Source organism: Centroberyx affinis, unplaced genomic scaffold, assembly GCF_046629955.1.
Source record: "Centroberyx affinis isolate AG114_WGS23_722 - 3 ecotype Tasmania unplaced genomic scaffold, CSIRO-AGI_Caff_v1 ptg000776l_1, whole genome shotgun sequence".
Taxonomy (NCBI): Eukaryota; Metazoa; Chordata; class Actinopteri; order Beryciformes; family Berycidae; genus Centroberyx; species Centroberyx affinis.
In genome coordinates, this window is record NW_027279384.1 from 12,539 (window position 1) to 131,389 (window position 118,851).

General features: G+C 40.9%; 1 protein-coding gene across 1 annotated transcript; it reads left to right on the forward strand.

Annotated features, from left to right (window-relative positions):
* The first annotated feature begins 5,153 nt into the window (after positions 1-5,153).
* LOC139644712 (protein turtle homolog B-like) lies at positions 5,154-110,761 on the forward strand. Its single transcript, XM_071520171.1, has 20 exons — positions 5,154-5,217; positions 32,287-32,478; positions 43,247-43,393; positions 55,798-55,949; positions 59,065-59,182; positions 66,589-66,730; positions 72,891-73,036; positions 78,054-78,196; positions 78,788-78,928; positions 79,026-79,142; positions 79,764-79,914; positions 80,999-81,110; positions 84,129-84,304; positions 86,833-87,059; positions 89,019-89,103; positions 92,652-92,816; positions 95,021-95,066; positions 103,209-104,834; positions 108,937-109,064; positions 110,547-110,761. The coding sequence occupies exons 1-20, from the start codon at positions 5,154-5,156 to the stop codon at positions 110,759-110,761; spliced, it is 4,293 nt and encodes a 1,430-aa protein (XP_071376272.1).
* The last annotated feature ends 8,090 nt before the right edge of the window (positions 110,762-118,851 follow it).

Genomic DNA, 118,851 nt, shown 5'->3' on the forward strand with positions numbered 1-118,851 from the left:
GAATAGAAAGGGTGTGCTTTCAGTGTATTTTTCCTGTCAGATTTCCCCACTGACATCCACAATAAAATTCCACATAATAGACTGCAATGGAAGTGCACTCTCTGTATTTTCAAATTACAGTTACAGTGACAGGAAGGTGATGACTCATGAAACCTCACGAACTGTTGAAACCTCTGGGTCCTGAGGACAAAAATTGAGAACCACTGTTTTAACTGAACCACTCCATCAGAGAAGTGAACTTGTTGAACAATGTTCAGTCACAATGTTGCATACAAAATTAAGTTGACGTGTTTGTTAGTTGAAATGAAACACACAGTAAAGTCAAAGAATTCAGAGAATAAAATCAGAAAGGCTTCTGACTTTAATTTCAGATTTCTGTTTTTTTTCCACAATTCTGGCTTTAATCTCAGATATCCGACTTTTTTTTCACAATTCTGTCTTTAATCTCAGAATTCTGACTTTTTTCATAATTCTGACTTCAGTCTCAGAATTCTGATTTTGTGTTCTGACTCAGAATTCTGATTTTTTTCTCTGAATTCTGACTTTAATCTCAGAATTCTGATTTTTTTTCACAATTGTGTCTTTAATCTCAGAATTCTGACTTAATTCTCAAAATTCTGAATTAATTCTCACAATCTCTGAATTTTGACTTTGTTCTCATAACTCTGACTTTAATTTCAGGATTCTGACTTTATTCTCAGAATCTCTGAATTCTGACTAGCCTGACTGGCAATAGGTAGTGGGGTTTTTTCCCAAGAAATTTGAACCGACATTTGATAATACGTTCTCTGAAAGAAACACACCACTGAATTCAATTCCACATGGATCATATCTATCATATCTGAATGTTTTTATATTACAAAATAAATGTTTACTGCATTTGGCAAGATGCACAACTGTTGTGCTTATCTGCCCAGCGGTGGGGTCACAAGCCTCAGGGAAACCTTGGTGTTGGTTTCTTGTTTCCATCAATCACTATTACTCTTTTCTTATATCATAGAACATAAACCCTGAATTTGAATATACTATTTCAGTGTGTAAGTTAGCAATTAGGCAGTGAGACATGGCTGTATTTAGAGTAGCACAGTGGCCAGATTGGCTGTTGAGCATCAGGAAAGAAGGGCCCTCAGCTGCGTTTGTAGCCACTGATGTCTCTGTCAGTGATTTTGACATGTTGGGGCTTGATGTGCCAGATTCTCCTGGCTGCTTCTTGAAGACGGGCCAACGCGAGTAACTGAAGCCTTTCAGGCCTTTTGAGATGGAGGAGAGACAGAGATCAAGGTAGCCCCGGGAAAGAGAGACAGAGTGTGACAGAGGGAGAAGATGAGAGTGAGTGAGTGAATTTATGTGGTACAGATAAGAGAGCAGGGATGGAGTGGAGGGTAAACCCATCCAAACTCAGTTTATCCTCCTTTTTATGTGCACAACACAAGTTACCAACCTTTTTAGGCTGACATAAATCTTTATATACAGAGTATACAATCATAATAAGTAGTACCAAACTGATGTAAGTAATTTATGGATAGGGTCTTTTAAGGAAAATGTGACATAAATTAAAGTTTTCTTTTCCTGAAAATATTAATGTTTTTTCTTTATATTTCTGGATGTTTAATGGTGATCACAGACTGGAGCTCATAGTTAGCGGAGTTATTTAACACTCCATCACTGATTGAGACTAAGAATGAAAAAGAATAGAGGAGAATCAGAACCAGTCATTTCAAATCAAATCGATCAATCATCCTCTTTCCTCTCTCTAAAACCCCAGTAGTTTCACACAGTAAAACACTACTGTACTTATAGGGCCAGGTGCAATAGGGGAACCCCCTTCTTTCTAGTTCAAATCTTTCCCTCTCTCTGCAATAGATGGTTCATTTTTTTGTCTCCAATGATGAAATCAGGGTGAGGACTATGGATTTGTTTCCTTCTGTTCATTCATTCGATCTTTCTTTCGTTCATTTGTCCATCCGTCCGTCCGTCCAACCACCACGCACAATCTTGCAAACTCCACTGATTGGATTTTGACAAAATGATGCACTCCACTGTGTTGTGACATTTTTAAAATTACACCAATTGGCCCAAGGGGGCCACTACAATGTCTATTTATTCATCCATGTGTCACATGCGATATCTCAGACACCACTGATAAGATTTTGCTGAAACTTGGGCTAATGATGCATCTCACCACTGCACTCCAGAATTTTCAAAATGAATTCGCTTACGGGGGGCGCTAGCTACATCTACAGGTCAAAAACAAGGTGGCATATGTGTTACTGACTGGCCATGAAAGGACCACGACATTTATGGGGGGGCGACATACTGTTGCCTTGTTTCTTTTTCATTCTCGAGTTGGAGGAAAGGGGGCTAAGGTGTTCAAATGAGCACCTGAAATAACTGGGCATCGAGGGTGGAAGTAACAAATTGCATTTGTTTGTGTTTGTATAGCTAGTTGTCAAGCTAGTTCACTAGCCTTTCTAACATAAGATAAAACTCTGATGATCTCTGTGGGGAAATTGGGTTGATGCAGCAGCAAATAATAATAGGATACAGCTAAGAAAAACTGAGTATAAATAAGAATAGCAAACTTGGGTTAGAACTAGCACTAGCTTTATATGTTGGATAGCTATGGCAAAAGAAACGTCAATCTGGTAATGTTATTGAATAATTATTGAACAATAGAGATGGGATTTTCCGTTTTTTTTTTTTATCTGTTGATCGAATAATGACAGGAATCTCTTCAGTCTTATTTTCAGAATGCTCAGCGTAGCATAAAACATGCACTAGGCCTATTAGCTTTTTTAGTTTAACCTTTACACCAATGTAGGCTACATTTTATTTTTTATTTATTTAATCAGCTGTTTACACCTGTAACTTTACGTTTACATTTAAATTTAAGTAGCCTGGCCTAAATAGGACATTTGGGGACTCTTACCACCCTGACTGGGGATGCAGAGATGCTGATGGCAGGACCTGGAGGAGAACGGCGGCCATGTTGGAGACGAATCAACCAGCCGAGCCGAGGAAACTCAGAAACTTCATTTTAAAGGCAGCTGAAAGTCCATTTCCACTGTGAGTGAGTTAGGCTGACTACTGGAGAGCAGTATGTGGCAGAGTAGGAGTAAGTGGTTCTCTGTCCTCTCCTCCTCAAATGAATGAAATAACGGTAGGCCTAATATCAAACTATTCCTCATTTTGCCGCATGGGGAGTCCCTGGACCTCGTCAAGGACCAGCGGGGGTTCCCCGACGGCACTTAAGGAACCTGGCTTAGCTGCTGAGCAGAGTGGGGCTTGATAGCACTGGAGAATGGGAAAGTTGGGGAACGGCCAGTTTTCTCCTCTCCAGAAAACGAGAGAAGAGGCGTGGAGGCTTGGTTCTGACTCATGTTAGGATGCCCTATGAGCAAGGTGCGGTGAGTCAGTTTAAATACAAAGCTCTGCTGCCTTTACTGAGTTGAAGGACAGAGCTGACCATTGACGGCTTCTACAATCTAATAAACTCTTAGTTGGAATGGATGACATGCATGAGTGAAATATTCAAATCAGAAGTGTGAGCTTGAATGAATCAGTGTTTCACTTCACATGACACATGTTGCACTCAGCATGGGGGCTGACAGGTTACTTGTAACAACAAGTAGAAAAAATGGACATTGGCTTCTCCGTTAGTAAAATGTAGCCTAATGATAATTTTCCTGGCAAGTGGTTTTAATCTATAGCCTATAAGATGTTGTTAAGTATACACGAGAACTCCCAATTCATTCATAACTTCTCTGTTCTCTGTGGAGACATTATTTACAAACATAATCACTCGTATTTCAAAAGGTTTCAGGATAGATATGAATTTATGGTTTGAAGTGGTATGATGTTACATAGAGGATTCCTCTGGCTTATTGCGCAGGATGATACTGCAGCTCCGCTACGGCGTCACACTCCAACCCACCTTGAAACGGCTCCGTCTAGTGCTAGGTTCAGGTGTTATGGGAAAAACGGGAAGATGCAATTCTGTCACAAAATACCGTTCCCGTCAGCTTTCAGGTTGTAGGTTGCATACTAACTTGGGAACTTGGGGTTTTGCCGATGGTTCCCGGACTTCAATACTGATAAGGAAATAGCCTACCTGCAGACAAGTGTAGGAAATTATATATTCATTTCAACCAGTGAATGTAATGTGATGAATGATTTCCATCACATTACAAGTCACTTGTTGGATTTTGTCATCTGTAGTTGACATTGTGATGTTTGGTGGCCTATGCAATAAAAGATTAACTCAAATAGGCCTATATGTCTCACTACAAACAAGAGGTGATTGGGGTTCTAGACTGTAATGACTTTAATGACCTGCATAAGGAGCTTAATCTTACTAAATATGTAGCATCTTTAAAATCACTTCTTAAAACATGTTTTTTTTAATCAAATTCCTTTCATGTAAATTATCAAATGTGTTTGATTTCCTTTTTATGGTTTAATTTTATTTTTCTTGCCTTGCTTTTATATTTCTCACCTTGCTTGCATGCATTTGCTGTTGATTTTCTTCTTTTTTTTCCCCCTTTTCACTCATTTTTATAGCACTTTGGTAGGCCTACTGTGCTTTGAAAGGGCTATAAATAAAGATCATGATGATTCTGAATATAGTTATAATGATGATGATTATTATTACTGACTGTGTGAAAGTGTGAAAAAACTGATAATGAGCAACTAAGTCTCTTTCTCAACGTCGTGAACACTTGCAAATCATTTCTTTGAACAGTGAAGTCATTCCTACGGTTATTCCCATAAAACGTGAATCCAGCACTGGTTAGTGCTCCTGCAGGAAAACCGACAGCACAGACAACCAATCCGTGGCCGAATCCCTCCCACGTCCTCCAATGAAAAGAGTGCGGAGGCGGGACCGTGGTTATCTAAACGCTCGCGCTTGGTTTCACAGCGTCGTCCGCTCTCGTCCCATTGGCGCAGGTGATCTGTCTCAGGATGCGAGAGGAGAGCGGAGGAGAGGGGAAGAGAGCGGGGAAAGCGCCGATGGAAAAGTGTACCGGGCTCGGTTAATAAGAAAACAGGATACCGGCCCGCTTCAGTCGTCCTGGGCCACTCGGCGATGACAGATTAATCGAAAGGGGCACTTTGAGATATGATGAGGTTTATTTCTGGTCGGCAATAGTACTATGATTTGGTATGTGGCCACTTTGATAGCAAGTGTATTCAGCACCCGAGGAACGGCAGCTCAAGGTGAGTCGAAGTGCAGTATCTGTTTCCAACGGCTCTTTCTGCTCAAGTTTTAAAGGAGCTTTTTTAAATGTGTCGTGCATGTCTGTTAAATAACTTTGAATATGTACCGCTTGCACGTTAAATTTTTCACACTTTACATCATGAAGTTCATACGTGTATCTGTGTTTATCACCGCACCTGACTGTAACCGGCATATGAAGAGGGAAATGGGCCGGTTCACCGTGTAATGAATTATAATAGAGCTTTACCGTGGAGGAAAGCAGAAACTCCTCTGGCTAAACCTGTTAAAAGATAGGACAGCCTACTTATACTTACTGTGATCCATGAAATCGTTGAAATGCATGATTCTGAGTGATAAATGGCAATGACGGAGTTGTGACATTTTAGATAGATATTTGGACTGATGTGTTGGCCTCATAAGACGCAAGTTTTTCTCTCGTTTAGCTTAGGACATTTTGCGGGTATTTGGGCTGCAGCAGCCTGCACTTAATAAGCTACACACTGGCTGGCTGCCAACATTTCGTCAAATGTGAACCCAAATGTGATTAGTATGGTGTGCTGGTGTAGACGTCATTAAAATGCTGTGAGTGGATTTACCTCTTCCTAGGGAGCTGTTCCCACTGTAGCCCACCGCTACCGGTTTTGTCCACTAGGAGGAGCACTTCTTGGGCAAGCACTGCATTATGGTGAATTAAAACAGGTATCAGGGCACAGGCATGTGTGCTGCAACTTTGCTGATGTCTTTGCTGACTTATTGTGAGCCTGAAATCGTCCTAAGTTATTACCTAGCCTTTTGAAAACAGTAGTTAGAGACTCGGGGGTCCAGTGGTTCAAAGAGGCCATTCTTCAAGCCATCCTCCCTGCTGTAGTGTCATTGAGCAAGACACTGAATCCCTACCAGCTCCAGGGAGGCTGTTCTGTAGCTGAGCCTGACCTTTGACCTTGTTGTGGAGGCGGGAAAAGCGAAAAGATTCTTTTAAAGAGCCTGTTTATATCACCTTAGTGGTTCTCATTCAGCCAGCACCTCAGTAAAAGAGTACAAAGCTAGCTAGGATCAGCATCACCTTTCACATTAAATGAAATGACCCAGTGGATCTAATTTGGCAGTCTTACTCAGAAAACACAGATGCATAGAAACAAGTGTTGGCACCTTTTAATGTTCCAGATGTGTGCCTGTACAACGCCTTCTTCTTCTTCTTACATCGTACAGTGTAGTGATAGTGCAGTGGTGTCACACTGAACTGCCTGTACACCCTAAAAACTTTTCACTACTGCTATACTTTCATCCCCCCTCCCTCACTACCACTCATCTCCTACCAAGAGAGAGGAGGAGGAGGAGGAAACTGGGACAGATTCTGCGCTTCAGCATCACAGATGAGATGCCAGTTGATGGTGATTCACACAGACAGACGTTCTCTAAACGCGGCGTTTTCATCGCTGTGTGTGGAACTAGAAGTTGTCATCAGCGTTCAAGAAACTGAATCTTACAGGTTTATATACATAGATTGCGTTTTTGTACTTATCTGTAGCCTGGCATGTGATTGGTCTGTGCTGGGCAAACAGTTATGTAATGCAGGCTACTTCCTAGAGAGAGGATACACTTGAGCATCGTCCGCCAAAAGAGGGAGACTTAAGGAGATGTTTTAAGCGGCTTCCCTCGTCTTCTCCGCGGCAGGCGACTTGGCAGAGTGAACGCCAACTTCTGGATGGCAGAGGAGGAAAGGAGGATGTGCTGGAGGGAACGGGGGAGGAGTGACTGTGATTTTTTTTTTTTTTTTTGTGCTTCGGGGAGTAGAGACGGTCCCTTTAGTCAGTCAAACCAGCTCCACTGGTTCCGCATATGGTCCCTGTCCCATGCTTTAACACATTGATGGAGCTCTCAGCACTCTGTAGCATCCATGCGTGTACACACAGACACACACAAACGCACACGCAAACACACACACACACACACACACAAGCAGTAGCTGCGCAGGGCGGCATCCTTCTGCCCGAGCGCTGCTGTCTCAAGCTGGCAGCTGGCAAATGCCATCCCACTTTTGCCAGTGATAACCCTGGACCCGAGCCAGACGGCCTTCTCTCGCTCTCTCGCTCTTTCTCTCTCTCGCGCTCTCCATTTATGCCCGGCTCCTCTCCTCACTCTCCCCCCTCTCTGCCTGTACTTGTTTCATCTCTCCCTCCTCTCGCTTTCTCTGCTGTCTGACTCAGGTCCTCGCCGCCCTCCCCTGCTCGTCTCCTCTTCCCGTCTGTCTGTCCCGTCTTGCCCGTACACTCGGATGAACTCGCTTCCCTCCAGGTTTCAAGTGGCCTCTCTCAGCATGGCTCGGTAGCGGAGAGAAGGGAACATGGTGGGTTGTGTTAATGGAGGCTCAGGGCGCGCTCCACAGCAACCGTCTGCTGCCATACGCAAACACACTTGTTACCCCTACCCACGCGCACACGTGTCAACACACAGCCATCCCCTCGGGGAACAGTGTGTCTTTAACCAGGATGTGAACATATGCCCGCTAACAGGCTGTCTGCCTCAGACTAAGTTGGACTAATTATGACTAAGCTGTGAGATAAATGCCACAGTGATGCTCGATAAATACATATGCCACGACATGCCAAGAGGGCTTGGCACCGGTGGGGGTGGGGTGGTAGTGTGTGTGTGTAGGGGGGGGGGGGGGGTGAGGGTGATTGGATTGTTTGGAAGTGGGAGGTACAGTAGATAAGAACGGTGGAAGAATTAACATACATCTTGAATCTGGATTGTCTCTAGATATGATTTAGCTGTATTACATTTACACCTGACATGACATGACGTAGATTTCTCTTTCTTGTGCGCTAAAAAGCAGATTCCCATGAACCCCTAACATTTACATCTTTTAAAACTGACAGTGAACACCTTGTCTCACTTGTTACCCATCCATGAGTATCCTGACCAGTCCATTTCTGACAAGTATATTACTATCTGAGCTTTCTGCTGACTGTTTGATTTGCATGCCTTCCTGGTTGGATCCATACATGCAAGTTTATTTCCATTTACATAGTATCTATATGTGGATTGCGTTCACACTGTGACCACCGCTGGAGCTGGTTCGGGTGATCGGATCTTTAATGCTTCTTGGCTGCATTTGCACCTGGATTTTCTGTGTTTTTGCTCAATCTGATTACAGTCCGATCAGCCAGGATGCATATTAATGCCAGGTGTAAAGGGAGTCTATGTTTCTTGGAGTGAAATTAGATTTAGCCTATCTGGAGCTCTTAAGCTACAAAAAAGTGCAATACAACCTTTTTCTGTTTTCCTTTTTTTTTAACTTCTCTCTGTGATTGTGTCAAAGTATGTGTTTTTTTTAATAAGTTGTGTGTGAATGGGGTTGGCAAGGACTGCTGGAGCCTAATTTAGTCCTAGAAACTTTCCTTGTATCCTTGCTTTTTGATGATCCCTACAGTATGGTCACATAATGAGTGTTCTCCCTGTAAGTGGGTGGCTGCTTGGCAAAAACAAAGCTGCTGACCAATAAGATGAATACTGAGGCTCTAGATTGTCTCATTCACAGCATGGAGGTTAATGCTGTGGGTGGTCAGTGTTTTCTGAGTGAGTTTCGTGTCGAGTGTTTGTTCAGTGTGGCTTGAAACGCATTTGGTTTTCATCTAGAACTAGACATTTTAGCCAGTCATCTCTGAAGTGTCAGCACAGTTGACAAATTGCAAAATTGTCACTTCCCTGAAATATGCCGTTATCGCCTGTTTTGTTTCATTTCCTTTCCCACCTCAAAATGGCTTAAAAATGAAAAATCAGAATCACTTTATTATTTATTATTTATTTATGCAGAGACATTGACAACTTCCGTAGTAAACACATTACATGCAGCATGGTACAACGACAACAGTGCAAAAAAGATGATAGACAGTAGACTATACATATCACTCTACATCCAACATTCAATATGTGCATTCAAGAATTATGACAGACATTATAGTTGTAGCTGTAGAGGAAGTGTCCAGCAGTGCATTCATCCAGTGTAAAACGAGGCAGTTACACTCAGTAGAATGAGTTGAAATACCTTATGAGTATTATAGAGCATATACGCAATTCCTGAATTTATCTTCGTTATATATGTTGTAAACGACTCATACAAATAAACACATGACACAAACACTGGCTAATTTTAGGCCAACTTTCCACTGGATTCTACTTTGTGGTGCGCTTTGCCACTGATCTGCTGACCCATTTGGATCAGGGTAAATCTTATCTGCATCCCAGAGTCCATGAGTCCATTTCCATGCTGTTGGGACTTCAAAGGCTCACTTCCCATGTGCAGTGTACATGTTCTTTCAAGCCTAGCCTCTCAGACTGGTATCAAAGTCTGTGTGTGGGTCTAGGTGTGCATTTCTCCTCACTGGAGACGAGTTTAAACTTTAATAAGAGTAAGATGGCATACACAGAGCCCCGTGGCTTCAGATAAAATGTTTCTCTAATGCCAGTATTCAACTTCCTGGATTGAGGTCACACATCCTCTAAAAATCGGAGGATGCGTCTCAGCTTAAAGCCTCTTGCAAACCGAGCCAACGTTTTCCAACAGACCTCAAGATTGATGACATCTGCATTAGGTTGTGGTTAGCAGAAGACTAAGGTTTCTATTTTTCATTTACCACAGATTTTATTTGTTTGGTTTGTAAATAATATAATGAATATGATGAAATATTATAATTGAACTTACTGATTCCTGTTCACCCACCTGGGTGCTCCATTTTGCAACACACAGCATTAGTAAGAACACTTCCTACTTTCCGCAACTCCAATCAATGCCAATTGAACATGCTGAAGTTGAAAAAATGTTCCTGAACAAACACTAATAAACACAGACGCATGGGACACGCTGACACAACACTCTTGGCTGTTGATGTTGTAAGAGAATGTCTGAAAGAGAAACCTTGTTGATTACCATTTGAGCAAAAATCACAGGAGTCAAAATTGTTAATCTCTTCTCAGAATCAATAATTTAGTAGTTTGCATAAACTATATCTAAGAGAGTAAATACCACATGTTTTTCTTGAATGGAGATGTTCTTGAAAATGGAAGTGAAAGCAGTTGAATAATCTTGCAGCATCTTTTAATATTTCTATTTATACTCAGCATCCACAGTTAATGGGTGCTTATGCAGTGACATGGTAATCTGCTTTGGATGGTCCATGTTTCATGTAGGGGGGAAGCCTTCTCCCTGATTGAGCTTGATGAAAAGTAGCACCCCTGTTGCCCGGGGCAAATGGCACACTCCATAAAAGTCACCAACCTTCAGATGTCAATCAACCTGGTATTTGGGCCAAGGAACATTGACTGGGGGCTGCTGTCGGGCCCCCAAGGCCCCAGCATCCTCCATTTTGGTTCAGTGAATTAGTCTGTTGGGGGTTCTTGGCTGGATTAACTGATGGAAGACATTGTCGGCAAGAGATGCTTCATGTGTAGCTGGATGTAGATCCTTGTGGAGCCTTGTCAATTATGTATGAGGAGTCCACAGAGCTTTGGTGTAGTACTAAGGTCACTGTGTTACTATTTCAGGCCTGTCAACCCAGAAACACACCTAATTCATATTTGCAAGATAGTAAATACATGTTTTATTCATGTTGAAGGGGTGGACAAACTATTAACTGCATTACCTGTCACTGGTGTCTTCCAATTCTTCAAAGCTCTCAAGCTTACTGAGAGAGAAGTTTCCATTTTTATGCATTTACAGGTGTAATGAATCATAGATAAGATTGGACGCTAGAGCCTTGTTACTGCAGTCAGGGAATACAGAATGGTCACACCATCAAAACATCATCCAGAATATAAATGCCGTTTGAGGTGTAAAGGCATGGAATTTGAAGTATTTGCCCTCTACTTATTACCGTTGACTCGGAAATGTACACTTTCAATTTCTAACTTTCAATTCAATAAGTTGGGAATAGAAATGTTGAATGAACTGATGTTTGCATTGTAAAGTATCTTCAAAGTCGTCAAAATGTCTAAAAACTACCGATATCAACCAAATTGTAGGTACATAGGTTTTTTTTATATCCCAAAAATAAGCATTATCTTCAATTATAAATTTACAGAACCGTAAACACAGCAGATGATTTTGCCTGAGGTTTGCATTTAGTAGCTGGAAGCACTCTGCGTTTGGATTGCTCTGTGCCATCATTCAGTGTCCTGGGGTTATCAGTTAAGTCTCTGCAGGGAGGAACTAGCTTATCTAGTATTGTCTTCCTGTGTAACTTTAATTATGTATCAACCCAGCAAGGAGCAGGGAGGGAAGAATGTTTGGGTGCACGGGCATAATGTAGCATGGATGAAGACACTAGCTTTCTAGTAGTCTCTTGGCTCATATACAGACAACTGGTCTATTTTATCCTGGGCACGCTCTCTTGCAACTCCCCCACTGCTACTCCTCAGATCTTTGAAGGATTTAAAAGGCACGATAGTTGGGAGCTACTGATCTGCGCATGTATGGTATATTTATCAGACTATGATTCGACAATGCCCGCCAATCCCCAACCACATTAAGGGATTTGACTTGGAGCGGCACTTGCTTTAGGCTTCTTACACTACTAGGTGTGCTCTTTTATCAGAAGGGCATTGCTCTCTTTTATGTGTTCTGACTATCTCTAATAATGTCCTTTTGCTGACTCACCTTTAAGCTGTCCAACTAGTAATTGCTGGAGCCCTAGTGCTGCAGTCCGGGAATACAGAATGGGCACATCATCAAATCCTCAGGGACTGTTTGAGTTGTATTGGCATCTTCTACCGCCTTGGAATTTAGGAAGTATTGAAAAAAAGTTTCCTGAATAATTATTTCTCTTGATTAGAAATGTGTACTTGTACAAAGTTGTATTTCACTTTGGAAGAACATTGTCATTTTTTAGACTGCTCACTCTGGGGACAGTACCACTTTCTTACTTTCATTTTTGAAAAGCCAGTCCACAATTTGGACTTCGAACACAAGTCTGCAAACAAGAAAAAGTAGAGTAGATGATATTGTTTCAGTCTGTGTCCCAGATCAACCTTTTCAAGAAGTAATTTTGTCTGTGTGCAGTTGTCAATATTGAGAGTCATGGAAAAGAATGTGAATGCCGGTGATGACAATGGACCCCTAGGGCAGCAGATATCGACTGCGCCTGAACATGGTCCTGGACCTAGAAATATTCTACTAAAGTGAAATAAGTATCATTTTAAAGTTGTACAAACATTTTTCTGTACTTGCATCCCACAGTAATTTCTTGAACATTCGATCAGAGACATTAGCTGCCCACGTAATCAGTAATCATTAATCATTAGTGATGTAACCCACTGGATTTTGTTGTCTGTTGCACCTCTCCACCCATTGACATGACCCACCTGGCTAGGTGGTATGGGTAATTATTTAAGCCATGCTAGCCATGCTACCCTATTCATGCTTCAGATAAGGGACAGGCAGGCATGGAATTATGAAGCTCTTGATTTCCATGTTGATGAGCACATTGATTGATGAGCAAAGCGAAAGAGCAATGTGACTTAAGAGAGAGAAGGAACAGTTTGTGAGTGTGAGGCATTTCCCTCGTTTGCTGCTACTGACTTTTTTGAAGTGAATCAGCAAGTTTCCTGTGGCTGCCAGCTTCATCTTAAGTAGTTGTGCGTAGAAGATGGGTGTGACCAGCGTGTCATGCTTGGGTTACTGTCATGCACTGATGATGAGAGAAAATCACAGTCTAGTTGATAATGGTGGAGATAGCTGGCTAATGAAATCACACCAGATAAGCATATTAAAAAAAGATCACTTACATGGCACTTAAATATAAGTTAGATATCACTTTGTCATTAGTGTGAATGGAAAAGTTCTCACTTTGTCAGGTGAGTAGAGTATGCATCATCTGCATGTGAGTTTTGGAAACCCATGCTGAAAAGCACAACCTAACTGTACAATAAACATTTAGAAGATAATGTGCAATAATTTAAAACATTAGAATACATTTAACAATTGTGAAGAGCTGGTTATTGTTTGAACACATTTATCTTAAAGAGGAGTGGTTGTGTCTCTTGAGAAATGCTGGCCACTGCCAAATTTTGAAATTTGAATTATTTCAAATGCTACTGCTTGGTGTTCTCTTTATTAATGGCAGCATTGTGTCTTGTCCATATAACTGGCCAGTCATGCACTTTATAATGTTGCCTAAATTAGATTAGTGGTGTTGCTTGAAATCACTCCTTTGGTTTGTATGAATTCTTGTGTTGCAGGGTGACTAAAAGGGAAATGCATAGTGTTGAATTTGCTCTGTGCACAATGACTAGTTTCTTCCTGGCAGTTCTGGGAGAAAGTGGTTATATTTTGTGAAGTGGAATGCAGCCTTTTTTTCCCTGTATGTCCCGTAGATTATAGGCCTCATTAGCACATCGTTCACAGCTGCGTGGGGCTTGCAATTGGGCATATGGAAAGACAGATGTACACAGTAACGCAGTCCCTGATGGGCAGAGAAAGCTTTATTCCAATCAGTGAGTAGGGACCTGTGAAGGACACATGCAGGAAGTTGAGAAATTCTAATGAAGCTACTGGAACATCTTGGCAACTTGTGTTTTCTATACTTATAAAAGATTTCTAAAAGATCAACTTTTCGGGCTGGGCTGGACTACCCTGTGGTTTAACATATTGACAGGTTAACATTTAGTGCAGATGCCCGGAGGCGTCGCCAGACTGGCCCAGACATCACTAAGGACACCTACTCTCACATCTGACATTTGTCTTCTCAGTGCCAATAGCTGCTCCCGGTTTTCCATTAAAACATACCTAGGTCTGATTTAGAGGTTGGGTGAATCCCTGTTGAGCGGAAAAGGTCCTTTGTTTGCCCTTTAGCCCTCAGGTTCCAATGCCTGTCACTTCTCCAGTTCACCCCATTCAGTCTCCAACCACCCTGAGATCTTGCGGCCCTCTCATTAACAACAGTATGGCCGTCAAATGGCAGGCCTACGGTCTCTCTTTAGGCTTGCCGTTTCCTTTGGCCTTGTCACTGTATATGGATGACATTGCAATAAGCTCCTGAAGTGATCCTGACATTGTTTCGTAAACAATGCAAGTGCATTTTGCCTCCAGTTTGTGTCTGCACTCAAATTCAACCCAAGTACTCAAAGGAAAGCCTTTCCTTGAGTTGACAGTGTTTTCCTGTTCTGCTTAGAGATCCCAGTCAGATAGACACTTGGTGTCCACAGTACAAGGCTTCTTTATCGCTGCGCTCAGCCACTGTCAGTCTTACAGACGTAGAGACACATACACAGGCTGTCAGGCAGAGGAGGCAGTTAGATGGGACTTTGAACTAGCACTTGGATAAATGCATGTGTCCACTTTGCTAGGCAGTGCAGCATGGCTAACCTGCGACTGACAATGTCAAGGAGTTGGACATAGGGGTTTATACTGTGCAGCGTGGTTTTCTGTGCTGCATATCTGTGCATGTTTTGAATGCAGACTTTTTGCAATATTATGCATGTTTTCATTTGGAGGGTAACACACAGTTTTTCAATGTGTCAGTGTGGTCCCTAATGTGGGTTTTGGTAATGGCTCTCTGTTAACATACATAACGGTTGCGCTCTCCTGTACTGTGTGCTTTCTCAGAACACTGTACTCCATCGTGCCCCCCACCTCCCCTCCACCTCCCTCCACCCTGAGCTGGCTGGCTTCCTCTCCTGTCTCATCTTACAGCCTGGCCCACTGATGCAGCACAGTCAGCTTCCTCCACGCTGACTTCTCCAGACCCATTAAACATTCATTGGCCAGGGCCATAAGATACCTCACCGTAGCCCCGGCTTTGCTACTCCAAATTCATCCCAGGATCTGAGCTTCACATCTTAACCCCCTACCGCAAACGATGAGGCAAATTCCATTGGCATGGCTGCAGATGGGCCCTGTTGAAAGGGACACTACAAAATGCATGGGGTAGACGGATGGATTTATAGTCTGGGTGTCTGGCCTTTGTAGCACACTGTATGATATATGATCTCCTCGCCTCTGTATGGCAGCGGTGTTGGAGTACATGAATTGATACACCCTGCAGTGGATACCACAGATAAATCATTGTTGCGGTTAGCAATAATTAGGTCTAAAATAATAATTTACTTAATAAGAGTAGTTAATGATTACCAACATGTTTGCAGTTTCGTCTTTATTCAACTGTGCTTGGAGTGAAGGTGGAACAGATCATGTCAAAACAAATTTAACCACTGGATACACTCACCACCCTTAGGTCATGTGAACCAAATCATGTTTGGTTTAATAATGGCCAGTGAATTGAAAATAAGGTAAAATAAATGTATTCATGGGCTATTCTGGGACAATTGCTGGAAGTGGCATGGACCATACTCATGCATATTGTGGTAGGTTAGCTCAATGCTATAGCAGCTGTAGCAGTAGCCTTCTTTGCTACTTTGCTAATTCAGTAATGCCTACTCAGTCTTAAAAAGACAGTATAAATAGGTATACTCTAATTGTGATGTCAAACAATTTAAATTTTAAAAAAAATATAATATAGGCCTATATATTTATGTCTCTTTGGGTGGAGCGGTAAGTAAACTGCCTTAATTTTTTATTCTTTTTACCATTTTTATGGTTAAAAAACACTGTCATTAAAATTACTGTATCCTCTTTAACATTTAACATGGATTACAATTATTTGTGCTATGTATGGAATGCAGTTGTTTCGGGCCAAGTTCCTATGGCAGTACCCATGACTCTCCATCACCCCTACAGGCTGGTAGATCAGCTTGCTTGCCTCCATGGCTGGTTTCAAGGTGTCAAGTAACAACTTACTTAGCGTATTGCTGACATTAACTGTTCTAAATCTTTCCATCAAAAGGTCACATCACTGTTATCCAGAAAAGAAACCATGCATGTCATGTGAGGCTTCACTGACAGACTCTTCAATAAAGTCCATAAATGACTAAATATCACAGAGCAGCTGGAAGAGACTGTATGCCAAGCAAGAGTGTGTGGTTTTGTATGTGTGCAGCAGATGAAAATTGTGGAGAGAGAGCGTGAGTATGCTTCTTGTAAAAAAAAGTAGAGATGAAAGAAAATCATATACATGTATAATGTATGCCTACCTGTGTTCTGGAAAGGTAGAGTGCACCGTGGACAGGAGGTGAGCAGGGAATACCTGTCATGTATAAATAGAGATGTGTTAAGAGAGTTAGAAATGTGTCTCCTCTACCTCCAGGTAAAATGTGCTTACTATAAAGATTGGACACCAACATTTTGCCAGCAATGCAGGATTTCTGTCCTGCATCTGCCATAGATCCAATCATAGTTTATAATCTCATGTAGGAGAGTATGTTGTTCAGTATCTCTGCCACACTTGTGAGGTTTGCAGTTTCTCCCTCCCGCCTCCTGTTTTCTTCTGCCAGAGAGTGTGATGTAATGATGAGGCGTCCACTAGTATTTTTTGTAATTTAAATTGCAAGATTGATAACAAACTTGCAACATGATGTGTGAATATGTCATTTTTATCAGTTTGTACCAAGAGAGCAAGGGAGTTAGGGCAAAATGAGTAACATAATTATTTTACCATTGTCAAATTTGGTATCCTATTTCCTCTGTTGTGGTTTCTGGGTGTCTTCCCCCTCAGTCATCCTGTTTGACCTGATGCCATGACCTTGACAGAGCAGTGACAGGCACCACATTACGGCCTAATAAGCAGCCGTGACTACCCGGGCATGTTTGCGTCCTTGAGCAATCCCTTAAACAGCCAGAGGCTTGAAAATGGCTGGTGGCCCCCATGCTCAAATGACAGAGCATCACGATGAGAGAGATTCTCTCTGCCTTTTCCTTTGTCACATCTTGATCGGACATTTGTTTATTGATTTGTGGTTGGCAAATACAAGTCAATTCTGATGAGGCAGATGGTGGCCAATCAAAGTGATAGCTCATATAGCTACAGAGGAAGTTTTTAAACAAGCGTTGCCTCTGCTTTTTGCCAAATGTCAACTGCTCGCTGCAAAGGCTGACTCCCTTCAATTGTTTAAATGTCACTTTGGAAGTGGATTGCTACTAAATTATAGGTTTGAAGGCAGAACTATTGGCATGGCAACAGCAATTGCAGATGATTGGTGTGTGTTGACAGATATATATTTTTTTTAAGTTATCAGTGCAAGATAAGATATGACAATACCATTCACTACTATTCAACACCAACACTGTGGAAAATTAAAATGCCTACACAGTTAAATAGATAACCCATCTAATCATGCGTTCAAATTTACCAAAATGTACAAAATTGGTTACACAACCATCAACAGTAAAAATTGGTTTATGAACAGATTTGTCAGATGGGTAGTACTTTTTTAATCAAGTACAGTGTCTTATAATTTTCTTCTCTGTATAGAGTGGCATCTATCTTGCATCTGTACTGCATGTCCTGCATTCATCCTGTATATCCTGCATCTATCCAGCCACTGCAGTGTCTTCTTTCTCAAATGTAGGGGAGTAGATTGGAGAAGACACAAAACTCATGTCTTAGAAACAGCTGGATGTTAAGGGGGATGAGTTGTGTGTGTGTGTGTGTGTGTGTTTGGGGGTGGGGGTTTACAGTGCAGAAGTTGTGTCCCTACATGCAGCACATTCAGTTATTAGTTACCAGCGGACAATCAAAAAAGGGAATGAGGAGGACCATGTAAAGGCCTCATAGGTGAAATCCAAGGTTTTTGGTTCTTTTTTTCTTGAGCCAGTATTGGGTTTGCTCCCTCTAACATCTTTGTCCCATGGAAGCATTACATCTTGCATGAGAGTACTGGATGCATTATCGATGCAGAGGAGGATATAAGGCTTAGAGATCAGCGGAGCTGCTGCACCTTAATCACACAGCACACATTCTCATCTGGAGCTCAGATTAACCTCTGCTGTTTCAGAGCAGAAGACATACAACATGTAAGAGTTTGTGGAAGGGCCATAATGATGTTAAAGCAGAATATCAGTCAATTTAAGAATCCAGGTTTTCTCTTGGAGGGTTCAATCAATATTTATAAACTTGAACAACTCTTGCCAAAACCCAGAAACCAGAGAACTAAAACTTGAATCTGTGATGTAAGATGTAACTTTTAGAGGTGCTCTATAGAAAATGAATTGGGGAAAGAGGGTACGATGTGACTGAGAGAGAGCCCAGGAGGCTTTTCTGGGGATAAGTGTACCGTTTTGGGTTCAAAATTGAAAACAGTACGGGGTATAACAATAAAAATAAACATTCTGTCGGTCCAGAGGATCACTGGCCAATTCTCTGCATTTTCTATAGATCAGCTTGGTTTCCTGGTTTCTGGCTTTGGGAGAGACTTGTTAATTTCACAAATATTGATTGGGCTGTTCAATAATTTTGAGGAATGCAAATACATTAATGCTGTCTCAGCTCGGCCCACTCTTGGCAGTTTAAGAGAAGCTGTCCTCCATTCTAGGTATAGCTTAATTTTGTGTGTGTGTGTGTGTGTGTGTGCGTGAGTGTGTGTGTGTGTCTAAGTCTACTCAGGGCATTCAGTTCTTCATGGTGTGTGGGTTGCTGTTCCTGCAGAAAACTTACGATAATGATATCTTCCAGAACACAGTGTATAGGCAGGACTGTACGCTCACTTTTTTTGGCTGGTAGCACTGGTGCTAAGGTCAAAGGTTCTGTAGCACAAAGAAAAAGTTTGTAGCACACATGAATACATTAATAATAAACATGTTTTATTCTTTTAATGGTAGTACAGCTCAGCATCTTCAACGTTGTAAAATAATATGCCTGTATTGAAATATTCAATAGTTTGAGAAATATTTAACAGTCCATTTCATGTGAAGTAGGGCCACATTTTCTAACCCTGTATACCAAGGACCCATAGGTAGGTCTAGTGTTATAAACTTGTCTAGCTTAGACACTAGTTTTTCTGGTAATGTCACTGGACAATGCAAAAAAGAGTGTCCACGTGTTGTCTCAAACGTGGTACATATTCAGATAACTAATACTCAAGGGACAAATAAAACATAGCATGTACAATTACTTCAGTAAAACCTAGTTTGCAACTTTATACCTGGATGCACTCTCTTTTTTTTTTTTTACAATGTGACTATTTCCAGTGTTTTTGAGCCTCCCCTGACACCCACTTTTTTGCTTTCCCTGGTAATGTAATTTGAAAAATGGTAAGTGTAAGACAGCTGTGGAACTGCCTGTTTTTTGCCTGGGGTTTAACAGTGCAGTTATTTTAACATTGTTTTAATTTAAGGGCAGGTATCACACTATTTTGACACTTTTTATTTGCAGCAGTCACCCAAAGTTTTGATAAAATGAAAACTTACAATACTCTTATTCACATGTTTGGTCTTCAGGTGGTGAAATAGGCTGCTGATGTTTTCTCCCCGGCAATAACAGTCACGCTACAAATCTTGCAGATGATAGTTTTCTGTTTTTATAACCAAACCATACCCACATGATGGAGGGTGCTCCCTTTTTAGACAAATTTTCTTCATCTTTGTTTTCGTTTGGCGGGAGATAAGAAGGTGTGTTCGTTTTACGTTTACTTTCACTTCCTTCAAGCTTTGTGTCTCTGCTTACATAAACAAACGCACACAGGCGCTACTCGAAATGTGTTTTCACCAATTTTGAGACTGATGGAGGCATCAAACTTTACCCAGTAAAACTGTGTCTTCCATAGGGGAAGAAAGTTTCTCCCTCGCTTCTTTTTATAACACTATGATAACACTACAGGCTTACATGTTATTAAGTATACTCATTTTTCACCGTCATTTTGAATTACGCTTCATTGCAGAGACAGACTATGTGATTGGCTTGATGCACAACTGGATTCGACTGGAAGTCGATAATTTCATGTACCAAAAATCAATATTGCCCCATGACAAGTAGATAATGGAAAAGAGAGTAACTTGCCTGAGGAACTCTCACTGATGTTCACACTAATAATAAGAACCAGCAAAGCAACCTCTCACACGCGACCAATTGGATTCACTTTTATGTTCGCACAATACACTTTTGATAGTAAAATGTGATATTATTGCACTGTACCTGCCCTGGTATAGGCACTATAGGGCAGCTAGATGAGGTGAGGGATCGGCAAATGAAGAAAATGTTAGCCAGCAACTTATAGTCCCTTATAGTCAGAGATAATCAGTGCAAGCCTAAGGCCTGACCTGGTATTGTAGTCCAAGACTCAGTGATCTGTTTACTTCATAGAGCTCAATATGTCATGGAAAGACATGGTAGATGAGGCATATGAGAGGAAGAAGCTTAGATACATTGATCTATCAGCTGAGGCTGGAAAGCCAAGTTATGACTTGTCGAAGTTGAGTGCTGTGGATTTGTAGCCACATCGACCAGTTCATTCAGGGATTCTTGGTCAGGGTTTACATCAGGCCATAAAGCCATCTTCAGAAGCAGACAAAAAGAGCAGCCAGTGGCTTTGGCTGAAAAGAGGACACCAGTTGAGCCCCAAAGGAAAAACAAATATAACTAAGATGGGAATGGCCCTGCTGACCCTTTAACCTATGATCACTGGAGCAATGTGGTTTCTGTACTGCTGATTGGGCTGTCCCCAGCTGGAATGGTCATCTGTTGCTGTTGAGATTGATGGTGAGGTTAGAAAATATTGGAAATATTGATGGATGGATGGATTGATGGAAATATGCAAAATGAAATTCAGTACGTAGGGTAGCCAAGAAAACTTGCAGGTTGCCAACCTTGTCCTGCTGGGGGTAAGTTATAAAATTACAAGAAAAAAAGTCTCTGTGGAACGCTGACATGTCTGGAGTAGAGAAAACAAGCAGTCCTATTGCAGAGAGCACTGGGCAGAGTGCTTTCCAGGAAGGGGCTGATAGCTGAATTTGGGGAGCTGTATGCAAAGACAAATCAATAAATGGAGTGTCGTCAGTGGTGCACGGCACCCCACCACATAAACATTCTACTTTAGACAGTTTTACTGCTACAGGAACACTTTATTATTGGCCTAGTGGTGGCTCACCTTGCCCTAAAGTGCACCAGAATTACTGGAAGCATAGGGAGGACGGTGATTTCTCCCTTACCTTTTTTTTATGACCAACACTCTGCTAGCTTGGAGCAGCACATGCCTTCTGCCAGTTAAGGCCACACATGTCCCAGAAAGTGATAAATGCAGGCCCAGACCTTCTCTCCAAGGGACCTCTACCAGGAGAATGGAGGCTACGTCTCAAATATGGGAGAGCTTTGGCAGGGCAGATGTAGATCTGTTCACCTCAAAGACAACACACACCGTCCTCTGTCCTTTATAGGAGCAAAAAAGACTCTGGCAGTCTTGTGGCTACAGAGGTTGCTTCATGCATCTCCCTCAGCGGAGCAGATTCAGGCCACTAAGGAGAGAGGTCTGCAGAAAATTAACCATGATGCTCTTCTGTTACAGTTGTCCAGGAAGCCATGACAGTGTCTCCTGTTGTGCAGTGACTTTCTGACTTTGTCATAACAGGAAATTAGCATTTTTATCAAGCACAAAAAATATTTTGCTATAGCAACACCAAAGAGTTCCCATCCTTGGAAATTGTGGGATTATTGATATTTTTAAAAGGAATTCTTAACAATCATAACATGAGAATGAAGACGTGGTTGGGATCCCTTGTGGTTTTCCCAACCCAGCCTTGTTTTATAAGCTGAATTATTATTTTTTAGGTTATGGATAAAATCAGAATGATTATTTTGTGACATATTTAATCAGGGATTTAATCAGGGATACACACAGTTATCCATAATCTAAAATGCTTAAATATGTCACAAAATAAAGGTTTCTGTCTGATGTTTAGGTATAGGACAAAAAGCTGCAGCAGCTGTAGCTGCCATGTACTCATTTAATACTGGATTTTGTGATGATTATTGCGATTAATAAATTGGTCATATAATTGAGTTATAGCAACAACCCCAAGACACAATTTCTGTTTGCACAGTTTTGTACTTGTTTGATGCCATTTGGTTTGTAGGCAAGATACTTCCAAAGATGCTTTTTTGCTACTAAAACAATGTTTGCGTTTTTTTTTGGAGGACAGATTTGCCTTTCTGTCATCTGTGAGTCTGCGTATTCCTACCTGAGGCTTGGATCTAAAACATGCCAGCCAATCACTCAGTATAAGCTATTTCTGATCTGAAGTTCAAGCACTGAGCTGCATGTCTTACGCCCATCATTCTGTTCAGCTCAGCGTCTGCTATGCTCATGCATGCTTTCGTAATGTGGAACAGTGGATGGGAATAGAGATAAATAAGCTGTTCACTATGCCCTAAATGGTGGTGATTGGTCACAGCGCTCACTGTGAAAGACCAAGGAATGTAAATGCAAGAACGAGATGTGATACAGTAGGCATTCTAATGAAATGTAATTATTAAATTAAACATTTCACTATCGCTAAATTATACAATAAATTTCAGCTGTGAAATATCTTCTGCCTTAGGACAGTTTGGTCTGCGCTATCTCCTATGACCAGAAGCTGGAAAGACAGCCTATCACATCCCGTATGGTAAAGATTAAAGTGAAAGTAATCAGGGTACTTTTTCAGGTTTATTATCAATAGCTTTACTATGATCTAAAGCTCATTTGGAAGCAAAAGTTCAGACACTGCAGAAGTCCACAAAGTCAGTCTCAGTATTCAGCATTCAGTTTTAGTAGAGCACCTCCAGACTACAGTATGTGTTGGGAGAGATTACCTTTGGGAGAGGATTTTTCTTTCTGATGAAACTGTCCTCATCCATAAGAATGACATATAGTAGGCCTATGTTAATTCTTAAATTGAGAAGTATTTGCTCTTTACGTTTTATCATAACAACTGGTTTGCTTTTGCTCTCAGCCCCTGGCTTTATTCACTGCAGTGTAACATCCTGTAATGCACGCACAAGCCCTATCAGAGAACTAAACGTTATCTCACAATTCCCAGTAATTGTAGAGGTCAAACTGAATGAACTACCCATGCAATTTGACTCATCACAACACCATTTACAGTTTCGCACCAGTACCTCTTTATTATAATATAGCTTGCTGTATATTTTATTAACAAGCTGAAATTGAATTGTCATGACAGTATCTAGGTAGTCTAAAATCCAGACAAATTGTGCTAACTTAAATTATATGTCTGCAAAATTGTTTTTAAAGCTGCACTAGGCAAGAGCAGAGCTGTAGATCCAAATTAATTTCAGGTGTCTTATAGTCTGTTTGCTTAGTCCGATGCTGTGTGAGGTTGATACATGGTTTACTTTTTTCAAAATCGTTTTCATACTGCTTACTACAATTTGTAAACACAAGCCATGTGCTTGCAAATGTATTTGGTTCATTGGTCAGGAATTTTGCAGGTAAAAGGCAAAGCAAACCAACATAAGGGATTTACACGCCAAAAATCCTGGAGCCGTGTATTGCAATTACACTGATGGCAGTGATCAGGTTCCGAATTTACCACCTGCCAAGTGACAAATGCCGGTTTAAATCTGTCTTTAGTGGTTAAATCAGTAATGGCCACCTGCCACATTGGCTGGTGATAACTTTTGAATGCCTTGGTTATATTCAGTTCCCTTGCACTTCATGAAGAATTACAAAATACATGAATTACTATTGAAAATGGGTAGGATGACATATTTCTTGCTGTTCTTTTAAACAGCAGGGTGCCAGTGCTCCACTTAGAGAAAACTAGACTCATCTACGATGGTTTAGCCTGCTGAGAAAAGTTTTTTTTCCACCATCTCCACCTCTAAAAGCCACTATGAAGAGGAAATTTAAGTCTGAGGAGTGCACAGTTTACTGATGTTACATGATTTTTGGGTAATGAAGTCCTTCAAACTTCCAAAAAAAATTAACACTTCCCTCCCCTTGCCACGTCCGGCAGCCAAAGTACGAAGTTGCCTTGTGCAGCTTTAACAAACCAGAGTAAAAAAAAAATCTTTAGTTTTAATTACAGAGAAATCAGTTGTACAGAGACAGCTATAGGTTTCATTTTGGCCATTGAGTCACACTGGCTTCCTTGTGAGCATTCCTGAACTTGAGTGGCTGCTCATCCACCCTCAGCCATCTGACCTTAATTCCAGCCAGTCGTCAGGAGGTAAGAGGCTCAAACCACAGTTCTTTGTCCTCTTCAAAGATACTCCATGGCAAAATCTAAGAAGCCTGCAACAGGTTCAAAAGTTGAAGCACCACACTTCCAAAAATTCCTTCATTTCTCCCTACATTTTGAGTTCAGTTTCCTTATGAAATTTCTATGAACAGGGTATGAAAGACTGCCCCATGTATTTTTCTGATCTCTAAAATATCAGCCGAAAGGAAAGTATTTTATATTCATGAACTTCTCCGAATTCCTCTTGGGAGGAGATTTCTAATATGTGCCGCAATTAGCCTAAAACTGCGATGTACCCTTTAAACCCAGCCACAACATCAATAATCACCAGTAGTAGATGTCAGCACGTAAACTCATCTGTAATTATACTTTTGTGTTGTGTCTGTATTTTCTTTATTTTATGTTATAATGCTTTTATGATGTGTGTGTATGTATGTATTGTTTTGTCTCATGTCATTGTCTTTATGTCTCTTATCCTTGTGGGATCTTTACAAACCGCCAAATGGAATGATATCATTGGTGGGATAAAAGTCTCACTGCTTATTTTATATTTGCCACTGAGCTGTCACATCAACACAACGGTCAGTGTGGCTCGAAGATAAGGCCCTTGCGCTATGACTTTGCCTATTTTCACCTATTCTTGTCTGAGCCATCTGTTCTCTCTGGGTTTCCTGCAACCACAAAGGATGTCACAGGCAATGAATTTCAATTGTGGGACACTTCTGGTGGGCAAAGGAAGAAGGCAAAGGAGACTACAGGGCAAACCAGAGGGCAAAGGGCCATGGAGATACCATTAAAAGAACTGTCAGTAGCAATATCTGTAAAGGAGGAACCGTTTGCGGAGGCGTCAGACAGGTTAAGGTGAATTATCAGCAAAACTAAAAAAGAAGCAGCTTTTTGGGCGGCAAATGCTAATTGTCATGATTGCCACTGAAATATGCGCTGCCTCTGCTCCTCCGTAATTGCAGGTCTATCGGCATTAACACACAATTCGGTAGTTATTACTGTGGATACTTATAGGAGCATCTGAGCTGTCTACACTGTGGCAGCAAGGGAGAACATTAAAAAAAGAGTGAATTTTATTAAGGAATTTGCCAGGGCGCTGACGATGAGCATCAGTACCCCCAATAAAAGTAGGCCAGGGAGAAGGGCAGGATTAATGGACGTCCTAATACTGAGTGCATATTTTGTTGACAGCAACACTACAGTGCTGGCTGACCTGAACCTTGTTTAAAAGTTGTCAGAAGTCACCTTGACCAGTGGCTTCGGCTGGTTGCGCGGACGAACAACCAATGGAAACCACATACAAGGTTAAAGGCCTTTGAAAGTCAACCTATGTAATTCTCATGTGCTAATCTGATAAATGAATAAAAAAAAAGTCTGAAAAAGCTATCAGGATTGTTCTCGTTAAATCCTTTTTCTCAAATAATTCGACCTAATTTCACAACACCTCAATATGAGTTAAGGCTACTACCATCATAACCTATAGCTGTGGCTTCACTTCACAGGCGATGCAGGAGGGATCAGACACAGCACACACTCAGGATGATCTCCTTTGAATTCCAAATGATGAGGGATGTTCGTTTGAGGGTATGAGAGCAGAATTAGGTCAACTCTCCCACACCCTTTGGTGTAGCATTAGATTTTCAAGCCACGCTGCTATATTAGGGGGTCATAGCAGAAGCCGACAAACACAGATGAGCAATGCAATTAGCCTAAGCATATAGGCAAAATAATTTCACTTTTCGGGTGTTGCTTTCTATTTTCCTCCCCATTTAAAGTGATCTGTCTAACACACAAGCCGGCTTTCACAATTCATTTTCAACTGCTCTTTCCAAATGGATTCCCTCTCCCTTCAAGGGGTAATTGCACAATGAATATAGTTCCTATGGCTTTGCAGATTCTGCTTTATTGATTTAAAACGGCTATAGTTGCCTTTGATCTCAAGTGGAGGAATATAAGCTCTTAATGGCTTCTTTCTTGTAATGCTTTTTGGGTTAGGAGGCATATTTGATGCTGTTTTTAATTCCCCCTTTGGCCTTACAAATGCAGACATTTTTTTGGTTGTGCTCAATCATCTAATTAATAGTCACTCGTTTAGATTAAAAAACACTTTATTTTAGGAAATGACGTCATGTTTTAAAATACCAGCTTGGATCGGGTTTTAGTGCTTTGAATCCAAGCTGACGGTGTACAGTAGTTCCCAAATTGCATTGGACTATCACTGTGCTATTTTGAAGTTTAAGATATTTGCATTTAAAGAAAATTGCAAATAGTACCAGGTGAAATTAGAATGCAGGGTTTGGTGCTCTGGTGCCATACAAATGTCAGCATTTCAGCCACTGCTAATGCTAATGGCAGGGGTGTCAAACCATGATTCTTCAAATTTTACATCAATCATCAATCATTATTGTTGAATTATGTTGTTCTCAGATGATTTGTCCAATAATTACACACTTGGTCCTATGACTTAGCTACCTTAAGAGTGAAAAATCTGTGTAGTTCAGGCCTAGGAAGTGACAGTCAGAGCCTGAATGGTTAATGGGGAGCGCTGGGACAAATCCTTCTCACTGGTCTAGTCAGTGTTTGGGCACAAACTCTTGTAATGGCTTTTCCAAATTGATCAAGTTACCTTGCTACAAATACTGGCCAGGTGTGTGTGCGCGCCTCGCTTTTTGTTTGGCAGTTGCAGGTACAGCGGATGTGCGGTGATCAAAGTGTAGCTCAAAGAAGAAGAAATGCAATTTACAATGTTCTGGCCATTTACTGTATATTACATGCCCCCAATGTGTTGTAGACCCCCTTGGCTTATTGGGCTGGCAAAATTATAAATGCCTCCATTAGTTACACTTTCAGAGGGCTTTTATTTTTATTACTGTCACAATATGAGTTCAACTTCGGAATAAGATACAGTAAGACTACTAAGTGCAGGTGCAAGAATAATCAGCTGTGCGATAATGCACTGACCTTGCTAAGTCATCAATTATTTATGTTGTATTGTGTAAAAATCTCATTTATTTTTCATTTTTGTTGGCACTTAGCAGAGTCTGCCAGTTGTCACTGCTTAGGAAGTGCCAGGGACAAGCCAAGGACCAGCTTAGACAGGATAGGTGGAAGCTGTATTATATTCAATGTTATAAGTGCCAACACAGTCCCGGCTGGAATAAAATGTTAGAATGGGTTGTGTATTTATGCGTCATATGTGTATTGTTCATTTATTGCATCACGCCAAATTATCATGCATGGTTTCATTTGTCACCTTGAATAAGTAGGCTATAGAAATGTACTGTTTTATGAGCAAGGCTGCAACATGAAAGTGAGTCCCGCTCTGGCCCGGGTAACAGCTGTCTTAAAGTTGATTGTAGTAAGGAATTACAACATGAAATGGAACAGTAATGGGGAAGAAACACATGGTCTCTTTAATTGACTTCAGAGGGCAGAGGGTGAACTTTTCAGTAGGTTTTTTTGTCCAGTTTCCTCATTGACTTCCATAGTAAAATTAGAGAAGACTGTGCACCTTCTGTACTTTCATAAATACTGATGGAAGAAAAATAGTTTATCTTTAAGACCGCAGGACGGGAAATCTAAGTCATGCTGTGCTGGAGCATGCTCAAGCAGAATATACCCTAAACACGCTAAAATCCCATTAAGATGCATTAAGGGACCTGGTATAAGTCTTCTTGTAAAATGAGAACAATTTTGAGAAGAGAATATATTCCAAATGTCTTACCTAAGGATGAACAATGAATAATTTATGTTATGAAATATTTTGCCGTTGAGGCAGTAATCCACATGAGTAAAGGAGGTGAATACTTTGGCAAACTAGATGTTTCTGTTATTGGAATTTTGTACTTGTACTAACATAAATTTCCTGACTTTCCACACCACTTTGATAGGAAAGACTGCTTCGCATAGATAGACCAAAAATCCAAAAGAAAATTGAAACCAATTTTTACAGCAAGTCAAGGTGGGTGAATACTTTATGTAACCACTGTATGTGACGCAGGTGGCAGCCTCTACATAACATGATATCCCTTCTACTCTACTTACTCCTATGTCGATCATACATATCCTCCAAGCTCCCACCCAACCACCAACCGGCAGCCTCGGCGGTGTGTGCACCTCAGTGGTTGTACCTTGTGATGGTGCCTCTCCCCTGGGTCTTTCTTTGTAAATGAGCTAAACCCTTATGGGGCAGAGGATGAGCATATTACCTCTCCTCTCTCTCTCTCTCTCTCTCTCTCTCTCTCTCTCTCTCTCTCTCTCTCTCTCTCTCTCTCTCATATCTGTATAAACAGTGAAGTCATACCTTCCAAGGGGCCTGTTTTTGTGCTTTCTGCGATGATGTCACCAGCAGCCAATCAACACGTAGTGCTGCTTGAGGTGGTGTGTGCGTGTCTGTGTGTGTGTGTGTGAGAGCGAGGGGGGGGGGGTTCACTACTGGGAAAAGCACTACTGCTCCGTTATTATCTCTGGTTCTGCCAGCAAGCATGAGAGCACACATGCCCGTCAAATCACGAATCCACAGGCTTTTTCTGATCCGAACAACCTCTTAGCAATGTAAGAAGGGAATATACTATATATAGCACATCACGGTGTTATATACTGTATGTCGCTTGCAAATTATAGGCTTGTGCTGGTGATGATGAATACACAGATATGCCATATTGTGCATAGTGTTTTACAAGATTACTGCAGTGTTACATTGGAATGCTTCTGGATGTGCGCTGTACCTCAGCCCAGGATTTCTGCTATCTGTTGATGCACACTCTATATGAAGGTGTTGAAGGTGTTTTCATTCTATTCATCTGACATTTATAATTAGGCCTAATAGATAAGACAACTATCCTCTGTTTAGTGAAAAACTAAGATAATTAAGTTCTTTCATTTTGACCTCAATTCAAGGTGACTGTTGAGGCTTTTTGTGCCTTCGTACAGCAGCTTCAATATGCATTTGAAAGCTCAAGCTGTCAACTCAAGATGGATAATTTGGGTTTGGGTAACACTACTGAGAATTTATGGCTGGTCTTGAAAGGATGGTGAAGTATTACAGCAATGTAATTTGTTAGGTCTGCTCTACAAAACTGCATGTTCTGGTAGGCTAATTGCAGAGTGGAAAAATATCAAGTGTCAGCATTGAAGCTCAGCAAAGTATCACTCTTTACAAAGATGAATATTTGGGTTTCTATCAAGCTGTCTGTATTTTCCTGCCCCATCGCTCACTACTGCTTGCAGCGCCACTGCTTGCAACAAATGGGACAGTGGAGGATAGCCTACAAACATCACTGCCTCACTCTCTCATCTTCCTCTCAATCTTTCTTGTGTGCTTCATTTTCCTCTTGCTACTTGTCCTGGCTTGGAACTACTTGCAGGCCATGGTATATGTTGCTTTCATCATCCCCTTTTATGTCCTGACTGAAGAAAAAATATGGTTAAAAAAATCTGGCCTTTCAGATGCCTTTATACACAGTTGATCTCTTGAAGTTCATGTACAACAAATATAGGATTATTGAGTGTGCCTGTGTGTCCCAACGTGGCTGAATGCCACACTGAGAATTGTTATAGGAACCTTTCCATTCATTACATTTGTCCATCCATTTCTCAGATCATGGATGATAACATTTGCTATTTTTCCAGTTTTCAAATGATGGATTATATGAATGTTATGATGCATAATGTAGTCCAGACTTTTATCTTGGCAGCTACCTGACATTCTAACTATCCAGTATATCTACTGTACTGGAATTAGAATTAGCAGTGTGTCTCAGCTGGTGGTTGCAACCCAAAGGTCGGTCAGAGAATTACTTTGATAGCGTTGCAGCGTGCCTAGTGAAAATATCCTTCTTTTAGCAATAAGTGCCGATACATGAACCAATTTAAACAGTTTCCCGTACAGTGTTAATATCTGGGAGGCCTGCTCAGGTAAATTAACAGCCCGTCATTTCAGATGGTGTGATGCATGAAGCAGGTGATTCTCGCCAGCGTAGTTTTCAAACAATCAAGATTTAATGCTGCCAAGGCAAGAGCTGAAAGCGTTTTAGTGAACTACAATTACCATAATTCATTGCATCTATGAGGCATCTATGATCTGTGCTCCTTCGAGTCATGGTCTGTCTGTGCCGACATAAACTGAATGGAAAGACAGTTTGAAACATTGATAATGAGATGAAAGTGTAATAGACAGTTAATGTTGCAATGCCATTAGCTTATACTAGACTAAGAGACTTTAGTGCCTGAAATAATATGAGTTACTGGGCTGGCTAAATGAAAACGTCAATAACAAGTCGTCAATAATCCCCCTGACGCCACCGATTAAAACAGGCAACCTCAAAATGCCTCATAATGACTGCTTGGAATCACAGAAAACTGTCACAGAAAACTCCTCACACCTGGTACGCTTAGTCACTTGTGGAGGTCTTTTGATTTTACTGACTTACTTTTTCATTTTGCCACAAAGTAAAACACCAAAATTAGTGATTTGTCCCAGCCCTAGACCTGGAGGTATGACAAATTTTGAACACAGTCAAGCATCATGGTGGCAAAAACTATGAAAAAGTGCCTGTTACTATTAGTTTTTACTAATGAGATGGAAGGCACACAGTAGGCCATCATCTCTATGTAGACAAACCCAGCGCTCTCCTGCTTCCCTACAGGCCACAGAGGGACAAGCAGTGAGTACATCTGATTAGCCGTATCGACTGGTAAAATGCTACCACACCGGGTTTCCGCTCATAAAGGCAAGCTGCACAGTAATTAGCCTGGGATCGATGTGTCGGTCCAACAGCTATTCCACAGACACACAGTTTCAATGGGATTGGTTTATCGCTAAGCTAATAGAGTGAATTCCTTTTACAAAAGGTTAAAGGTGTGCATACATACTGAAGTATTACTGAACATCATTGCATTACTGTGGCATTACCTCTTTAAAAGCTTTTGTCTACCCACATTATGTCGGGCGAATGAGCTGAAAAGATTCTATCAAGACAAATCACATTCAGTTGTCTGCGAGTGCCGTTAATCTTTCTTTTCCCAACCCATTGGCCTTGGCTCCATATTGAATTTGTCACTGGCAGACTTTGCCACTCTGAGTGATGATACTTGTAGCTCATGGTTGTGTCATCACACACAAACACTCACTCACTGTGTGAAGCTGTTGTTTTTCTAGCGACCCTTTTGCAGTATTTTTTCTAAGCTGAACCATCTTTAAGGCGTATGGTGGCATTTCAGTGGAGCTGGTGAAATCGCCCTACCAGAGACCTAAAGTGTTTACGATAGCCTGAAGGTTAGACAAGCATGCTTGTGAATGGAAGGGCGAGGGTTGGAACTCCAACCCCGACTCAAAAAATATGGAGAAGGGAAGTTCAAAAGAGACAATCTCTCCTCCCTCAACAACTAGACTACTGTCAAGGGCCCTTGAGCAAGGCACTTAAGTCCTAACTGCTCCAGTGGAGCTGCTCACTGGACAGCAGTAGAAGACTGTGGTTGTACTGGTAGTAATTCTAATATACCCTACAGTAATAATAAAACAAAAGTAAGCAGTAATTTCCCTTCCATATTCACTCTACTTACTCTCTCTTAATACAATCTCTCCTGTGTGTCTCTTATTCAACTCTTATTCTGTTTCTTTACTAGCACTCGTTCTTACATGATTGTTCTATGGTCACAGGAATATTGTAAGGGCACTAAGGCCCTGACCACACTCTGTTTTGTGGTTACTTGTAAGGGTGATGATCTAGGAATTGAAGCTTATTCTAAGGTTGCCCTCAATTTAAATCTCTCTGGATAAGAGCATCAGCCAAATGTAAACGTTAAATTTAAATGCAATTCTGTGAATCGTGTGCCCCAGGACGATGCTGCGAAATAGCAGTTGTACTCCGTCAACAAACCCTAAGTAAATAATATGCTGAGACATGTCTTTAGTTTAGTGGACACTTAACATCGTTACCTTGTGGCCCAGATTTCCATTGGTATTTGTCAGCCTGACCGCTCCGTACCGTTACCCCAGGTGCCCACGGAGTGCGAGAGGAGCCCCAGTTTGTGACGGCACGTGCAGGAGAGAACGTCATCCTGGGATGCGACGTGTCCCACCCCCTGAACGGCCAGCCCTACGTGGTGGAGTGGTTCAAGTATGGCATGCCCATCCCCTTCTTCATCAACTTCCGCTTCTACCCTCCTCACGTGGACCCGGAATACGCCGGTAAGATGGAGAATGCAATCTCATTCAGACCGCTCCCTTAAATATGCCTTTCTTTCTAGAGACAAGCTATCTGTTTTATTTACCATATGAAATTACTGCAGTTCTAAACGGTTGGAAAGATAATGTCATGACACTATTGGAATCAATGTGTTACGTTAAGGAGAAAGGAATGTGATGTTTTCTGTCCAAAATTATCACATTATAACTTTTTCAATATTTTATTGGTCAGTAAAAACAATCACATATTTAGTGGCCATTTGGGGGAAAGTACATGAAGTAGTTAAAATCAGTGTTCAGCTAAACCTTTCGTAAGATTTGTCTTTGAATACCTTAGCATTTTCCCCTTATCACAATGAAAATCACACATTCGTTTAAGGATTTATTTTCAGTGCTTAACATGATTTGTAGGCATACATTCAAAGAGATCGATGTATTCCAGTTAATGTATTCAAAGAGGAAAAACTTCCCCGTCTTGCGATCTGCAGCTCCATGTTGATTCACACATCTGTCTCTGCCCAAAGATAATGTGCTGGCCTGATGACCAAAGTGGGTCAGTCAATGTCTATACTTCTTGATTCATGGAATACATTTTTTGCAAGTCTTGGAGTGACACTCTTTCCACTTTCTGTTTGCTTTATCCTCTTTGGTGAAAGGGATCCAAACGAAGATGTTTGCACACATTAACTTTGGACTGTATACCATCAACTTCGGCACAAAACCAATTACTTTTTTTGTCAATCATATATCAATGGTGTGCTTACCAATGTAGACTGTTATCAATATATTTAGTGACTAATTTAGACAGCTACAATGAGCTGACGTTTCCTTCTTCCACCTTGGATTGTTTTCTGTGTTATGCTCAAGGTGAGGTTTGCCGGGGGGATGAAAGGGATTTTCCCTCCTCTGCTTCTGATTTTCCTTCCACTGATCGTTAAATTTTAGGGATAATCCCACCTTCTGGTATGTGTTTATCATGCATTCATTCTGCCATCGCAAATTAAATAAATAAATTTCCCCAATGTAAAAATGCCGCAAGTATGAGTAATGAGACGACGGCGCAAGTAATATTTTTGTGTATTAGTTTTGGATAACCCAAAGTTTTACTTCCTTTCTTCTTTTACTTCCTAGGGCAATATAATTTCAGTTACAGTAATAATTTAAAGGATAATTCTGGTTATTTTCAAGCTGGGCCTTATTTTCCTAGTTTTTGCCATCATGATTGGTTTATGTTCAAATTTTTGTCACTTACTTGACTGTACAGCTTGACATAGCTTCAGTTTCCTGGTACCGTTGCTCTCCAATACACACTCCAGCGCCAAAGGAAGCTCCAACAGTTGAACCCCAAAATACAAACATACAAATTTCAAGCTGAAGCAATGAAATCCTGTTGTTACTTCTGATAAGACCTGAACAGGGCAGATGACCAGCAGCAAGACAAGTAAACAAGGAAGTGCGAAAAATGCAAAAAAAGTATCAAATGGACTATTGTTACTGAAATGTCATTCAATCGCAGCTATTTTAAGATATGTGTAACTGCAGTGTGAGTGTTATTGTGTTGAACAGACATGTTTTATTCGCTTTTTGGGTTCAACGGAACATTCTTTGGCCCTTGAGTGTGTATTGGACAGCAGTGCTCCTGGCAAAGTAAATGATGAATTTAGGAAAAACTAGGAAAATACTAGGAAAATAAGACCTGGAAATAACCAGAATTATCCTTTAATGACAATGATAGAAGATACAATTTCAGCTCCATCTTACACTTTGTTCCATGTAGGCTTTTAGAAATTGCCACCAATCGCCATCACACAAATACCTTAGCTTTAGAAGGGTTGGCAGGTATCACCATGTTACCTGAATGGCTAATGGAAAATAATGACAAAAAAGCTCTTTTCACATATCCTGTCAGACTGTAGCTTCCACAAAAACATGAGCACAGTGTTGGGTCAAAGAAAGCATATGATTTGACAACATAAATATAACAACATTGTCTTCCTCAGTTCTAAACTCAATTCCCACTGGCAACAGTTAGTCCTGGGTTTACTGGATTCTCTGGGGATAATCCCAAGAAATTAGGGCTAATTCTGCTGCAGAACAGGCTCATACAACCTGCGGCTTGAATTTTGGGACAAGCCACTTTGGAGTTAGCCTGTGTTAAATGCTTGTTAGCTCAGAGTTTAGAGCCAAGGTAACCCAGGGCTAATGGGGCAGTTAGCTTTTGACCTTGGCTCTGCCGTGCTTTCTCCAGTTACCTTGTATGTTGTTGGATGTGTTGTTTATATGTCATGTGCCTGTGTACCACTTTCTCTATAATCTGGTGCTCGAATGCTGTGATTACAAGGTATTTTTTGGATATAATATGCACAGTATATGTGATTGATAGGACTAAAATGCTGGTTATTTTCTTAGACAGTTTTGTGTCAAGTTTGGTATCACCAAAGGCCCAGGGTAACGGGTGACACTTTGCCACTGTTTTCAAGTTTGTTCTGTAGAAATACTTTTTTCAACTTCGATGAATCAATCTCAGTCTCTAAAAATGTAATTAATGTATAGCAGGGATCTTCTCTTATAGTGTCTTCTGCCATATCCCCTTGTGTAAAATACACCTTGTAGAAAATTCAACAAATGGCACAATGCTATTGCTGTTTCTCCAAAAGCCTGTATAAATAAACTGCACAAATTAGGGCCCAAGCCATGAAAGGTATTTTGCGATAAAATTTAACAATATCTGATAACATTCAAATCTTGTAAAAACGCTTATTCCAATTAGAGGCAATATACCATTAACATGCTAGTCTCCAGTAGTCAATATCTGTTAAGGAGCCACTTGATTGATTGGCTGCAGTCTGCATCAGATAAGGGAAAGGGTTTCTTTTAAAAGTGTCCTTTACACGTCTTATCCCAAGTGCCTGCTGCAGCAAGAAGAAAAATAGTCTCACTGACTGGGAGATTGTGGCAAAAATACAGAAGCTTAGTACAATCTTTTAGCATCTGCACACGCTTTGTCTTCCCCTGATTTGATCAGTGAGCACCAAAACCTGCCGGGAAAGCCAGCTCACTCTGGGGAGCTATGGTTAGGGTTACAGGCTGACAGCCACAACAAAACAGAGCAGTAGATTACGTATGTAACCCAGATTCCCTGATGAAGGGAACAAGCAAACCACTAAGTCTGGGAAGGTACCATGAACCAACAAAACGTGTATAGTAGAGACAGGATGGTTACACCCTGAGACCTCAAAGTTAGGACAACATGTTTATTTCATGATTTAATAATTTATTATGCATATTCAGTTCAGATTGCTTTGATCGGTTTACCTGTTTCCCGCTCTTTCCTGTTCCACCTTGTCTCCGCCTCCTCTGCATCATCTACCAGCCAATCTTCTGCCAGCCCATCAAAGCACACCTGTCTCCACTTATCGTTAGCTAGATGTATATATACCATGTCAGTCTTTGCCAGTTCGTCCCAGTGTTTTCTCCTGTGTGTCGTTCCAGCCTGTTTCCTGGTTTTCTCTAGCCCATAACTTGTTATGACCTTTTACCTGCCTACTGGATTCTGTCTCAGCTCACTGTTTTTGTACTGTTGCCTGTATTGTTTGAATTATCTGGTTCTGACTTGGATTTGGACTTTTACCCCTGCCTCTGCCTGGTGTGTTCCGCTTTTGGGTCCTAACTACAAACCTGACATATTTAACTTACAAGTGTGATTAGTTGGGGTTGTCTGCTTATCTGACAGTCCACTTGTATCATTTGAATAGTTGCAAATCCATTTTTTTGCAGCCCAATGTATTACTGGCGAGCTTCACCCCTCAGCTTTAGGGATGTTTTTGCAAATTCACTATTGATTTGGATACTTGAGTTGGGCCCATGAGTACAGTAAGATCCATGCCCATTGCAACCCACAGACGAAGCTGAGCAGATGCTCTAGCTTCCTCTGAGACACTGTTTAATTCTAGTAAATTATGTTTTCTATCAATCAAACATTGGCAGATAAGATACAAGTTAGTCATCTGTGACATGATATAAAGGCATTAAATATCATCATTTCTATGGCTTTAGATATAATTACAGGAAAATATGATATGCATGATGTCTATTTTCATCTGATATACACACAATACTTAAAGATCAGAGACTTTTTATGGAGTCCACCTCATCTTTCTCTTTGTGCTGTTTTAAGATTCCATTTGCACTCACAACCTGCTATATTTTACATTTGCCAGTTCTAAGTGAGACAGCACTGGCTTTAAGCTTGAGCCAGTTATTCCCTGCAGTACAACAGGCTAAGAGGCAGCTCTTTGTTTCAATTTGCACCACTGGAATTTCCAAAGTTCTATTGCCAACCGCAAACTGACACCAACCTCCCAGTGCGGTTCAGTGTAACCGTGATATTGCATCATGGAAGTTAGAGGTTAAGGTCAAGGCTGCTGGGCTAATTTGCGCCCCCATCTATATAATGACTTACATTGTGCACACTTTAGATTGGGTTGATGTCTGGGGCTGATGTGTCGAGCCAACCACAGGGGCACTGTTTCCTAGATACCCGTCTGCCCTTGGTCTCAACCGACTCTTTGTCTCTTTTTTTGAGAGGGAGGAAGAGGGAGAGAACGTCAGTGGGAGGAAAAGAGGCAGACAAAGGAAATGGAAAATTAATATGAAAAAGAGTTGCGGGGGAGAGGTGGAGAGAAAGTGATAGCCAGGCAGGAAGAGAGCAAGGGAAATTGAAGATGAATGTGGAAATGCAGGGAGAGAGAAAGAAAGAAATATGCTGCAGGAAGAGGGCCCAGATTACATTGCCAAGTTTCTCCTATCATCACGTAGGATCTCCAGGCTGGCCCAAAAGAATGGTGACATTTTAAATCGACCTGCCCCTGCAGACATTCCCCAAAGCTCGTAAATCTGCTTTGCCATTCTTCTGTCAGAGTTACGCGGAAGGCTTTGGGCTCAGATTGCTCTAGACTCAGCTGAAGATTGATCTTTATAGAATAGAAACAATTGCGCTTCATCGTGTATTTTATCTTTCATACTTCAATTAAAAGTGAAGTATAGGGTATGCAAACTATATCATGAGCAACGCCTTTGAGGAGCATCCGCACTAGTCAACTCAAGAGTCAACTCAAGAGCAAAAGCAACTTGATTGGAAGCCAAACATTTTGGACCCAAGGCGAGTCCTCTTATGTTATCACAGTTAATGCCAATCATGAGGAGTGGAGCGCTGTGACAGACCGCCATTTGTTGACAGCGGGAAGTTGATAGAAGAGAGGAGAAGTGGGGTTAGGCTGACTGAATGCAACTAGATTGGAGGAACAGCTGGACTTGTCATAATTAGTTTAGTGAAGAAAGTCCTGCTGACTGCTGCTATTGCTGCCTTAGGCGTAATGTACTGTTCACTTACCACAGCGCTCTATGGGCACGACTCAGACCAGGCAATGTTATGCATCGGAACTGTGAATAAAACAGGGATTTAAATGGGGATACCACTCATTTTAAGAATTCTGCTACGCTCTTCCTGTGATCTATTTTTGTAGACTCACCAAATCACAGGTGGTGGCAATGGAGTAATGGTAAATATATGTAAATATTAGGGATTAGTATAAATCCATTTTCTCATGGTCGATTATTCAGTGTGCGGTCTAAACGAATATTCAACTATTTGGTGTATGCTTGAAATTTATAAAGGCTAAAGCAGATTATGGACTAAAACAATCACATCACTTTCTGTTCTCTGCAGTACTGATTGGTTGCATATATTTAGCAATTATGGTGGCAATGAGGGCAGCTTGCACAAATGTTGTCATGCTAGTTTGGCTAGGTCTGTCTTCCTCACTTATAGAAATAGCTGGATGCCTTTTGAGATGAGCATTGCTGTTGTGGAGGTACAATAACTTTGTTCCATTTACCTTTCATTGAACAAGATTGCCCTTGACTTTCATGAAGCTTGCCCACGCTGGGCTTTTTGTGTGGTTTGATAATTACTTAATTGCTACTGAAAGCCGTTACCGGAGAATGAGTACAAAAGACGGCAAAAGAGAGCGTGAAGTGTTTTTTTTTTTTAACATTATTTTAATGATGTAGCTTAATATTTAAAAAAACACGTGAACAGCTAAATCATTAAAGTCAACATTGATTCCCATGGACGAATAATCAAGTATTTGTTTTTTATGACCCATCCCTACTGTATATGCACAGTTGAATGTTATGCATACAAAATTTGTCTTGAGACTGACGGAGTGGAGATTATTTTATGTGTGCAGGACTTTCTTCCATATATTTTGTATGACAAAATACATCTGATCCAGGAAATGTACCCTGATCCCCAGAAATAATCCTGGATACTGTTACAGTCATCTTTTCCCTGTTTTCGTTTTGTTCTATATAGAGTTGACAGTACTGTTAAGGGTCAGGATATGTTCTTCTCTCATTTCACTATTGCAAACCATAGTAAATGCTCAGTAATACAGTCCATGTTGTCCTAGGTAATGGAAGCAACAATTAAAAAGCTGAAATTCAGTGAAATTATGTGGTGGCCAGTAGCCACCAGTGTTAGACTTGTTACTTGTAAACAATAATACACTACTACTCATTTCAAAAGTAATGTTATTACTTCACATGGGAGCAGTAATTTTTTACATTACTTTTCCGGTAAACCCCCCAGAATAGGAGATTGCAACTTCAGCAAGTCAAGTCAAGTTTATTTGTATAGCCCTTATTCACAGTTACATGGGGCGCTATCTCACTGATGGTATAATCCTCAAGTAGTCAATCAGCGCCTTCTGCAGTATACAGTAGGGGGTACAGTCAGTTTGGACATACACAGTACAACAAAGGCTTGATCAAAATCCTACAGTCACTTACTGTTGAATACATCCCTACATGCTTGCCAGCACTGCTGCCAAGCAGAACAATCAGCATAACTCAACTTTAAATGATCAGGGAAACCAAATTACATTGATGGCCAATGTTGTCATCCTATTCAAATAAAAGTAAAGGGATTAGAAATGCTTCCTCTCAGAGAAAGTCAACTTTTCTGCCATTTCTCATCTAATTATGAGGAAAGCAAATCGGGTGATGAAGGTGGCACAGTTTTTGAATTATTCAGCTTGGATTTGATATTTAGAGGACGGCAATATCAAAGGTACAACTTATTTTTGGATTGTTAGCTGTAATTTTATTACCAAAATTTAAATAGTTATTTGTTCCACTTGTTACTGGGAAAAGTAATAATATTACAGTAATACATGAGCAACATTTAACCACCCAACTCTGGTTGGGGGCCCCTGAAAAATTGGGGCTCTTCCCCAGAGCATTTATGTGTGTAACCACAGAGATAACCATGCCAGTGAATTGTGTGTAATTAAAATCTTTAAAAAGAAATTCGTCTGCAGGGCTTAACAACAACGTGGCATATTGTCACTGCCCCACAGAGTATAAGAGGGAAAGAATGGGCCTAATTGGCCAATTCTATCAAGAGACATTCATTGAGTGAAATTATGAATTATGAATAAGGAAGGACTACAAGTAACTGTGACTTAAGCTCCACAGTGGCTTCCCTTTTCTTGCTGTAGTTTCAACAGATAATCTGTATGGGCTGGATTGCATCATAATGACATCATCCTTGCCTGCAATCCAAAAGGCTGCTAGAAAGACGGTTTTGATGAGAATACACTCTGCTCAGCTCTACAAGCCATCTGCATGACAGCTTCATTCTCTTCTAAATGGACCAAATGTGTTACGGCGGGGTTTCCCTTAAAGCAATTCCATTATGTAGTCAGCCCGGTCTGTTGTCCTGTGCATTTGAAGCGTGTAACACGTTGTGAGTAACAAATTAAGACAGAGAAGAAAAGTATATGGCAAATCCTGTACTACACCATACAGAATTAGACCAAAGCCAGTGGAAGCTTTGTGAGACATTGCGTGTGAAATGAGAGGGATCCGCAAGGCTTGTTATTCACAACTAGAAGACAATACGTGCAACACTGATACACAAATTACTTTGAAGTGCGTTTGTGTTAATCTTTTTTTTTTTATTTTCTCAAGCATTCAATCATGCAGTGGTGTGCTACTAACCATATTAGCGTTAGGAGGGGTCTTCTCAACAGATTCGGCGGGCAGATTAGACGGATCAAATAAAATCAGATAGTTGTGAATGGGGGTTAGCTGGTCAAGAACCTAATTAGGATGCAGATTTGAGGGGACTTCCAAGGGGGAACTGGAGGGTGAACAGTAGGGGAAATGATGAAGTACAATGACGCAACACATAGATGGAGGGTGAATAGAATACTATGTGGAACACAGAGAGGCTGCAATTATATCGATGATGGGGCCTTCCCCATCAAGTGAGACTATTCTGGTTGCAAATGCACCCAAAATTGAAATAATGCAACCTGTAAATTTGGGCGCACTGGTGTGTCTACAAATTATTGTGGTGCGATGTGAATAACTTCTGTAGATCGACCATGGCAACTCCTCTCCTCAAACACCAACCTAATTTTATTTACCTCAAAGCTGTTTTTCAGTCGGCTCAAATTAAATCCCCTTCTTGAGGCCTCCTCTCACAAGAAACAAGTGCCATCCATTGGTCATCCATTTAAGCTGCATGTTGTTACTGTACAAGATAACTTTGACAAGTTTGTCCAGTTATACACCATGGCCTGTCATTGATTATTATGCACAGAGCAAAGTGCAGAGAATTACAGTATATGCAAAGGAGAAATACTTTGTTTCCACACTAGGGCTCTCCAGCACTTTGCACAAATTATCTAACATGACACTGCACACCTCTTCAAACTATTCTAAATGCACACAGTCTGAAGGGATTTTGAGTGGCTTCAGTCAAGTCAAATTTGCAAAATTCACAAAAACTCTCCCTGGAGACTTCTGTGTAGTTCCACGGTTGTAGTGCACAATGAGAGGTGCATGTGTAAAAATGAAGCGCTGCTATGCTACTTACAGTCAGTGAAGGTGGGAATTGTGCTCTTTGTGTGCACAGACACGCTCATGCATGATTTCCCATGATTTCTTTGGCATATACACATGAACACATCAGCTCAAGAGGAGTGTCTAGTAAACTGGACAGACTGTTTACACTCAGACACACAGAGAAATGCAATAGGAAAATAAACAGGTATGAACAAATGCAGGAGCAGTTAGGGACCCATATACACATAGACACACATGCTCATGTGCACACGCTCAGTCATCTCTCTCTCTCTCTCTCTCTCTCTCTCTCTCTCTCTCTCTCTCTCTCTCTCTCTCTCTCTCTCTCTCTCTCTCTCTCTCTCTCTCTCTCTCTCTCTCTCTCTCTCTCTCTCTCTCTCTCTCTCTCTCTCTTCCTTCCAGTCAGCCAAGAGTGTAGACAGACATGGTTGGAAGCTGTACAAATATAATCTGATATATAAATAGCCCGACCAGGACACATGCACGCACGCACACACACATACACATGCTAGGGAACAAACATTTTTTTGACTCTCTACCTTAACTCACCGAGACAGCCGGCAATGCAGCTGATATATTTACCTGGTGTGTCATGGCGCAGAAGGGATTTAGGAAGCCAAACAAAAAATTAGTCAGGAATACTCACTAAGTGGAGAGTATAGGGGAGAGGGGGGGGATTAATGAGGGATAGCTGGGCTTTGATAATGCTGACGTTTTGAGCCGGCGTGTGCTCCCTGAAAGCCCTTTGTTTAGCCCATATTGCCAGCCGCCATCTGTTATGATCCAGTTGCCAGATTGCCTGGAGCAACATCATCAATCCCCCTCTTTCAGCTTTTGATCTGTAAAAGTAAAAAGCAGCTATTCCTGACTCTGTACTCACCAAGTCAAAACGCAGTATCTGTTATGATGGATTGTGACTCGTGGATGACCCCAAGGGCTCTCTGTTGTCATGTTGGCCACTTCCTACTCCTCACAGGGAGTAATGACCTCTCCTTGCCTCAGTGCATCTCCAAAATAGACCGCCACACACATGGCTGTGGAGGAGAGGACAACCCGGCAGTGACGCTTAAGTGACAGATTTCACTGTGCATGTACAGCTGCATTTGGTATCCGGGTTCACCGTAGTGTTTTCATTTAGAAAAAGGTCCCTTTCACGTCATATTGGTCATCTTCATTGCTAAAATGTCAAACTCATAAGTGGAAATCATTTTTGAAAACAAAATCCATTTTGCCAAACATTTAACAGAAAATGATGCTCCCGATGACTTGAGACAGCTTTGACAAAGGTCACTGACCACTGGTAAACACTTCACGTTCATCATGTCAGCCTTGCGTGAACCGCAAACAGTCCGCTCAGCAGCACCACGTGGCCGAGTATGCTGTATGAGCACTGTCTTATCCAGTTCACTTTAAATGTCAAAGCAGCGATATTTGAAATTAGTAGTGAGTTTACACCACAGGGCTGTATCACGCAGGATCAGAGATGTTACGCTGACACCTCTAAACTAACACACCACAGCTTGGCTCACCCATGTTAGAAAAATAGGAGTCAAGACTCTAGTGTGTGATGGCATCAAATGAACTGTCTCATTGACAGTAAAGAGGAGACTGATATTGTAGGCCTTGTTGCAATGTGAAGGGTAATATTCCAGGGAGATATATACAGCACATATACAAGCTATATCTGTTTTAAGATGGATTTTCCCCTAACAGCTTTTCTCCTCTCTCTATTCCTTCCTTCCTTCCCTTCATTCCTTCATTGAATTCAATCCACCCATCCCTCTCACCTCCCTCTGTTCCTCTCTTCCGACATTTCATCCCTGTCTCCCTCGGCCAGGCCGGGCCAGTCTGCACGGCAAGTCCTCCCTGCGGATAGAGAAGGTGCGTTCGGACGACCAGGGCTGGTATGAGTGCAAGGTGTTGATGCTGGAGCAGCAGTATGACACCTTCCACAACGGCAGCTGGGTGCATCTAACCGTCAACGGTAAGGACCGTGAGCATGCAGTCGTTCAAATGGCTCAAGACAGACAACAGACTTGTGTAAAGATGCACTTACAAGATGCAGAAGATGCTAAAACACTGGTGTAGAAACACACACACACACACACACATATACGCTATGGTTAGACTGGTATATCGGTTTGTTGATATATCAGGTTGATATTGGCCTTTTAGTAGAAATACCTGCCTGTCAGTATCAAGGCTCTGATATGATGGATATGATGCAGTTTGTTTGATCACATATTTATTGTATAATTGATCACTGGTTGTCTATGCAAAAACCTTTGATTCTAATGCAACATTTTGATCAAATTCCACAGAGGTATTATTATTATTATTACAACATTACAACAACAGAAATGAAAGTGAAAGTGAATACGTGTTATTTTGGGGATTGTTTTTGGCATGCAAATTGTCAAATTTAAACTCAAAGAACAAAGCACAAATTATGCCTATTTTTCAATGGCTTCAATCCAAAAAATAGTGATACTGGTATTGCCCTTCAAAATCCCACAGCAGTTGAACCCTGATACACACACACACATACACACACACACACACGCACACGCACACGCACACACACACTTATACATATACAGTAACCCGAAGGTCACAGGTTCAATCTCCACCACAGCCACGTGCTGTGTCAAAGTGTCCTTGAGCAAGACACTGCACCCCTAACTGCTGCCTCACTGAAAGCCACTCTGGAGAAGAGCGCCGGTTAAACACCCAAAATGTAAAAAATGTACCGAACACAAGCACAAAACACTCATGGGACTTAAGTCTGTCACAGAAGCACACACTAAGAATATCCTCGCACTCACTCGGCAGCTCAAGCATTCATCGAGTCACTTAATCAGACAACATACAGTGACGCTTGTTGCCGTGGTAACAGACACACCAGACACGGTCCCGTACCCCCCCCCCCCCCCCCTCCAAACCCCCGCCCCACCCCCCTCGCGGTCACAGCACATTAGCTCAGTTTCATCAGTGTTGTTCTTGTTCTGTTTGACTTCGCCTCGCGCCTCCTCCCTCTCCCGGCTCTGGAGAAACGCCAAGTGCCTTAAAGGCCTCGGGCAGCGTCCTCTGCCTCTTTTCTGTTTTCTCCATCTCTGCCTATCTGTCTGTCTCCCTGTCTGTCGCCTCTCCGCCGTCCCTTAGTAGTCTGGTTGCCACTTCAGACACAACTTTCAGCACTTTATCCGTTAAAACAGCGCTAATAGAAGCTAGTGGCACAGGCATAACAGGTCAATTTCGTCTGTCGATGGGGTGTTGTACAGGACACAGCCGACTGGTCCGCTAATTGTCCCAAACTATTGAATTCAATTTTGGTCAGGGATGTGGTTAAAAAAAAAAGAAAACTGATTTTATTGTTGACTGTGAAAGGACTAATATGAGACTCTCAGTCATTCAATCTAGTGAGGCGGTGAAAAGCCTGTCCGAAGCTTATGAAATATAAAATATGTATTTAGACATATTCCCAAATACTTTATACATATAGTACTTTCAGACATATTGAATCAACAGATGGCAAACTGCTAAGGTGAACAAGAGGGTCTGAGTTATCAATCTAGTTGTGAAACATGATCCTGCTGCAGAGCTTCAAGAATGAGATGTACATCTTTATCTTCGATTTGTCCTCCCTGTTGATTTCCCCCAAAACAAAGTTGCACAGCCCACTGTTCATGCTTCTATTGACAAGGAAATGAGTTTCGGTGATGAGCAAGTGGTAAAATCTGATAAACTCTCATCCGAATTTGCAGCTGAGTTTGTCGTGTTTCAGTTTTTCACTAAGAAGAGAAAGGCAAAGCAGGGATGGAAGGGCAACCTGAGAACGAACTCTTGAGAATGCAGTGGTACAGTGCCATTTAAAATGCAATTAAAGTGCAATGCTCATTCTGAAAATAGTAGAACATGTGACTATGTGTTACATTTCTCAATTAAACTCAATTAAACTTAGATTACAGAAATTATACTTTTATCTTTTTATAGTGTTTAATGTGAACAAGTAAACAGGTATGCTGCAGTCTTGCCTGTCAAGCCACCCACCCCTGCCTCCCACACACACAATTCCAAGCTACCGATGATTTCTTGACAATTGCCAAGTAATTATCACTGGCCTAGAATTTGGAGCTATCATAAAGAAATGATTTCTGTCTGTTCGGCAGAAAATACGGGACTTGAAGGTTGTAGATAACACATAACTACCACGAACCAACCGATGCAATGTTGTACGTCCTTAGATGATGTAGCTGGACCAACTGCATGACTCCCACCGTCCCAGAGAAGACCTACTACTTAACCATTACATGTCACCCGAAAAAACGGCCGTTGATTACGTGATTCTCTCAGCACGCACGTTCTGAAGCCTGGCTAATATTCCGAAGGAGCGTCTTGCGCTTGACAGAATCCTCAAGGTTCGGGGCCTTGGCGCATACTGATGCCGGATGAAGTTCGAGGCAGTGCTTCTATTTATAGTCCCCCATTCGCAATCCACCTCTCCTTATCATTGTCAAACATTGGGGGTTGTCAGCGATTAGTCTGAGCACTTTAGCCGTCAGCGTCGCTGGCATTGAGGAAGTAAGTGATGCATAGATTGTGGGAGAGAGTGCTATACCACGCTCCTGCTTCTCCCCTACGAACTGACACTTCTGCTTCGTTCCTGTGAACTTTTATCGCCCGCAAACTCCTTCCTGCCGGAGTGTGAGTTTGCTAGAAGGAAGGAGGAAAAGAGGACGGGCTGGTGAGAATGATGTCATTATTGCTGATTATAAAGTTGTAGGTCAAAGTGAAAGGCGTTGCTTAGGGAATGCAGCTGGAATGTTGTAGTGCCCGCTAGCTAATAATCTAGTATCTCACAGAATGCTTAGCCCAGTGCTATAGGTATGGCCTAAGATTTTCTAGGTGGTTCCTATAGACGTGAAATGCAAAGGAGTGGACCGTTTTGCTGAATCGACACATACAGCTGCATGCTTTACCCACTGTGAATGAAGAGCATCGTTCAAAATCCTCGCAGTACAATGGGCAGTTTCCCAGTTTCTGCCTCCCTGGGATGTTACTGTCCACTTTTATTTTATTCTTTCCTTCTAAGGTGATTTAGACTCCCGCTGTTGCCCCTTTCTCCCACACAGTTCAGGCCCCTCTCCAATGTGAGGTGATGCCAAGGAAGCAAGGTTCAGATCTCCCAGGGTTAGTCTTCAACCGCTCCCCCTAAAATAGCTCCAACACCCCCTCCCGCTTCCCATCCCTCTATTCTGCAGCAGACCTCTGCAGTGCCTGTAAGCTGCACAACAGCCCTTCCAATCCCTCTCTCTCTCTCTCTCCCTCGCTTTCTTTCTCTCTCCCTCTTTTTCTTGGTGTCGCTTTCTTTCCGTCTCCTTCTGTTCCCTTTCTGTCCCTCTGCCTTTCTCCCTGTCACTCCACTTCTTTACTTCTTCCCTTCTGTCTTTCTCTCTGTTTTTTGTCTCTCTCTCATCCTCCGTTTGGCACTCATGTGCACACACACGTAACACACGCACATGCACACACACGCACACGCACACGCAGCACTCTCTGTGTTCCTCTCCCTCTTTCTCGGCACAGGTTGAGGTCTTTGAGGAAAAGGGGATAAAAATGTCATTGTGCCCCTTCCCCCGTCATGGTCTAAAAACAGAATTACACACGACCACTGGCCACTGCTCATCCCCTATAGGATTAAAGAACAGAGTCCAGAATGCAGCTCCAAAGCGCCCAAGACAAAATGCTGCATTATGCTACGAAGGACATTATACTCATCTTGAAATGTAACAACAGGATTATATTGCTTTTTAAAGAACATTTTACCCACAACTTTCCTTATTTTTGCATTTGACTTTGCTAAAAGTGAACTTCCTTGAGAGTATAAATAGCCAAATAGACCAAAATAAACACGACAGAAACATATTGTCATGGCTGTGAATATTTGAGCAGAGCAGTGTCCTCATGTCAAAAGCATCTATAGCATGGAATTAGAGAGATTTTCCTCACTGGCTATGTTTACACACATGGAGTCACCCAGCTGTTGGCGATACTCGGGTTAAGGTCTTATTTGGATTAAGCTGTTTACATGAACCTTTGATATCCTACAATTGAGTGAGCCTGTTGTATGGTATTCTTTGGAAAATGGTCGGTAATAATATAAAGTATATGTGAATTGCAGTAAGTGGGCTAAGACATGCAAAAATACTGGTATGGTTAAGGGTGGCACAGGTATTTGAATGTCTTTTATTCCAAAGTTACTGTATATATTCATAAAAAAAAAAAAAAATCTAAAACAGATGATTCTGAGCTCAAGTCCCTTCAGACATTACCAGAAACCCACAATATCTAAAGTGCATTAATAAAATGAAATATTTATTTTTTAGTTGAATTATCCAATTAAATTTAATCAGGGTCTTAGAATAGGTTTGACTGAATCAGCTCATTTTCTGTTATAGGGTCCATTAGTTTGCCTATGCATGAGACTGAGAGTGCATGCAGTCATGCAGATGCTGAGGAGATAGTGAAATATTTTCTCCATCAACAGCTCTCTTTTATCCCCCATCATGTTTGATCTTCAGAGTGTCAAAAGCTTCTTTTTTTTTTCTTCCTTCACCAGTGCTTGTGCCCCATGCAAGAAATAAGCTGCATCTGCTTCTCTCCAACAGGGGCAAATTTTGATCTGTATGAAGAGTTCCTCCAGTGCTTTTATGCTTTTTACTTAGTATATGCTGACATGAAGCAGAATTTCAGTCTCACATTTAAAACACAATAGACCAAACAATACAATACAAAACAAAAAAAAGCTAAATGTATATTGTATCAGAGAGCATCAAACACATCATAAAAACTATATTACATACCCAGCCCAGTTGTTTGAATTTTAAAGCCACATGAAACAGAAATCTGTGCTGTTTTCACTGATCGGGGTTACTCTGAGACAATCTCACGTAATAGAGTCCGAAACGGCAATAAAAATATCCTCCGTCATTACGTATTAACACGTACTCCAGTCCGCACATTGTTATTGGCTGAGGCATTCGAAGCAGTGCCCGTTCTCAGACCTTATCACTAAAGTATCAGTATCAGTCGCCTTGTTTACATTGTATTGATGCATTGGCTGCATTGGTAGCTTGACACTCCATGCTGTTACAGCTCCTTGGCTAGACTGCTGTCAAGGCCAGACCGGACGGATGATAAATTCAAATCTGTATCAGTATTCCTGTTGGTGTATCTACAGTGTCACCTTCTCGCTGCTGTCAGAGCCACTGTGGGTCACTGTGGGCTCTCTGGACAGAGAAGCAAGCACAGCAGAGTATTGGAAAGTTTATAACTGCAGCCATTGTTGTCAAGCTAGCCCACTGCGCTGCCAGTGAAAATAACTCACAACACAACTCCCCACAGCTGTTTTATGCACATGACAGCCAGAGGGCTTATTACTTTAACACATAACATGGTAATAGTTAAATTTGTTAACTTTGAATCAAAGTTATAGTTTATTTCTCTTGCAAATATTAACATAAAATTGTTGATTAAACCTTTGTATAATAGCAATGATACATTCAAAGTCATGCTATACCATAATATCTCATGGTACAGCACTCCTTCTCTATTATTGCTTAAAATAATAGTTCACTCCAAAATTCAAATTCCCCTGTAATTAATAAGTGACCCCAGCACAAAACTAGAAGCTTATCTATTGGGCCATTTGGTTTTCTTGCAGCAATAGACTTTGAATGCCTGTATAATGGCTGTTTGAACTTGATACAGGCATGCTGTGTTCGAGATTCCACTTTACACAGTGGAATCTAATGTGTTAGATAGCTGAAGGAGAAGTAAAGAGATGAGCCAGAATCAGATAAGGGGCTTACTCCTTTGATTTCATGCATCTGCCTAGTAAAACAGATCCTCCAAGAACAGTGCATCATTATTTATTTCAGTGTGACTGTGAATGACTATGAAATACTTTTAACGTAAAAATACTGCCAAATGTACTGACACTGACGCCAGTGTATGAGCAGCCTCTTTTTGCTCAACCTGTGTCACTGCAGGCCAATGAGAGTGTGTCTGGTGATACTGAGTTTATGTTGGGACAAGGGAGGGAATCACAACATCTACCTTTACCATATGCCGATCTGTCACTGTGCATCAACATAGGGGAATCAGATCAATGATTTAATGTACCATAATAACAGTATGCTTGCTGAGTAGAGTGAGCTCACAAACTCAACAAGTTTATTATTGTCACAGTAGATAAATATTTAATCATATTACCTCCTGTAGTACTTACAACAGTGAGAGAAAAGCCCCCTATCGCTGTGATGTCTCCAGCAGCAACAAACGGGTGTGATAGACACGCAGACCTGTAGACTCACAATACAAGCAACTGCTCCATCTGCAATGTCCAAGTACATTGGATATATTTGTTGATACACAATACATCCCCATTAAGGTGCCGTAGCGTGTCAGACTTTTTTCATAACAAAAAGCATGCCAATATGAACTTATCACTTTGGGTAGCACTCTTTGATGCTTCTCCAATGTGCTAATTAACACTAACGATCAGCACCTGTGTGTCAGAGAGTAACCATCCACCCACATTAAATCAGAGACAGGTGGAGTTTATCTCCGAAACCACACCGCCAATGTCACAACAGTGGAATGTTTCATCCATTTTTATCTGGAGAAAGAATTAAAGAATAATTGATCTTACTTCTAGCATTATGTGTTCATGGTGTGCCACTGAAATAATGATTTAATATTACAAATTTGCACACCTTTTTTTTTTTTTTTACAAGTAATAGGACATAAGGATGTCAATATCAATTGCTTTAGGAACATACATACATTATACATATATACATTTCCTTCCTCCTCTTCTTTCTGGAGGCGAGAACTTTGCTTTCTTTAGCGCTCTGTCAGGTCTTTAATGTGGGCCATTAATAACATGCATGATAAATAGGCAGCAGTCAGATAGCACAAACATTTCATTGGCTGTCACATATGCCACTGCTCAGAATAGGTCAGTGGTAATCTGACCCCGTTATGGTGATCACGGCCATGGTAAATTTATGAATCACGTCTCATTACCAGGCTGCACATTTGCATGCAGTTAAGTATGACTCATGATCAGTTTTAACCTGCACACACTGTACTGGCACACATGGTAAACTTGCCCCAGATCAACCTTTTTTCTGCCATTTTTGCCACATCCAAAAGCTAATTTGAGATTTTCCAAACAAATATTTAACACAAGAAACATGTTCTTGTCACAATGAGAAATAATCTACATAAACGGCAATGAAAGCCTCTAAAGATTGGAGGTGGTAGGACTAATAAAGAAGGAGAAAATAAAGAATTCTTGATGAAACTAAAGCTGTATGAGGTAAATGTAAAATTATACAGTATCCCAAACTACGGTAATACTGTGTATCGCCAAGGACGTATTTATTATTAGTTGAAAAGATATGAATGAAGGGTACTGGAGAATGTCAAGGAGCTGCTGTAATTTAGAACAGTTCAAATTCAGGTTAATTAATTAAAACTCAGTGGAGAGGAAAAAAGAGCTGACAATGCGTGTGAATGAATGTATGTGTTGTGTCAGTGGGTAATACCCTGCGCATAATGTTTGTGTTATTTGGGCACAATCAAAGCAAATCCGTCAACAGCTTTGCATTTCACATAACATTCACCCGCAAGACATCTTGCACAGTTCTTTGATATGCATCATTGTGCATAATGTGATTGAGACGCCTCTATGACTCCACTACAGAAACACCCTGACAAAGAAGTCCAGGATTTTCTTTCCTTTGCTCAAGCGTTCCATTATGTCCATGCAACATTTTCTTCTTCTCCTCTACTGTCACCTTATGTGAGTGACAGTCATTTTAAGATGGCGAGTCCTGCCTGACATTGTAAGTGGCAGCAGTATCTTATGTGTGCGAGGCCCAGTGTACACACTGCCAGTTCCCCTGACACAGCACTATTCATCAGCTGGCCTTTGACTTTCCACATCAGAAAAATGGCTTTTGGGGTCCACTGCTAAACATTTCCTGGTAGACTTAAGTTTTCTATCAAACTCCTGCCATGAAAGGTACTTCAGCCATTCTTCCTTCGGTCAGCAGATATTCCACACATATACGGTAAGGTGCTGTAATGTGGGATGAAAGGTTATCATCAAGAAAACAGCTCAGTAAGACCTAATACTCATTTTCCTCTAGCCCTGCAATGTCAAAGAGTGAGACAAGATTTTTCTTATTATTATTGAATGAAAATGTCAAAACAAATATGCCCCTGGCAGTTTTTAATAAAAAAATAAATTGTGTTCAGTTGCTTGCGGCAAGCACTGTCAATTTAGCAAACTTTTGTCAGTTTCTCAGCTCAGAGAAGACAAAGTAACCTCTGGCAATTGTTGCATTTGGTATGGAAGCTTGGGAACGCTTGGCCTCTTTACCAACCCCTGGCCCCTAGCTCACCTGCCACTCACATAGACAAAATACAAAATATTAAACAAGTAGAAATAAATTATCTATAAAAGAGGTTCTGCTGATTTCAGTCCTTTATCATTATCATCTCTATGGCATGGCAAACCATCATGTCCCCATGGAGTGTGGAATTAGCACTATGGCCTGGCTTATGATTGCAGATGGAATGACATGTTAGCGATTGAGAGGCTACAGGATTACACATGTAAGTAGATCAGCTTCAGTCCTAAGGTGATTATACAGAGAATATAAAAAAACAGGAATTATAAATGAACAAAATCTGTATTGAACTATTGACAGTCATATTGTTGTGTGTGGATGGAGTGGAGTTGGTAGGGGTGGAGTGGGGATGGGGCAGTAAGAAGGCAGGGCTTGGGTCTGTTTTGTTAGGGAGATGTGCCAATTGTCTTGTATGATGATCCCTCCTCATAATCTAGCAAGCCTCTAGGGAAAAGCGGATTTTTTGAAAAAATAAATGGTTTTGCAAAATGCGGCACACCCTGGCAAATCAGTACCTATGAACCTGAGAAGATTATTCAAAATGTTGTTTTACATACACTTAAAGTAATAATCTGTGGCTCAATGGACCAAGGAGCCTACCTATGCATTTACAGTACGTCAGTTTGAAACTGGAAGCTTTGTCAAATGTCATCCCATCTTTCCTTTCTCTCTCTACAACTATCTAACTAAAGAAGAAACGCCTTAAAATAGTTTCTCAAAGGCGCACAGAGTGTGTTGACTGATTTTTGGTAATTTTGCGGCAAAAGACGCCCAGCATAACTGCGGTGTAGTTTGAAGCGGGTTGGATTAGGGGGAACACATTATCAGCAGGTGTGTTGGGCCTAGCCTCAATCAAGACCAATCAAATCACCTCTTTTCCTTCCCTTTACAAGCTCCTCCTCCTCCCACGGTGAGTCACCAAACTACCAAACAGGCACAGGCAAGAAAAAATAACTGCGCCTGACAAGAGCCCTAAGAGTTATTTCAGTGATTTAGGCTGAACACCAGTTTTTGTCTGCTGGTTCCCGACAGATTGCCACTTTAAATTCAGAATGATCTTCGCTTAAACATCCTGATGCATTTGACATTAGTAGTCAAATTTATTCATAAAGCCATTTTTACAGCACAGGTTTGTCACAAGGTCCTTTAGGGAGCAGCAAAGGACGTGCAGATAAAAATAAAATAGAACAAAAACATCACATTGTTAAAGATGCAATATGCAACTTTATCACATTAAAATAACAATAAACAAATAAGATATATTACGTTATCAGTCTGTATCTCTGACCTTGTGTCAGCCAGAGCGCATGGAACCCATAGCATGAAGAATGCTTCAAAGTTAAAAGTTGCATATTGTAGCTTTAAAGGAAAATGTTTGATGTATTCCAGGAGTTATTTTGTAATAAAGTTTTGTGATTTACTTTTTTGATGCCCCCACTTTCCCTCAACCCTCCTCTACTTCTACTTCAGTTAGTCATTTTCTGTATTTTCGACAATGCCTCTCGACAGCCCTCAGAGAAGGTGCCTGAACTTGTTGCGTTCCAGCTGTGGGTTACACACAGGGGTTAAATTGGTATTTGGAAGGTGGAGGAACTCTTCAACGTGACCAGGGGCAGAGGGTGGGGGGTGAGGGAATAGGCGGCAAAAAAAAAAAGCTGTCAGAGTGGCAGGTACAGTGAGCTTTGGACAGATTGGACAACCCAAAATTCTATCAATTTTGGGGGCTTTACTGCTAGGAAATATGATTCAGACTCAAAATTCAATTCACAGAAATACACAGTGGAAATACAGTGTAGATGGTCATATTTCCACCACAGAAGCATATACATATATTTGATGATCAACCTACCAATGTCTTTACTGTTTTTGTTGTTGATTATTACATGTGCACTGATGATTAGGATTAGATGTATAGTAAATATTTGGGCTACTTAGACAGACAGACAAACAGACACAGATAGATAGATAGATAGATAGAAAGTTGTGGATTACTACTTTAAACTCCATTGTAGCTGCACTTGAAATATTTCAACATGATGTCCCGTCAGCTACGTTTAGCCAGTTATCCATGGGAATAAAAAATACACCACCGAACAACAAAATGAACCCAGAAATGCAAGGTTCATTGCCAATAGCTGTTTTTTTTTTTTTTTAATAACAGTGAGAAAGTGTTGTAGGGTGGATTTTACCTTTAACATATGAGGCCAGTGCTTGTGTGTGTGTGTGTGTGTGTGTGTGTGTGTGTGCATGAGCATGTACTGCAGGTGTATGCAGGCATGTACATGCACATATGAATGGATATGAGAGTAGTGGGGCAACATCGGGTAAATCCAATCGTCATGGGTCTTCCCTCTACTTCTTGATCAGGTACCTGATGGCCTGAGCGCTCCACTGTTGCTGGGTTGCACTTCTCTACCTCTCTACCTATTTTGCCTCCATTTACTCTTTTGCTTTCTTGCTATAAATCTAAATTTGTGGTCACTGGTTGTAGTTGTTACCCATGTGCAAACCAACCAGGCGGCAAAGTCAAAGCCAGGTAAAGGTTTACACACATGCATTATTGAATGGTCTCTTGGTAACTTGTTTGATTGGCCAGTCTCCTGCCGTTATGTACACTTGGCTGGTCCCTCAGAGGAGGAATGAGGACTTAATGTCAAGAGCTCTTGCCACTGTGTAACAAGCGCTTCAAGGTTTAGATGTCTTCTAGAAAAAAGCACTTTAACTTTCAGTTTAAAATATTGAACAGTGTTTGGGATGTTTCAATGCTTTTGAGTTTTTTCTGTTTCCCGACTTGCTGCTTGTGGATAATATTGCCGGTGACAGTGAAGCATAGCCCTAATCCAGCACCCTGAATTGCTATATTTAGCCACATCCACTCTGCACCATCTTTTTAAAAAATTCAAGGCAATTTAAAGTGCATTTAAACTGTCTTCTTCAAGTGGAAAAGTTGTATATTTCTGAGTTTATCATAAGGACATTACAACCAAACAAATGGCAAAGTAACATACAAGTAGGAAACTGGGGCTACTTCCATGACCCCCTTAATGAGTTTTGAGAAAATGGTATAAAAGGGGGCTTAAAATGTCTAACTTTATGTAGGCTATGTGGAGAGAAATGGTTTTAAAACAGATGATGTCCCACAATCCTATTCTATGATATAAAAATATGGTCTTTAAAATCCAAGATAACAATACATTTTTTTTCATCTAGAAAAAAAGACTAGAAGTGATATTTTAAACCATGTGATCAGAGCAGCACTGTTTTAGTATTAGCCTTTACTGTCAAATGAGTGTTTGTAAGATAAGATGTTAATTAGGGCTGCAACTAACGATTATTTTCACTGTTGATTAATCTGTTGATTATTTTCTCGATTAATCGATCAGTTGTTTGGTCTATAAAATGTTAGAAAATGGTGAAAAATGTGGATCAGTGTTTCCCAAAGCCCAAGATGACGTCCTCAAATGTCTTGTTTTGTCCACAACCCAAAGATATTCAGTTTACTGTCATAGAGGAGTAAAGAAACCAGAAAATATTCACATTTAAGAAGCTGGAATCAGAGAATTTTGACTTATTTTTCTTAAAAAATTACTCAAACCGATTAATTGATTATCAAAATAGTTGGCGATTGGTTGAAAACAAATACAGAAGAATTTTCTCTAACTTTGATCTCTGTTCTTAGTCAGATTGCACATGATGGAGGTGTTGTATTAGGCCTTTCCTGCACAATACAGACCTCAAACCTCATTTTCCAGTAAATGAACAAAGGAAATAACTAAAAGTTGGCATGCTTATACTTAAAAACCCTAAAAATCTTACCTTTGGCAAGAGTGAAACATCATTTACGCAGGCCCTTGTTTCATACTTTTTTCACAACTTTCTCCTTTCTCCCTACCCTCTGACTCCTCAGCTCCCCCCACGTTCACGGATACACCACCTCAGTACGTAGAGGCCAAGGAGGGGGGCAGCATCACTCTGACCTGCACGGCCTTCGGCAACCCCAAACCCTCTGTCCGCTGGCTGCGGGATGGCAGCCTCATGGTCAACAGTGCCAAGTACAAGGTATGCACCCAATGTCTTTTGGTGGTGTTTGTTTATTTCTGAACTGATTCCATGCTGATATCCTGCACTTGCCCTGCTGGCATTATTTAGACTTGATGGTCTCTTTTGACTGGGACTTACTGGACACATTAGACTCCATAACTTTTGGCTTATTGTGACTTGAGCTGAGGTGACTTTTTTGTCCCAACTCTGGTAAAAAAAGATTGGGTGTTGGCTTGTTTTTGACTATTTGGTGAACTTGACAACTTGTGTGCATATTTATTGAATTCAGCAGGGTAATTTGAATTATGTGTTAGTGTTACAGCTCTGCCTGCTGGGCACTTAAAACTTTGCTATGCTAAGTGCTCCACCTGTCGGGAATTTGATCAACTCCCAGTAGAATAAAATCTCAAATGTCAAAATTCACTGAATTGGCTTTAAGACTACGGCTCTTTACATGCACTTTGTCTACTATCTGCAGTTCATTTGTTCCCATAGTCTTTATTTTAAAAACTGATTAGCGCTGCACCCTACTGAACTTAATGTTTGCTTTTTGTTGTATCTTGCATACCAAAAGACTCTCTTTCTCAGTCCTTAGTATTGTCCTTTGCACTTCTTTACTTGTCTGCTAGTGACAGTGATCTTTCACAGACCGGTCTTTTCTACTGTGGTAATTATTGTAGGGGCAACAGCGCAGTGCTTAAACTGTAGTTGCAGTTGTAAACTGTCTTTCTCTACTTCCATTTCTAACCATTTTCCCCCCTCCTATCCTATTTAATAGTGTGCATAGGCATGAAGTCTTGGTAGGCATACAGACACCAAGCATGTACTGCATGAGCTTAGTTGTTTTAGTTTTTTTTTTTTTTAGGTTTTTTGTTATAATTTGTTATCAAGGAAATTGAGAAAAAAGGCGAGAGAACTGTTCCAGTGAGGAATTATAGTACTATATACAATATCTTGACTGCTGCATGCAGAAATGGAACCCGCTCACCCACACTGGATCAATTATTCAAATGACTGAGCTTTGTTCATAGAAGAGTTATCTATCTAAATTTGCCCCTTTCTCAGGCAGAAGCTTCCCCCAAGTCACTCGGCTATACTGTAGTCTCTCAGACTGGTGAGCAATTGTACAAACTTTAATAGATGTACCTCTATATTGTTTGTAGATAGTGGGGGATGCTTCAGTTTGCTTAATTTGTAGCAGCAAATTTAGCGATTGCTTAATTTGCAGCAGCAAATTTGCAGCAGCAAATTTAGCGATTGCTTAATTTGCAGCAGCAAATTAAAGTCTGCAGCTGCTAAAAGTCTGCACTCTGCACTTTTGTGCTCAAATTTTAAAGATGAGTTTGGGTGGCAATTTGGCCAATTATGAAAACACAGTCAATGCACATCTTGTACTCTCAGCAATCAAAAAACACTAATTGTCAAATCACTTTTAAACTGGAGGCTGCTGCATCATGCTGCTCTTTCTACTCCTGTGTGTGGTTGTTTTCCCTGAGAAAATGGATAGAAAAATGAATTTATATCTTGTGCTTGAGAATATAAATCTTGTGGGAGGGGATGTCAAGGGCTGAGCACAGTGTGTACTTTGAAGGAGTTTTGACTTAAGCTTTGTTTATTTGATATGACTGACATGCTCACTATAAAATATGTTTTTTGTTTGGTTTCAAAAAACCTTTGCGTAATTCAGCCACATGGTTCCTATTTCAATGTCAGTTGGTAACTAAGTCTGTAGATTTAAAGATTTAAAGAAGCTGTTTCTCAGTGTTGTATTAAAAAACTTTGAAAATGAATCTATCCATTGACTGCTATGGCAGAGTTTTTCTTGCCTTGGAGTCTGACAGATAGGGACATATACGGGCTGATGTAGAGAGGGAGAGATTCAACCACTTCCATTTGAACATTACCTCCTATCATTTCCTTCAAAACCCACACTCCTCTTCAAACGACCCCTGCTACTCCCATTTTCAACTGCTCAACAATGGAGGACGGTGCTGCGAGTGAGCACCTGGCGTCGCAACTCCTTCTCAGCCAAAAAAGAAAATGACAAAGCAGTATTATTATTACAATATTTTTTCCGTTTCTGTTGGATCTCTGCTCTTATTAGCTAGCCTACTGGTCTATTGTGAAAATGTGACTTTATTATTTATGTGGCAGTTATTAAGCTGTGGCAGAGAGCTGCCACTGTTGTTGCGATTCTTTATTCGTTGATAGAGGAAGATAATAGTCATAGATTACTTAATGCCTTTAATCCAAAAATTAAATTGAGTCATTGGTGAGAATCTTTTGAAATCTGTCATTCATTCATTCATTCATTCATGCGAGCCTATGAGCGGGTGACAAGTGTGTATTTTTTAAGCATTTTTTTCCCCACTTGTGTGTTTATCTAAAGCTGCAACTGTCTGATCATGTCATATCAGGGATTGGCAGAAAGAAATGGGTAAGAAATGACAGGGCGAAGTGCAGCATTTAAATTGGATTTGTCATTAGCGGCGATAGTGTGCATCGTAATTCATTACAGTAGTTCCAGTGTATGATGCGTAGAGCTCATCTTTCAAAGCCATCCACAATTTCCTGTCGTCCCATGGAAAAGAAACAGATATAAATCATTTTCAGTGCCAAGTTACGCGTTTGTCTTCTCCATGGTTTATTTGCCATATTTGGCTTAATGTGACATCTATTTATAGCGGATGGGCAGTTATTGATGCTGTGCGTACTGTAGAGTTATGCTTTGATCTTGTCAGTGTTCCCTCTGTTCTCTCAGGTTTTGAGTTGTTCCATCTTACATTGCTTAAGTGTTATATTAAGATATATTGTACATCTAAATCCATTGGAGATGTGTGTAAGTACCAACGTTGCAGGGTCTCACTGTACTTAGCGTTAACTCAATATTATTAAATGTACATTCTATTTGTTTTCTAATCTGACTCAGAACTTCAATTCAAGTTCAAGCCCCTGTGTGATGCGGAAAAACATCCACCCTGCTCAAGCGACCATAAGCAAGGAATCTCTACCAGCTCCCAGGCTGCTGTTCTGTAACTGACCCCGACCTTTGACCTCCATAGACGGGGACAAGAGAGAAGGCAATATCCCTCCAGGGATCAATAAACAGTTATATTATTATGTGTGTGTGCAGGTGTCTGATGGGAGTTTGACGGTGCTGTCCATCACTCGGGAAGATCGCGGGGCATACACCTGCCGAGCTTTCAGCCCCCAGGGAGAGGTCATTCACACCACACGGCTGCTAGTACAAGGTAGGTCCTGTGTGTGTGTGTGTGTGTGTGTGTGTGTGTGTTGGCATGTCTTTTGCGTCTGTTGCTGGGTTTTCATCCAAGCATTTTTATGTGAATTATGATGGACTGAATTAGAAAAGCTGAATGGAAACGGCAGATTTTGATAATATTGCAAATAATTTGTTACACTTGCTTGAGGTGAAAGCGTTTTTGTGATGTGATGAAGAGCGATGTCAAATGAATAATAACACAGCGACATTTGCAGCCAAAGTTTGTCCATATAATATCTATCCACCACGACCTCCCAGTAATGTCATACCTGCTTGTTTTCATCTTCAGACAGCATGAAATATGACCAACATTAACTGACACTAAAGAACAATTTGCCCAATACTAATTATTCTTAAAGACTTAAAGACTGCTTGACAGTTCAGTGGAAAGCAGGGCTCTACATCTCTGGTGCCAGACAAGTGAACAACATGTACAGTATATTATACTGCCACATATACACAGGTTGTACTAAAGAATAGCAACGTTTACAGGGTGCCACCAGCCCTGTAGGTAGGTATGAATGTGATATCAAAGCAAAACTGATTAGCCTCCATAATAAACCTGCCTTAGGAGTAGTGCTCTGACAGATAAAGAGATAATGTATTGGAATGTCGCCTTTGCACCTGAATAGAAAATTTGATTTTGATTGTATTTTAATTTGATACATCATTCTACCTTGTTCCTTTTTTTTATGTGACTTTGTATATTTATTTACACATTCTTTTATGTTGATGGTCTGCCACATTTACATTGTTGAAGGCAGCACATGATGCTGCTTTCTCGGCTAGGCCTTCCTTGAAAAAACAATTTTTAATCTCAATGGGTTAAATAAAGGTTTGATAAATAAAAATAAACTGGCTCTGATGTAACTATTCATTGTGCTATTAAACTAAGGTGAACAGGAGGTTTTGGCATCCCAGAGCCTCTCCCCCCTCTAAAGCCGCTCTCAGCACTGATCAGACCTGCACTTACTTACATTACACTTACACTAGAGATAGCAGCAGCGAAAGAGAGAGCAGAAAAGATAGACAGAGCAGGAGCAAAGGAAGGAGAAAGAGAAAGATAGTTGTGAGATAGAGAGAGAGAGAGTGAGAGGAGGAGAGCGGGAGAGGGTAAGTGGTTTGGAAGAGAAACAGTATATACGGAGTAGGAGAATAAGACTCAGTCCTTCCCATAATCAAGAAAGATGGAGTATATTTCTGGATGCGCTATTATCCAGCAAAAATGCTGCTTCAAACAAATCAATAAAGCACATAGCAAGCAACCAGACCTGTGCACCAACAAGGACACAACACATCCTGATCTATTGTTCTGCACTGGCAACAGTAACTATTTGAACCCTTGGCCAATGTGTTGTTATTTTTTTGTCTTTTTAATCAGAATGATAGAGCCTGTAATATACACTAAAGGTAGTAGAATTTAAAACTTGATGACTTCAGCGACCCCTTGAGTCCCTTTGTCGTAGCATTTTACGTTGCTGTTGCAAAGACGACTGGCCACTTGTTTGTGTATTTGTTTCCATGCGAACAAGCAGAACAATTCAAACTGAGTCGTCTTTCTGTTTTGGTAGAGACTCTGTCTTTGTGCCATAAGTCTGTCCTGCTCATTTCGCATCAAATCACATCCAGGGACAAATAGAATAAACACATAGAGAGCAACACATAGAATTAAACAGTTCTTATAGTTTTTATGGTGTGATGGTCTAATTTTTCTACAGCCATTATACTATGCTATCAAAATTCATTTGAGAATGATATATTGAGGTAAATATTGTAAACATATTCCTATTACATTATTTGAAACGTTTAATGCGCACACAGCACCTAAGCACCTTGCTTGCTGAGATTGATGGAGAAGATGGATGAACTAGGTAAAAGTTTAACATCAAAAAGTTGCCTGATAATTCTTTGGACAAAACAAGGTTATATGTACAGTTTGCAAAGCTGAGTTAAGTTACTATAGAAGTGACAAGGTAACGGATACATTAGCTAAATGGATAGCTAAAGACTGTCGCCCAGATACTGGGAGACCGGGGACTGGAAAACACTGAGTCGCATCTGGTGACATTTCTTATACCCCTCGAGAGGAACTAAGAGGAACACAAAAATGCGATTAATCGCAATTAATCACATCAAATTATGCAATTAATTAGTACATTTTTTAATCGTTTGACTGCCCTAATTAAAAGTATTAATAGCCACTTAAAAAATATAGTGCCCTTGACTGAAAAAGTAATTGAGCCATTGTTAAATAAAAAGGTGAAATCTCTTCTTTATAGCAAAATGTCTTGAAGCAAAATACCTTCTTTACCGTTTGGTGTCATGCAATCACGACATTTGTGATGTCAGCTGATCCCACAGGTCTGCTATCACATCCGTGTGAATACAACACGCTGAGTAGAAGTTGAATAGTGTATGATGCAGCAATCTGTTTGGGACTGGGACTAGACTACACTGAAGTTAGCTTGGGGACTACCAACAACTGCATTTTACATCAGGAACATTTAAGACTAGATGGATCTTAACAATTGTATTCATACATTTGGGCAGTTTATTATTTATAGGCCCGCAGAGAAAAAAGAATCAGAGGATGGGGGAGCTTCTCCAGCCTCCAGCTCCAAATGAAATGTCAGCTACTGCAACTAAAGCGATCTATCTATATTAGTCCATGCTCCGCCACAAAATCAAAACACATTTAGCAAATGAATCATTTATTGTTGACGATGTGCTACATCATGCTTAAGCACAGCAGTGCTCAAAGTCACCAGTCTTTTTCCAGAAATTGGAAGTAAACTCAGTGTCAAATGCTGTATCTGTGCAGCAACCTTTGATTTGATTTGCTTCAGCAGAGAGGATAAATGATAAAGCAGCAAAGGTGGCCTTCCAGGTCATCGACTTTAAAGACAGCTGTCCCAGATGAACACTTTTAGCTGAGTGGTCATGAGCTCATCTGAATGGAGGCAGTTGAGGCTCTCTCAGTTTTATTGATTCATGCCATTCTACTGGAAAGTCAACAAAGTAGTATACATTTATGTTATGTTATTATTTCTCTCTCCTTTTAAAGAATAAAGTTTATGCATACGTTTTTTTTTTTTTGTTTATGTACATGAACTGCTAATAATATTTATGTATCTGCTTTATACCTGCAATAGAAAAGTCAAAGAGGAGCGAGCGGGCGAGCCTGCAAGTCAGCATTTGATTCAAAAACATATATTTTAGATTTGACAGCACAACTGACTGATGCAGATTTTGATGATCAGATTTGGATCCTGATAATGTTTCATTTGAATTTCAAAATTCAGTACAAGACTGTTTTTATTGGCTAGGTATGAATGTTTGTATACAAGCGTCCACTCCTCTGGCATTTTCCATTAATAAAAATCTGATTTTTGCCAGCTTGCCTTCATCAAATAACTATTAGATAAAGGACGTTATGTGGTGGCTAACAGTCGCTTTGATTGATCACGGCGCACACAGTGACAGATTCACAGAGATCACATACTGTATTTCGTCTTGCCACTGTATAAAAGGGCCGAGGGCTGAGTCAGGCTGGTTGACCCATCATGTATAATTTACGAGGGAGACAGATTAATAGAGGCCTTCTTGGAAAGCCACTGAGCAGCAGATCAGCTAAGAGACAACAGCGCCAACAAATCTCCAGCACTCAGCTGGTTCCAGATAGGGAGAGCTGGCACACACAGACACACACACACACACACACACACACACACTTATATGCATATGGTTGTTTGCATAAAAGCATACCGAAATAAACAAACATACAGGCACACACACACACACACACACACACAAACACAGTCGTCCTGCCCAGGCCTAGTCCTGGTTGTCCTGCTAATGGGGTTGGCAGATGGAAATGCTTTGCCTGTTAGAGGATCAGGCCCTGGGCTGCAGATCAGAACTAACATATGGGACTAGCAGTTTATAGTAGCAACACTGGCTCAACTAGTCTGTGTGTGTGTGTGCGTGTGTGTGTGTGTGTGTGTGTGCATGCATGTGGTGTTGTGGGTCTGTGCTTGTGTGAACCAAAGGGCTGAAGAAAAAAAGGGAAACAGGGAAAATCCTCCTAAATTAAGATATTTTGTTGATGGGCATTTTAAGATTGGTTATATAAAGGATTAGGTTCCAGCAATTAGTAGTAAGGGTTATTATAGGTAAGGGAATTAATGTAACGCAATGTCTTCTCAAGCATTAGGAATATAATTGTGTGTCTGTGTGTGGGTATATACTGTATATACTGTATATATGTTCAAGCATTCATTTGTGTGTACACGTGTGTTTGATAGAGGGTTTGCAACCATGGGTGCAAATGAAACTATCATATTACAAAGCTCACTAATCCAGTGGGAAGATCAAATATTCTTTTCTTCTTCCCTTAATAACCCTTGTTGGGATATTAAGCTGGTATACAAGTGGGTAAGTGTTGCCCAGTGATTCCTTACAGTGCTCCATAATGTTTACAATACAGTCCTGTTGTTCCTATTGAATCACTTTGATAAATGATCATGCTATTAGTTTGGTGCCACACAAGCAAAATGAACAGCAGTGTGTGATGACGAGTCCAGAGACCCATCAGAGGAGATCAGCAAATTATTTTCTCTGTGGAAGCAAAACTTACTGTGATTAAAGAATGATGTTTCACTCATGGAAATCAGATGGGATCTGGTCTTATCATGTGCACCATGACCATGACTGCACCTTTTACTGTGCCCTTATGTCAGTATATAGAGGTGACGCTGTCCCACCTACCTTCTATGATGGGTCTCTGGACTTGTTACACCTCTATTCCTGTTGTTTACAAAATCGGGATATTTACTCTGTAATTGGTTGAAGTTTAATCCACTCATTAGAAAATCGTTTTCTCATGCATGTGATGCCTACATAGCTAGACATCTCAAAATGAGGTGTTCCACACACAATGGCCCAACCTTAGCAAGCAATACTTAGCTCTGGTATATCCTATTTGGGGGGTGTGCATAGCTACACACACACACACACACACACACACACACACAAAGCGGTGTTCTCAGATAAATCCAACCACCTAGAGTGTGGTAAGTAGCTGGAAGCAGATGAAACAGGAGAAGCTGCTTTTAGCTCCCAGACCAAACTCATTAGTTAGGCATTTTGCGGTTAAGGTTATGATCCTGGTTAGGGCTAGGAAATGACTGCAAATCAATGAAAATGTCTTTGCAAGTATAGTGATAGAAATATGTGCTTCCGTGCAAAGAGGATGATCCATCTGGCACAGCAGGGTTCACTCAATAAAGTCCCATAATCCTTTGCTGAGTGCAGACTGAGTGCGATACGGCTGAGGTCTGTGACCGCACGGTATTCTATACAGAATGCTTTAAGAGTCTCCTCTGGCCCCTCCACAGTGAATGTATTGTGTGTTAATCTCTGTGTGTCTCTGCAGTATGTGTACACACCCATAATGACTCCACACGACCTCTGCCCAGTAGGTTAACTAATTCCTGTATGTTGTGTCTGCCGATGGATGTGACGTGGTCGGGTGGGAGGTGGGCCATCAGTGGGATATCCTATTCACTGTCGCACTGACCCATGCCCCTTGTGGACAGTCCAGTCATGTGTTTGAATTACTATAGGCCAACAAACTGTTTCCATGCTTCAGTCTGAGTACAAGAATCAGCGTTGCAGATATAATATAATTGCCATTCTATACACGTTTTTGTGTTCTCCTGTTTATAGAATAAACTCTCGTCCTGTGATATTAGGCATAAAGAAGAACAAGATGAAACTATCTCCGACATTTTTGCTCGCGGACTTGCATATCAAGGATTCGGTTAGTTTAGTGGATCACTTCAGCTCTAATGAGGTCCCAGACCACTTTTTTAAATCACATTTCCATCTGTCTTTAGAAATTAGCCTCTTCCTCAGTTTGCTATACAGCAGCAGCAGTAGCAGTTAATGTTCAAACACTAGCTTATGAGCAAATTATTTCAGCATAATATTAATTCCCAAAATGTTATATTCAAAGGTTAAAAAGGTCTTGTACTTCCCTTGTAATTTATGCAGTGATGTACTGTAACAGCAAAATATTTACTGATCACTGGACACTGAACGCCACAAATAAACTGGGAGCACTGAAGAAAACATCCAAGCAGACTCAAAAGTGAGGAGGACTGAGGAGGAGGTCCGAGTTTGGTTTGTTTCAGAGAGGGCTGAGGGCTTAGTTGGTAGTTCAGCCCGTTTGACTGTTATGACAGATTTAATATTGAGTGTTATGTTTTGTGCCTGATTAGAGATGCGTATGAAAGTTCCCATGTGAATCGTTGTTGCCCTGATTGAGCAGGTCTGCTCAATCAGTCTGCTCTGAGGCTGGAGGTCCTTTTTTAATTTCCTGTAACAGCTCAAGCCATCAGCATCACTCTGATTTATGTATCAGCATATTATTACTGTATTTTGTGCTGTTTGTTACATATGAACTTTTACTTTTTTCCAATTACTACTTACTGTGTTGTGGGAGTGTGGAATGAATCAGTAGGACTCATTGGGCCGGGTTCAGATTAAGTTGAGTGAGATGTGTGTGTGTGTGTGTGTGTGTGTGTGTGTGTGTGTGTGTGTGTGTGTGTGTGTGTGTGTGTGAATATGTGGGTGGTTTAAATTTAAACTGAAAAGTGTTCGCAAGATGTTGACTGATTGTCCCAGTTTGTCTTTAACAGAAATGCTGCAAAGTTGTCACTAACTTTGTGTCTTACCATTTTTCCTTTCCTTGTTCACCATGCAACTGCTTTTTCTCTTCTTGTGGTCAGAGGTCAGCAGATTGAATATAATATACATTTTCCTTTTTTTCAATTTTCACTACAGCCCCCAGTTGTAGTTTCCCCACAGCAAAGTGGTTTTACTGATCCCAGTTCTTTCTAAAGAAGTAAAGGCATACGTTTTTATGACCTTGTTACTGTTTGAGGAGTTTTGAAGCACAGTCCTGAATGACATGCAAACTTCCTCAGTCTGAGACTATGAACCTGTTTGGTTTGCTTTTGTTCTTTTGATTGGGGTTGGTTATCAAAATAACTAAATAAAGACTCCAAATCTACCAATATTGAAGTCAAGATTATGGTTCCTGCCAGTAAGGATGCCCTTTTCCTTAGCCTTTGTCTGGGATTTTCTTTAATCTTTATTGTTGTGCACTTATGTGGTAAAATGACAACAACTATTTAAAGGTTTACCTGATTGGGGGTTTTCTGCAAAGTATAACGTCCATATTTGGTTAGAGTTCTGCTCAGTCCTTGTTTGGTTAAATACATTTGACATCCATGCTGTCCTGCTGAGGCAAAGTGTCCCACTGAATATCAATTTATATGTTGTTCACTCCCGGTCTCATGTGTTCCCTGCCAGGCCCTCCGTTCATCGTGTCACCGCCAGAGAACATTACAGTGAACATCTCGCAGGACGCCTTCTTCACCTGCCAGGCCGAGGCCTATCCTGGCAACCTGACCTACACCTGGTTCTGGGAGGAGGACAACGTCTACTTCAAGAAGTAAAGTTATGATCGGGTTCATTATTGTCCGCCATATCACCTCACTTGTCTGTACTTATTGTTCGCCAGTGGCTGTCAGAGTCCTGTGTCGTGTAGTTGTTTATGTAGCGCATATTCACTTGGCATTGGTTATGCTAGCAAAATTTGCTGATATAATCTTTATTTAAACACGCAGATTAATTAAGAAAAAATCTTTCTCTCAGTGATGACCTGGCAAAAGTCCCCTTATGTCGTACATGGGGGAATAGAAACAAAAACACATGGAGCACTGAACATACACAGACTTGATAAGAGGATAAAAACAGCCCAGGCCATAAATAATGAAAGAACAGCAGTTGAGGGAAAACATATAACAAGAAGATAATAAGTATATTTTAAACTGCATTCTGCATTCTAAGATTTTTTTACTGGTTCAAGTCAAATCCACTTGTCTCGACATGTAAAATATCTACCATGCAGGGAATAAAACGCATATCAAGAGACAGGTTAAGTAACACTTTACTTTACAATAGCCTTCTTCCAGTGTATTAACCTGTGTATTAACCCATTCGAATGGTCTGTTGTCAGACTGTTTAAAGTACATTATGTATTAGGGAGATTTCATCAAGTACCTACACAGTAATATTGTTTACTTACATACATAGGTCAGTACACCGGTTACATTGGCCATTGTAAAGTGTTTCCAATGGTTACAAAAGAAATCACTGCAAAGACAAGCACATGGCATCCTGAGCAAAAAACAATGAAAATATAAAGCTATTCATGGACAGTGGTGGGTTGTTAATATTACTATTGGGTAAAAAAGTACCCAATTTTATTAAGTGAAAGTTGAAAGTTCTGAAAGAGTGTCTGTAACCTTAAAGCCGTTAATAGAAATAATTATTCTTCTGTTTCAAAAATGTAATTGAAGTTCATTGACTTGAGCAGGTCTTGGTCTCTGGTTGTGATAATGCCATAATTCCCTCTATCAAGGAGAACAGGGACCCAGTCTTGTTCTATGTTTCATCTGCCTCCATTATGGTCTTTGTATATTCTACTTTGCACGTATTTCTCCTCCTGTTAATACAGGTGTGTATATGTATGCTTTCCAATGGCTGTCTGACAATCCACTGTGGAGAGTATTTGATAATGTGTGTGTGGACTGTGTGTGTGTTTGTGTACACATGCTTGTGCTTATGTCTTGTCTACTATGTAGAAAAAAGATTGTGCTTGAACACTCTGAGCAGACCTATGCTAAAACAGTGCAATATGATGAACTTTCGGCTGAAACACCATGTTCTTAACTTTAAAATAGATAAACTTTGTCTTTAATGGAAAGAGCCTGACACTCATCTTGTGCTATGGATTTTCAGAAAGGTCTGTCAGTACACACATCTACCTCCATCACCCCCGGCCGTGGCATTTCCACTGTTTATGGTTGGAAGCTGTTGGGACAAAGACAATGCACTTGTCCTTTCCGCTTACCCCCAAAGTGCCCCATAGCCACAAAAGCTTGCAGATGAGTTGAGTTTATGATGCACTTTCACAATGCATCACATTACATCAATGTCTGCTTCAATGCAATGTTTTTGACGCAGAAAGAGTAGGCAGGGATCTACCGAACCCACATGTAGATGTGCAATATACTATAGATTGAACAAAGGGTATCTTTATTCATTTTACTATTATTGTCATTGTATGTCAGTGAAAATACTATTAAATTATGACTTGTGGTAAGAATAGACAATCATGGTCTTCACAGCATATGAGCTCATATGAACAGAAAAATTAATTCCAAAATGAGAAATCCACCATTTGTGGAATGGGACCACCGAAGATATATATACAACATTTCAAGACATTTACTTTCAAAATGCTAACATATACATATTATACATTATATAATAATCTATCTAATCTATTATTTTGCTAAACAATAAACAGCAAGCAAGATTTTTCCCCAGAAATAATAAAATAAATTACAATATAGTTAATAAAGAATAATAATAAGGAAACCCTTCACATGAAATGCTAAAAATCTAGTTCCAGTCCCTTAATATTAATAACTTAGCCAGTACAAGTTTCTTCAAAGTGTATCTGCTCGCAGTGTTTCTGCCCCTCACATGAAATTCTGATTTGAGTTGCTCTCCATTGTTGTTTAGTCCGTTTTAACAGCTGTCATTATTTCTTAATTACAGCTGTCATTACTTCTCTGACATATTGGATACAGAGGAAAAAAATGTCCCAGAAAAGATGAGTTATTTGAGGACCTGATTTGTGGTCAGATCACCTCAAAAGAGGAACTTGCATTTTTCTGAACAGTAAAGTAAAGATTCATCTGCAGCAGACAATCAGATATTGCAGGCTGATATTTTTTATGGCTTCTTGGGGAAACCCCCAAATAGGGCAGACATGGAGTTTGAAGGGTAGGCCCCCCGTGAATAGCCCCGGTCCTTTCAGTTTGAAGAGACATCCAGAAATAAAAAGGACCTGGCGCCAACCCAGCCTGGAAGACTGGCTACTGCTGCTGCTGCTGCTGCTGCTGTGAGACTGTTTCTTTCCGGTGGCAAAAGCTGCTGTGTTGGCTGGGAGGTCTGTTTCATCACCTGGAGTACCATCAGGATGACCAGGCAGATGTCTGCTCCTGCTGCTCTTGGTGAACCTGCCGCTGTCTTATACCCTGCTGTCTCTGCTGGGCCGTTCACTGGGAGACCAACTGTCTCTTTGACTGCCTCTGTCACCCGGCAGTTATCTTTCTGGGTATTGGGAGCTCTATAGTCCAGGGTCAATCAGTCAAGCAATCAGTCAACCAGTCAGACAGACCATTTTTATCTATGTAGTGAAAGTACAATTATGAAAAAAGAGCTTGAATCAATTATGCCATAATAGCAAGAGTACAAAAACAGTGATACATCAACACAACAGGAAAACAATAAATAAAAGCCAAAAATGTTCAAAAAGGTGAAGAGAAACATATGATAAAACAAGAATATGTCCACAGACTCTGCTGCAGATTCCTGGAGCTGAGTAATTAATTCTTAATGCTTATTACCTCCGCCAAGGAGGTTATGTTTTCGGTGCCGTTTGTTTAATTGTTTGTCTGTCAGCAGGATTACGGAAAAACTACTGGCCCGATTTTCATGAAACTTCGTGGAAGGGTGTAGCATGGGCCAAGGAAGAACCCATTAAATTTTGGAGCGGATCCGGATCCGACTCACGATCAAGCAATAATAGCACGTACCTTGGCGGTGCCCTTCTAGTGTCTCTCTGTGAATGGAGGTGGTGGATACAAAGAGCCAGTGTCCTGCACTAGTGAATCAGATTCAGCGTACTACTATGCACATTGTGATTGCCTATGTAAGCACAAATGACGCAAGACCCAAGCAATCAGTGATGCTTTCAAATTGTATTTCAAGTTGCTCACAGAGACAGTTGATCAGCTTGGCAATCGATGTATTCTCCCTTGAGCCAGTTTGATCCATGGCCACAGCTTTGAGCTCTTAAGTGACAGCCTGAACCAATGGTTTATGAACTTTTCTATTGCTTAAAGCATCTACAGAATAGAACTTTGATGTTCATGTGTTATGACTGAAGACTAATGTCTAAAAGGGATGGAGTGCATCAGACTGGAGTAAAGGTTTTCATCCGAAACTCTCTCTGTTCTCAATACCTCCAGACAAAGATGCTGAGACTGTTGCTCTAGGTAATTTCATTTTTACTGACTCTAACCCTAAAGCCCTCTCTGGCTCTACACAAAATGGTGTAGTTTGATGATTTATTGCGTGTGCCAGCAAGTCCCTTACACTTGACTTTCTGGTTACCCTCATAATGTTTTCTTAGAGCAGCACAATTATGATGGCACTCCTAAATGTGAGATTTCTCTCTTTTTAAATGCTAAATCTTTTCAAAATCTTTTCACCTGGATTTTGCTAGTTGGCTGAGATGTGTTCAAGAAGCAGCAGTCATGGTCAACTTTGTGAACTCTGACTCTGCTTTTAAGACCCTTATGTTTAAGATTCAATGTCAACTACCTGTTCTATGTGTAGTCAACAGAAAAGCTGTTTCACAAAACATATCCTCTGTAAGGCACCCTGCTAGAATGGTGAGGAAATTGGCTTCATCAGAGATGATGTAATGTCTCCTCTCTCAGTTCTCCCTCCCTCCTCTCTCACGACTGATATAGACCACCTCTGCACACTCACAATCTGATTTGGAACTGGCAATGGAGGGAGAAGAGCGAGGGAATGCAAAATGTCTGTTGCCTTGACTACTGCAAGTGGCCGGTCACCAGTCAGCAGAGCCAAATCTCATGGCTGACTCAAAGCTTATCCCATCTCTCACTCTCCAAATAAAACACATATGTAGGAAGTAGAAAAAGGAGAGATGCACCATCTTGTACTTGGAACAATTAAGTTTCTCCACAAACTATAAGCAAAACTATATAAAAGCTGTAAAAAACATGGGACTCGCAGCACTCCACAACAAAACTTGACCTACAGTGCAACCTTAATAAACATGTTTTGGAAGAGCAAATTAATTGTCAACATATATATCTTAAAATATAAGCTTTAATATACACTATCCACTTTTTTAGGTACACCTCCCCGTTTATGCAAACAACCTGCATCTCCAGACAGTGAGTCACTTCTAAATAAAATGAATGAATGAAAACCTGTATTGCCCAAAGCAGAAGTTGCTTTGCACAGTGAACATAAAAAACAACAACAACACAAAACAAGCATACAATGAAAACGTCAGACAAAAAACAATAAACATCAAAAATATAAAGAGCATCATCTAGTCTGTACAGTACAAGTGCAAGAAAGTGTCAATTTCAGTCAGTGCTGTCAAAATCTCTGTTGTGACCTGAATGCTGTGTGGGACAAAGGAGGTAATGCCTCTTTTTGTCCACATCCTGGGCATGTTGTGCCTGAAGGTAAAACTACATATTCAGAGTATAAAGGGTGTGAGGGATCTGCTATGATCTTATGAGCTAGTATTATGGTGTACCAGTCAGTCATGTTGGCAATACTGCACACTGGTGCCCTAGTTATCTTGCCCCCAAGACTGACAACTCTGTATCTTGACTATTAAGAAATCACATTTTCAAAGTGCATCATAGGATAGTCTTCAGTACACAAAGACATTCCAGCACTACATTTTAGATAGCACTTATGAAAGAAACATTACCAATATTTTGCCTTTAGCTCACATAGTTAGGCCAAGTGATCAGATTATGCATTCATGTATCAGAACTCTGTATAATATGGAAATATAATATAATATATAATTGCAATGGGCAGGGAGTTTTTGTTCCAAAACAGAGTATGGTCCGAAAAGTGAGTTTTGAAAGCCAGAAATCTCTGAGTCTTTGGTATTGACCAACAGGCCTATAAACCTCCTGCAGATATATTATGGTCATTTTGTGCTATGGGGCAGTAAAAATCATCCCCCTCAAGAGCAGGGAGGAATCTTAAGTCTTCCTCTGATGCCTATAGACCTACCTCTTCTTCTTGTCATGCTGCTGTGAATCATGAATCAAGTTGTGTACATAACCTAATTTATGACAGACAGACTTACAAATCCACTGGGCTATGAGCAAAAAAGAGCAATGAGCAGAAAATCTGGCACTGACAAAGTATACTGTGGCCATGTTCACAGAGGTCCTGCATCATGCATTAATTATGCATCTATCCATCTATCTTATTCTCTCCCAAATGTAGCTAAGTGGAACTGAAGGCATACAGTATTGTAACACAAAAATACTCTCAAGTAAATGACTTTCAGGCTATGCCTTGTGCCTTCTGATCACTGACAAGATGGATAGAAGCAATTCTAATAATGATATAAGAAGAATTTTTGAAACAATTTTTAAATTCTTGCCACAGTGCAACTATAGTGCATTCAGTGCATGCAGTACTAAGAGGGACTTATACAACAACTATGCTTGTATCCTATTGTTTAACTGTGGGAATTTCCTTGTTATATGAAAAGTATTTAAACTGCAAAATAGTTGCTATAGAATGTTTTAAATGTGTATGTATGAGAAGTTAACGACATTTCCGTATTCTAAACACTAAATTCTTCCAAATGACATCCATCCACAAAAGGCCAGATTGCACACACTCATTTAACTCATCTAGATTTCAACACTAACTTCCCCTTTTCTTTACTTCCACAGTGACCTAAAGCGCAGAGTCAGTATTCTCATCGACGGCTCCCTCATCATTGCCCAAGTCAAGCCTGAGGATGCTGGGAAATACACTTGCGGCCCTAGCAACAGCCTCGGCCGGCCACCGACTGCCTCTGCCTACCTGACAGTGCAATGTGAGTGTCGTCCTGTCCCTACATGCAAACTTAACTGATATGAGTTTAGCCTAGCAATGTTGGAAATGGAAATCTTACATGTAGATGACTGTACCAAATTGGCAGTGTAGTATCTGATGTAACTATCCCTTGTGCCAAATCTTGCCCATGCATAAATCTTGTTGGGTAAGTGGGAGAGTGAATGTTTGTCATTTGGGTTACCAAGTGGGTATCAGTCATCATGGATGATTTGTCTAATTAGGTGCATGAAAACTCCAAGAAGCTCAACAGTAAATTTGGGGGTCCCAAAACCAATTCTTCCTACTACTTCTCAGCTCTACATTCACCTACACTACAATTAGACTACTATCATGACAGATAATTCTGACAACATCATGAATCTCACCGTTAATCAATTTCTGGGACAGCTGACTCTGCTGGCTTGAAATGGCCTGTTAAGCTGTTCAGAAACCACATCAGTCAAAGACTAAAAGGACCGCTTAGCTTTCTGGCTTGAAAAAGCCCCCTTAGCTGTTGGGAAACCTCACAGTATTAGCGAACAGAGCAGATTTCCAAACTTTGAACCCCAGCTGGTATCTCTTCTCTTCAGCCAGAGCTACCCGCTGCTCTTTCAGCAGGTAGACTCCTTTATAATGTGACATAAGCCCTGAGAACAAATCTCTTTCTGCCCGAGTAACCTGATAGTAGATGTTGCTAAAAATCCATGACACCCAACTTCCACAGACTGCAGACTGGCTTTCCAGCCTTACTGCTCAGCCTCGGCGGCTCGTTAAATGTATCTTCTTCTCAGCTTCTTCCTTTCCTATGGCTCGCGCACCCCATCTTCTCATGGCACAATACGTTCTACAAAGTAGGCTGACTGCTGAGAGCCGGACACAGCGCCAAGTCAGGCTGATGTTAACAATCTCTGGTGCGACTGAAAGGTATTTTGGTTTCTCTGAGAATACATTTCTCATTTGCATCCTGCCTCAGCGGCGGGATATGGCTCAGCTTTCAACACAGAGGACAAGTGTGGCCTTCATCTAGCCAGTGGTTAAGGTTTTGGGGTGACAGCAGCACATTATATGTTGTTCTGATGATGAAGACACCTGGATAGCCCTCATACTCCACAGAGCTTTACAGATAATCTTTCTTTTTACACTAAACTCGAGAAACTGCTCTGACACTGTCTTACTGCTTCCTCTCTCCGCCCCAATACAAATGTCCATTTATTTGAAGGTGTTGCTTTTCCATTGTGATTTTTTTTGTGCCAAGGCCAAGGCCTCCCAGCTCTGTAGCATTTGCTCCACAATATCCCTGTGTCCAAGTGCCAAGTGTGCTTGGGGTTCTTTACTGTCCCGCTGTTATACAAGGTGCTGCAGTTTTTACTGTTGTGTCTTTAGACTTAGCTGGTGTCAAAACAAAGCATTATTATATCTAGATTTCTTGATGTAGGCTCTCTCATCTACATAAGCATCAGCAGCATCGCAATACCAAACTTGTGGTGAAAACCCCTCAAATGTGACTTACTTACAAATTACAAGTAACGCTTAAGTGAGGAGCGTAAACCAAAACTGAGCAGTTGGTATAGTTTTGTCTGCAGCAGGAGTGTCTTGTACCAACAGATCTTTGCCTGTCTTTCTATCTAAATCATATCGGATATAGTCTTAGAGCTGCATTTACAGAAACTGTCTTATTTAGGTAGAAAGAAATGCACTCAGTGTATCCTCTGCACTGTGGAATTGATTTGGACACTATGCCAGTCTCCAAGCTAACTCTGCTCCACCTCTCAGCCAAACAGCTACCATACTAATCCCATCCAAACACCCATTTGCTTTCTCAAATATGTTTGCATATGTTTGCTGTCTTCCCCTCTGTCTTCCTCTCTCTCTCTCTCTCTCTCTCTCTCTCTCTCTCTCTCTCTCTCTCTCTCTCTCTCTCTCTCTCTCTCTCTCTCTCTCTCTCTCCTCTCTCCATCTCTCTCTCTCTCTCTCATTTGTACTCATTTATGTATATATATGCATACGCACACCAACACATCTCTATCTCTATCTCTCTCTCCATTCGTCTTCATCGCAGGTTACCACCTCCTCCCATAAAACAGTCCGCTAACTCCGGTTTATGATTCTGGCACTTTTTGAATAGCAGAACGAGAGGGAGAGAGGATGAGCTTTGAGATTTTAGCCCCGTCGATTGGTGACCGGCCGCTGGCAGTAGTCAAGGCAACAGACATTTTGCATTCCCTCGCTCTCCTGCCTCCTTCGACGGCTCTACATTAGATTTGTGTGTGTGTGTGTGTGTGTGTGCGCGCGCGTGTGTGTGTGTGACGAGCAGAGGCAGGCAACACCAGTCAGAGAGAGCGAGGGAGGGAGAAGTGAGAGAGGAGCGATTACATCATTGCTGTAAGACCAGGCACTTTTCTCTGTCAGACTGCAGAGGGCTCTCTCTCTGTCTCTCTCTCTCTCTCTCAATCTCACTCTCTCCTTCTCACTCTCTTTCTCTCTCTCACAATCTCACACTCTCTCTCTTTCTCTCCTATTCTTCTCCCTTACTCTCACCCCGTCCGATCGTCTCCTCTTCGTCCCTTTATCCCTTTTAGCCCTTTAGCTGCCCCCCCCCCTCTCAATCCTCTACTCTCGTTCTTCTCCGTTTGTTTTTCCCCCTTTTCGCTCGCCAGATCACGCTCCTCTCTCGGTTTGGTCTCTTCAAATCTTTCTCTTTCATTAAGTCTGTTGTCTCACGTTCTTTGTCTCTCTCTCTCTCTCTCTCACTCTCTGTCTTTCTCCCTTTCTCCCTGAAGTGCATGCCAGTGAATAACTTCCCCAAAGCATCTTGCAGTGGGAACCAGCGTGTCGTGAGCGATAGCGCTGTCTGAGGGCTATATTTAGAAACTTGGCTGATATTCCTGTCTGTGGTGCTGGTGGCGGCGCTCCTCTGGGCTCTTTGTGGCAGAGCGCTGCCGGCTCGGCGGTTAAGACTTAGGAGGACGGCAGCTGTGTAGTACAAAGTTGTGTTGGCAACAGTGTGGTCAATCGATCTCTCTGTGTTTCAATCCCTCTATCTCTCCGTGTCACACACTCGCTCGCCCGACGTCCCGCTCGCCCATTCGCTCGCTCAGCCCCCCCGTTTCTCTCGAGTCATACACCCAATCTGTCGTCCACCCTTTCCCCCGTCACCTTCAGCTCTTCCTCTCATCTCGCCTCTTTTGTAATGGGAGATGAATGCCTTCCACTGCCTTTTTCCCTGCTTTATTGTGTTCCTGATCAAACTGCCTGCTATTCTTTCCTTAGCCTCCTCTCTCCTCCTCATCACTCCCCCCTCTCTCTCTCTCTGTCTCTCTCTCTGCCTTACGTCATCCTCTGCCATCTCTCTCTCTCTCTCTCTCACCTGTCCTCTTTCCCATGCTTGTACTCAGCCTCGCTCGCCCTTCTTCTATCGCCACGCTGATAGCATTCACTCCCCCTCTCTCTCCACCCCTCCTCCTCCCCGCTCACGCCATTTCTCCTCCTCTTATCACCCAGTGCTTACTTTGAAGCTCTCCTCCTTGACCTCATTTAGAAGCCACGCTGTTTTTCGCCCTCTCCATAATTCAGGATTTAGGAAGGAGAAGTTTCAACTTTTCCTCTTTTCTCCCTTTCCTCCTCTTAGCCCTTTCCCTCCGCCAGATGGACTCCTTTTTCCTCTGCGCCCATCTTTGCCCAAAGGGGATAGTTCAGTCAAATCAAACCCCAGTGATTTAAGACTTCAGTAAAAAGAGAAAAAATGGGAAAGGGTAGCCAATAATGTAGAGCAAATACAGTATTAAGGTTTAAACAAATCTGAAGTGATCTGATTAAACTGACTAAGAGTTAGGCAGTTGGGGTATGATGTAATGTAATGTAAGAAGTCGTACTCGATTTATGTCACCTATGTCAATATGTCCATTTGGTTAAAATGTTACCCTTTGATTAATAGGTTTTTATGTCAAGGACCCCCATTGAGACACATATTAGGCTTCAGACCCACATTTGATATTGGAAGTATTTGTCCCCAAATCCCAAATTGGAAGATTTTTGTCACTGTTGAATTAGTATAGCTATCTATAACTATATAAGTGTTGACTAATTATCTAATCTTGGAGATTATATTGGTGAGAGTGTGACCTATGTTCAGAATAGTCATATTTATAGATTTCTAATCCCTGGAGAACCACTGGGTAGGATGTGAAAGAAATACTACATTTCTGTATTTGCAACACTGTATCCTACGCACTTTGTTGATTGGTTTGTGTTTGCACCTTTGATATACTCATATGCAATACATTTGTTAACATGAATTACGTTTTTATGACAGTTTAGAGGCCTTTTCAAGAAAGTTGATTTATTTTGATGGATTTACTCATTCAGAGATACACATGCAAACACACTCATGCTCACATTCACTCCTATGGGCAATTAGAGTGTTCAGTTCACCGTGACACTCCACACAGAAAGGACCCAAACCCCAGGACCTTATTTATTGATGCATCACAAGCAATACATAATTTTAAGATGCAGCATTGCAGAAGACCACTTTTCCTAACTGCAGGTTTTTGACAGGTGACCTGCAGAATATGATTTTCTTTTTTTAAGATATAGGGTCTGGCAAGAATTGTTGTTAAAATTGCGTCCTCTGCGATAAACTATCAATGTTGTACATTTTTATGGCTGCTCATTTCCTTGATTTAGGACATAAGCAATTCAGGAATAAAGCATATAATAAACCTGGTATGCTTGGAAGTTCAATGTTGGGCATAACACACACACACACACACACACACACACACACACACACACACACACACACACACACACACACAAATACTGCTCTGAGACCAGCTGTTCTCCACATGATTGCATTTAGCATTTTATGATGAGCCCACTTCCCATAAATTCTGTTATTTCCCAAGCTTCTCTGCACTGCTATTATAATCACGTTATTTTACGTTTCGCATACCTCAAAGAGATATTTTACCACTTTTTCCCCCGCCACCCCCCTCCCCTTTGTTTTTTTCCCCCAGACCCTGCCCGCGTGGTAAACATGCCATCTGTCATCTACGTGGCCATTGGCCTGCCCGGCTTCATCCGCTGTCCTGTAGATGCCACTCCCCCTGTAACTCTCGTTAAGTGGAAGAAAGACAACCTCCCTCTACGGATAGATAAGGTGAGAGGGTGCTGCGCTGCAGGTTTGGTTCTGCTCACTTCCCCCGCAGACCGGGAACATGTATGTCAATTCATCGGTCAAAGCTGTGTGGATCTTATAGGTATCAGAGCTGTTGTTGTTCAGACCACAATTGTCCCATCTTTGCACTTCTTCCATTCATTTTTTGTGTCTCTTCAGTCTCTCTTGTAAATTATTAATCAATGATAATTTTGATAATCGAATCATCATTTTAGTCATTTATCAAGTAAAGATACCAAACATTTGCTGGTTACAGCTTCACAAATGCTAAGATTTGCTGCTTTTCTCTGTTTCATATCATAAAATGAATACTTTTCTGGCTGCTGGTCAGACTAAGTAAGCAATTTTAAGAATCAGTTTGGACTCTGGTAACTTGTGATGGGCATTTGTCATTATTTGTGACATTTCACAGACTACATGATTAATCGATTAATCTGAAAAATAATTGATAGGTTAAGCGATAATGAAAATAATCGTTAGTTGCAGCCCTAGGGCCTACCAAGTTATTTAGGCAGTCACCTCCCTCGCCTGCTCCCGATGACCCACAAAACCCCACCACTTCCCCCTCCACAGTACCCTGGTTGGAGCCAAATGGACGACGGGAGCATCCGTGTGGCAGAGGTGACGGAGGACTCTCTCGGCACCTATACCTGCATGCCTTACAATGCCCTGGGTTCCATGGGATGGTCCCCTCCCGCTCCCCTGGTGCTAAAGGTACGCTCTGCTAACCATGTAACACCATGTAGCCATCATCTCCCAAAGAGCTCACCTAATATCAGTTGCCCTATTTGGGCCATCTCACCCTGGGCAGGACCCTCCTAAATTCTCAGTGGTTCCCGGAGGGGAGTACAGGCAGGAGGCTGGGAGAGAACTGGTCATCCCCTGCGAGGCGGAGGGAGACCCCTTTCCCAACATCACATGGAGGAAGGTAAGAGACTCGCCACACTCCACACCCTGCCTGCCTTTGCATATCATTTGGTTTTGACTATTAAAGTCAGGTTGCTAGCTGCATTGCCCGTTCAAAGTAAGAGTTGCAGCTTTTTGAAACTTCTACTCCGTGTTGCGTTATGGTACATTCATTGTTTTCAATGTAAATAAATAAATAAAAAACAATCACTGGGACAATAGACATCTTCATTTCGAAATACTGAGGCTCCGATTTTAATTACACAAACTGCTGTATGTCATTTTTTGCGTTTTTAATCACATTTTAATGATGTCTTTATAAAAGATGTAATCAAGGGAACATATTAGACCCACTCAATTGTTTCCTTGATTGTGACACTTCTTTAATCTCGCTCAGTGAATACTATGTGATTAGCTATTGTTTATGTCTCCCGTTTATGAGTTTCTCTGCATAATGTGATACTTAAGTTAAGCATCAAAAACAATATTATTGTGGGATTGTGGATAGATATTGTCTAGTGGCTGGTAAACTGTGTATGTATGGCCTGTTGTTTGTTTCTCTATTTTGTACTGGATGTGCGAACATGTCTCTCTCTCTCCCTCTCTCTCTCTCTCGTTTACTCTCTCTCTCCCCGGACTGAAGGTAGGGAAGCCCAGTAAAAGCAAGCACAATGTTCTGCCCCGAGGCAGCTTACAGTTCAAGTCCCTCACAAAGGAGGACCATGGGGAGTGGGAGTGTGTCGCCACCAACGTTGCCACGAGCATCACTGCCAGCACGCACATCCTAGTCATAGGTATCACATGCACACACACACACACGTACACACACACACAGACATGCAGGCTGGTTAAGTAGAGTAACAGCTCTTGGGGAGAGGTGGTCTTGGTCATGATGCACTAAGTAGCATCTCCCAGAGGAAAGCTTTTTGGAACAGATGGCTGGCTGGGTGCGCGGGGTCGGTAGCAGTCCTCCTGCCCTCTTCTTCACCCTGGCAGCTCTTTCATGGAAGGCAGTTTATAGCCCGACAAATTTGGGATGTTAGGATGCTTTCAATATTGATTTTTTCAATATAAGTAATTTTACACCACGATCAGTTATGAAACACTGAGCATTCTGTTTTGGGCTTTCTTAGGCAGGAAATGTTCTCATCCCGTTTGAGGGTGTTGATGTGGGTGTGTACATACTGTGGTGGAACAGGTGGTAGCATGGTCTGAAATTAACACCTGCACAAAAAAATGGAAATGGATAGATCAATAATGGTCACCCACCACACTGGTAAATTTTGAGACAGTACTATTTTAATGCCTCAGTTAGAGTCTCTGGTCTTAGGTTTTCAAACTGTGTCCCTGCTGACCACTGTACACTCTCTCTAACACTCAAAACCAAGCAATACAATGACTGAAACAGGCTTCTGACTGGCTGCCTGTTACACTGGCTCTATGATGAAATACAAACTTGATCCACTCTAGTTCAGTTTAAATTTACACACAATAGCTGATTCTATGTGCACAATAGCACTGACATATGGTTGACATATTTCTATGGAAAAAGTATATTAAATATTTTGGCTGGTAAAAATGATTCTTGGCAGGTACTTTTTTCAGTTTACCAGCCTTTGGCAGGTGATTTTAGAGGTTAATTTTGTCACTGGGTAGTATATTGTTTGTTCTACCACAATTCAACATGTTTCAAGATTATATTATTCAAGCATCTCAAGAACTTTCTAATAAAGAAAAGTGCTTCTTACGTTATACTTGGATGCTGCATGTGTTGCTGGATGTGACTTCCTTGACAGGTAAAGTGAATGTGGCACAAGGCCACTTAATGACTAATGTCCCTTTTAGCAACACCTTTCCCTCTGCTTTCCCTCCCTCCAGGCACAAGCCCCCACGCCCCCACCAACGTCCATGTGGTGGCGTCCGCCACCTGGGCCAATGTGTCCTGGGAGGCGAGCTACGATGGAGGCTTCCAGCAGACATTCTCAGTCTGGTACGGCCATGTGTGAGTCATCCCAGCATGCTTTGCTTCCTGCTTTTTCTTCTTCCAATACTTCCTCTGTTCTTTCTAAAAAAAAAATTTTCCGGGGTTGTGTTCAGAACGGTTGCGCAAAGATAGAGATGGAAATATGTGGAGATCAGGTGTGACTCTTAAAAATGTGAGTTTTCATCTCTATTCTTAAATTGCAACTATACTGAACATGACCCAGAGCTCTCTGCCCTGCTGCTGCTGCTTCTTTGCCGCTGCTTTACTGGGGAAAAGACCTGGGTTAAAATGTTTGATTTCTGTATTTACTGATTGGTTTACTTCAAGTACAGATGTGCTTGATTTGGCCATGGCTGGCACAGTATGATTCAAAGTAATCACAAAATAAACATGTCACCTTGCTACAGATACCTGTGACAACCAATATTGGATCAGAACACATTAGGTTAATGCATATTAAAGACAAAAATTATATTAAAAGTGAAATATCACTTAATTACAAAGCTGAAATGAGTATATTTCAACTACCGGAAGGAGTATTAAGCACTGTTTTAACCCAGGTCTGCAAGGGAGTCTTCTGCACCTTCGCTGATGGGTGTGTGTGGAGCAACTACTTAAGATTTCACTTGTCCTGTAATTATTAAAAACAGTTTTGGAGGATTTAACTAAAGGTATCTATGCCACATGTTGAAGAATTGTTTTTTGCAGAGAGGGAGCAGATAAGACATGGTTAAATTTCCTAATCTTTATTAAAACAGAAGAAGCTGACATCTCTGTCTACATAATATTGTCATGCTATTTAATTAACTGGCCATGCCCATGGTCTACTGCATGCCTGCCAACTTATACGCATTTTGACAATTGTGCGCTAATTTTGTCAGAAAAAACCCCCAAAAACAACTAAAACTCTATACAAGAGTTTTGACTCTTTGAAAATGTAACAGAAACAATCCAGAAATTCAGGCATGGAGCAGGAAAGATTGAATACTTTTCACTGTAATAGTGTTAACAGCTGCTCCTTAGTGACTGCTGTCATTATGTGTATTGCAGACTGTATAAAATGCATTGTTCGGCTGGAGCAATAGAGACATGGCCATGGCCATACCTTGGAAGTTTTTTTTCTCTTTGCTGAGTGTCTTCCATATCTTAATCTGCGCAGTCTGATTCTCTTATCATCACTGAATATCTAGTCTGGCCATGAAATACTGTAATAGGCATTGCTACAAGTTAATTTTCATGGTATCTAATCCTAAAACCAGTAAATCCATAGAAATGAAACAGGAATGATACTCTTGTATGGTAGAGTTAAAAACATGACATTTTTGTTTGTGTGTGCATAATAGTGGTTGGTGTCCTTGGCTTGTGTCACCAATGTTGTACTCAAAAAATGTCCAGTGTTGGCAAGCCTGCCACTGCAATGAGATAAATAATCCTCAGATAGCTCCACTGGACTCTGCTACAAACATCCTACAATTGAATATCAACACCAGATAACAGTGCAGCCTGCTGTGCTATTATGCTAAGTTATAGGCTCAGATCTGGTGCACATGTGCTCACACACACACACACACACACACACACACAAACAAGCAGTTAAATCTGCACAATCTGCTGCACATGCTCAGTCGCACTTTCTGGCAAGTAACTTCAGCCTGTGGGATAAGAGTGTCTGAGTCCAGGGAAGCTGTCAAAACTACGACAGTCCAGACAAGCGTATTTACAAAGCCAATACTAAGTGCCTTATTAGGAGACAAGGGGGCACAACAGATGGTTTACTGTTTAACCCAAGCACTCTTAAAGTAATGACATGTAAGCATTTTAACATCAATAAACCATTACCACCTTAAGTTTGAGACATTAGTATATCATCACAGAGAAGATTGGCAGCTTCTACACTGCATTTTACATTGTGTGTCACCAGGTCAGATTTCGCAGGGAACTGTATGGGAAAGTTTATGGGAAAATTTGAGAAACAGTAGCGCAAACAATTCCACCGACACGACATAGAGGCTACCAATTGTCTCCACCATGGTCTCATTTGTTTACAGTAATTATACCAAAGTATCACTATCAATTTGACAATGATGTATTCATGTTTAAACATGCTACTGCATCTTTACGCTCTTATGGCATGCTCCATTGTACCCCCTTTTACCATAAACAGGTGTTTCAGATATCTGTGGGGGAGAAAATAAAATCCACCAAAACACACAATTAACATTATTATAGCTGTGTTTGTCAAATCAAATGATTTCCATAGGGGATGTGCTGTATGATGAATGTTACATTTCCTGAAACAACCCAAAAAAATGTCCAAACAAAAATGAACTGAATGAAAGGGTCACTCAACAACCAGCAAAAAAATTTCAAAAACACCCATGGAGACGCGTACTGAAGTCAAAACGTAACCAGATGTATTCTAGGACAGTCTGATACAGGCTTTCTATTTAAAGTAAATACAAATCAAGATCAATATGCAACAGTTTGAATGGACACTAATAAAAAAAATCTTGCATGCATTCAGTTTTCTGCTTTCTGTGGAGATCCGTTCCAGTCAACGCTGAATCTGTGGCATGGGCAAACTGCACAGCTGAGCGCAGCATGGGCTTATTACCATCATGTGAAAGAAATGTTGTGAATGAAGTGAACTGTCAAAATGTCATGTGTTCAAGTGTTCCTGAAATGACAATTTTGTGATGTTACAGCGATGATGGGACCAGCAGTGTTGCAGAAATGACGTCACATGATGTGCTAACCTGCATGGTGATGATAGATGATTATGATGTTAAGCGAGGACACTGAAATGTGATTCAAGAGATTTTGTACACTATAAAAAAAACTTCTAATACTGTCCAGTTTCCAATGTGATGTAGGCTTGTACCTGGATCTAATACAGAAAGTCAAGGCACTCCCAGTATCACGTAGCATCATCTTCCTCACCACTAATTTCTTATGTTCATTTTTTTTTTTTTTTTTTTATCCCTCCCGTCTGCCCGCCCGCCTCTCAACCCTCTTCCTCGACAGGCTGAAGAGGGAGCATTTAGGTCCACATGACTGGCTTTCCATACCCGTGCCTGGAGGCCAGGGCTGGCTGCTGGTGCCCGGCTTGGAGCCAGAGACAGCATACCAGTTCAGCGTCCTGGCCCAAAACAAGCTTGGCACAGGCCCCTTCAGCGAGGTTGTCACTGTGAACACACTAGGTGGGTACACCCACTACCGCTCAACTGGGACAAGGAGATCCAATAATAAAATGGCTTTGGCAGACATGCAACTAGAACAACCAGAAAGGTTATTTATAAAAAAAGAAACAAAAAAGGAAACTAGGTAATAAGGGCCAATATTTTCCCCCGCAAATGATAGAAAACTTTCCCTTTGCCCGCAATCAATTTGAATCTTCCCAATAAGTGTTGGCATATTTCCACTTCTCTTTTCCATCTCCACAGTAATAACATGAAAATACTGTACAAGGCCCCAAAGCCAAGAAAACATATATGTCAGGGTAACATAAGGGTAACAGAATAAAAAAAAAAAAAACACACATACATATGATTGAGCATCAGAATCAGAAAGATTTGTGCAATATGTAGTTTTCTCGGCCCTGATATTAATTTTGTTGGAAAGATAGAGAAACCCTGGACAGCTTCCCAGTGTTATCTAGTGTTTCTAACTTGTATTCAGACTTAAAAAGCTGTTAATATGTTCTGTTTTTTGCGGTAGGCTTACCCATTGCTCTTTTTTGGACTTTTTAGGCAAAACTGCTGAGGTTATGCCAGCCTGTTTTGTTTTTGGCACTGTTATAAGTTATTGTATCAATTTAAATTATTTATTTTTGGTGAACGGTGAGTTTTTTTGTCGTCAGCAGTTCAGGCTCAATTTACACTGGATGTTGGGAATGCAGGATTTTCTTGTGATTGTTTTAGATACATTTTACTAGAATTTAACTGTAGTGTACTGTATGTTTTTTTCATGTAATTTTTACATGCAATTAAATATGATATTAATCAAAATTACAGAGATTTTGAGATTAATCGCGATTTAAAAAAAATAATCATTTGATCGCTTTAATCTTGGCATAATAAATTATCTTAAAACAAGGAAAAATAGCTGGCGGTGAACAACTTTTATGTCTTTCAACATAGATGCAACTTAAAGTAGCCAAAATACTATAAATATAATGGTAGATCAGTTCATGTAAAACAATTTTTTCCACCCTGTTTTGGTTAGTTTTGGTTTTGGTTGTTCAATGTTTTAGTTAGAATTAACACTACAGTAGTATAGCAATAGTTGTAGAAGGGGTTGCAGAGTAAGTTAAGTTTTTACAAGTTAATGTTTCATGCCTGAATGATCCAAACAACAACGCCCGCAGTGTGATTTGATGTTTCTCAGCCACAGTATTTACATGCCAGGGCTACACTTCAGCTTCAGAAAGAAAGGATCATGCTGATGTTTCACAAGCTTCTCATTTTCAGCATGAATTTCAAATTACCTTCAAATCTACAGTGTTCAGCTAGAAACTTTTAACTAAAAAATGATGTTGTATTTACAGGTTTCCCTAATGCACCATGAAGGCGAGCCATTTTATCAGTTTTGCTCTGTGCGCCAGAGGATTTCTCCCAGGGAAGACTGCTCAGAACCGTTTAGAGGCTGTTTAGAACAGCAAATATAAACACTTTGCTGATCTGGGCATAGGTTGAATCATTATTGTGTTATATCATTCGGTGACAGAGAGAAGCAAAATTGACATTGATTTATATGAAAATGTCACAGATTATTACTTCAAGATGTGTGACATGCTGAAAAGCAGGATAACTCTAGCTATGCTGTATCACCATGTTTGTTTGTGTCTGTGAGGAGAAACTAAGAAGATAAGGCATTCAGCCCAGGGTCACTTGTGTATTTCTCTTTCAGAAACATTTTTTTTTTTTTTTACAATTCCTTTCATCTTGCAACATCACTTATTGTTTAATCCTCTCTGCTGAAGCATGTCAAAACAAAAAAGGACAATCTGGGAAACTGTAGACAGTATAAGATATGAGCTAGCTTGTGTTTGTGTTTTTGTTGGTGGTAAGTGGACTGACTGAGTCCACTTCACTTAGCTCACATTCACCCTGGAGCTAACAGCTCCTACTGCCAGGTTTTGTATGTGTTTGTGTGTTTTGTATGTGTTGTTTCGATTTCTCTAAACATGCCCAGCGCAGTTTATAAAATGCTCACATGAACGAGAGCAGCGGTGAAGTTTTAATTACTTAAGCAAAATGCAGTGCTAAGTAATCCCAAAGGTAATTCAGTGGTTTCTACTTATGGACTCAGAGACACATAGCAACTATATAAATGGAAATAAACTTTAGCATGCATCAGGAAAGCAAGCAAATCAAACAGGCAGCAGGTAGCTCGGATAGTAACGTCCTTGTCAAAATGGATTTTTGTGGTGAGGCAAAATGTTTACTGTCAGTTTTAGAGGATTTAAATATTCTTGAGGGAAAGAGAAGTCTGATGTTAATGTGTATACCTGAGACGCATTTTGATGTAAATTGTAACTGTAATCCAGCTATATGATATCTAGACACAGTCCAGATACAAGACGCATGGGACCTAATTCACTGGTGTCATGCTGGTGGAACTGCCCACCTGATACCACGCACTGAACGTGTGATGGTACAACTGTTAAACTGTTGCCATGGGACTGATCCCCAAGACTTATGTTCTCAACCCCAATCCTTTCTTCCAGTATTTCCTATAAGTACCCCTGAACCATTGGTGCTGCTTACCCCACCACGGTGCCTCACAGCCAATCGCACGCAGCAGGGCGTCCTGCTCACCTGGATGCCGCCTGCCAATCACACAGCACCTATCCAGCATTACGTCATGGAGTTCCGCCTGGGGGAGCGATGGGACGTCTTGGACGACAGCATCCCCGCTGGGGAGACAGAGTTGCTCGCCAGAGACCTCATCCAGGTAAAAGACTGGACATATACTGTACATATAGATATATACAAAATCTGCATCTGTCTGCTAGAGTTTTCTGCAAGGACCAGGATGAAACACCCAAACTCAGTTTACCCACCTTTTTATTTGCAGAAACGAGTTTAGTCACCGTTTTAGACTGACATACTAGTAAGTAGTATCAAACTGATGTAAGTTATATAAAATTGATTTAGAAAAAAGATTTGGCAACTTGTACTTGTATAAAACGCTATATTATGGCTGATATCAATTATGTCACTCCTCCTCAAGACAGTTGTATGTTTGACCTCTGTTTTAGCTAGTTGGTCACTCAGCAGCATCAGACAAAGTCACACTGTGCACATGTGAAAATGGCAGCAACTGCTTAGCAAAATAGTTTTTCAGTTTGTAGACAGATCTTGTTCATATCAGTAGCTTACCAAGAAGCTAACGATTGCATTAGGTCAGTGAACTCAAGAAAGCATGTTGCAACTAAACTGTCAGCTTTTCAGATTGATTTGTACTGTTCACTACCTCCCACTATGTAATTTAGTGGAGTAGGCATAACAGATGTACCAGTTATAAAAGTTGAAACTTTATCAAAATAAGTGCTGTTTCATGGACTTGATGTGTATTAATACAGAACATTTCTTAAGTCATGTTCTGTGAGGTACAGCGTGTATGTTAGCCACATTAAGCTGACAAATTTCAACATGCTGTGTGATGTGACATTCTCTTGTGCAAGCTGCAAATTGGGAACATCATCTGAGCTACTTTCTTTGTCTTAAAAACTCAAGTAAGAGAGTCAGAATAGCAGTTGAAACATGAAATGAAATATGAAGATAAATTAGAACAGAATAAGCCGTTTGGGGATAATGATTTTCTTTATTAAAGGGAGAGCTATTTTCAGCATGGACAATCAATATACCCTTGATTGATTTATGAGTTCTGACACAATAGTCTTTTTCAACATCTCACGTCTGGCTCATGGTGGCTAATTCTCCTGGCATGACACGTTTGAGCTTTTCTTCAATCTAACCACCAGTGTCAGTGCCATGATGCTTTTATCTCTCCTTCCATTCCCCGGCAAACACCCACACACACACACTTCTCTCTGGCTCTCCCACCACACACACACACTGCACCTATCCTGTGGAACTTTTCTGCTGCTAATTTTTTACTGCATCGATTGAGGTAATTGGACCACGAGGGACCCTCTGTTTGGTTGTCTCCATGTGTGTGTTTGTGCGCATGTGTTTGCCCTTGTATGTGTGAGGAAGGATGTGTGGAAGTGCGTGTTCTTCTGTAGTTTCCGTAACTAATGCTATGGCACACATTTTCCTCTGTATATCTCATTCCAATCCTGTTTTGGTGGTCTTAGACAGTGATTCTCAACCTTTTTCATACCAAGGACTCCTAATTTAATACACATTAGAGCAACGGACCCCCATTTGACCCAAATCTGAGAATATTTTTTATTGTTAGGTATGATTTTGTCCAAAATTTCATGACTATCTGTACTGTAGATAGAGAGATAACAGTGAAACCTTGATCAAAATAGTCCTTATTAAAAATTAGTTCTTCTACATTCTCTAATTGTGTTAACTTCTTGTAAATGAAGTTTAAGTGAAGTTTAACGATTCATCAATTTACTGGGGACCCCCTGGAACCCTCTCAAGGACCCCTGGTGGTCCCCGGACCCCACATTGAGAACCGACGGTCTAGGAAACCACTGGTCTAGGAAAGTACTCTAGCACTAAAACTACATGTTAACTCACGGTATGTGAGATGCACTCATTATTTTTCAAATCCTGATGTTCATTGCTTAGCTGTCCGATCAGTGGAGACACAAACTAAATCCTTCAATACCACAGCGGCCCACAGCCTGACTAGACCGTGCTAATGGAGACAAGACAAGAGAGGGATGCTTTACTTTGCCAAATGTTGATCTCTCTGTTCTGCTGTTCCTAGGAGGCGTGGTATGAGTTCCGCGTCATGGCCGTCATGGAGGACATGATCAGCGAGCCTAGTAACATAGTAGGAGTGTCCAGCACAGGTGAGTCATTACATCACATCATGTATTACAACTTCAGGGATAATGATACCCCTAGTCACCAATGACAGAAAAGAAGGAATATACAAATTTTGAAACGTTAATTATGTGGACTTGTAAAGATGCAACAGAAGCCAAAAAAAGGAGAGTACTGCCTTGACATCACTTGCAGATTGTGGGCATACACAAATTTATACCCAAACATACACACAAATTCATGTAGCGCAGGAGCTTTGGTTAAATTGAGGGGAGCTTTGCTCGTCAGTGCCGGGGTTCGAACCGACAACCTCCGGCACTAGTCCGCATCTCTAACCTCAGGCTAGCCTAACGTTTCTTAGCTGAAGAAGGGCTGTAAATGTATTGCACACGCAGCAACTCCAACTTAGCATTTTGCCCATTCAGCACTATTAAATTTTAGCTCGCTGTACACGCACACTCCTTTGTACCATCCTGAAAGTATGACATCATCGGGCTGCCCGTCTCCCATAGATTGCACTGGACTTGTGATAAAAAACTCATCAAGTCAGTTTCTTTTCTTTTTTCTTTACAATACCAAAATTGAAATCTGAAATTACACCCCTCAAAATGTGATGCTGCTTCTGCGCAGAGGTCACTGAGTACACATCATTTGCTAAGAGCAGCTGTTGGTAACATTTATAGAGGAGCAGAAAATTTCTCAGGAAATCTTTGGATCACCGGAAGTACTCTGCTGCCCCCCACTGGTTAGAACTATGAGAACTATGCAATGTGGTGATCAAAGACTGCAGCTTATTTCAGTGTTGACATGATTTTGGTTTGAGTCCTTTCCCTGTAAATCTTGACTGACATGCTCAAAATATGATGCAGATACTCTGTACTGTACTGTCACAGATGTCAGAGGTATTTTATTTTTTCTCCGTATGTATTACAGGCACAGGCATTGCTTACAGGCATTGCTCAAGGTATTTAGCATTTTGCTGCATCATTCCTCACTATAACTTAAGATGCAGCATATAAACCAGTGGAACCAGTTGATTCTACCTCCTGGTCCTCATTGCACGACTCAAGTCTCTTACATGCATCTCACCAGAATAATTCCAGAAAAGATTACCATGTACATTGGGCAATAATCATGTGGATTTGTAGAAGCTGGAAGCTCTATAGCAATCAGTCATGCCTCAAACGTTAGTGGAGCACAGCCTACACATTGCCTTCTCTAATACATTGATAGGCTTTCCATTATCTTATTTATCCTGTCAAGGCACATATGTGCTTGGTGGAAGTGAGTCTCACTCTGATGCATGTCATGCATCAAACTGAAGAGTGCAAGCCAGTAACACTGAACAGTACATCGCAAAGCCAAAATAAGGAAGATGTGCAGTATTTGTGCTGGAAATCTTAACTGTTTTCCAATGTTTTCCGATGTAAAATGCAGACAATGCACAACCACTGTAATGTAGCTTGACAGTATGGCAGCCCTACCTACAATGCTGGCCATGCTATGAATATTACTCATAGAACACATTTTGGTGGCACAAACATCAAGTCTGGTTTTGCCAAATCCTACTTCAGAAAGAAGTTTAAACTCAACCAAATGACTGTCTGGTGCGCCTACAGGTGCAGCTACTGTGCTTGTGAGTGGGACAGAAAAGAGAATGTCTCCTATTAGAGAGTTGAGCACATTTCCCCCCCATCTACTCGATGTCATGGGAAGCAGTAGAAGCCACTGCATCTGTGCACAAATCACTAGCTCACAAGACCATATGTATCAATTTCCCTGGGTTATTGTGGTTGGTTTAAGAAATCTATAGGTCTACAGTACAGAATGTTTTTCGTCCCTAGTCTTGGTACTGGCACAGCACTAAAACAAACGGACAAAATATGGAGAGAAGGCTGCAAGTTAGATTGTATTGCAAGTTATTCCTGTTTGCGAAAGAGTATCGATTACATTAGTAACACTAAACCCAGTCAGTCTTTTCATTTCTGTGCCAAAGACGACTAATAGGTAAACTTCTTTTGGACAGTAACTTCCCAAAACAGAACACCTTGTAAGTTAAGATGCTTGTAGACAGAAAGGGTTTGCTTGATGGATAATTTTTGTCTGGCCAATATTTTATTATCCAGCCAGTGAAGGTGTTTCAAATGAGGACAAAAGCAAACAGAACATATGTGAAATATTTACAACCAAAAATACATTTCTGGCGATAAATTAAGAATGAAGAAAGAGATTAATTAATAGTGAAGGAAACCAAAGCGGACATATTTTTTTCTTTTGAAACAACATACTTTGTAATTGATGGTAAAGCCCCTTGCTGTCTGTCTGAAAGGCACCATCAAGCTGAATAATGATTTCATTCAAGACTTGTATGAACAGCTGTGTCATATTATGTCTAAATATGTCTGATACCATTGGATTTTAACATCCATCTTTTCAGCTTGCCTGAGGCGCTCACTACTGAAATTTTACATCTTATTAACTCTTCAGGTTTCCTTCAGGCTGTAAAAGAGCTTGCACTTCTAAAGGGACATATTTTTTTATCTAGAGTTGTCTTCTTGTCTTATACTAAATAATGTTGAGGCAAAGGATATTTATGACTCACAGTAAGGCAGGCCAACTATTCCTGCCTCAGATGGTGATTAAGCATTTATTTATGCTATGATACTGCCACCTAGAGGTGTGTTTGCTTGCTCTTGTGCAAGGCTGGGTGGGTTACCATGGGTTTTCTACCATGTTGTATTCCCCCAAGAATAATGGAAGTTTCTAAAAGCAGCATTCAGCATTGCAGTGCACATGTGGCTGCATTTTCATGAGCGCAGCAGATCATTGGGGTGAAACAGTAACTACTATCAACAGTTAACCCAGTCTTCTACACGGGGACAATGGGTGCTGACTGTGGTTCTGAAAAGCAAAATGCGCGAAGATTTATAATCTTTAGGAGCTTAGGTACAAAGAATTTGGGGAAAATTTCTTGCCTCACTTTCTGTGATGTTACCATGTCATATACGTTGCAGAAATGGCCATTTTGAAGGTACCATTGCTGTGGGCAAAGTCAGCCCCCACTGATTTGAATCTCACTGAATATGGCAGAGGTTGTTTCTTTCTTATGCCCTTCAAAGGCCTCTGTGCAGGCACCCATTGCTGGGTTAGAACTGACCCACTGTCTCTGTAAGGTTGGAGAGGGTCGCAAGGCACCTATGCAAATCCATCCAAAAAAGAGACAAGATATCCTGATTCAGTTTTTAAGCCCATATTCTATTTTTAAATACCAGTACAGTGTTTTTGTCTGTATTTGTTTGTTTCTTTACTGTGTTTGCTATATTTAACAAACACACTCTCTCGCTCTGTCTCCCTTAATCTGTTCCATCCCCTCCACCTCTCCAAACCTCGCTCTCTGGCTACCGAACCCCCTACAACCAACTTTTATGGCCCTCTTTTTCCTCACCCATCCCTCTCCATCACCACTCTCCATTCCCCTTTTGCTGTTTGACTTCCCCGGCTACTTCAACCTTTATGTTCTCATCTCCGCCCCTCCTTCCCCTCCCCATTCCTCTCTCTCTCTCTCTACCCCCAGACTTCTTCCCCCCTCCGGAGATGGTGGAGGAAGGTGGACTGGCGCGGCCCGTGGTAGCCGGCATTGTGGCCACCATCTGTTTCCTGGCGGCGGCTGTCCTGTTCAGCACGCTGGCTGCTTGCTTCGTCAACAAGCAGCGCAGACGCAAACTTAAGAGGAAGAGAGGTGAGGGGAAAGCCCTGGTCAAAGGTAACGACGGTTCCATGCAACTGTCAACTTTTGAAAGGTTTGCAAAAAATAAAATGTGAACTCTGCACTCGCTTGGAGCAAATAAATAGGTTTCTTGAATGTCAACAAAACACATCCATGACAAATTCATCATTTATTTATTGGTTATCATTTATTTAAGTATTTTTATTGACACTGATAACTGAAATGAGTTCCCTCTATTTTCTCAAATGTGAGATATAAGCATATTCTATCCCCTACATCATCCCACAGACAGAATTTTTTAAAATCTCTAATATGTCTCAATGACTTTTTCAATCTCAGCCTCAAGATGAAGGACTCTCATAGGGCTTTGAGTCACATCTGCAGTGAAGGAACTGAATCTGATTTCAACGATCGATATCCATGTTTGCTCACCAAAGCCATACCCAAGTAAACAGCATGCTTGTCACTGCCAGAATTTAGCTCAAGGTTGCGTGTAGAGCACAAAATAGCCACCAGAGGCAGTGAAAGAGGGAGTTCCAATGTCTTCAGTTTGACCTTTGGAGGAATGTAAAACACCATGTGGGCAGGATCCTATATGTATGCATCAGTTCTTACAAAGAGATGGTGTGGTCATACAGATATAGTTCCTTTCTCCAGTAAGTCAGAGCATTCGCATTGAAGTTTAGGAGTCCACTAACACTGAATGTGATGAATCAGCCATTTGAAAAACATGTTTATCTGCTCCCCAGGTGGTTAATTATGAAGCAGTATTTCACATATAGCCTTTTTTAATAAACCAAACACATTATTCCCAAAGTGAGCCAAAAAAAGGACCAAAAGAAAACACACTCTGGTCTTCACATTGTTCTCTCTTTTGGAAGAGATTGTTTTCTGGTTCAGTCCCTTTATGGCTGTTATGAATAGCTATTTGTGCTTCATAATGTGAAAACAATAGTAACATCATGAAGGCTAAAACAGATTGACCCACTATTGAATTTGATTTGGCTAACTATTGAGTTTATTTGACAAATTAAAAATGCCGAAAAGCATATGGAACGAAAACTATGGCTCAGATGGTCTCTTTCCACTCTAATCCTTAAATTGCTGAGCAGGCAGTAATACAATTCTATCTGATACACTCACCAGCACATATTAATTAGTATACAAACATGGGGAAAAAAGCCCTTTGACTGCTATGTATAATGCAACCTTCTGAACCAACATTCTTACTTTATTCAAGGACCATTGTTTAAGCTGTCTCTTATATCATCTGCAAACTCATCTTGCTGCCAATTACCCATCTTTGGCATAGTGGTATTCAAAAATCATGTGTGTGTCGTTGTCATAAATTAATCTAGTAATGAAAACTCAGTATGTAATTTATGAAATAATTTACCACAAATGTCACCCAATTTACGTAAATTTCTTCTTACAGAAGCAAATATACTGCCATCCAGCAACAAGTGATGTACTAAAACTGCAACATTTTGCTGCTTTATTTGAATCATATGCTTTTAGTTTTATTACCATATGTTCAGACAGGAAGCATGAGTTTGATTTTTGACGTTTGACTTGAAAAATAAGCAAGAAAATAAGTAAGAAATTGATGTGATTGACACAACAAAAGCAGACAATATATTTAGTGTTTTTGGTTGACATCTTTCTTTTTTTTAATGGTGAAGAATGATGAGACAGTGCAGAACCACTCTGAACTCTGCTTCAGCATTATATTTTTTATTCTATCATGCTTGCATATCAAACCCCTTGTGCCAGCCTTGGCAGCAGCACCACCAATGTCTTCTTTGGGGGAATCTAGCTTTTACAAGCTTTTTGTGCAGATGTCATTGTCAAAATGTAAAAGTGCCTGGATAAAGTCCTGCTTGAAGCAGATTGACTATCACTTTACTGCGTCAAGGAAATTTCAATTTGCATGAAGAACAAAGTTGCGTCCATCTCTCTCCATTTGCCTCCTTACATTGACCTTGCATGCATTCGTGCCACCTCTCAATTTTTTCTGCATTCTGTCTGAATATAGGGCAAGAGAATGTAGCCACCAATGTATTGATACTGAACATTAACTTTTTTTCATGCAAGATTTAACTGAAACAAGAGACAGACAATTCTGCGATGATTATCATACATTCAGTATCATGCACAAAATTGAACTGTTGCTTTTTTGGCAGTAATGTCTTTTCTGTTTTTCTCCCATCTTCCAGACCCCCCTCTTTCCATAACCCACCTCAGAAAAAGCATGGAAACTCCGTAAGTAACCCCTACATGACACACATGCTTTTCATTTTTCCTGGTAGTTTGAGAGGAAGGTTGTTGCACACCACCCTATGTCAGACTTTCTTATCAAACCCCTTATCAAAGAGTCTCAGCGCTTACTGGTGAGCGATCAGACCATTATGAATGACTTCTATCACACTATAGTTCTCTGTTATCCAAATATAATTAATCTTAGCAAAGCAAAGAAAATATTTTGTCTTTAGCAAGTGAGATTTATACATTTGTAACTCATAATATTTTGATGAATATTTGGGAAAGTGCAAAGAGCAGTTCCTCCAGGATTTTAAACATTTCCCATGATTAAAGCTGCAATAAGCTAAATTTTCTGACCACTAGAGGGTGACAGAGACTGCAACAACTGTGTAAATAAAGCCATATACACCCACTGCACTACGGAGGCCTACCAAGGACAAACATTGCAAAGCACCATGCATAAATTCTAATAGCTAAGCTAACCATACCTATGGAGAATTCTCGCTGGTCACCAGTGTCGTTCTGTCAGGCCTCTCTCCCGCTGAAGGTTACGTGTGGTACAAACAATGACAAGTGAAGAAGTACAGACATGGTGAATCGGTGCTGTGCTTCTTTGTTTACATTTGCTTTAAAATTCATGGTACTTCTGAATTATGGTTTCCATTAGTAGGAACATACTTTTGAATATTAGGGACAGCTTGCCTGCTGCTTTTTATCCAGGATTTTTGAGCTATCCCAAGGACATTCAATGAAAAGCTTCAATGAAGCTCAACAACCAAGAGGAATTTCTTTGCCCCAGTCCAGCTTGCTTGGAGGTGGTAGCAAAGGGAGCAGTATGCTGGGGTGCATCATCGCTGTAGGACGCAAAGTTCCCATGTGGCATTTCCTGGACTAAGTTCTTCCAAAGCTCACTCCTGTTCTTAGCAGAGGTAACTGAGGTGATTAGAAAGCCCCACAGTGGCAAGGCACCAGGGGTGGACGAGATCTGTCCTGAAAAGCAGAAGGCTCTGGATATTGTCTGGATATTGTCCGGGTTTTGTGGTTGACACTTCTTTTCAATATTGGATGGATTTTGGGAACAGTCTTTGGACTTAGAGACAGGGGAGGTAATCTGTTCAGCCTCCCTGGGAAAGCCTGTGCCAAGGTACTGGAAAGGAGAGCAATGGCCAATGGATAAGCCTCAGATTTAGGATGAACAATAAAGATTTTGTCATGGTTGCAGAACAGTGGACCAGCTTTTTACCCTCTCACAGACAATCAAGGGGTCATTGGAGTTTGCTAATCCTGTCTATTTGGTAAAGGTCTATGACTGTGTTTCGTGAGGTGACCTGTGGGAGGTGCCATGGGAGTATGGGATACCAGGACCACTGCTCCAAGCCATTCAGTCCTTATATACTCGTGAGAGGTGTGTTTGCATTCTTGGCAATAAGTCAAGCTCATTTAAGGTGGCCGCTGGACCTGAGGTCTGGAGATTGTCCAGTTCGGTGACATTAGGGTGGCATCTCTGCTGTTTGCAGATGATGTCATCCTTCTGGCCCCATTGGACTGTAATCTCCAGTATACATTAGAGTGATTGGCAGCCGAATGTGACACGCTGACAGGATAAGGTTTAGCATCGTCAAATCTAAGACCATGGTTCTTTCCCAGAATAAAGTGGTCTGTCCCATTCAGGTGGGGTGTGAGCAACTGGTGAGGAGTTCAGGTAACTTGGGGTCCTTATGAGTGAGGGTAAAAGGGATCATGAGATTGACTGCCAGTTAGATGCACTGGCTGTAGTAATGTGTCCATTGTATCGGACTGTGGTGGTAAACAGAGGGCTGAGCCACAAAGCAAAGCTTTTGATTTACCTGTCAATATTTGTTCCAACCCTCACCTATGGTCACACGCTCTGGGTAGTGACAGAGCGAATTGGATTGCGAATATATGTGTCAGAAATTAGGTTTTTCCACAGGGTGAGGAGCTCAGCGAGAGGAGCAAGTTGAGGTGGTTTGGGCACCTAAGGATGCCCCCTGGGCACCTCCCTTTGGAGGTAAATCTGGGCACAGCCGAGTGGGAGGAGACACCAGGGCAGACCAAGGACACGCTGGAGTGACTACATTTCCCAACTTGTGTGGGGCACTATCAGATCCTCTAGGAGGAGCTAGAGGAGTTTCTGGGGAAAGGACACCTGGGCTGCTCTGCTTGCCCTGTTGCCACTGCAATGCTGACCTGGAGAAGCGGCAAGAAAATGGCAGGATGGATGAATGGATCCACCATTGATAGTTTTTACTGCCATCATATTAGCAATGGCTTCAAATACTATCAAAGAAACAGTGCAGGGCATCCTGTTGGCTCATTTGGCTAAGGCGTGTGCCATTTAACCGTGACATATTTGTCACATGTCACCCCCCTCTCTCTCACCCAATCTTTCCTGTCTATCTCTACTGTCAACTTTAAAATAAAGAGTGTGAGGATCAAGGTCTTGTGGGTACATTGTTTTCTTTGCTTGAGGGAGGGTCATCAACATTTTATTGGAAACGTCCCACTTCCGAGGAATCCTAGTATAATAATGTATCCACAAGACCTTGATCCTCACACTCTTGCATTGACTACATTGTCACATTGCTACACTATAGCTGAAAAAAAGCTACAGTGCACTACAGAGGCCTGCAGTAAGTGAAAAGGTTAGGGTTCGCATTATCAACTGGCCCAGGCAGGCTGAAGTCTTGAATAATACCTTAATTATCTCTTAACAACTCAGTGAGTGACTGATCTAGGAGCTTTTTCACTTCAGAATTATTTTAATTATAGAGAGTAGATCATATATAGAGTACACCATTAAGGAGATATTTTACCTTGTCTTGCATATTTCATTTCAAATGTATTTCTTAGTAGCCCACAAGACCTATGGTATTGGCCAGGAGGGCTTCCAGTAGACATAATATAAAAGTGATCAAACCAACTTTGTCATTGGACAAAGGAAGTTTGTCATTGGACAAAGTTGTGAGCTTAATGAAAGCAAGGCTACAGATGGCTATGAAGACTTGCATCAATTGAACAAATCTCTGGATCTCCGGCTTATGGATATACTGTATGCTATTAGACAATAAATGGCGAACTGTCTCGAAGTGCACTGGTCACATCTTTATTCATGTCTCTCTCCTTGCTTTTATCTCCCTCTTTTTGCTCCATGATAGCCCCCTCCTTTGTTGTCTTATAGCTTTTTTCACTTACCTTTCTCTCAGATCTCATCTTCTCTGTGACTCACTCTCTTGCTTCATTCTATTTCTGTCTTTCCCAACCCTCTTATTGCTATCATACATTTACTATTTCCTCTCTTCTGTCTTTCCCTTGCTTTTTTAGACATATCTCATTGACAGCCTTCCCCTTGTTCTCCATCTTCTCTGCACTTCTTATTGTCTCATCTTCCCACTTCTACAGGAGTCCACTTAGCCCCCTTCCCGGCGTTGAGCCCTACTGGGAGGGGCTGGACCCCAGCAGGTACAGGCCCCCACCCTCCAGCCCTCAGTGAGTCTGCCCACCATTGTCCCCTGTTCTTGCACACCCTGACCACATACACCCCTTTGCACCTTGGCTCAGCCCCAGCTCCTCAGGCTGCTGACCTGGCTGCATGCGTCTGGGCAAATGTCCCCACAAGGCAACAACAATACTGGTCGGGGTCTTTCATTCATGAAAGATGAAGAATCCTATTTAGAAGGATCCACATCTCCAGGAGTTGGTGGATACTCCAGGTTCAGGCCTACTTTTAGGGGCATATGTCAAATAATTTATCTTTAAAGATATTGATGACTACATGTCTGCCATGCTGGAAAAGATGCAAAGGCACAGGGAAGGATGTGAAAATCGGTCCACTAATTTGCCTCAGCTATTTTTGCTGCATCCCAATTCAGGACAGCAGGGACAGATAAGGAGAAGTTAGGGTCCTTTTATATAACCTTCACTTGTCTTAGGTTTTCATCATCTGGGCTACTATCTTTTGTTTCACCTTCGTCCAATGCCATGGATTAGTAATACTACCACCACAGTCTCTCAAAAATTTCATTCACAGGCCACACATATTTCCTTCCCTTTCTACTCATTTAGCAAGCCCCGTAACTCGTATTTTTTTCAGGCACGAAAGTTTTTCCATTTAGTACAAGGTAATGGCATTGCAACATCAGCTCATTATTGTACTTCCATCTGATTACGAAGGCTACATTTCAAACTATCTCTCTATTTAGTTTGTGTCGGCACAGGCACACCACAACTCGAAGGAGCATGGATGTGCTGCGTCAGGCTGTTGGCGGACGCACTAGAAGTATCTGCAGGCCATTTGTTTGTGGCCATCCCTCTTGCTAGAGCATAAGTTCTCACTTATTCTTGTGAGTTTTGACATGAAAATGGCACCATATATGGGAAACACTATATTACCAAATTATTCTTGACTGAGGGACTTTTTCTTGTTTCACTAATGTACCTTTAATATAAGTACCTATTGTGTTCTTCATTTAAGAGGCATGGCATCATGGCATCTTGAGATGTGCCATTTACAACTGAAAAAAAAATTGAGCTGTGTGTGCCTGTGTCCTTTCTGTTATTTTGCAGTCAACGCTCCTTTAAATCACTGCTCCACCCACAAGCAACCTGAAACCCTCCTGCTCTTTTTTTTTTTACACTTTTTGGTTTGATTTACTTCACCACTATGCTTCCCCCTCTCAGATAACTTCACAGTTATTTTTTTCCTACACTCTATCTATTTTCACCTACCCTGTTGCAGTACTTTGAAAGAGTTTTTAGTGTTAATATGCATTTGTAAGCTTGTAAAGATCACAGCATCAGTGCCAACCACTGCTAATGTGTAAGCATATGGAATAGTATGTATACTGAGTATTTTATATAGTAATTGTATAATGATTCATTAATTTTTCATTAAAATGTTGTTTGGTCAGGACCTATAATTTTTTAGCATCATTAGTAACCAATGATTCTTAATCATTTAATGAGGCGGTGACATATATGTGGTTATATTGCCTTAAGTTGCATTTTTATCATGCTACAGCCAGTATGAATAAATATGTATCACATAGTATGAGCAGTATTACTTAATGTATATTGAGCATACATCAAATGAAGATTGCTGTATTTTATGAGCAGTCTTGTACGGGAAGAAACAAAAAAGCCAGCACATCATCTTATAAGACTTGAAATAACATCCTGCAGTGAATAGTTATTGTGATGCATGTGCTGCTGTTACATTTTATATGTATTATCATACTAGTTTAATACAAAAAGCTACTTGATATTTCAGTATTATGCTAAAGATTGGTTATATATCTTAACCGTAGCTTTGTTTCTGTAGCTTAACAAAGCAGATGCGGTTTTCCCAAAATCATGTACCTGAAAAAACAATGCACCTTGGCCGAAAACTTGGAATATATAGCAGAGTATAACATTGTTTTTCACTGGCAGCTGCTCATGAAACTCAGTCCCTCTACTGACAACACGGTCATGATAAGCACAAGCCTTAGTGATTCAGCTAAGAAGCACAAACCTTGTCCAGATATTGTATTTTATCACTAAATAAAGTGATTGTGGTTTCAAAACAAATCCTGGTATTCATTTCCTCTTTACTAGAAAATTGCTGTTATATTCATTGGTAACATGAATATCTTGCTGAATGGGATTGCAGTTGCATGTACTTAGAATTTTCTCCCTTCCAAGTGTGTGATCTACCTAGTCTACTGCTCATGTTTTCAAATCCACTTATTTTGCCAACACCTGAACATGTAGAGACTGATGTGGATGAATTGAGATTGTAGGGCTTATGGAAGTTTCAGTTAACATAACGAGAGCAAGATTTCAGATGCCTGTCCAGAAAACTCAAACTCAAAGTTGGGGATAGAAAAAGACTAGAAACCAATTTCCCTGATTTGGCCATCATGATTTGGCTTTCATGATTAGGACAAATTTGAACTGGTCTGGACACAATGGATATCCTCAGTGGAAGCTTGGTGTCCAAGTTTCTATTGTGGATATTCTCACTTTCCATAGTATCCCTTTGATCAAAGCCTCTCCTTTCCCACCTGCCAAGTATACCTGTCCGCCATATCATAATATTACATGGGTGTTGATTACAACTAACCACAGACACAACCCTAGTCCTAGTTTTTACATCATTAAGTCTACTATATGAAACTGCTCTTTTCTCTTCGGCCCTTGTGTTGGTATTATGAGATGTCCATTTGTTTTGTGAGTTTGAATATGTGGTCTTAAAATCCTGCTCTGCTTTTGGCCCTGAACTCACTGAAAAGGTTCAACGATCTCTCTGTAATTTCTCCCGACTGTTACAAAATCATTCTTGTTCTATAGTCACTTTACGTTGTAACCTAATGTATTCGCCCAAAGTACTAAGCATGTCCTAGTAGTTACCGGCCTTTCTTATTCCATCTGTTTGCCTCTTAGCAGTGAAGAGACTATATGTACAAACACAGGCTGTCCACTCATAGAACTAGCTCTGTGTGCTTTGCTAACCCAGTCAGGCATTATCCAGACAGTATCTCTCCCACTAAATCGTCCACTAAAATCTCCAAGGCTTACAGGAAAGGAACCAAGCTACCTGAAATGTATATGCTCCACTCAAAAAGACACGCTGCCACCTCAAGGGCATTGTTTATATTCCTTATACAACTAACTGAGCTCCACCAAATACATTTGTGAAGTTCTGCTGTTTGGATGTAATGGTCCCCAGTATGATGCATGCTGTCCTCTCATTGTGGACATAGGGGTGCAACAATATTTTCTCCTTTTTCACTGCCAGATCTGCAAGGGGAATGATGCTTCAACCCCCATAGCTATGTGTCGAATGTACCAACTAAACAGAACCAAAGGGAATTAACAGTCATAGATATATTCACAGACAGACAGATAGACCAAAAACGTTGACATAATTCACAGTAGTAAGAGTAAAAGCCTTGTTCCCTGAAGGAGCCCTAGATGGGCTTACTGAAGAGCAAAGAGGAATCGAGGAGATGAATCTGTGCTTAAGCATATGATGGACAGGGTCTTATAGACATGATCTCTAGCCATCAGTCCACCCTCAAAATAATTGTTTTGTTGTCAGTGTAAATGCACAAACATAGGAAAACACACATCCTAATTCTGTGTGTATTTACAGTACAGTTTGTTTTTGTCTTTTTTTTCCTGCCTGTTGACAACGGAATTGTGCATGTTTTGAGAGTATGTAGGGGATTCCCACAGATCTGAGTCTCGTCTGACCAGACCTCTGCCTTTGCAATCTATTAAATCACAGTCTTCAACTATGTCTCCAGGTGAAGTTATCAACCTGGTGGCATAAGAGTGAGGCATAAATGTGGCACATGATGTGTATCTTACTCCTGCTTGGTTCTGCCTTGTGTTGGTATTAAATGCATTATGAGGTGCCCCTTTCACACCATCGGTTTTGTGGGTTTGGATATGTGGTCTTAAAATCCTGCCCTTTGGAGTATATAAAAAAGACAAGGTAAATGAAAGGATAAGGTGTGCTGCAGCCAAAACATTCTACTGTTCTACATTCTAACATTCTACATTCTAGTACTGTTAACCAAAGTTTGTGACTGGCCACAATCAATCACAGCATACAATGGAATAATAGTATCATTTGTGTCAAAATAATTTACCAACAATGCACTCTGAATTCCTATAACAATGAATTTTAGTGAAGTAAATAAGCAGGGGACTGCACAGACTGTTTACCTTGTATCCCAAGGAGTTATTACTCTTCATAATTGGGCCTTCTGTCTATGCCAAGACTATGCTCCTTCAATCAGTGGTACATATGCTGCTGCAACACATTCTGCTTAAAAACCTATATTTCCCATGCTGTCCTCAAATACCATACAAATTTTATTCACAACAAAAAAGTAATGTTTTGTTTAAGAGATGCTAACATTGAAAACATTAAGGAAGTTTTGAGATGAAGAATGTCAGGCTAAAATACAATATCATCCAGAGTCTCTCATGAATTGTTAGTTATCAAGCTGATTTCCATGGTAATTCCGTGGTAGTTGTGAGATGCTTGGATGTTGGTATCAACTTAAGCAGGTGGCTATTTGACTCAGATAAGACTGGATTGAATGTTTATGTCTCTTGTATTCTTTTCCATAGGTCATCTTCAGGAAAGGTGAGTCCAGAGAGCATTCGTTCAAAGGCAACCCCGTCAGAATCATCTGAAGATGGCCAGCGCAAAAAGATGCCCCCAAGTCCAGGGAAGAAGGAGGAATTGTCTTTATACAAGAAGACCAAAAGAGCAATAATTAGCAAGAAGTACAGCATCTCCAAGCACGAAGCTGAAGCCACAACACCCATCGAACTCATCAGCCGAGGCCCAGATGGACGCTTTGTCATGGACCCCACTGAGGCAGAAATGTCTGTTAAGCCCCGGCGAATCGAGGGCTTCCCCTTTGTGGAAGAATCAGACCTCTATCCTGAATTCCGGCAGTCAGACGAAGAGAATGATGATCCCAGGCCTTTGCCCCCAGTTATGGCCACCCTTCGGCCTCACCAGATTTCCCCCATCTCCAGTCAGGAGTCCTACCTGCAGCCTCCAGCCTACAGCCCTCGCTTCCAGAGGCCCTTGGAAGGTATGACCATCATGGAGAGCAGTCGGCTCCAGGCCACAGGGCAAATCCGAGGCTCTCTCCATCACAGGGCTTTCTATGGCTACCTAGGCGCCCCTGGGGATCATGATCCCCCACCTCCTTTCTACATGCCTGATACCAGCCCACTCAGCTCTGTCATGTCCTCCCCTCCATACCTTGCTGAAGGTCCCTTTGGTCACCCCATGATTCCTGAAGAGATGGGGGAGGGTGATATCCAACAGTATGCTGTCTCTGGCTTCCCCCTTCCTCTGACACTCACCTCTTCCTCTCGTTCTCCGGAGATTTGGCAGGGACTGGATTTCACGTTTGCAAGTCTGGAGGGGCCCCACTTCATTTTCCCACCACATCACCCTTTGCATCTCCGCCACGACTCCCCCTATCCTCCTCCACCTCATGTTCTTCCCCTCAGTGCTTTCCAGCCCTCCTCCCTCCCAATGCCCACCTACCCAGCTGTTCTGCCACTGGAGGCCCCAAAGAGCCACTCAAGAAAGTCTCCCAGCAAGGCCAAGCCTCATGGCTCCCCAGCCAAGCATTTAGCTATGCAAGAGGCACATCTAGGGCAGCTAAGACACACAAGCCACGGTATGGGTATGCCAGTTTTGCCTTACACCGATCCAATGGCCCACATAGTCCCTAGCACATTCAGTAGCCTGGACACTCGATGGTTCGAAACCGCCCCTCGTTTCAGTCCCAGACAGGCTCGTAGGATGGATTCTGGCATGCATCAGGTGGTCCTCCAACCCTCTCGACTCTCACCCCTCACCCAAAGCCCCCTTACTTCCCATGAGGGCTCCCCAGAGATTGTAGTGCGTCCCCGGCCTCGTCCCAGCATTGTCCACCCTCCCATACCTCCGGAGATGTCTGAGATTAGCCTCCTCCCTCCTTCCACAGCCAGCTTCTCAAGGAGATCTTCTCCCTCCTCCTCACCTGCCCAAGGCCAGGGTAGCAGGAGAGCAAGTCCCAGCTACCGCTCCCACATGGCCTTTGCAACCTCTGCAACCAGCTACCCGTCCCAGTCCCCGTCACCCCCCATGGAAAGCAGCAACATTTTTGGGCAGATGCCATCTCAGAGGAGGACTGAGGAGGAGATCCTTCCATCTGAGCCCTCTCCACCCCAGTTATCAGCTTCAGGGTAGGTGCACTAGGCTTCCAGAGAGGGATACCATTTGAGTCATCTGCCCCAGCCCATAATGCTTTGACGTGTCAAGTTGCTCTGACATTTGAGTTACCAAAGGGCTCTCTAATATCCATCTTTGAAATTAAAAAATCACCTCTATGGCAAATTAGTTCTGTAATTTAGTTTGTAGTTTAAAGCCTCATTTAATTTTGTTAACACTTTATTGTAAAGTGCAAAATAGAAAACCTATGTGCAAGATTGAAGGTCAAAGAATTTTAAGGTCATAATTTACAATACCATTTTGTTGTATTGATTCATTTGATGAGCTTTGGGAGTTTAAAATTCAGTCAATGCTGCTTTTCATGTCAGACATCAAGTTAGAAGTATTCATCCATTGAATCTGTGAAGCATTGTTCCAAAATTATCACCTTGAAAAATACACTGCATATTTCAGTAAGAAGAACAAAAAAAATAGATATTGTGGAACAAATCCTCTGTGACTTGACAAGAAAATGCATTTGCTTCACAGATTACATATCAGACCTTTTGGGGCTACAGTACATCTTTGAAGAAAAAATACCATTTCCAGTGCGCTGTATAGTTTGTTCGGCACAAGCCCCTAAAAGCCTGGGAATCAGCGAGACATCACCACAGGATCCCTGTTTTTCCATCTGTATCATGCTTTACCCTGCTTTCACCTAACAGGAGGAATCCCATAATATGCATCCAATTGATTCCCCAGACAAAACACTCATTGTTATGTCTATTTCCAAGCCTTTGAAGATGCCTTTATCATGCAGAGGGATGCTTTAAGGAGAGTTCATCTCGGCAGGCCCTGCGGCCCATCCTCGTCCTTAGTAACCTGACTGCATGACCAATTCTCCCCAACCTTCAACCCTTCCAGACCTTTCCCCACCTTACCTCCCTACCCCCCTAACCTTCCTTTCCCCAACCCCTTCAATTGCCCCCAGGGACACCCCCAGGTCTGACTACCAAGGGAAGGTTGTTGGGCAAAGTGTGTCACAGGGCCTGTCCGCTTCTCATGTAATGCAATGTCTCCATCATTATGAATTAGGGGCAGTATGGTGGTTCTTGATGGCTCCTGGAGTCTTACCTGCTTTGTTTTTGATTGATCTCAGCTATCTGGGCAGCGTTGTTGTGACCAGGTCCTCTACACCACAATAGGTAAGGGTTGGATCCATGTCTGAAAGGGGGGGGTTAGCAGGTGGGACTTTTTTGATCACCTCGTCCTTTAAAGGGGAATACAAGACTTTGAGTCTTACTTTGTTTAGTTTGTTCCTTCCTTCAGTCAACCTTGTAGTTCATTTCAGTTATTTCCTTTTTTCCCTTTTCTCAAAGTGGCTATGCATTTTGAGTTCTGCAGTCTTTAGTACAGTATGCATTCTGACTGGTATGCATATCCAGCCATCTTGTAGATAACAGATTAGGTCAGGGAGGTATCACCAACATGATTTCATGCTTGAGTGGTTTGCTAACTGACCACATTCACATGCAACTTGGTAAGATTTAGGATTAGGGTAGGATTGGTCGAGCCTCAAATGAAACAACCTCGTATAAACGCTTCAACTAGACTACAGTAACCTAATCAGCCTCAACCTAGCTGAAATTTTTATGTGATTGAGGTACCTGGTTCGCATTTAGTTCAGCAAATGAAGAACACTGTAGATGGTAGACACATAAACACCTGTTAAAATGAGTAAAGAATGAAAGATGCTGTATTTAAATGAATGTTGTTACAATTTGATGTGAGTAGTGTGCTGTACAAAGACCTTTTTCCCTCTAATACACAGGCCTCAGTGCCACCGTCATGCTTTTCAGGCTAACGTTTAGCGTAAAAGCAAAGGACGACAACTGTGCATGGCCAAAAAGTGAAGTATACACCAACTAAATGCTGCAGCCATGTAAACAGCTGCACACAAGAACTCAAGAGGTAATCCACTGGTAGTCTCCATATAACCATAGTCAGTGATATCACTTAGTCTAGAGATAATGCCACACCTAGGTTGTGTGTTTGCCAGTGATAATGCGATAACATTTGATAACCTGTAAATATTTTATTGACTGTTGAAGATTATTACAAGGTGTAGTGTTCAGTTTATTTATGAAATGGGTTGTCTATATAGATTTAGGTTAGCTGTCTCGAATTTTACTTTACTTAAAAACACTCTTAGCATTCTTCTCAAGCGTGACACATTCTGCCATTTATAATTTACAGATGCTTATGTTATACGGCACCAATTGAAAATATTTTGGACCCCTATATCCCAGAAATATTTTTTAAGATTGGCGTTATGAACTCACCTTTGGCTGTGTGTCCACTGGGAACTGTCCTTTACAGCTCTGGCTTCTTTTTCTCATTTACAATTGAGCAGACACACTATTGCATGTTCCCGACAGTGCTGAAAGCTTAGCATGTTTTTAGATCTCAGAGCACCAATTCCAAGAGGTTAAAAATATTTAAACTTTTAGCAGAACAGCACTGGACTTTTTTCAACAGTCTCATAGCAACAGCGGGAGCCATGACCCGCACTTCCCATATATATCTGTAAAGCCCTACTAGATAAAAAAAAAGAGATTCCTGGTGGACACATTGCCTTAATCCACTGTATAGAGCATCTGTATAGAGCATGGAGCAAAACACCTAAGTTCACAATTGCACTTGTAAGTTTGGACTGCAGAACAGTTCTCACTGCCATGTGAAGCAAGTGTCCTGCCAAAACTGCTGACGCACTTCTTTTTACCCTGAGGAACAAAGATTTTGCCAAGGGCATGCAGAGGGGAGGGCATGGAGGCGGGCTGAGGACCCCCTTATTTTTGAGTGAACTGCCCTTTGAAGTGCTTTTGAATGTATTCCCCTTTAAAGTCGTGTTCCATGTGCAAACTGCCATGCATGCCATCGCTAAATATTGCTCTTCCGTTTCAAAAAAAGAAACAATTATATGGATAAACTCTTGTTACATTTGTTGTCCTAGTGCTTCGCTTTTTTTTGGCTTATTTTTCATTATGTGACTGTTCCCGAGTAGTCATTTTCCCCTCCCGCCATCTCTCCCCCTGTCAGCATGGTGAAGCCCATTGTAGACAGTATCCATGTCTATGAATACATATCGATGATGCTTTGTTGCTCAGCTGTGATTCTCCCCCTCTACTAACAACCTTCGGTTTCTCTCTGCAGCCGCGGTGGGAAGATGGCCTCTCTGTAATGCTATTTGTTTTCTGTGCCTTGAGAGAACCCAGTGTGTGTTTGTGGCAGAATCTGTGGGCTGCCATGTCATATGTGCCTCCGTGAATGGGAAGGAGGTCTGCAGACGCTATCATGAGCAGCTGAGAAATATACACTCCACACCACGAAAACATTTGCATCTGTTATTTTCAGAGATTCAGTTTTAAAAGAAAAATCCAATCTGCTATGCGGTTAAGTATAACTGTCATAAATAGCCAAATTTTGTTTACTCTTTATTCAAAATATTCTCATTTTTTGAGAATTTTCCTCTGAAGCCAGCAGTGCAAATATTGTTATATACTGTATGTACTGGATAACATTGACCACTGTCTTAACCTTGTGCGCTACATTATGAGGTGAATGGATGGTTTCAAAAATCATGTGATACTTTACTTCTCTTTGGATTAAAATTGTTAGGATCAATTTGAGCAAAATATCACATAATTAGTATGGAAATTTATGATTAATTATAGCTGATAACCCTGAAGGACAACAAACTTTCAAGTTGCACAATGCTAGAAGTAACTTAACACAGCATCTGGATTTTGCAAACTCATCGTGAAACATCATGTTCGTAAATCCAAGCTTAATACTTGCTAAATCCAGATGACTCACAAGGTTGTGCTAATAGTAGACCTAATCACACTGTTTTTCAATCTTTTGAGAAAATCTGTTGCTGGACTTCAGACTGCAGCTCCTGAGGTGTCTCACATTGATCCTTTGGCAATGTGCTGCACCTCTCAGCTTAGCACGAGCAGTGCTGTGCTGAGGTGGTTTGGGTCTTGGACTTGGTGGCGCTCCATTGTTAGATAGGGGTCCGCTGACGGTGTGTAGCCTGGAGTTACCTGTTTTTCCCTCTCTCTTCTCTCTATCCAGAAAACGTCGAGGTGCGCAGAGTGCCCTTTCGGGGTCTGAGAGGATTGATGCACTGAGATACCAACGTATTAAAAAGGCCAAGAAGATGACAGTGAACAACAATAACTCCAAGACCAGAAAGAAAACAGGTGTGAACCCTGGTGATCTCAGTTCTCACTTTTTAGACAGTGATATACAGTATTTCAAAACTTGCCGCATCATGACATCTGAAGTTGCTTATTTACTGAATAGCTGCCTTGAAAGTTATAATGCGTGGGGTGTATAACAGTTATTAGTGGTAGTATCATTTGCAACGTTTTTGAAATTAGTAGTAGTATCACTTGCACAGGTATTGGACTTTTATAAGTGTGAACACACATCTACATAGAAGTTAAGGAACAGCCAATCTCCAACAATATCTCCGGTTTGGATAATGATGTTCTATGGTTTTTATACAAGGTTTTCAAAATGGAAGTAGTGTTGGTGGTCTCAGGTCCCAGAGCAGCCACTACTGGTGATTCATCAGTCATGAACTCCTAAGAGGTGCACTAAATGATGAAAATGAAATAGAAAAGGAACAGATGTAGGGAATTGCATATAAATCTGAAAAGATATTTTTAAGATGTGGTGTTCTAAAAGAAATGGGGCGTGTACCATGTAACCGCAACATCCTGGGTACAAATCCGGCTCAGGACTTTTGTCGTATGTCATCCCCATCTTTCCTGTTTCTCATCACTGTCAACAATAAAGGCAAAAATGCCAACAAGAAAAAGCAGTTCGTTTGATGAGTTTTGTTTTACAAAATAAGATATAGACACTTTTTGAATAAAGTGATACCTACAGCACAAAACTGAAACAAATCATGTTTCTTTTTAAAGGATAGTCGGTATCTTCATCCCAAAATTGTTTTGGAAAGTAACTGTTTATAAATTGGCTTAGAAGCCAAATAGTTACTTTTGGTCACATACTACATCTTTTATTAGGACAAAGGACAACATTTATTAGGACAACATAGAGACACATAAAACAAGAAAGAAAAACAATACAGAACAGGAGCATCACAGTTTTAAGCTGCAGTCTTGCTTGCAGTCTCTCATTTATAAAGAGTAAATGAGTGCAGGGAAGAAAATGAAGAGAAACAAATGGATGGTAAGGTACTGTAGGAGTTGTAGTAAGGTAGATTGTTAACGTTAAATGCGTCTTCAGTCTGCTTTTAAATACTGAGACAGTATCCATTTGGCAGCAAGTTTTTCCCACAGGGCCCTGCAGGAAAAAGGCTCTGCCCCTGTTTTTTTTGGAATACAGGGAATGACGTGCAGCTCTGCATCCTGTGAGCACAAAGCCTTCCTGTCCATGCTGTGTTGCGCAGTGACATTAGAGCAATGTTGAAATCAGTGAAAATGAGCAGCAGGTAGTAAATCCACTGCTCTGTCTGAAATCCTCCAAAGCTTCAATTAATACAGTTTTGCTTTGAATTCACTCCTCTGTTTTCTGACAGTGGTCTCCTCTTTTGCTCTGAATGTCCACCAGTCCGTTGCCCATCCAATAGCAGCCACTCATTTCTTGCTTACACTCATTTCCTGACCCAGCAGCCTCAGACCTTGACCTGCCTCTTGCCCTCCCTCCCCCAGGTGTCTCCACCTCTCAGACCCAGCAGGCCTACACCTCTCAGGTACTCCAGCCCGAAGAAGCTCTCTACCTCCGCAAGAAGAAGAAACGGCCCATCCTCCATGACCCGTACGCCCGCTTTTCCGCTCTGCTGTACCGCCGCCCGCCCCAGGAGGACCAGAAGGCTATTTTGGCCAGCATGGACAACATAGACCTGGACCATGCCACCCTCCTCTGAAAGCCCTTCAGGACAAGGTCACATACACGCAATAGGCCCCACTCCAAAATGCCACTCGCTACATCCCACTTGGAACAAACAACACTCTCGATTGACGATGCTAGCAATTTCCTATCATTAAAGGGGAATACATTCAGCATTCAGATATGTTACAGATATGCCCTTGGACAGTTCAGTCTGCAGTAGTGAATGTTCTGCCATGTATCGAATAGCCAGACACAAGAGCGAAGAGTTTGCATCAACCCTTAGTCTGTGGTGCCATACAAAAGTGCTGAGCAATGTACTCTGAGAATTGGAAAAGATGCATAGAGTGACTGTAACAGAACCCACAATCAGTCTTTGGGTATGAGGGAATATTTTCTGAGACCAAACAGTACAAATGTGCATTACTATGAAATACACTTATTTCAGTATAAAAGCTCAGACAAACATTTTTTGTTCAAATTGGAAGTACGTCATAGATTAGAGTCCTGGTTCCTGGATTTGTATCTCAAAAATATTTATTATTACAACTACTGATTGGAATGGCCAGGGGCATAAGAATATCATATGTGTATGCTTAAATCGAATAGTATTTCCTTTTAACATTTTCTGTAGATTTCTAGCAATTTAAATCAAAATGATAGCTGCCAGAGGTTTCTAAAGTTTTACTCCAGTGCAAAAAGATTTATTCGAAAAAGAGGCAATACTTCATTAGCAACTCCTGTCTTAACCAGTTTGTGTTTATTTTTTGTATTGTTTTTTTTTTATCTCATTTTCATACTACAGTATTATGGTTTTCGTTTGAAAGGCTTGTGCAGGCTCGGGTCTTGTTTCTTGTGCTGAGCCAATCCCCCATGAAGCCCTGTGGGTCTCAGTTTACAGCACCTTCCACCGGCTCCACTCCGCCAGCAACGTCTCTATCTGCCGAGAAACTCGCCTCACAAATATGGGTGTTCTCACTTCCTACCAAGTATACCTCAGAGCACAGGACACGAGACCACACAACCACCAGGATCAGCCAGCAGAACAAAACTAGCCTTTCTCATCTTTTCAGTCATCATTGTACTCTACTTTACTTGCAATGTGTTGTAGTCATCCATTCATATATGTAATTCTAATTTGTCATACGTATTATTACTTTGAGTTCATTCAATTTTAATAACACTGGTACAATGAAAAGCCTGTCGATAGAAACACATTTTAAACTACTCTGTTATAAATGATCAGGATCTGGGAATGTCTGTCAAACAGAAACATCTCCTTGATCAACTGTATTTTGAGAAAGTGCAGAAAGAATTATTTAGCCAATATTGGGGTAGAACAGTGAACCACACAGGGTTTCACCAGGAGCTGACAATTCCAGATTACACTTTCTTGTAACTAATCATATATAGGCACGGAGAAAAGCGGTAATCAGATTACAGATGTTTCCAGAAACGGGTAATTGTTAGTTGGATTACGGGGAAATGTTGTTTAAGAGGAAAAGGTCTTTTGATTGTGACATTCTGAATACAAACCTTATTTTACACATATTGAATTACGGATTTATAATGGTGGTAGAGAATGATTATAGCGGTGTGTGTCTTTGTATGGATTTTGATGGCAAAGCTCTGGAAGACTAACTGAAAGTAATATGTCACTGACCTTCACTAATCCTGTAATCCAGTGGATTACATTACTGATTACAATTTAAAGCAGGTAACCAGTAATCGGTTACAGATTCCATTTCGTTTTGACCTTAACCATGACAACATAAAGTCACACGATTGCTCCAGCTTCTCTTCGGCTTTGTCTTTAGCTTTTCTCATCTAAGGAAGGTTTGCACTGGAGCAAAATCTTGCCCATCGCCGTAGTATTTGTGTCTGTCCCTTTTTATCTTCTGGTCCGGTTCTTGTACTACAGGTAGTCTAGAGGGCTCCGAATCCTATTCAGAAAGAACTATAGTAATGCCAAAAACACTGGATTTTCTTTAAATCAATGAAACCACAACCACATAGAGTGGAGGATAGGATTTTGTGCCATAGTATATGATAGTATTTTTTTCATAAATATGGAATGGCCTAATTTGTTAAACAAAACAACGGCTTTGTATGGCCTTAATGGAACTTCTGGTTGGTTGCCTGCTTCACTTTTGTCTATTTTTTTTATTTCTATTTCTATTTTGGGTGTGTGTGCGTGTGTCTGAGTGTGTGTGGAAGTAACTGCCTTTATGGCCATTTTCTATATTCATAGCCTTGATCTTTTGTCTCTTCGTGTGCTCGTCATTTAAAATGGCAATGTTGAGAGGCATATCTAGACACTCCTCCCTCAGTATCTGGCATAACAAGGCTACACACAGTGAGCCAATGGGTTTTGTTGTGTCTGACCATATAAATTCCACTGGTACAATCAATTTTGTTTACATCTTACTCAAATTTAGTATTTGAAAGCAGAGATTCCAGTGATTCTGATGATCAAATATGCCTAATATGTCTAAATGACAAGGAAATGTGGATAATAAGGGGCTAAAAACATCCAAATTTTTTATTGGTAAGGCAAGGGAAGTGCCATAACATCAGAAGTTCTAATATATCACACAATAGACATGCTGTAGATCAAAACACATTTTAAATCAACAAAGGATATGTGTATACTGTAACACAACAAGTTTTTGTTGCTGTTTTTTCTCTTTCAAAAGGTGCTCAATTTTCTACAGATGAAGGTGTATTCACTCGTAGATATCAACATATCTTGGGCTCCTAATAAGACATGACAGTGTCAGTGCTCCGCTGAGGTGTGTTGGGACTGATATCGCCCATAGGGATGCAAGTGGTGATGGGAAGTTTTTGTGTTTTATCTTAATTTTGTTTGACAGAAGTGTTTCTGGCATTGTGGTTTTGACCAATGTCGCAGCTGCAACTCCAACATAGTCTTCTGTGATAAACCACCTTTATGTGACTAAATTTAGCTGGTTGTTTAGGAAAGATTAAAGGCTATTTCCACAGTAAATGTACACAAAAGTTTCATAGTTTCTATACTTTCTCCAAAATCTGTCTGAACTTTCTTCATATACTTTTAGTCAAGGTCTTTCTGTGGATCACACACAGAAATAATTGAATTTCTATATAATAAATAATTCAGTGAGGTGCCCCATTTGACCTGATGTAGGCAAAAATAATTACACCTGAATAAACAAGCTCAAATTGTAATACGTGTCATGACGTGTTGACTCATGACCATATCTCGGATACCAGAAAAAAAGTTTTATGTATACTGTGACAGCTCTAATTACAACATAAACATTTTTGAAAAGCCACCATTTTTCACCAATGTGCAACAGTTTTAATGCGGAAGATGGATGTGGTATATAAACGATTAGCTGTTGTGTGATCTTTTGTGAAAGAAGATAGAAAAATATGGTCCTGATGTTTAAATACATGCATAAATCAGTGTCTTTTTTACACTGGAATTATCATGTCTGCAAAGTTACATCATTTGTTGGCCAATAGTTAGGTATTTTCTCTGTGTCCATATCATCCCAAAGGGCATTTATTGTGGAAATAGACTCAAAGGCTTAAACCAAGATTATCACAGTTCATTGTAACTAAAACTAAACACCTTAACTAAACTGAAACTATGATCTCTGCCATCAGAGCTAACATAAAAGTCAGCATGAATAATTTTAGTTTTAGTCATGTCAGATCATTGATAATTGACACACATGTCCCACCTAATGGCAAAATCTAATTAATGAGAACTACTGTCCACTTTCATGAATGACTTGATATTGGATAGACTGCACACACAAGGGTTTGGCTTGCTTAGATGAAATGAAAATATAATATATAATATAATATTTCCCCTGCAACACCACATTGTTACATGCATTCTTTAGAACAATGTACTAAATGAAAAACAGATTTTAGGAAAGAGGAATAGAATGTAAAGCTACTAAATGTTACGCTGACCAAAAAGTATGGATAAAGAAGGCATGTCATCACAGGTGCTCCAACACTAGTGTCAAACAGGCCCCTAAGCAGCCTAAGGTGCTAATCCAGTAAGAAAACCATAAGGTGATACTGTACTAACGCGAATGGTCCTTACATACGGAGGACTGCAATTGCCAATATTGCTTTTACATTGTTGCATAATTACTGTGTTCTTGTATTATTTTAGGAACTTTTTTTGGGATATGAAGGAATGACAAAAAGCTGCATCGCTGCCTCAGTTAAAAAGGAGTAACATTGCGGTTAGATGGAGTTGGTTGGAGTCAAAATCACTTTGGAAGAGAGACGAGGGCCTCTTCTTCATCTGGGCGGCACACCAGCACCAGCATGGATATTTAAACTGCAGGCACTCTTACACAAGCAACTCTCCACAGTGAATGGTGTAATTGTGCCTCGTTGCTCTTAAATATCATTGCTGGTATGCTGTTATTTTAGATAAGAGAAGAAGAGTGCTCCGGTTTCCTTTCAACATGACCTTTTTGGATTATTGAATATTTCACTGCGCATCCTCTGATCTTTGTGTTGCTGTGAGTCCTGTTAGCAGAACACTATGTAGGATAGATTTACTTGAACGAATGAAGACACTGGTTTTGTTTTGGTGTAAAACTTTGACTGTTTTGTATTTTGCTTTCTAGGCCTAAGCAAATTTCTTAAAATGACAGAGACAGAATTCATGGCCACTGCGAAAGACTTTCTCTGTCAACACTGTGTATGAAAAGGCTAGGTAAACACACTTAAAGGGAAGTGTGATTGTTATTGATCACTAATTGATCCCCCTCTTAGGACTTTCAAAAAGTTTTTAAGTTTCTGACAAATTAGCAAAACGTTGCTGATAGCAAAGCTAACGCAGAGAAACAATTATTTTCATTACATGCAAGACTTTCCATTTAAGTAAAGTAAGTGTTGGAAAGCTTGAATGCTATTTCCATTTTCTCAAAAACAACAATAAGTTTTTGAATGTCCTAAGAGATTCAAGGTTAATGCTTGATCAGCTTGGTCAATAGGATAGGCTTTAAAAACTCCCACCACCTCCTTTAATATGTTTTAAATCAAAAGGTTAGACACAAGGGTGATACAACAAATTGTATCACCCATAATATATGCTTGTACATACATCATATTCTCCCTATATGCCTATTATGTTGTTTCATTTTGTTTAAATGAGGTATTAATGCTACAGACGTCTGTGAAATCAATCAATTTAGGAGCTTTGCCACGTAAATACTGAATACATTTTGGTTCTATCGGATTCTTTAAGGAGTCCAGGACACGATGGCTTTTCCCAACTTCCATTTAAAAGAAAGAAGAAAACAGGCAGAAGTGGTAAAAGGCCCAAAATATACGGAAGATTCTCTATTGAAATTTGTACATATAATTAGTCATATACTGTAAAATGAAAAATAAGAAATTGCATATTTTATATAAAATTGGTCAATATATGCATGCGGTTACAGAAATTCATATGAAATATATTCCCATATTTTTTATTTCAATATGGAAGTAATAATTTGTATGTAGAGGCTGCTTCGGTGAGCGTTTTCACAAAGCCAATATATATTTTCCAAGTTAAAGTTTGAGGATGAAGTCTCCCTCAGAGCATGAGGAAGATCCAAGTCACTGGAAGTATAAACAGGGTTGAACCTCCATATCACAACTAAAACGCTTGGGGGAGACCAAACCCAAAATGGCAAAATAGGGTTTCTTACTAAACCCCCCCAAGCACTGCAATGTACATTCATACTGTACAAAGTGAAGGTTCAATGGTCTCATTTAGTTTCCACACATGTTTTGGCTGAATGTAGAGAGAATGAAAACCATGAAAGCTTCTCCAACACTTACCGGGACGCCAAGGTAGAGAAAATCCTGAACATCCACAAAGTCACGAGACAGACCTTCAAACCAGCGGCGGGTCGGAAATTGTTGCTTTGCGTTTCGTCATCAAGGGCTTTAAACGAGACTTAAATATCTGAAGTGAGGGCATCTGGACGCGGACGGTTTAGACATGTGGACAAAGCTTAGGGCGAGGGTAGAGTGTGAGGTCAGATATGCCCCCAACAGAGAAGTACTGTATACCTCTTAATGTGCCACTGACAAACGTGTACTTGTACATAGTGTATAGTGAAAGATATTATTTGCATGGTTACCACATTTGAATGCTACTGACAGAAATGGGGCGATGCCTCTGAGACAGTAATCAGCGGTCTGGTTAATCACAAGAGTTAAATTGGAAGAAAATGCCAATGAACTAGCTATGCTCATTTTAAAGGATGATGATTATAATCAGTCAAAGCTTTGAAACTGACTATAAACAGACATTACCAGTTCAGAAAACCACCTAATTGCAGATACAATACTAATGTTACCCTGAAAAAAACAAAAACAATCAAAATTCAACCTGCTGTTGATTGTCAGTCTGAAAAAGTGACATTTATTCTGTCAGAAATATTCACCCTAGTGACTTTGAATTTCAATGAATATACATAAAGAGGTGAAATTTGACTTTGAGATACAAAGAGACTAAAGATTGTTCTTCTTGTGGAACAGATCAGCAGCAGGAGAGTTTTGCTGCAGTAGCGTTGAGATGCAATAAAAGCACATGCTTGACAAGTGGAGAAGTGTGTTTAGGGGGACTGGACATTAGGCCAGCTAGATTTGCTCTTTACTATTTCTGTGATGTTAATCAAATGATATTTTTATAGTCCACGTTAGCTGAAAGTAACCTCACATATTCTCTGGTTTAAAAACAAGCAAGTCGATTTGATGCTATATTTGTCAAAGTGCGGTCTGACTTGTGTAAGTACGGTACATAGATATAAATCTAGAAGATCTTGATTCATTATGATATATACCCTAGCTCAGAATTTACATGGATTATAATAGGGGGATCAAAATGAGGATAGCTCTGCGTATGATTGACACTTTGGTCAGATATATAACTTTGTCACAAGAGCCCCGATAGTGATGCATATTTTGAGATAATAGTGATGACTTGCAGTTGGTGGTGCTGTACGAGGCTCTCAGATAGCTTAGCAATAGTTATTGTTGTGGTGTACCTGAAGAAAAAATATCACACATTATTTTATCGCTCGTTAATTACTGAAAATTATCATTTGTGAAGAAAATCTCAGTACTGTATCACTCTTGACTCTTGAAGCTGAGGGAAACCAGAACCTGGGTTCGCTGTCCTGCTCGGACTTTAGTGTTTCCAGATTCAGTTGCATTGAGCGAGACTTATCACCGCAGTGTTGAGGTCATTTGGATTTTGACATGCATAAGAGGCTTTTATTCCATAAGCTAAGAGAGGAGAGTCTCTGGTGCTAATACACACAAGTAAATTGTTTTCTTACTGCTGTTTGAAATGCACCGCTCTCTGAACCCCTTGGGTCTGACACCTAAAAAAAAAAAAAAAAAGCCAAATCATTTTTGCTTCTTCCCTCAAAAAAGAGCAAAAAAAACAAAGCAACAACAAAAAAAAATCCTAGACTAGCATTTGAAGACATGGTGCAGTGTACTTTGAGTCAAATTGAGCCCTAATGAGCAAATTACACTTCAATATGATGTATTGTGATGTATATTTTAATCATATCATGTGATATCCCTGTAAATAAATAGATATATTAGTATTTTGACTGGTGGTCAGAATCAACGTACTGCTCACATTATCATGACATTTTGGCCATGTACTGCGATATTTCAATACATTGCAATACACTCCTGTACTGTAATAGCTGAAATAATAGGCTGATAAAATGTCATGATACATTTTACTTGTGAGTAAAAACCCATGAATCAATTACAAGATATCAGTTCAACCTGTCAGACTTTCAAGCACTCATGGACCATTTTTTTTTTTTTTTTTTTTTTTTCATTTTCAAGAACATCATTTGACTACCATTCCTCTACCAGGAACTAAGTCACAAAACATACATGACGAACATGAGAATAGCGGTCCTGTAGAAAAATTGGAGAACAAAGCAAGACCTGACCCCAGTAATATCTCATCATAAACATGAGACTTAGCCAAATTCATCTGAAACAACACCATTACGTCTTTCTCGACACGCGACAACACTGCAGATACTCGGCATCAGTGCATCAATACAGCGTCATGGAGGAAAGTAT

Coding starts and splice junctions, on each gene's coding strand:
- LOC139644712 (XM_071520171.1), top strand. CDS start 5,154: ATGATTTGGTATGTGGCCACTTTGATAGCAAGTGTATTCAGCACCCGA. Junction 32,479..43,246: donor CGTGGACCCGGAATACGCCG/GTAAGATGGAGA, acceptor TCCCTCGGCCAG/GCCGGGCCAGTCTGCACGGC. Junction 84,305..86,832: donor TGTCACTGTGAACACACTAG/GTGGGTACACCC, acceptor CCTTTCTTCCAG/TATTTCCTATAAGTACCCCT.